The sequence below is a fragment of the Tiliqua scincoides genome, chromosome 2 (assembly GCF_035046505.1).
Source record: "Tiliqua scincoides isolate rTilSci1 chromosome 2, rTilSci1.hap2, whole genome shotgun sequence".
Taxonomy (NCBI): Eukaryota; Metazoa; Chordata; class Lepidosauria; order Squamata; family Scincidae; genus Tiliqua; species Tiliqua scincoides.
Window position 1 is genome coordinate 30457212 of NC_089822.1, and position 130339 is coordinate 30587550.

The 130339-nt window shown below is 43.6% G+C and overlaps 2 protein-coding genes, 1 long non-coding RNA gene and 1 pseudogene across 4 annotated transcripts; 2 read left to right on the forward strand and 2 right to left on the reverse strand.

The window, feature by feature from the left end:
- The first annotated feature begins 3797 nt into the window (after nucleotides 1-3797).
- LOC136642486 (5S ribosomal RNA) lies at nucleotides 3798-3914 on the forward strand (annotated as a pseudogene).
- Nucleotides 3915-7028: 3114 nt separating this feature from the next.
- LOC136639385 (uncharacterized) lies at nucleotides 7029-17481 on the reverse strand. Its single transcript, XR_010793673.1, has 3 exons — nucleotides 17399-17481; nucleotides 13905-14047; nucleotides 7029-7132 (listed from the first exon to the last, which is right to left on the reverse strand). It is a non-coding gene; the product is annotated as an uncharacterized lncRNA (long non-coding RNA).
- A 511-nt stretch (nucleotides 17482-17992) lies between these two features.
- WDR41 (WD repeat domain 41) lies at nucleotides 17993-50033 on the forward strand. Of its 2 annotated transcripts, XM_066613516.1 has the most exons (14): nucleotides 17993-18150; nucleotides 24125-24237; nucleotides 28084-28132; nucleotides 32327-32458; nucleotides 33770-33832; nucleotides 35769-35880; nucleotides 36705-36767; nucleotides 37443-37550; nucleotides 41353-41534; nucleotides 43136-43257; nucleotides 44589-44677; nucleotides 44978-45111; nucleotides 47739-47937; nucleotides 48030-50033. In XM_066613516.1, exons 1-13 carry the CDS (start codon nucleotides 18100-18102, stop codon nucleotides 47889-47891), a joined length of 1371 nt encoding a protein of 456 aa, XP_066469613.1. In that variant the 5' UTR covers nucleotides 17993-18099; the 3' UTR covers nucleotides 47892-47937; nucleotides 48030-50033. The 2 variants fall into 2 exon arrangements, with proteins under 2 accessions (XP_066469613.1, XP_066469612.1); XM_066613515.1 differs by lacking the exon at nucleotides 48030-50033 and having other exon boundaries at nucleotides 47739-48008.
- Nucleotides 50034-52066: 2033 nt separating this feature from the next.
- Nucleotides 52067-107649, reverse strand: PDE8B (phosphodiesterase 8B). The gene is made up of 22 exons (XM_066613514.1): nucleotides 107350-107649; nucleotides 81548-81607; nucleotides 78825-79015; nucleotides 76579-76638; nucleotides 75675-75732; nucleotides 74446-74534; nucleotides 73138-73216; nucleotides 72764-72904; nucleotides 71388-71476; nucleotides 70006-70066; nucleotides 69058-69109; nucleotides 66440-66517; nucleotides 66009-66085; nucleotides 64108-64272; nucleotides 63655-63700; nucleotides 62591-62726; nucleotides 61196-61394; nucleotides 59907-60124; nucleotides 57563-57698; nucleotides 55571-55738; nucleotides 53358-53487; nucleotides 52067-52188 (listed from the first exon to the last, which is right to left on the reverse strand). Exons 1-22 carry the CDS (start codon nucleotides 107647-107649, stop codon nucleotides 52067-52069), a joined length of 2655 nt encoding a protein of 884 aa, XP_066469611.1.
- Nucleotides 107650-130339: the final 22690 nt, after the last annotated feature.

The following is a 130339-nucleotide window of genomic DNA, read 5'->3' on the forward strand; positions in this document are numbered from 1 at the left end:
CAAGCCATGATGTGTATGTACAGTCTGAGTTTAGCTGGTCACTCATCATGAGGGCTGGATAGGAATTTTTTTCTGTCATCTGAACTAGTCGTGGATGGCATGTTTTTTTCACCTACCCCAGATTGGCGAGGGAGAGACTGTGTTCAGTAAGTTTCAAGTTTTAAAAATTGGTCACTTGTTTTTAATAAAGTTAAACCCAAGCAAGCCACAGTCTGTTATCTTCATTGGGGGTGCGACGGTAAATAGAATGCCAGATGCAGGGGAGTGTCAACAAGATGCAAGTATCTTGTTGTTTTGTGTGCTCCCTGAAGTATCTGGTGGGCTGCTGTGAGATACAGAAAGCTAGAGCAGATGGGCCCTGGACCTGATCCAGCAGGGCTCTTCTTATGTTCTTAAATGATGTGCCTAATGTATGGTTAGACACTCTGAGTTGCCTTGGATTCTGCCTTTGATATGTGCTTCCCTGGGAGCTAATGGTGGGCCCTGCTTTCCTGCACCTAGCCTGTCCTCTTGCCAGTGCCTCTGCAGGTTCCTAGGTAGGAAGAGGGCACAAGCAAGGTGAGCCTTTCAGGTACAGAAGCCTTTTGTTGTGCAGTAACCACTGTTTCAGTATGGAGAGGTTTCAACTACAGTAGAGTGAACAATCTAAGATCTGATGTTCTGCTTGTGCAGCCCACTACTACATTGGCACAAGAATCCACTGTCACTTTGGAGCTTATTACTTATTTCACACATGATGCCTGTACAGCAGAGTGTGCTGTGATCTCCAGCCACCTTTGTTGAGTGGCAAGTGAGAAGGATCAGAGGTGGCCTGGGAGATTTTGGTGCATGAGGCAGAAAAATCACATGCTGTGCCACCAAAGGTTGCAAAATAATGATGATGATGATGATGAAGAAGAAGAATTTAATATTTTTTGCCGTTCAATGTTATTCTAAAATCTGCTGCTCGAGGGAGGCCACACTTCTTATCCATAACCACCAAAAGGCACCAAGGAGTGGGGGAGGGCCAGGTTCATGTGGTATGGACACAGCAGTGTGGGGCCTTCACAGAAGGCTGTAGTAGTCTGCTATAGCAGCTGTCAAGACATACTGATGAGATTTAGCTAAACTCTTGGAAAATGGCAATGAATCAAATTCTCTTCTGGTGTCTATTAGAGACAGTATTCATAGCAGTGGTGACTGCTGAAGTGGGGCAGTGGATACTAGTTGGTCAACTCTGCTGTATGGCAACTGAGAAGAGGGAGCCCCACACCCAGAGTGGATAGCATCCAAAAAAGCAATGGAAGCAGTGGCTGGGCCAGCATGGTGTGGAATCATGATTCCTGACTGGTCAATATTCTGCTTGTGTGGCTGGCTTTATGAGCCCAAGTCTGCAGGGGCTGCTGCTATCCAGTCAGACAGGGTACAGTGCTGACCATGTTACCCATTGTCACCCCATAACACCCACCAGTAAAGTTTGGGGCTCCTTACCCCTTAATTGCTGTTGGATGACCAAGTATTATCTGCCAAGTGCCATTGATTAACAGACCATTTAATCAGAATTCTGCCTTGGCATTCAGCAGTGGATGCACCAATATCTCCAGTTTGCTGGTGACAACTGCTGACTGTGTAAAGAGCACAGGGGCACCACTTAGATCAGGTCATTGCGCTCCCCACCAGTAGCAAAGCCAGAGGGGGGTTGCAGTAAGTACAGCAGGCACCGCAATGCGCAGTGTAAACAACCCTCCCGCTCCCACTCGGAGCCATTTAGGGCAACGACAGCAAAAAAGGTACTCGGGTTCCCTTCTCTATAGAGCTCAGGTTAAAACTAAATGAAATTATTTTGGCAATTATAATACAAGTAAAGGTAGTCATAAACTGTACTGCCAGCCAGTATCAAGCATTAAGTAATAACAGTAAGTCAGTTTATAAAATACATAGAGCGTATTCTGACCTTTAAAATTGTGCAAGAAGGATTTACCAGAAGATGAAATCAGTTCTGGTATGAAAAATTTTGGTATTTTTAAACATGCATTAATTGTTGTATTTGTATATTATATTGGGTGAATATGGTCTTACTGAAAAGTGTATATAAATCTAGTAAGGAAGCAAATAAATGCTTTCCTTATGCCAAAGCCACCTTTGATTTCTATGGGAATTGGAATCCTAGGAAATGTCCATGTCTTGGCCATATTTTATATGACATATCACAACTAAAGTAAGACAATAAATACAGTAGCCTTTCTAATTTTGGCTTAGGGCAGCATGCAAAGTATAATCTGATGATTTCTTACATGGCAAAATTTCTGATTGAATTCATTTTTTCTCCCAGCTGAATATATCATTAAGGAACAAAATTTATTAGCAACTTTAGATGCATCGCTGGACACATAAGCACAAACCCACCCCCAGTGTGATTCCCTTCACTTGAATGGTGTTTAATACAGCATCTTGAAGGTACACTGTTATCCCTCTCCTATTAAATGAAGATATATTATCAGTATTTGTCTTAAGCATTCTGCTTTAACTCTCTGCATATATATATATATTCATTAGCACCTGGAATAAGAGCAGGTTTGCACTTTTAACAACTGCAGTTATTTATTTCTCAACACTGCCCTGTGTGCAAGAGCTCCACATTCCTCCCCATACGCAATTTCAGTGTCTGTCATTCACATGTAGAAAACTCAGCTCTCTATTTAACACATTGCTGGCGAGAGATAGACATTTACAGGGCCCTTCTGCCCTTGAGCTGTTCCATTAGTGCATGGAAAGCACCTTGCAGCCTGTGACAAGCGCAGCAGATCGGCACTAAATCAAAAATCAGTGCCAGCCAGGGATCTAAGCCACCATGAAGGTCACAGCCATCAAGTGCATGCCATCTCAATCCAAACAAAACACATTGGATACAGGGGGATTTTCGCAACTCACAATAGGAGGCAAACATATCATGTTAGAATAATCCTCTCTAGCAGGGAAAGGGGCAAATTGACCTTTTTTTATAAAAAAAAATAGCACTTTGGCATATTTAATCAAACTTTGAAGATGGATTGCGGTAATTTTGGGGTAGTTTTTAAACTGCACCTGAAGGGCTGGCTCTCAGCCATTCTTTAAAACAAAGGACCCCTCCCCCCCAAGTATCGAGAACTAATGCTGTTGATAAATGCATTTTTAAAAACTCAAATATCCTTGAATACAGAAGGTAATGATTGTATATGTACTGTATTTTTTCTTTGTTAAGGCTGTAATTCTATACACATTCAACTGGGAGTAAGTCCTGTTGGTCTCTGTACTCATTGGGGCTTACTTTTGAATAGACATGTGTAGGATTGTGCTGTCAGTGTCCCGTTTATTTATTATGATTTAGTTTTATTAATTATTATTGGTGTGTATTTGTGCAGATACTGTTAGGGCCCAGTCAACAAGCTATTGAGACGAGTATTTGAATAAGGTGCTGTTCTGTTCTGTGTCTATGCTAGAGCATGGCTGAAGTCTGTGCTCATTGTTGTACATGCTATTTTGTTTGAAGGCAGGGGACTCAGCTAGAATGATGGCTCACAAGTTTCCTTCTGGTTATATGATGATATGCACCAATTTCCAACAGTCTAGACTTGGAAATGCCAAATACATAATGGGGTTTAATTCACTGCAAAACCAATAGCAAATACTAGCTACAAATACTAGCTACAGAGCTACAAACAAGTATACAAATACCAGCTACAGAGCATATGTTTTTAATATACGTAAGAACGCAAGAAGAGCCTTGCAGGATCAGACTGGAGGTAAGGTCCATTCAAATGCCTCCAGGAAGCCCAGATGGCAGCAACTGTTACCTTGCACATGCCTGATCTTGTCTGATCTCGGAAGCTAAGCAGGGTCAGGCCTGGTTAGTACTTGGATGGGAGACCGCCTGGGAATACCAGGTGGTGTAGGCTTATACCAAGAGTCTTTTGAGACTGAAGGTTGCCAACCAGGAAGCCCAGAGGCAGGGCATGGAGGCCATTGTTCTCCCACTTTTGTCCTACATCAACTACTACAGGGGGCATGCTGCTGCCTCTGAACGGTTCGTGCTCTGAATGGTGGTTCTGGAACAGCATCTAGTGTGGCTGAAAAGGCCGATTTGGGAGTGACAATCCCTTCCACACTGGGAGCAAGTGCAGTCTGTCCCTGGCCTGTCTCCCTGGCTATGGACCTTCCTTCTTTGCCTCTTTGCCTCAGTCTGTTGGCCAAGTCTCTCTTCAAACTGGGAAAGGCCATGCTGCACAGCCTGCCTCCAAGCGGGACACTCAGAGGCCAGGGTTTCCCACCTGTTGAGGTCCACTCCTAAGGCCTTCAGATCCCTCTTGCAGATGTCCTTGTATCGCAGCTGATGTAGGGCGCTTTCCTTGCACAAGTTCTCCATAGAGGAGATCCTTTGGGATCTGGCCCTGAAGTTCTCATGTTACATTGTTATTTCTCCTCCCGAGGCTTTGAAATGAGGCAAGGTATACATATCCTGAAGAAAACGTGGCTTTAGGAACAAATGTTCCCTTACTCCAAGGTTGCCTCCCCTCCCATGGGGTATAGCAGGTGCCACATTGGAGAGTTAGGACTGAGTTGTTAAAAGCATCTAGGTGGCACATTAAGGCGCCCTTATTAGTTATTCCCCTCCTCGCCCAGTTCCCAGTCATGAAATAGATTTGCACAGTGCTGTCTTCTTGGTGCATTAGTACAGATGATCTACACTACTGCCATCACAACATGGTCTGGTTATAGTGCCACAAATTAAGGTGATGATATTGTGCTGGCATGGTGACTTGTCCCCCAAACTGATCTGCAGTTTTCTAGGGATATCTACTAGGAAAATATCCTATATGTCATCTTAGTCCAAGTATTCCACATGAACTACTATTAGGATTTTGGTATAGTTCAGCAGCTATGCAAAACATAACCTTATTAGTTTGTATCCTGTATGTTTACTTAGCATCACTGTGATAAATGGATGTCTCTCATATTGGCATGTGGAAATGCAATAAAGAGCTACAAAGTTAAACTGGAAAAATGGTAGAAGGATGATATGATGAAGGTGTTCAGGAGAACAATTTTTTAGCTGAAATTTAAAATGAGATGTCGAGAGATAAAAATAGCAACCTTTAATTTCATACAGATGCATGGTTGTTGGCTTTTGGTAGGTATGTGGAGGAAAGCTGAATATATTACTGTACAGCTGTGTGCTTAATATTCTAAAAGGGTATGCCTAAATTTGGTGGGAGAATCAGGGTCTGTGCATCTTATCTTTGCATTATAGATTGGAGGAGGAGAGCACTGTTACTGCCCTTTTAGAAGCCTGTCCTCCCATCTTGGGCCCTCTAAACAGACAAAGAGCCAGTGGCAGAAAGAAGAGTCTTGTTCCTTTTACCAGTTGACATAAAGTCTGCTGGAATATTCAGTGTGCTGTAGATTAAAGCCTCTTGAACATTTGTTGGGGCAATAAGAGTACTAGATTACTTGCTCCATATCACTCTGTCTCTGATATGCAGTGTATGTACATTTCTTACAGTTTAGCTTTGTAGCTTGGCTCTTGACTCCAGCTTCTCTGGAGGGTGGCTTGAATGTGGGAGAGACACCTGTTTTAGCTGCTAAATTGTCCCATATGAAAAATGTTGCCTAGCTTTATTTCATAGAAGACTATCATGAGGATAAATGAAATAAGGTGGCTTTGGCACAGGGGGGGGGGGGTTGACATCACAGTGTCACATGACATCATGACATTACTTCCAGGTTCACCTGGAGAAGGAGGCGGCATGGACAGCAGAAGCTTTACAGTCTGGTTGCCAACCCTTATGCTGTAGGGGCTTCACCTTCAAGGGGTTCCCCCTACAAGGGGAAGCCTCCATGGGAGACAGGATGGGAGTGGCAACCATATCGCAAAGCGGCCACCACCAGTGCCTCTTCTTTCTCCAGAGAACCTGGAAGTCATAGAGGAGGATCAGGTGCTGGCTGAGGGAAAAAATTGGCACCTGGGGCAGGTGCCCCTTAGACTCTGCTCTTGTTATGCCTCTGTGTGCTATGTGTGCGCTGACATTCAGTTTTCTGTCCACTGCCACATATTTATTGATACACCCTGTCAGTGGCTGAGTGTATGACTTTTTTAGTGGCTAAACGTATAATATATACTACAAATCCCCTCCCAACTGTTCATGTAGAACTAGTATGTGTATTCAATGAGTATGAGAAGGAATTCCTACTGGTAAGTGACTGCGGCATACTGGTTGGAAATAGCCATAATTCACTAGCAGTCCATATTGAGAGCCTGAATTTTATTCTTCAGTATCATCAGCAATGGGAGCTTTGTTTCCAGGGACTAGGGACTCATCTGCTTCATTTCTTGGAAAGCTAGTTATGAGAGCTGCTGCCAATCATGGTTAACAGGAAATAGATCAGGTAGGACTGCTGATTTGGATGATGCAAACTGGCTGCTCAAATGGTCCAGGGATTGCTCATCCCTTTGGGGTATGAAAGTACCCACCCAAATCCCTTTAAAGTTTGTGAGTTCTTGAACACCATTACGAAATGAATGGATGTTGTATGTGAATGTGATGAAAAAACTCTAGATTACTGGCTGCACCAGTTTAAAATCCATGCACTCGTGCTTAACTGTCTTGAAACACTGGTAGGGTGACAACCTCTGTTGGTGTTAAGCCAGCAAAATTTGGAGCTTCACAGATTGGAGACAAGAAGAATGTATCTTATAGTACATTGCCATCTAGTGGTGGACCTCTGTACATCCTGTGCCCAGGCAAAAGAACAGGAAAATAGAATGGGAGGAAGAATGTAAGAAGTTTGTCAGATTTCTCTCTTCCCCCCACCCTCTCGTTCTTCCACTGCGATCTGCTGTCAGGATTTTGTCGTTTATCTGTCCTACAGCTTTCATTAAAGTGAAGCACACCTTTGAGCTACATTATTCATTTTAAATTAACTTTATTACCAGCTTCATGGAACCATTAGCAAGGAAAGCACTTGAAAAAGAAAGCCCTGCGCCACAGGCCTTTCCCCTCCTCCCCCCCCTGTCAATTAACAAACTTTTTGTATTCATCAGTCATCAGTCGTCAGCCAGTGAGTCTGTTCTGTTTAAATGCGCAGGCTTTTTTCACTTAATGCATCCCATCTGTTTCTGAAATAAATTGCAATAATCCGTGTTTAATGTTAATCAATGTATTACTAAATATGCAAATTATATTAAAAGACGTGGTTTGAAAAAGCTTTCATTTGTAAATATGGTAGCTCAAAAGAAGAAGCATATCTAAAAGCTATTTAGCTACAGTAGCCTAACTCTAACACTGTGGCGGATTTATAAAGCGGTGCGCAAGTTGATCTTTCTCCCACAAGGGGATATGTAAAACTGTTGCATATCAGATGTTGTTAACATCTGATGGGCTAGTGCTAACAGTGTAAGAGTCTAATTTTCATTGGCATGTCTTTTATATTTAAATTAATCTTATGCCAGTTTTCTAATTTTTTTTTTTGGTTCTCCTTCCAACATCCCAAAGTCCATGAGGAATTTATGAATTGCAAGGAGAGCAATTTGGAAAGCCTTCTAATCATGGATAAAAATGTAGTGCCTGAGATTATTCCTCCAATGGAGGGTTCTTAGGGCCCAATCCTATCCAATTTTCCAGTGCCGGTACAGCAGTGCCAATGGGGAGTACACTGCTTCCTGTGGTGGGGAGGCAGTCATGGAGACCTCCTCAAAGCAAGGGAATGTTTGTTCCATTATCTTAGGGCTGCATTGTGGTTGCACCAATGCTGGAAAGTTGGATAGGATTGGGCCCTCAATCTCCTCCTGGGTTTCTCATGTTGACTGACCTTCCATACAGTTAGGGAGGGTCACAGACTACCACCTCTCACTGACAGGCTATTCATGTCATTGAAGTTAGCCAGAAAGTGGTGCTCCAAGATCATGTGAAATAGCATTCTCCCTAGCAGAATAGAGATGGATGTGAGGGCTTCTGGGAAGAGAGGAAGGGAAAGTGGGAAGGGCATCTCTGTTGGAAAGAGGTCAAGGAAAATGAAATTGAATGCTTTGAGAGTGGAGTTGGGATTCTTTTTGGCTATATGGCCATCCAATGGTGACAAGCTCAGCAGGGCCTGCATCAGGGGTTGGCATCATAGAGCAGCTGTTGAGAGCCCTGAGAAGGGTCTCCTAGTGATCTCTGCAACCACCTCTGTGTCCATAGTCTTCATGCAGTAGTGGCAGTGACTGCCTTGGGATCCACCCAAGAAGCGGAGAAACTCCATGGTGGAAAGTTTGCTGAAAACCCTTGGAACTTGGATCTGGCATTGTAGTGTGACCCCCCCCCGTGGCTCAGCCCCCTCCCAGGAGGAAGAGTTCCACATCACAAGAGTCGAGGAAGGACATGGCGGGGTCACATCCAGTGCTGATTCAGTATAAATAAAGGAACTTGAGTTCCAGCAGTACTGCTCAGGAGGCTGCTCAGTAGGGATTTATTTGAGGTGTAGGCTTCACAGTCTTTTAAGAGGGGGCAGAATACTTCTCTGGATGCTCCTTTTCCTTTGCTGTTGACTGTCTGAGCCCTTCCAGATGTCTTTTCTGTGGCACTTCACAGTGTAAGGGGCTGCTGCACCCTGCTAAAAGAGCCCAGGTAAGGCTTGGGGTTGAGCTCTTGAGGGGCTGTGAAAGCCCAAAAATACATGAAGGCCCCTGGAAGCTGGGGGTGCTACAGCCCTATAGTTCCTTCCCAGGGACCAGCCACAGCCAAGGAGCAGTGACTGTGCTATCTGCCTCACTTGTTCAGCCCCCTTCTTGGACTGTGGCTTCTGGCACTTCTTTGATCCCCCTTGGCCCTTTCTTGAGAGAGTTCCACCTCTCTTTGTCCCCTGGCTCTCCTCTTCCTCTTCCCTTACTGCTTTCTTTCATCCTTGCTTTTCTGGCTCTCTCCTTTCCACTTCTCATCCACCTTACTTCCTTTCTCTCAGCTCACAGCCTGTTGGTCCTCCTTGTCGTCCCACTTCTTACTTCACTTCCTCTTTCCATCCCATTACACCTGTCCTCCTCCCTCTTGCTTGTCAGCTCCATACACCTCCTCCTTCCTTGCCTCATCTTTACGTGTATCTTGTGAGTTTTCCCTAAAATCTATGATCCTTTAACCTTTTGCAGCAGGCTGTTTATAACAAGCAGCAAGGACTCTCATCACACCACTGGGGGCAGTGTACTTGTGGGTGTGAGTTCTAGTGGATGTGGCACTAACATCTTTTGGAGTGTGTCCAAAACCAAACTAGGATACCACATAATGGGTCTGCTATAGCATGGATTATAGCATGGAGTAATCCATGGATTACTTTTCTTGTCATATTTATATGTTTATTTAAAACAATTATATCCTTTTTCTTATCCAGAGGGCGGTCCAAGTCAATTCATAAGTTAATTCCCAATTTATAAGGAATTAAACATAATAAACTATCAAATACAGGATATATATAAATAGATGTGCATGCCTAGACATGTATTTATACTGCTTTTCAAGTGCTACATGTGGAGTGCCTATTACATTTTACACATTACATTACTATGACACATGGGAATATTTGTATATTTAAATATTTACATGTGATATTCTGGGAACTGTGGGTCAAAACTCAGATGCAAATGATTTCAAAACGGGAGCCAGATTTGGGAGGGATAATGCTCATTTTCCAAAATGAAAGATGCTGAAGTTTGAATCTGCTTGGAAAATGCAGATTCATTCTTGGATTCTGGATCCCTTTGATCCAGAAACCTTATTTTTAAATCTAGCATATGAAAGAAGCTTGGGATTGCTCTGAGGTTTAAAAGGAAAAGGCCTTTTAAACACCAACAGAGTCCGCACAGGATACTTTGGATTCTGAGGCAGAAAGTTCTATTGGTTTTCCCCACCCAACAGCCAAAAATTACAGTAATGAGTCCAATCTTTACTTGTGCCAGAGCAGCGGGTCTGCTCTACCCACATTGTATTCAGTCTTGGAAAGGAGCAGGCTGGAGGACTCCTTGAGGTAATGGGACATTCATCTCCTTACCCTGGGTAAAGCCCCAGCCTGCACAAGGGGCTACTTGGATCCACACCAGCGAAATCTGGTGCACTTCTTGGCTTAAGCTCAAGAAGCTTTGTGTTGGGCTTTCAAGCCTGGGAGGGAGAGTAGGATACAGCCAGTACTGCTGATGCCAATCCTGCCCCCTCCCAGATTTGATCGACACCATTCCACCCCTCCCCGCCCCGTTCCACCCTCTCCTGCCCTTGTGCTGCCCAGTGGGAGTATACCTGTTTGTTAGGCACTCCAACTGGATCCGGCACCACTGGGATGGCGCAGGCCTTTCCACCTGCTCTCCTTATTCTCAAAGTGTCACAGAGTACTTTACAGCACCTTTGTGAGAGCCAAGGCTGGTGCAGTGGTCACTGCATGAGCACTGTGGTGACGTAGGATTGTGCCATAAATAACTGAAAATTTGCTGTCCATTAATGGTGTTCCCAAATCAACAGTATATGGTGGACCACTTCACCCTCTCTATTGGTAGAGCTAGACTTGCTGAACCCAAAGGCACCCATCTTCAATTTTTTTTCACATCTTCCAGGCCTAAGCCCTTGCTCTGAGAATAGATTGGGTGACCAAGCCCCAAGGAGTCCTGGTTCGAATGAAGTCTTTGGAAGGTGCATGACAGCAATTCTCTTGAAGGAACATCCTTTTGCAGGCAGGAGTTAGTGACTTGCTATCCTTGGGGGGAGGTGGAGGTGGTGGGGAGGTGGACATTGTTTATGTGAAACTGCTTTCTGTTGAGTCAGACCATTAGTCCATCTAGGTCAGTATTGCCTGTGCCAACTGGCTAAAGCTCTCCCTCTTTCAGGAGACTTTCCAGCCAAACATGCAGATGCCAGGGATTGAACCTGGAAAGCATGTGCTCTGTGACTGAGCGATGGCCATCCCTTCACTTGCTTGATGCTAAGGCCTCAGAAAATGCATTTGCAATGTCTTGACAGCCATTACTGAAAAATCTGTTTGAACAATACCAACGTCTCTGTGAGACCACAGTTATTGAAACTGTTTGTCGTTATATACCTCTGCATATATTTTATGTATAGTATACTGTATCTACTTAGGACAAACTGATAAAGGCTTTGCTTGTGAAGAAAGATACAGTCAGTTTTTATCATTCTGCAAATGCCGGTTTTTTTGGTCATATAGGGAAAAATCTGTCACATACAAAGGGGCAAAACTTGGTGTGGCCACTCAGAAATTGTGGCAAAAGTTCCTTGATATGCATACTGTAGAGCAGGGATTCTTATCTTTTTTATGATTTCTGACCCCCAGTGGGTTGTCTAATATGTCCCCATATTCCCTTTGCCAGACTGCTGAAATAAATCATCACCAGTCCTATTAGATACAGTATGCCTTCAAAAGATGTCAATAGGAAATGTCATATGGATAGGTAGGAACAAAACGCCTTAGGGTGCAATCCTAACCCATTTTCCAGCACCGACATAAAGGCAGTGCAGCTCCGAGGTACAAGAATAAACATTCCCTTACTTTGAGGAAGGAGTGCTACCCAACTGCAGGATGCAGCACATGCCCCATTGGCACCGCTATGCCAGTGTTGGAAAGTTGGGTAGGATTTGGTCCTTAGTCATATTAATAATACTGATAGTTAATAATCTAACAAGAATTTTTTTAATTGTTCAGATATAGATTCCCATACCCCTATCATTTGATTCCCATACCCCTGATTTTGTCCCTGCTGTGCACTGTAAACATGTATAGGCCTTTGAATTAGGCCTTTTTTGTTTACCCCGATTAACATGACCTTTTGGTTAAACAATGAAGTACACTTGACCTCAGCAAGAAAGGGTTGTAACTGCATGGAATAGCTACCTGGTAGTTTTCCTGCATTTATCAGCAGCATAATCCTAAACATATTCATTTTTCAAATGTTTGGGGCTATGTAAAGCACAATTCTACAAAGAAATATTCACATGCATAATTGGTTTTTTTCAGAAATAGTAAGCCTCAGCTTCTTCACAGACTTAAGTTTTTTTTTCCTCCTGCCACAAGAGAAAACACACAATTGCCTCAAATTCTGTTATAATAGACCCTGCACAATAAAGCTCATATTGTCAGGGTCTATGTGAGGTTGCTACATTCTGTGGTTATAGTTCTGTGGTTTTAAGCAGAATAAAGGGACTAGATGAGTAATGAGAGAGGCTTTACATCTGTACCTCAAAGGATTTGCTGGCAGAGAAGAGGAGAGACTAGACATGGATTTGAGCTCAAAGCATTAGATGCAATAGGGTGAAGACCAATTTCACTTGTGACACTTAAAACACTTTTGAACCTCTCTCCTTTTGGTGTGCATCTGTGAAAAGCTGAAATGCAGTTTTAAATGCATGTGTATCAGGTTTTAAATTGCTTGAGGGCCATGCAGGAAGATGGATTTGCAATTGCGTTTCAACTTCCTTGCAGTTTGTGTATCACCTGTGAAATGTTTTTTGTCACTGCTAACAGAAGAGACATTTTTAGTCTTCCACCTACCATGCTTCCCATAGAGCTTGACACATTTGGGAGTGGATTAAGAAAACATTTAGCCTATACATCTATCTTCTGGATACAATTTAGAAGCTAGAAAATTGTGTCACCACATTTTTGCTTTCTTTACAATGGATCTGACTGAAACTGGTTTGCCATGTTTCATTGCTTGAAAACTCTTATGTACACCAATTGTTTAGGGGAAGGAGGGAGTGGGAGAGAGAGAGTCTGGCTTTACTGGTGCCTTATTGGAGCTCTCATCAACTACAGCAAAAATGAGACAGAGGCAGAAGGAAAACGTGGCTGAGGAAGAAAGCATTGATTCTGATCTGATTCTGATCCCTCACAGGTGTAGGGCTAGAAATCCAGATGCTGACATGAAGCCGCATTGATGGCAGTCGTCACCCATAACTTACCAGGTTCCATGCCTAACGCACAGGTTGTTATCCTGAAGGTACCCATATCCCCCCTTTCAATCCTGGCTCCATTCCTGACCCACCACATTCCTGACCCACCACATTCTTGCAAGCTCTATGTCTAGAAACATAAATAGACCAACCAGTTCTGTTATCCTCCAATGCTCCAAGCATAGGCTTTGGGTTGTCCCTGGCTTCACACAAGAGGACACTGTTGTGTGTCCTAATAAAAATGTGGGAATTCTGGTGACATGACATGCTTTGCCACAGTATAGATAAAGCAAGTTCACCTGACTCAGCTGCTATCACCATATATCTCTTCTCTGGTTCCTATATCTTATTTGAACTATTCAAGGTTAAATGGTGGGATAATTTCCTGCTCCTCAAAACACATTTTTATAGATTAAGGCATTATATCCAAACCTGCAGCACAAATTTGTTTGGTCTGTGACTTTACTACATTTTGGCGCATTCTAAATAACATCACACCATTGAATTCAAATTATATAGGAACTTGCTTTACACTGAGTCAGATGTCCATATTGCCCAGCTGCTCAGGCACTCTGGTTGAGGTTATCCCGAGTAGTAGCTCTTCTACTGAATACCCTCTTCATGCCTGGAAGTGGCAGGGAGTGAAGCTGGGATATTCTAAATGAAAATAATTTGCTCCAGCTCTGATCCAGAAAGAAGACAACAGATAGAGGGAAAACAGCTTTCCCTTCAAAATAATTTCCCCCCAAATATTTTCCATTACAACAACACTGTTTCAGGTTTTTTTTCTCCCAGTATCCCATTTGCTTCTACATAGTAATTTTATATGGATTCCATCGTAATACAACATCAGTTTAATATTCATGTGTAATAAAACCTAAGGCATAATTGAATTCACACTTTTCTCATAAAGCTGTTGAAATGTAACTAATTTGACTATAGTTATGATCTTTAAAATCTGAATGGTACCTTTTTTACTGAAGAGTTACTGCAGGACCTCATTATCATGTGGACTTTAATATGCTGAATACAGTTAAGGGACATGATTTCATTCCTCATGGATGAGTTCACAGCCATTGCACTGGAGCACCAGGATGTGTACAAATTGGATTCTTTAAAAATAAACAGAAGAGAGCAAAGCTGTAATTCTTTTGTTCAAATCCACCGCATGGGTGAGGAAAATGTATTTTTAAATAGGAGGATGAGAATCCTCCATTATGAAAACAATCACATTAGAAAAACAGGGTTATAATGCCATCTGGGGGTGTGTAGGAATATCACAGCTACTCTGTCTTGTAATGTCTTTAGCCCTGATCCGACAGCTTCTCTGACAGCGAAAGTAATCTGCTCTGAACGCCATTAATCAAATTGCACATGACTGTATGAAGAGCTTCTTATTATTAATCATTGTTTTATGAATAACATGGTGAGAAATAAAATGCCACACTCATATTGGACAGACGGTGAACCTTTTTATGATTCACTATTGACTGTGTGCAATTGATGCCAAGAAACCATTAGCTAAAAAGCCAGCACTGGAATGAGGCAGCAGACAATATATGGTATATTTCCGTCATCACTAAAACATTCATTAGAAATACTGTAACACGTGTGGAAAAACATGAATGAAAAGCTATGAGAGACTGTGGGAAAGATCAGTTGAACAGTATGTCTCTTGGCTCCCATTAAGCTGCCTACAGGTTCTCCCTAGAATCCAAAAATGGTGACAAAAAGAAGGGCTCAATTAAGTCACCAAGACATATGCCAGCAAAAGCTTCTTTTAGCTCATTTCCATTAAGAGCTTTCCCATCAACAGCAATTTTCTTTATACCCAGGGGACAGAACAGAGGTTTTGCTTGCCTGCCCACCTTTCCATTCCCCTTTGCTGCTTTTTTTTACTCTGCACATACTCTGTGTGTGTCTTTGCCAGTTGGTATGTAGAGTTGTCTATCTATATTTTAAAAATACCTGGGACTGTGCCTGAGTGCCTCTGAGCATGTGCCAATAACCTTTTCCCTCAAGGGGAACAAAGCTTGTTCTCTAAAAGAAAAAAATACATAAGGGCAAAGTGCTTCTGAGCACATGAAGGCTGCCTTTCCCTTGTGAAAGGAATGCTCTGTACAAATATGCCCTAGTATTTTAGGATCCTGCACCCTGCAATCAAATAAAAATGTATAAAAATGCAGCAGACACATGAGCATTGCCCTGGTTGAGAGGCACCCTGGGCAAGATGGTAGGCAGTGTGGCTTTACTACAAATGCAGCTGCCTCCTTTATGGAATGCCTCAGTGCACATTATGGCAAACTACACGTGCACAGCAAGAGAAAAACTGCTCAGCTGGAATATTTTTCTGGCTTTTAATCCTGCAATTCTGGCAAATGTTTGAGAGCATATCATTCTGTCTGGTTCTATAAATTCTGGCCACTTGGTAACTCTAGGAAGAGCTAGAGTCCGGGAACAGAGAATCTCCGGTTTATGAGTCATTGTTCTTCTCTCTTGCCATGTGCTCCCTGTCTATCCCTGTTTCCCATATTAAAATGAGCCCACTTTGCTTTTTCGCAGGCCCTAGCCACTGAGCACATGCAGCTCCAGGGTCTCCTTCCCCCTCCCTTCTTTGAGTCACACTGGCCACTGATTTGTAAGAAAGCTATGCAAAAGTCCTGGTTGCTAATATGAGGAATCAAAGCTCACTCCTTTCCTTCATCTTCAGGATTCCTTTGTACTCTAACCAAGCAGGGTCAGAGAAAATGAACTTCTGTGTGCCAGAGAATATGTACAGGGCTGTTTGGAAGAGAAGAGTTGTGGACTAGAGTGTCTCCTGGGAACCACTCCAGGCCACTTACAGTACCCACACATTTCCAATTCCCTTTTCCTGCTTTAAAAAGATCTTAGGAGCAGGAGGCAGTAGTACAGGTGGGGGTGCACGCTTGCACTCATTGCAAGCGGTGGATGTGGCAATGGCTAAGTTCATAAGAACATAACATAAGAACATAAGAACAGCCCCACTGGATCAGGCCATAGGCCCATCTAGTCCAGCTTCCTGTATCTCACAGCGGCCCACCAAATGCCCCAGGGAGCACACCAGATAACAAGAGACCTCATCCTGGTGCCCTCCCTTGCATCTGGCATTCTGACATAGCCCATCTCCAAAAACAGGAGGTTGTGCACACACATCATGGCTTGTACCCCATAATGGATTTTTCCTCCAGAAACTTGTCCAATCCGATTTTAAAGGCGTCCAGGTCAGTCACCATCACCACATCCTGTGGCAAGGAGTTCCACAGACCAATCACACGCTGAGATATGGGGTGTTCCCTTCATGTGGGAGGTGAGTGAGTGGGGTGTGAGTGAGTGAGAGAGAGAGAGAGAGAGAGAGAGAGAGAGAGAGACAGAGAGAATTGTTGAGGCTGGCCCTGCCTTGTTCTTGAAACAACCCAGCAAAGAAGAGAGATATTTTTTCATAGGAGAACTATGTTAAACCCTGAACAGCTTGACTTGGGAAAGATGATTAGGAAATAAAAAGGGGAGTATTACAAGAATTTTGCCAGTTTGAGTTGGGACTAATGGGGATGTAGAGGGCGAGCATAGTGGCTGTGGCTACTGCGGCATCCTATCCCCCCTCCCAGGCCTAAAAGCCTGGCATGTAGCAGCCCAGATTTGTACAATGGCACGGATCCAAGTAGCCTCATAGAGGTTGCTGGGGCTTGACCCAGGATAAAGGGACAAATGCCCCTCCCCCTGATACCTCCAGCAGCCTCTATTCCTTTGCTGTATTTATAGCCCAATCCTATGCATGTCTACGCAGAAGCAAGTCCTGCTGAGTTAGGTGGGGCTTACTCCCAGGAAAGTGCATGGGATTGCACTCTTAGTGAAGACTGCACTGGCCTCGCTGGATCGCAGAGCAGGTGTATCATTAGGATTGTGCTCCCATATGCTGAATCTCGAGTAGATGGAAAACAAATGCAGACAGCTTTCTTGGCTGGCAGACAGTACTTTGTTGTGTGTCTGGAAGCTCAAATCTTTGGTGTGGCATCTTTAACCATGGTTAGCCCAAACCATGACTTTGTGCTGCATTTGAGTCTAGTCAGTGACAGAAATTCAACCCTAGTGTGCCCCAACCATAACAGGGTTGCAGCCCCCTAGCAGCCTCTTCCCTGACTTTGGTTTGTGACTTCAACCCTACTCCAGCCTGGCCTCCCAGTGCTGATGCAGCTGTGCCAACAGGACAGGCACTGCATCCTGCTTTGGGGGATATAAACATGGAGGCCTCTTCAAGGTGAGGGAATGTTTGTCCTCCTATCTCAAGGATGCATAGCGGCAGCAACTGCTGCCCCCCAAGCACCAGGGGCGTTGGCCCCCCTGCCCCCCCAGGTACGCCACTGCCCTGCACAGGCTGAAGGGGCTGGATGCTGGACCTTTAAAGAGGGGCTTTTGGAGAAAGGGGAGAGAAGAGCAACCCTCACCTCAGACTGGTGTGGAACTGTGCCGACAAAACCAGTGGCAGGAGAAGTGGGTCGCGGTGACACCCCCAAGCGCCCAACCACCTGGCGCCAGGGCCCCCGCTGCCCCCCCCCGTGCACAGTGCCCAGCCCCTTCAGCCTGGGCAGGGCAGTGGGGCACCAGGGGGGCAGTGGGGGCCGGGGCACCAGGTGCCCCACTGCCCTGCCCAGGCTGAAGGGACTGGGCCTGGGGGGCTGCCACCCTTTTATGTTTGGAACAGAGAGGCAGCGGCAGTTGCTGCCAAGGAACGAGTGAGCTGTGACCTGCCTTCCGCGTCTCCCAGCTGCACAGCACAGCTCAGAGGGAGGTGGGAGGGGCGCGCGAAAGGAAGGCACGTCGATCCATCATTCGGTGTTCGACTCATCGCGCCCAGCCCAGGAGAGAGAGCGCGCAGCAGCCGCCTTGTTTTGGCCATCTCAGGATTCGGGGATCGATTAGCGGCGGTGGCTCCCCTCCCTCCCGCTCGCGCCTATCCCCGGCACCGCCAAAAGCCACGCCCACCGGGCTGTCGGTTGGCCGCGCACGGGCGGACGTGCGCGCGCGGCCAACCACAGCGACAACAGGAAACGGCGGCGGGCGAGTCGCAAGCTGTCAGGTGGCTGCTGTGGGGCGTTGGGGCTGCCGTTGCCGTCCCCACACCGGGCGAGGGGCTCCCTCTCTGGCCATGCTGCGGTGGCTGATAGGAGGGGGGCGCGAGCCGCAGGGCTTGGCTGAGGTAATTGCTGCTGCTGCTGCCGCCGGTGGGCAGGCGGGTGTCGTGCTGAGGCTGGCGAGGGCAGGAACCCGCGGGGGACTCGCTCTTAGTGGAAGCGTCTGCCTGTCTGTCTGTCGCCAGCCTTGGTGTTTAGGATGCTGTCGTCTATACCTGCTTAGCTCAGGCGGGCAGCCTCGTTGCTGATGCCCCAGGCGCTCATCTGTGGAACTCCTTGCCACAGGATGTGGTGATGTCACCAGCGCCTCTAAAAGGGGATGGGAGAGACTTCTGGAGGAAAAGCCCATCACAGGCTACAAGCCATGATGGGTCAGTGCAGCCTCCTGACTTTAGAAGTGGGCTGCCTCAGGTGGGGAGGGGGCACCAGGATGCAGGTCTCCTATTGTCTTGTTGCTCCCTGAGGCATCTGGAGGGGCTGTTGTGAGATGCAGGAAGCTCCACTAGATCGGCCTTTGGCATGATCCAGCAGGGCTCTTCTTATGGAGGTGGCAGCACTTTTGAAAGGTCTTTCTCAAAGGAAATATTTGGTTACCCAGCATGTGGTTAGTCTGTGGAACTCCTTGCCACAGGATGCGGTGGTGGCATCTGGCCTGGATGCCTTTAAAAGGGAATTGGACTGATTTCTGGAGGAAAACTCCAGAAATTGCACATACCCATCATGGCTTGTAACCTGTGATGGTTACAAGCGATGATGGGTATGTGCAGCTTCCTGATTTTAGAAGTGGGTTATATCAGAGTGCCAGATGCAAGGGAGGGCACCAGGATGCAGGTCTCTTGTGGTCTTGATTGCTCCCTGAGGCATCTGGTGGGTCCCTGTGAGATGCAGGAAGCTGGACTAGATGCACCCTGGGCCTGATCCAGTGGGACCCTTCTTTTGTAGGTGGCAGTACTTCTCAAAGGTCCATGTCAAAGGAAATATTTAGTTACCCAGCGTGTGATTAGTCTGTGGAACACCTTGCCACAGGATGTTATGATGGCACCTGGCCTAGATGCCTGTAAGAGAGCATTGGACAAATTGATAGGGCAGGAGGTCTGGTCTAGAGGGTTGAGCCTCCATTTGCCTGAAGATAACATCTGAAGGTCGCCAGTTCGAGGGCACCAGCACCGTGCAACCTTGAAGCAGCTGACAATCTGAGCCAAGTTATTAACATAAGAACATAAGAACATAAGAACAGCCCCACTGGATCAGGCCATAGGCCCATCTAGTCCAGCTTCCTGTATCTCACAGCGGCCCACCAAATGCCCCAGGGAGCACACCAGGTAACAAGAGACCTCATCCTGGTGCTCTCCCCTACATCTGGCATTCTGACTTAACCCATTCCTAAAATCAGGAGGTTGCGCATACACATCATCGCTTGTACCCCATAATGGATTTTTCCTCCAGAAACTCGTCCAATCCCCTTTTAAAGGCGTCTAGGCTAGATGCCAGCACCACATCCTGTGGCAAGGAGTTCCACAGACCGACCACGCGCTGAGTAAAGAAATATTTTCTTTTGTCTGTCCTAACCCGCCCAACACTCAATTTTAGTGGATGTCCCCTGGTTCTGGTATTATGTGAGAGTGTAAAGAGCATCTCCCTATCCACTCTGTCCATCCCCTTATCCACTTATTCCATCTGCTCTGAGCGTGGGAGGATGGAGGACAGAATGTGCGGCCAGATCAAGAATGGAACATCTGATTGTTGTGGTTTCTTGAAAGATAGAACCTTTCTAATTGTAAAAATCCCTACAGGGATTTAAATTGCCTGCCCATGTAAACCGCCTTGAATAAAGTCCGAGGAGAAATCTGAGGACCTAGAAAGGCGGTATAGAAATACCTGTATTATTATTATTATTATTATTATTATTATAGAGGAAAAGTGCACCACAGATACAAGCCGTGATTGATTTGTTCAGCCTCCTGGCAACCTCAGAACTAGGCCAGATGAAAGGGAGGGCACCAGGATGCAGATGTGTTGTTGTCTTATGTGCTGCTTGAAGCATCTGGTAGGCCCCTTTGAGATGCAGGAAGCTGGAATAGATGAACCTGCTGGAATAGATAACCCCTGCTAATTGGGTAAGAGGCACTTTTTCAAGTGGGTGCTCCTTTTTTTAGCAGGGGGAGAGTAACTGGCCCACCTCACCCCAGCACTGTCTGTTCTAATGGCTGTCTGCTGGTGTTCTTTTTGCATCTTTTTAGATTGTGAGCCCTTCTGGGACAGGGAGCCATTTAGTTATTTGATTTTTTCTCTGTAAACCGCTAAGTGAACTTTTAGTTGAAAAGCGGTATATAAATACTGTTGTTGTTGTTGTTGTTGAACCTCTAGCCTGATCCAGCAAGGTTCTTATACATCTGAATTAATGAAGAATATAGCGGAGCTGTACATCCTGTTTTCTTGCTCAAGGCAAAAAGAAACTTCTTGCTTAAAAACAACAACTCTTGGATTCACTGCTTCTCTATGTCTAGTGAAGCTGAGGTGTCTCAGGTTTGTGGCCCTAAATGGATCCCATGCAGCTAAGGTACATCAGGGTGTCCAGCCTTTTCATGTGTGCTCACCTCTTAAAAAATATTTATTTCCAAAGCATTTTCATGGAATCATAGAGTTGGAAGGGACAGAAAAAGTAATGTAATCCAACCCCCTGCCTATAGCAGGAAATCCTCCTAGAGGATCTCCCGCAGGTGCTTACAGTATTTTTTATTCAGTTTTTACAGTTTACCAGCACTTGAAACTACTGTCAGCTCCCTTCTTTGTTGAACCTCTTCCTACAAAATGTGAGGGCCACTGTTTCCTAATCAATGTATATTGAAAGTTCTTTAAGCTTATTCTGTAAAATCTCAGTGCTTAGTTCAATGACTTATTTCTGTGAACTAAAGGGAGTCACTTTAGTCAGTAGTCAGTCGCTTCAGAAGTTTCAAAGAGTATAGCCTGTCTTCTTATTGAGTTTTGGAGAGGGAGTAAGTGGTCAAAGGCACTATTTTCCTGGAAATCAGAATATTCTGTGTTTTAATTTGATAGTTCAGCTGTTATGAGTGCTGTTCCTGTTGAGGTGCACAGTAGCATGGCTGCGCATCTCCCAGCAGAGCTCCACACAGTGCAGCTGTGAAAGGGAGCTGAACATCAGCATGGACCCCTTAGAGCAGTGGTTCTCACACATTTAGCACCTTGACCCACCTTTTTAGAATGAGAATCTGTTGGGACCCACCAGAAGTGATGTCATGACCGGAAGTGACATCATCAAGCAAGAACATTTTTAACAATTCTAGGTTGCAATCCTACCCCACTTACCCAAGACTAAATACCATTGATGATCATTGTTAAAAGAATATACATAGTAGCTTGTTAAAAGTACAGGTCTGTCACATTTCCCCAAATGCAGTCACATACTATGGTAGCATCAAGTCTAATAAATTAAAAATAAAATATTGAAAAGAATGGGGACCCACATGAAATTGGCTTGCAACCCATCTAGTGTGTCCTGCCCCAAAGTTTGAGAAACATTGCCTTAGTGGGAATGCAGGTTATGAGTATAGATCAATAGACTATTCTTTCAGACTAGTGGGTTTTTAAAGAAGAGTGGTTTATAAGAAAATAACCATAGATTGGTATCTTGGTTTGTTAACAAATTATGGCTTGTACAAACCAGTTTCCTATTTGGGCAAAATGGAAAACTGCAGTTTGATGCAAACTTCAATGTGTATGAAGTGGGGAAAGAAGAGAGCACGTGAAGCTGAGGTTCACCCTGATTTGTGGATGTAAGGACTGGTTTATGAATGAGTTCCTTAGGCTGCGTGTTATATGAAAAGTGCTGCCTCTTTTTCTTTTTTTTTAACAACCTGTTGCCAGTCAATTGATGGCCCTGAGTTCTTGTACTCTGGGAAAAGAGGTCTATTTCCCTTTATTTTTTTTTTTAATTTCCACACCATTTCTAATAATTCATTCAGTTTTTTTATAACTCTATGTTGTACCTTTTCTTTGGGTTCTTTCCAAACTAGGAAGTACCTACTTCTTAATTCTTTCTTTCCAGAGAAGTTACTTCACCCTCTGATCACCCTCTGAACAAGTTCTCTAGCTCTGAGATGTCCTTTCTTGGATGGAGCTGTACACAACTTTCTGAATGTGGTTATACCATAGATTTATACAATGCTATTATGAGACTGGCTGTTTCATTTTGATTCCCTTTTAAAGAATTCCTTATGTTAAACTAGCGTAATACCCGTGCTCCGTTACGGTATTTAACTACTTTAAATCCATTTTGACTCCAGTGAACTTTCCTTTGATTGCAATGAACAATTGAAATTCAGCTCAACTACCCCATGTCAGGCAAAACCCTGTAATTATTGAAAGTCATTGTTCCAGCACATTTTTTTGTTTAATTGTTATTTTTGTGTTCTGAATTGATTATGTGCTGTAATAGCATAGTACCCATGCTTTGGAAAGGTATTCGCAAAAATAAAGGAAAGCAAATTAGAAAAAGTATATCTAGTTTGAACAAAGTAAAGCGTGTTGCTGCAGAAAAACTATGAAGTAAACTTCGAAGTATAACATTTGATAAAGAGAAGATTGTAGTGAAAAAAATATAGCAAAAAATACCAGTGACTTTTGAGCTCATTCTGCAGCAGGCTATGTGGAACTACCCATGTGAGAAGCAGTTCTCCCTCCAGTCATTCTCTGTCCCCTTAAGCAACTGCCCTTGGGACTTGTTGATGGGACTTGTTGATGGTCGTAGCAATGCAGATCTCGGGGGGGGGGGGAACTGCAGTCTCTTGAAGAGGTACTCTGATGATATGAGTGGTATGCATGATATGAACACAGTCCCCCATGCACAGCAGGTGAACACTGTGACCTTGATGACATTCCTGTGGAGGGCTTTACTTGCAGCCTGGTGCGTTGCAGAATTTGGGTGGGTTGAGGTTCTGAAGCAACAGTACTGGAGCCTCCACTTCAAGGAGAAGCTTGTGGACTGGGAAGCCAGGAGGGTTGAGGATGTTGAGGAACTCCATGGGGTAGTGGACCACATCATCAGTTTGTACCACCTAACTCTCCTCTCACTGGAACATAGGGATAAGCAGAGAAATGCCTTCTGTGAGGGAAGCTAGACACCCAAGTCTAGAGCCAGTGCTCCCCTCTTACTGGAACACAGGAAAAAGCAGAGCAGTGCTCCTGAGAGGGAAGGTTGACTGTGCCACACAACTCTTGAGCCAGTACCCCTCCTTAACTCTCCTCTCACTGGAACACAGGGATAAGCAGAGCAATGCCTCCTGTGAGGGAAGCTGCCATTAGATTGTGCCACACAACTCTTAAGCCAGTGCCCCTTCCTCTCTCACTAGAACGCAGAGATAAGCAGAGCAAGGGCTGGTGATAGCACAGGTTCTCAGGAGTAAGGCTTGTCAAAATCCTGAGATAGCAAAACTTCTCATTGAGCCGGACATGCACTTCATTTACTGTTCAGAGTAAAGACTAAAATGACTATTTTTCTGTTATTTTACTATTTTGAGTTTAGTATACTCTCTTAAATAAACATCTTACTGTCTTTGTAAACATCTTTGTAAACATCTTATTGTCTACATAAGAAATGCCCTGCTGGATCAGGCCCAGGACCCATCTAGTTCATTTTCCTGTATCTCATAGCAGCCCACCAGATTCCTCAGGGAGCACACACAGGACAAGATACTTGCATCTTGCTGCTACCTCCCTGCATGTAGCATTCTATTTATGGTCACACACCCCAGCGAAAACACCAGATTGCAATTGGGTTTAACTTGTGCTATTTTATTAAACACAGTGACCAGTTTTTAATGCATGAAACCTACTGAGTGTACCTTTCATCCCTCACCAGTCTGGAGTAGGCCCCCCCAGAAAAACACAACTAAAGTTATTGTTTCTGGGTGCTACCCAAAGTACAGTATTAGAACTGGAAACATTTATTGATCACTAAGAGATGCAGATAACAAATGTGGCAATTTACAGTTTTATTTTTCTGTCTTTATGGATTTCTAGAAATCTGTGCAGACCATAGGTGAAGAGCAAACACAAAATCCCTACACTGAGCTCCTTGTGCTGAATGGTCATCATGATATAGTGCGTTTTCTAGTGGCAATAGATGATTACAGGTAAGACATTACTTTTATAATTTACTTTTGTACCATTGGGATGATGTCTGTCAAAGTCTTTAAAAACGAATTTTCTGTTTTTCTTCCTAAAATTGAAGAAAAAATGCAGGTAACAGATATAAAATATAGATTGGTTAAGAAGTCTTACAAATTTTTTTAGAGAAATCTGATTAAAATGTACGCCTTAAATGGAATCTTTCGTCATTGGCACTTAATTTCTTAAAAAATTTGAAAGCATTAGCTTTATTAGTATCGCTATTAGGAAAAACAGTACTTCAAACAGCAGTTAGAGATTTATTACAAAAACAAATTAGTTCACTGTTATTGTGAAACATCGAAACTAAATATTTTAAAAAAATTATAATGAATAGCTTTTCATAATGTTAGGTAAGACTTTCATAAATATGAGCAATTCACTTAACTTCTTTTTGACTTTTATCCTGGGACACCAGTATCAGCTCACTATTAGAAATTTTAAAATGGAAAAAAATTGAAATGAACAAATTAAATCAAAGTGACACGGGGTGCATCAGAACCACACCAGCTATGTAGCTGGAATAAGTCTCAGGAGAGGAAAGGGGCAGGATCTTCCTGGGATCAGGAGGGGGCAGATGACCTCCTTTTCCCAGACATGGCCTCCATTTCTACTTTCTGTCCAGGGTCAGGGAGGAATTTTCATTAATTTCAAAATATCCTCCAAAACACACTTGTCACCAGCTGTGAACACCTGAGGGCCCAATCCAACTTTCCAGCACCAGTGCAGCCATAATGCAGCCCTGAGGTAAGGGAACAAATGTTTCCACACCTTGAGGAGGCCTCTGTGACTGCCTCCCCACCCCAGGATGCAGTGCACGCTCCGTTGGCACAGTTGCACCGGGACTGGAAAATTGGATAGAATTTGACCCTAAGTGGGCTGTTCAGAGGAAGGAACAGCATGCAAGGGACCAGAGGAAGGAGCCAGCAGGCATGTGCACAGCAGTGGAGCAACTTCCTTCTGGCAGGAAGATAGGATTGGGCTGTTAATCTGGCTGCTTGAGATACTTGTAACAAGTGCGGAACAGCATTTTAAAACAAATTCAAGATATTTAGTGTTAAACAGCCAGATTCCCCCCAATTTTATAAATGATCTAGTAGCAAAAATGTATTTGCATATAAGCCACAAAACACTGAATATTCCTTGAGTAGATCAGTTGGGCATTCCAATTGTTTATGTTTAGTATGCTTTGTCATTAATTGTGCTGTTAAACAAGATACTACTGTCATTTCTTTCCATTAAAATTAGCATTGTTACTTGGTTTCTGAAATGATTTTGCTTAGTTTCCATAGTTCTTTCATTGCATTTTTTGTCAGCTGTTGTAAGCCAGGTTTCACGCTTCAGCTCTTTAGATAATATCATCTTATTGAGAATTTTGCAGAAGGATTTTCTTGTTTTCTCGGTGGCTCAGCTAAAACCAGTGAGTGGAAAATTTTCTCAGATTGGTTTCTGAAGATACTAAATAAATCCTGTATCAACCTAACAGACAGCTGCTTTTCACTTCTTTTCTTTTGTGTTTTTGAACATGAAGAGAGGGTCATATTGATTGCAAGAGCACTAAAGAAGGCTAAGCCTCAGCAAGAGTCTTCCAAAGAATGGAATGAGATAAAATTGCAAGTAACACTCTGGCATTTGACACATTAAACTAAACTGAATTCATAACACATTTTAAGAATAGCTTTCTCTGTTGCTCGTTTGACCAGTCTTTGCTCCTCTAGGAAACAGACAAGGGTATAGAGGATGGTGATCATGACTGGAAAAGAATCAGGTGACCCATGAAATACTAGCTTGGTGAAAAGAATCCATCTGTAGGATTGGTAGCTCTTTCACAAACCCTTTATATGAAATTCTGTACTTCATATTTCTAACCAAGTACATCTAGTACTCTATATACATTGAGCTATAAATGCTTTATTTCTATAATATTTCAAAAAGAATCTTGGACTGTGAAATAACACGTGATTGCTAGTGGAATACAACATTTCAGATTTGAATTCAACTTGCAATTATTGTAAAAGAATTTATTAACTTTTTAAAATTTGAAATGAATTTAGTGCCACTTTACATATTGCATTCTTAAGGCATATACCTGGATGTTTTAAGTGATAAATACATATTTGCAAATTTGTATCACACTCTAATGCAGCACATTGGCTGCAACTTAGTGCTAAATTTAGCTCAATGGCAAACCAATTGGCCTCCATCTAATGTGTGAAATGGCCTTTCAGTTGTGATTTGTACTGTGACTTGGGCTAGTTAATATATTCACAGTGCAATCCTAAGCCCAGGGTCTGCCAGTGCAGCAGCTGCTGTGCCGGCCTAGAGTGCCTCAAATGTGCCGTAAAGCATGTCTGCAACTATTGTGAGCCAGCATTGCAATGCCTGTGAGAAGGCCTGCACAGGCCTGCCGGTGCTGAATCCAAATCCCTGGGTACTGGCAAAGCATCAAGTGGTGCATTGGGTGGGAGAAGGCAGGGAGGGGGTGTAACAGGGTGGGACAGGCCTGGAACGGGGAGGATCGATCGATCCATGAGGCCTCAGCTGTATCCCAACCCCTTTTCTGGGCCTGCTGGTTTTGCACCGGGCTTCCTGGATTTGCGCCAGTGATATAGCTGGTGCAGATCTGAGAAGCCCCATTGGGCAGGCTGGGGCTTTACCCGGTGTAAGTGGACAAATATCCCCTTACTCTGACTAGACCTTAGCCTCCTCCTAACCTGCGCTGAATACAGTGTAGGTCCTGCAGCAGCCTGACTGCACCAGTGTAGGTTAGGATTGGGCTGTCATCCAAGACTGCACTTGCTCCCAGTGTGGAAGGGATTGTCACTCCCGAATTGGCCTTTTCAGCCACACTAGACGCTGTTCCAGAACACCACTCAGAGCACGATGACATAGTCTTTCGAGACTGAAGGTTGCCAACATGAATATTAGCAAGGAGTCTACTTGCTTGAGCAGTGCTTATATAGTATGTTAGGCAGGAACTTTGCACAATATAATGGCAAGAACCACCTGCAAGGAGAGTGACTTCTGCAATGTTGTGTGTGTTCTGACCTTGCGCATTGTGTTACTCATACCATATAGCTCTCATGAGCTGTTAAAAATGTGCAAATAATTTGAGAAGTGCCATAGTAGATAATATTTTCTCCAGTGCTCTAATTGGAAAGCAGAAGTGATGAGACATCCTAAGTGAGGGTGAATGTCATTTAAAACCTTATTGAATATTGAAGCAAGATGTATGGATTGCTGTGAAATACTATTTTTATTGTTTTGTGTATTTCTGTAAGCTGCCCTGAAAGATTTTTAACTGCAGAATATCTAGATTCAATAAATAATTTTTTTACTTTAGATCTTTGAACTTTATCTATTAGGAGTATAATGGAGGAAATATCCTCTTGTATAGATTGTGGTTTTTTTTTGTTTGCTTTGGTTTATATTTTGTTCATAATGTTTTATGATTGACCATATTTTATTTTTGTTGGATTTGTATTTTAGTATATGCAAATAATGTAGACTATGTCACTGGCAGCCCAATCCTATCCACACTTTCCTGGGAGTAAGTCCCATTGATTTCAATGGAACTTACTTCTGAGTAGACATGCATAGGATTGGGCTCTAAGTTTATAAACATTTTATAATTTAAGTCTTGGATATTTCTTAAATGATATTCAAATAAGGTCAAAGCTTAGTTTCTCTTTTCCCTTATGTTTAATGGTGAACTAATTTAAAGAATTGTGTGTGTGTGTGTTTGATGCTATACAAATATAGGTTACATTTACTTCTATTATGTTTATATCTAATTTTGTGTTGTTTACCAGGTTTGCATCTGCAGGTGACGATGGAATTGTATGTTTGTGGAATGCTCAGGTTTGTTTCTGTTCTAAAATATATCTCATACAGTTATGAATTGGGTAAGGTTTGAAAAGACCTTACCCAGTTACATGCCATATAAGGAGATGTGTTACTGAAATATGAATTTGGTTATCAAAAATATCTGGAATGGTAAAATTAGATTGTAGAAGTAATAGTATATTTTGTAATGATCTTATTAGCAAAATGACCCTACTATGTTGAAATATGATCAACATTATTTCTGTATTTAATTGCATTTTATCCTTCTTCTGTGACAGAAAAGACGGCAGGCATGGAATCCCCAGATAGTATCCCATCCAGGCACTGATCAGGCCCATACTTACTTAACTGCAATTGGGTTGTTGCATTATGTGCCTTCAGAACATACTTTCCAGCATTAGAAAAGTTAGAGGCAAAACTGGTGATCAGTTTATGTTCTCATTTATCTGCCTGCTAGATATCTAGAAAAGTAATATTTCTGCAGTGATGATGTCATCATTATGTTTTGTGACATTGGACCGACATAGCATTCAATACATTGTGTGATACTAAGTGTTTATCGCCACCTTAACAAGTCTCCAGCCAGTGGCGTCACTAGGATTTGCATCACCCGGTGTGGGAGGCCTGTGCGTCACCCCATGCAGTGGGTGGGGCAACGCCCCAGGTGGTGGGCGTGGTGATGTATCATCACCCCGCCCCCCCCACTGGTTTTTTGGCTGTACCTTTTGTTAGAACACAGATATTTCAATGTGGTTTGTTTCATTGCATTCTGCATGAAATTATGCATTGATTGATATATAACATGATGGTACTATTGCTCCAACTCTGATTTTAGTGATTTTGTAAACTTGTAGAGTCTCTCTCTCTCTCTCTCTCTCTCACACACACACACACACACACACACACACACACACACACCCATGTCAACTTACTACTACTACTACTACTACTACTACTACTACTACTACTACTACTACTAATAATAATAATAATAATAATAATAATAACTTTATTTTTACCCCGCCTTTCTCCCCGAAGGGACTCAATGCGGCTTACAACATATTAAAAACATAATTTAAAAACAAATAAAAACATATTAACACATCATAAAAAACAGCAGTCACAGTAAAAAATAGGTAAAAAGAGCATAGAGCAGCAGCAAGTCATAAAAGAATCAGGCCTGTAAAAAAATATTAAAAGATGTTAAAAAGATGTTAAAAGGCCAAGAACTCAGAAGGCTTGTTTAAACAGAAGGGTCTTCAGGCCTCGCCGAAAGGTCTCAAGAGAGGGAGCCATTCTTAAGTCAAGGGGAACTTGACTTAACACCTTATTGCAGCAATTCTCAAATTTTTAGCACCAGGACCCACTTTTTAGAATGACAGTCTGTCCAGGACCCATTGAAAGTGATGCCATGCCCAGAAGTGACATCATCAAGCAAATTAAAATAAATAATTATAAATAATTAAATTAAAATGAAAGATATAATTAAATAAGGGAGAGCCAGTCCTGTTCCACCTAGTGAATCTACTCTGAAGTAAGTCCTATTGTGGTCAATGGGGCTTACTCTCAGGAAAGTGTAGGTAGGATTGCAGCCTGTGAGCCCAATCCTATGCATGTCTACTCTGAAGTAAAGTCCCATAGTGGTCAGGGGGGTTTACTCTCAGGAAAGTGTGGGTAGAATTGCAGCCTGTGAGCTCAAGCCTATGCATGTCTACTCAGAAGTAAGTCCCATAGTGGTCAATGGAGCTTACTCTGTAGTCTGCCTGCAATAACAACTCCCCAAAAAGAATCAGTGAGATTTCTAACCCTCCCCAGTGCCCAGTTTAAAGTTTTTCTATTTCAGGCATATCAAGATAAAGACCCACCTGGCTTTGCAAATGCAAAACAGAAAACTTTCCCCTTACCAGTTGAAGCCTCTTTGTTGTCCTTTTTAGCGGGGGAGGCTGCCTTCTGGAGCATTTGTTGCGCTCCAGTTTCATCGGATCAGGACCATTCTGGTGTCCTCACATTTCCCTTTGCCTGGTCTGACCACCTTCCAAGGCACGTCTGCCTACTTGTGAGTAAACGTGATTGTGAGGCTGCTTCGCTTTCCATAGGGCTCAATAGACTCGCAGCTGAGAGGGGGGATCTCCTTCTCGGGTGTTTTTGGGGGCTGCATTCATTGGATCAGAACCATTCTGACCTTGTTGGAGTCCTCTCAGCCTGCCCTTTCCGATGGACTAAGGCAAGTTCACCTACTCATGAGTAAATGTGGCCACGTGGCTTCGTTTTGGGCTCAATAGACTTGCAGCTGGAAGGGAACTTTTGGGTGTATTTTGGGGGCTGCATTGTTTGGATCGGGACTATTCTGGTGTCATTGGATTCCTCTCAGCCTGCCCTTTCCAACAGACTATGGCAAGTATGCCTACTCACGAGTAATCACGCGTTACGGCTCACTTTCACTTTCCATAGGGCTCCATGCATTTTTCTTTCTGGTTTTTTGGCCATAACTTTTGAAGGAAAGGAGCGATTTCACTGCATTGAAATTGCATTGCATTCCGCTGAACATTCCACATCAATGGTGTATGGCATGATGGGGTAGCTCCTAAAGCCGCGATTTTAGCGTGTCATCCCCCTGGGCACGTCACCCCCCCGGCGTATCACCCAGTGTGGCCCGCACCCCCCACACAGCCCCTAGCGATGCCACTGTCTCCAGCTGAGCAGTAATAATTTGATAAAAGAGTAAGATATTAAAATCTTGTAGCCCTTGTGAAAAGGTACTTACTAAAGTCTTGAATGTGAGGCATTAATTAATGAAGAAGATATTTAGGAGTAATGCTAAATTTGATGACAGTTGAGATTCTGAATTCCATACCATAAGGAATTAGAAGACATAGTTTTCAGTATTATATGAGCATATAGCTTTCATTCTGCTTACATGTCTCCCTTCCTTATAGCCATATATTGTGTGGTTAGATTTTTCAAAACGTTAACCTCTTTGGTTATGAGATCAGATCAGAAACCTTTATTGGCATCACAGACAACAAATAAAACATGTAAACTGATTATCAGATTATATGTCTTTTAAATCCATAGATAGCATGATCTGGTCTAGATGTATTCTGCAATTGCACTGAAGTTTCAGGACTTTAAAACTGAACACAGAATTCAGCATCCTGAAAATTTCATTTTTTAACGTTTGCTATCTAGCCCAGAAACTGGTGAGGTTTGAAATATGTGTATAATGCCAGGTAACATTTAAGAAGTTATTATGGGTGAGCAAAACTGAAGAAGACTTCTAGTGTTTGAGGCATATGTAGTTCTCTGCATCTTTCCATTACTAATAGAACCAGAATCAATTAAGCAAAATAAGCACCATTTTGGTCAGCTTCTCTGTTTTATACAGATTGCAGATTTCAGCTATTGGTGCAGAACTTTGCTTTTTAAATTTTTAAGTGAAGAGTATACAGGTGGTGCCTCTGTGTTAGCAAGGGATCTGTTCCTGGACCCCCTGTGAATACCGAAATCCATGGATAACAAAATCTGCGGTTTTCCAGTCCACTGGGTTACCAGGCAAAACCCGAACCTTGCTCCTGTTGCATCCTGAGCCGTTCTAAGGCCTGTAGAGGCTGTGTGTAGCCTCTGCAGGTGTTAGAAGAGCCTCTAGTCACCTTTGGAAGCTTCTGTTTGGGCCAAATCTGGGTTAGTGCAGGTCCAGGGGACCTGCATTGAACCAGATCCATGGATAAGTAGGCTTAACCTGTACATAGTTGAGTTCTAACTTCATACACTTAACTGTTGTTAACCTCCTGTGTATATGGTTTATAGCATCAAGATTGAAATGCTTACAGTGCAATCCTAGGTGTGGCTACGCAGAAATGAGTCGTGGGGCTCATTCCCAGGAATGTGTGGATAATATTGGAGCCTAGGGCTGTAATCCTATGCATACTTGCCTGGGAGTAAACCCCATTAACTGTATCATATGACTTACTTCTGAGCAGACATGCATAGGATTGGGCTGCTTCATAAAAATTGAACTGTTAAGTGTAAATACTGTCTTCTGTTGTAACAAAAAGCTGCAAAAAAAAAAGTAAATATACAACTTCAGAAATTGTTTAAATCACTTGTTAATGCATAGTTCCAATGCTTTGGTTCTCCATATCTAGAACATAGTATCATCATTAACATCTCTACAGTATTTATTATGATGACTTTTTGTTAATTTTTTAGACAGGAGAGAAGCTATTTGAGCTACATGCACACACACAGAAAATTACAGCTGTTGCAGCTTTTCCACTATCTGATTCTTGTGAAGAAAAGTGTCACATGATTTTGACAGCCGGTGCTGATAGGGCTGTTATTGTATCTTTTTAATCTGAATATAAGTGCAACTTTTGACATGAGAAATGAAGAAAATAGACTAAGCAGCATCGTGTATGGTCCTACTTGTTAATGTTGCATCTGATCAGAGTTGGGAGCTGTTCTGAACAAGCTGCAAGCTCAGCACAGGGGCAGACCTACATGTGGCTTCTGTGACAATGCAGGTAAATGCAATTCTTCATTTCTTACCTGTACAGGTTAATCATGTAAAGATCAGATTTCTGTCCCCAGATCCCCTTACCACATGTGCAAAAAGCCTGGGGGGGAGGGGTTGGGAGGCTTCAGCAGGGAAAGGAGATTTAAATCTCCTTACCCTCTGAAAGCCTTCCACTCAGCAATGGATCACCTTGTTCTGCAGTAGTGATTTTGCTAGCACAAGTCTGAGGAGTGAAAGGGGGTGGGGAGACTGGAGGGGATGCTGGAGGGGATACAATTTGCTGGTGATGGCACATACCCTTGATCCACCCCTCTCCGTTCCCATTCCACCCTCCCTCCACCCCTCCTGTTTCTTCCACTGGCTTTCCTGCACAGGTGGACAGTGGGAGAGCTAACAGTGCATGAAAGAAGGCTTTTGCCTTCCTGCCAGTGTCACAGCAGCATGGTACTCGGTGCTTTACAGTAGTTTTGCAGCAGTTGCTGCCAGCAGAACACGCTGAATAAGATTGGGACACCAGTCTGCTCCTTCTTTCATGTGTCAGCCCTTTTGATCTTTGAAGACAGCATTCGTAGCTTCTCTTCCTTGTGTCTTTTCCAAGCCAGACAGACCAACCACTCTTAACTGTTCATCACAGGACTTGGTTCCCAGATCCCTTACCATCTTTGCTTCCCTCCTCTGAATCCATTCCAACTTGTTAATGTTCTTTTTAAAATGAGATGACCAGAAATGGATATAGTAATCTAAGTGAAGTTTGCCTAATGCAGAGTAGAGGTGAACTATTAGTTTTCTTGGTTGGAGCTCTGTGCCTCTCTGTTAGTGTGGCTGTATTAGCTTTTTCTTTCCTTTTTCGTTTTATGCAACCACCTCACACTGCTGGCTCACATTCAGTTTGTGATTGTTCCCCTGTTTTTGCAGAGGACAATGTGTATATGCCTCCTCCAGTCCATCATTTGTATAGCAGGCAGAGTTTCTTCAAGCATTGTTTCACTGGAGATGACTGAATCAAGGCAAACAGCTGTAGACCAAGAAGCAATTGTGCTTCTCCATTTTTCTAGTTCTAACTCTGGATATAACTGGATATAACTTTTGTGTATTAACACTGTGGCTATCTTCAGTTCCTTAATAAATAACATCAGATTTGGGATTGTGACAACGGCAGGCAAATTCACAAAGTATCCTGCTTTCATTCCACTGTGAAGGTAAGTGAAAATCAAAATTACTGTGCCATAAAATTATAGTTGAGTTACTGTAATTCATCTCATTCTCTCCCCTTTAGGGCCAATCTTGTTATACACAGATTTTTTAATACATGGTTTTCACTCAACATGAATGACCACTGCAAATGAAAAGGAATGTGCTGATCCCTGGAGAAAGGGAAAAATGCATCCCTTTAGTTAAAAAAAACAACAACTGCTTTTCTTACTATTGTAGAGAGACAGTCATGCAAGAAATCATTCCATTCTTCTGCTGAGCCAGACAAAGGCAGGAAGTCCTTTGCATTTCTAATTGCTGACTGCGTCTCTACAACAGTAAGAAAAGCTGTTTTTAAACCACAATTGTAAAGGGGCACAGTTTTTTTATTTTTTAACTGTTTTTATTGAACACATTTCATGGTATCAGCAGGGAGTTCCAGAATTAAACTCCTGTGAATGTCAAGGCAAGACCTTATTCCATTAGGAGCAATGGAGGAGCAAGAAATCTGGAAATGGGTCTTTAAATATATTTTTCCACTGTTTTTTTATCCACTGATTTTTTTTATTCACTAGGGATTCTGGAACGGAACCCTAGTGGATAATGAAGGATGACCTGTATTTTCTATTCTCTCTTCACCAAGAGCAGCTTTAATCATTACAATTAGCTGCATTCAGGCACTTTATTCACTTTTTAGAATGGTTATATGAACATTGCATTGTGAGCTTGGGAGTCTGCAGGTCTCGACTATGGCCACTTTCACAATCTCTGAAATCTCTGTATTTTTGAGATTATGGAAATGGCCACCACTGGGAAATTCACAGTTCCTACATTGCATTGCTCACTATTCCCATGATGCAGCAAACAGCAAAACGTATCCTTTAAAATGTCTCCTAATATAGCCTGTTCTGATTCACTTCTGTGTTGAGAAAGAGCTAGGGTGTCAAACTCGTTTTGTACAAAAGGTCGAAGTTAGCATTCATGCTGCCTGCTGAGGGCCAGAAGTGACATCATTAAGCAGAAAGTGAGCAGATAATGGCTAGAAATAAGCACTTTGTTCTCATGCAGAACCTCCTTAGCAGCAGAAGAGAAAATGTGCAAATTTTGTTCATATTTTCAGGGTACGGGAGAGCCTGATTATCAAGCTATTAGAGCCCAGTTACAACAGGGGCCAGATAAAATGCTTGCAGAGGCTGCGTTCGACCTGCAGGCTTTATGTTTGACACCCCTGAGAAAGAGTGTCATATAGCTGGCTCACTCGCTAGAACAGAATAGTCCTTGATAATGTTAATTCTTCGGGCAAGACGGGGCAAAAGTAAAAGTATCACAACTGGAGTGACAAACCAATGTTGTGATTTGTAAAGTTTAATTTTAGAGGATTTGGACTATCATATTTTGGAAAACTGGAGAATCTCAAAATGAAAAGTCCACTGATGGTGCTTATGCTATTGGCAGTAGAGACCTTCTCTTTCTGCAACTCCTTTTTTCACTTGTTTAAAAAAAATCATGAGTGACAGAAAAAGTAAAAACTGATAATTGTTATGTAGTCTTTTGTTGACAAATTTGTATTTTAAAACTTAGAGGAGTTTACAACACTATTTACAGTGTATGATTACTTGGAAATAAATCTCACTTAGGTCAATGAGACTTACTAGCAAGTGTCTATGATTGCAGCCTTAGTTATAAAATGTCAGGTCCTGTGTTTGCATGCCCCCTGCCATGAGATCTTGCAATATCAAACATCTCTGTTAATTCATTTTCCCATCTGTGTTGTAACAAGTGTAATGTCCTCTTTATGAGTGTTTCTGGCAGATAATGTTTCAAATTATATTTTATAAGAACTGAAGCCTTACTAAGTAAAACAGATAATTTCATTTAAAAAAAAAACTCCCTAAAGAACTTTGTTATGGGACATACATTTAATCATCTAATTTGGTCCTACAGTGTTTGACAGTTCTTCAGAGGTTGGATGTGTGGTTGTCTGGAGGGAGCGATCTCTGTGTTTGGAACCGAAAATTAGATCTCTTGTGTAAAACAAGTCATCTTACTGATGCAGGTAAAAATGTAAATGGATCATTATAGCAGATCAAGTCTAAGTAAAATGGATCTATATAATGAAACAAAACCAATGTGGCAAAATCTCTTTAATTCTAAAGATAACATATATTAAAGCTGACCTATATTTTTAAAATGTCAGCATAATCATTTTTGAATTAAGAGTACTGAGGGTCTCCTGTGTCCTTTGAATTTTAGAGTATGTCAAACTTAAGTAATTGTATGTAAAGTTAACTGAGCTAAGTCAGTTAGAATAAATCACCAAATGAATATATATGCCTTTACAAATGAAATTAGACTCTTCCAAGTACTGTAGAAGTATGATGCATTTCAGATGTAAGATTCCACCCAGCTCTATTAACAAAATATATAGTAAAGCGCATCCTGAACTGAAATCAGTGAATAAGCATGTTGCTCTTACGGTATTCTCTTGGACCCAAATTTACAAAGGGAGTTAAGAGTTTGAGCTCCGTAGTCCAACTTGTAGTAGAGGAAGTGCTGCCCAAAAAACAAAAAGGCTTTTATGCCCTATGTACATAAAATAAATTTTGCATAACTTAACCTTGTGTTTCATAATTTTAATATTCATAATTCTGCCTTCAGATTCTTCATAGCAAGATTAAAGTACCTGGAGACATATAGGTGACCATATCTGAGATAACTTGAATAGCCCTCTTGTAAGATGGTCAAAAAGTATTCTATACTTTGTTAGAAGATACTGTATTATTATATTGGATATTTATAGTGTAACATATTGTAATGTTATAGAAGATACCTAGTGGGCTATATGTTGTAATAAAATTTATTTTTATGTTTGTAATAAAGATATCAGTGCCATGATTGAATTGCCAAAAAACTGTGTGGCAGCAGCGGTTGGCAAAGAATTAAGTGAGTATTGTTTTAAATAGTGAATGCATTTTAATTGTATTAACAATAGTTGTCAGATCATTTTGAGTGTTCTGAAATAATTGAAAACATGTTTTAGCAATGTGCCAGAACTCAAGGATTAGTTAGTTTCATTTGTTCAAGCTTGCTTTATATATGTGTTTCTCAAGCCATAGCCATCTGTGCTATATAGCAAGCTGCTGTTCAAACTTTCCAAAGAAGTTTGTGATATGTTTCTGTGAACAGGGGCTGCTATCCAAAGAAAAAATGTTCAAAATCTGACTGTGGCAGAGTACACATAAGATACTTTGGACTCCATCCATTTTTGTCAGTTCATTTTGATTTAAGTTATCACTTAATGCTATTCCTTGCATCTGGTGGCAGTTTTGCATTTCCCTCAATGTTGGAATGGAAGAAAGAGTTATTGAAGAGAGCCAGCTCAGCTAGGACCCTCTGCATAGCATATGGGCCCTACACAGCATATGGGGTACCTGTCTAGTTGCACCATTTCCCTCTGCTTCTTGACTTATGTCATGCCTGACCAGTGTGATCAGAGGTAGATCAGCACACAAAGACCTCTGGATCAGGGCTGTAGTCTCCTCAGCATAGAGACTATGTATTATCTTCACACATGACATACTGTATTTTTAGAAACTTTGTCCACCTTTCTCTTCCAAGTAATTCTTAGACTGCAGACTTCCAGAGATGGAACTGAATGGGATGTCTTTGAAGTGAAACGTCTTTTTGATCATCAAGATAATATCCTGTCGTTGGTCAGTGTCGGTGGTAAGAATGTTACCAATTTTATTGTTAGTAGCAAAGTTTCTTTATTGCACCCCAAGCACACTTAAATGATTAGTTTGCAGATTTTGTTTTGTTTTAAAAGCTACTAGTTCAGTGGTTCTCACACATTTACCACCTGGACCCACTTTTTAGAATGAGAATCTATCAGGATCCAGTGGAAGTGATATCATGACTGGAAGTGACATCATCAAGCAGGAAAATTTTCAACAATCCTAGGTGGCAATTCTGCCCAAACTTACCCAGGAGTAGGTCTCATTAACTATCATTGTTAAAAGAATATACTTAGTAGCTTGTTAACAGTACAGGTCTGTAACATTCCTCAAATGCGGTCACATACCATAGTAGCATCAAGTCTAATATATTAAAAATAAAATATTAAAAGGAATGCAGACCCACCTGAAATTGGCTTGCAACCCACCTATTGGGTCCCAACCCACAGTTTGAGAAACACTGTTCTAGTTAATTTTGAATTGCAAACTTGGCATCTACTCAAATGGAATAGATCATTTCCTATGGCTGTGTTTTTGCACATAGTGAAGCTTATAGATTTCTGTTAAACTTACATGTACCTATGTATAAAACTGCAGCTTAGCACAGGAGCAGCCTAAGCTGCCTGGTGCACGGGGCTGCCAGGGCACTGAAAATGGCTGCCATGGTATCCTAAGTACACCGGGCAACTACCGTGGCTCCTCGGGAGAAGGGACATTTGTCTCCTTCCCCCTGGTAAGGAAAATAGCCCTGCAATGGGGCTACTCAATTCTGCAGCAGCCCTTGGGCTGGTGCAGAATCAAGAGCCTCTGTGTCAGGCTGCAAGAACTGATCTGAAGCTCAGGATCTGGTGGAGCTGAACTCCACTGGTCCCACCCTCCTCCCACCCCACTCCCTCCCTGGCCCGCCGTCATTGCCTGGAATGGCTCCAATGGCAAGTGGGAGGGGCTGCTTACACAACATATTGTAGCACCTGAAATACGTACTGTTTTGCCCCCCTCTTGCTACATGATTGGCTTTATGTTTAGCTTATTTGTGAACTTAATTTTGTTTCTGTTAGGGTTTTAAAAATCTGTGTTTTATTGCATTCTCTATTTTATATATGTATGCTTGCCTATTTAACTGTCTCGTGTAGCTGCCTTTTAGAAACCAACCAGAATTTATGCAGGTTTGTAAATAGGCACTTCATACCTTTGGTATGAAAGGCAGAGAAGTTTTCATTTTTTTTTTCCTGAGCATAAATGACTACTGGATGTATATGCAGGCCCACTGGTAACTGTTTTATAGTCTAGTAACTTCTGTGGACTTACTTAAAGGCTGGTTTAATGCCCTATATGACTAGGAAGTCATTTTCTGGGATTGGGAAGGGACATATGAAGTCTATATATTGATGCCTAGAAATGAACTTTTGTGTTCTTCTGAGAGAGAATGTTGCTTGGCACCAGCTGTATTTTCCACCTCAAGGAGGAGGAGATATGAGGAAGCAGCAAGGAGCTGGTTGAGTTTAACATACAGCTCCCTGCCAGCAACCCATGATTACCGTGAGTGCCACCAGTTGCTAGCCTGCAGTAACTAAAAGTCGCATAGTAAGTTCACTGGACTGAATGAAATATATATCTTTTTCTCTCTTACACTACTATTCCTTTAGCATTGATACCTATAAAAAGGCAGTAAAGTTTATACTAAAAGGAAGGTATCTTGTAGATATTCCAGTGAAATGAAACTGAAATTCTCTATTGTGCTAATGAGAATGGCACACTAAGGGCGCAATCCTAATCCCTTATGTCAGTGCTTTCCAGCTTCCAGTGCTTTCCAGCACTGACATAAGGGCAATTCAGCTCTGAGGTAAGGGAATAAGCATTCCCTTACTTTGAGGAGGCCTCTGTGAGTGACACCCAACTGCAGGATGCAGCACACGCCCCATTGGCACTGCTATGCCAGTGCTGGAAAGCACTGACATAAGGGGTTAGGATTGCACCCATAGTCTTCTTGGTGGATTGTGTCCTATTTTTTGTTTGTTACATGACTTGTTCTTTGTTGGATAATAGAGCCAAATAGGGTCAAATGTGTACATTGGCTTGCTTTAGGCTTTAGAAACTTCTTTGAAGATGGATTAGGTGGAGGAGTTAACCTGTTTTCAGGCATTCTCTCCTGAAAGCGCATTTGTATAGCTTGTGGATCCAACTTCATTCCTGAATGCTCAGATTTACTTCTGTTACTAGGAGCGTCTTTTGCAGTTTTGGCTCATGTGCCAGCTGCAGCCTTTTTTGGAAAAGTAGGATCTAGCCACAATTACTCATACACTGATGACATTCAGTCTGAAGTATGCTGTATGTGGAGCTGCCTCTAAAAATGATGTAGAAGATTCAGTTGGTCTAGAACAGGAGTGTCAAACATAAGGCTCGGGGCCAGATGCAGCCCCAGGAAGCTTTTTATCCGACTCTCAGGCTCTCAGCTGCTGAGGTGTTACAGCTGAAATGGCAGCCCACGTGAAAATTGGACTTTCCCAAATCTTGAAATATGATCAAGATTTGTGTACTTTCTCTTCTGTAATTTGCAGTTAATGAGTTTCTATATGAGATCAGGATCTGATTTCTGGCCATTAGCTGATTAATGACATCACTTCCGGCCCTCAGCTGGAGCCCTGAATGCTAACTGTGGCCTTTTGTATGAAACGAGTTTGACACCCCTGGTCTGGAATACTGCTGTGAGGTTATTGGGGGGCAAGTAGATGGAGACTTACTACACTCATTTTGCTTCATGTACAGTGGTTATCGCTTTGCTTCTGGGCCCAGTTCATAATGCTTGCTCTCGCCTTTTAAAGCTGTTTTCAGTTTGGGACCAGGCTACCTGAAGGGCAGCCTACTCCTATATCAGTCTGTCTGGCAGTTGACATCTGCCACTGAGCAGGGATGTGCTCTGACATTCTGTGCCAGTGAGGCACAGAACATCATGTTGCCCAGTGACCTGGAAGTGATGTAACATTTCTGGGTCATGCAGAACCTCCGAATGCAACCAGGGCTTAGTTTCAGTCACGTCCAGAGGCTTTCTGAAGCCGTGGTTTCTGCAGGCTTCAGGAAGTCCTTCCCCCGACACACACAGGCAGATCTCCAGGCATGGCTCCTGTGGTAGGGAGCGCTGAGAAGTGCTTTGTCCTTGCGGAGAACATTGCAGTGTTCTCCCTAAGGGCAGGGCCTTGCTGAGCCTCTCCCAGCTTTTGTGGAGGCTGCTGCCTTCACAGAAGCAGGGAGCAAGCACCCAGCTGTCAGGGTGAATGTTGCCATGTTCTCCCTGAGGGGAAGATGTTGCTGAACCTCTCCCAGCTTCTGTGAAGGCAGGAGTTGGGAGGAAGTGCCCGGCCGTCAGGGAGAATGTTGCTGTTTTCCAGGATAGGCTTGGCAAGGCCCTGCTCTCACACACCTTCTGGGCATGGGGGCTTTCTGAAGCATGGTGAGGCTGCGCATGGCCTCTGCGGGCTTCAGAAAGGCTTCTGAATGCGACCAGAGAACATCTCCAGTCGCTTCTGAGAGCTCAGGTCCGGGTGGTCCAGCTCTGCCTCACCTGCCTCCAATGACCACAAAACCTGCCAAGGCCCTGCTCTCTGACCTGCTACTGACAGATTTGTTTGGTGGGTACCAGAGCACAGCTATGAACCTCTCTTCTAAGAGAGAGATCAGAAATCCGCCCTCGTTGTGCAAATGGCAGTGCCTTCCATTCTTGGAAGATAATTTTTTATTGTAAGATTTTTTTTAAGCAAGGTGCAGTCTATTAACTGTCTAATATTCTTTGTGCCAAGATCTGACTTTTGCAACTGGTTCCCATTTGGGTGAGCTAATAGTGTGGGATGCATTGGACTGGACAATACAGGCATATGAATGCAACTGGGATGCATCTCTTCATGCAGACCTGCAACAAGAAATAAAACTATCACACAACCAAAATGCAATTTCCATTCAACATTTAGCTTCGGATGATGAGGTAAACATCTTAAAATGTTTTGACTTGTAACGAAAAGATTAGGTTTACCAAACTAAGGCTCATCCATCAAGGTTGGATTTTATATTGTGGCAAATTATATTTAGCTCTCCAGTCATTCTGGGGTGAAACGGCCTTTAGTTCTAGAAGGTACTTTGTTGCCAGGCAAGAGTGACACCAAGGGAAAGAACTTCCTCTTGGTACCCAGTTCCAGCCTGGAGCCTAGAAACCCCTTTAGTCTTCACAAGTAGAAACTATATATAAAACCCAAGATAAAAATGGTATAGGTTTAACAAGGTATGCACAAAGAAACAGAGAAGAAAGAGAGACAGAAATCCCACCAGACTCAACTAAGGCCTCAATCCTGTCCACTGCCACCACCACCCTGTCAATGCAGCTGTGGCAAAATGGTGACCACTGCATCCTATGGTGGGGGAGCAGTTATAAATGTCTCCTCTAGGTACGGGAACAGTCATTCCCTTACCAGGGAGCTAGTTGTTTACTCAGGCCTGCAGCAGCAAAATAGCTGTCACAAATCCATGTTGACCCACCAGAATTTTACTTGACCAGCCCAGAATTCTTTTAGCACAAAGTGGTAGGAGCAACCTTTCATCACACAACAGCTTGTGTGTTTGCTTGCAACACCCAGCACCTCACCTTCTTGCAGTTGGATAATGGGGCTATGAAAATAAGCCCCTGGGAGAGAAATGGTGCCTTCCGAAAGCCATGGTCTTCTTTCCTGAGGTGGCTATTGCTGAATGAAAGCTGAAGCCATGTAGCAGTGGAAACTGGTGCTGCACAAATAAGGTAAATGAACCCATGGTGCCTTGCTGGATCTTTCTAGCCCTCTGAGGCCCTGAGGAGCCTCCGCTACTTGTTTGGAAAGAAGATGGCACCATAAGGCAGCACTGAGAAGGAAAAAATTGGAGTTATTTTGTCTTATTAGTAAAAATAGTTTTATTTCATTTTTTGACATGAATTTAATGTTATAATGCGTTATTTTGCATTTACTCACCCCCCCAATCTAATCTAGTAATAGTATTTACTGGTAATTCAGACTTTCAATATAAATACACTTTTAAGCTCAATTGTGTTAGATTTTTTTTAAGTAGTACACTGCATTTCTGTCCTGAGGTAGTTTATAAAATGAAACCTCAAAACAATGTCATAACAGTAAAATATGCATTTAAAATGGCATTAAAATCACTGTCCAGACCTTGGAAAAAGTTTGAGGATAAAAATAAATACCTTAGGATAGAACCCTGGCTTGTGATTCTGCTGTCGGGAGCTCCCTCCAGGAATGCACCTTCTGTTGCCAGAGGGAGCGCCTGTTGATAGAAGCACTGGTTGGGATGCTGTCCATAGTGTGAGGCTTATTGGATGTCACTGGCACTTGGATGTATTTATATGAATGGAGGCATATCACACAATTTTTTAGTAATTATAGTAGCAATGATAGTTTAAGGAGCTGTGCACCTCTTACCTTTCAAGTCATTTGGTTTAGATTGAAAGGTAACAGTGTCACAGTCCTACTGGAAATCCATTACACAAAATAATTGTGTTTGTCTGTTCTGTTAAGATGTTCTATTGAATTTTCTTTCCAGTGTGTGTTTGCTGCTGTTGGAAAGGGCATATACGTGTATAACCTTCAAATGAAGCGTGTGATTGCCTTCCAGAAGACTGCTCATGACTCCACTGTCCTGCACATTACAAGAGTTCCAAACAGGTGCATGTTACACTACATTTTTCTCACACACATACACACACAAATAAGCATCGGAAGTATAAATAATACCATTGTTGAATACTGCTTAATGTTTACAAATGTGCTCCTCCTCCCTTTTCCTTTCAACATTTCATCACAAAACATTCCAACCACCCAATTCCTCACTAACTGAACTTCCTTGGCAGCCTGGTGTGCCTGATCTTCAGCCTGAATTATCTTTTTCTAAATTGAGATAATTTTAAAGATACACTACACTGGTTTTTATGTAGAATTAACAAAGAAATACAACAATTCTGAATAAGCCCATGGGCAGCCCAATCCTGTGCTTCCCAGCACCCAGAGCTGCAGCAGCACTGAAATGGCGACCTCTGCATCCTGTGGGACTGAGAAGCGGCACCAGGTCTACTTGGGGTAAGGGAGCCCCCTTACCCCATGTAATTCCCAGGTGACCCTGATGGGTCTCTTCAGATCTGCGCCTGCTGTTGAGCTGGTGCAGATTTGAGGAGATCCATCTTGGGCCTCCTGGGTCGGGAGGGGGTTTAGGATGTGGTGGCAGAAACAGATGCCATCTCTGTTCCCTCCCACCCTGCTCCCTGCCTTCTCTGTGCCCTGCCCCAGAACATCCCCCCTGCCCAACTTACCACTTTGCCACCTGGAGCACTGGGCAGCATTTGTCCATCTGAGCGCTGGCTCAGTAGGCTCCTGCTGAGCTAGTGCCAGCCCCGACCCAGTGGTAAGTGTTACAGGCTTGCCTTACAGCACATTTGTGACACTGCATGCCATTAGGATTGGGCCCTTAATTAACATAAATTCAAGGACAGTAGCTCTTTTCAATCCAAAGTATGTAAATATAATCATATATTCTGACTTTATAGAAGAGCATGTGTGCAGTTTGCTCAAGCTTGCCTCTCTTCATAAATGATAAAATAGCATCTTTGGTTATGAGCCCACACAATCTTATTTATGCATTCCCATTCACTCAAAATCAATCAATTGGAGCGGTCCCAGTGGGAATCTGGTGTTGGCCTCTGAGTTCCAGGAAGCTTGTAAATGATCCTACCCAAAGTGCAAGTCACTAGTGACTGAGGATCTAGTGGCTGCACTACAGTTCTTCTGGATGGTGCTGCTGGCTGTTCTTATTTACACGGCATTCAAGTTGTTTAAAGAGAGCTAGAGATCAGGGAGGTACCCTCAAAAAGCAGATCTAGAGGGAATCTTTAATATTTGCTCGTGGTTTTGGAGAGTTCTGATTAATTTTGTGGAGTTCTACAAATGTCCTTCTGTATGATGTTTCAGTAACATAAAAGTAGTATTTGGTTTCGTTTTGACAGGCAGTTAATCTCCTGTTCAGAAGATGGCAGTGTTCGCATATGGGAATTACGAGAAAAGCAGCAACTTACAGCTGAGCCTGTTCCATCAGGTCTGTATTTTTACAGTGAGATTAGCGGTAGCATAACAAGAGGAGGTGCAGAGCACTAAATTTTGCAGGATGTCTCACTGCAAGCAGCCTCTCCCCCTCTATTTGGAGCATTTCTGGCTCTCTGTTTTGCTCTAGCAAGGGGAAAGAGGCAAGAGTCACTTATGTAGTCCTGCCCTGGTCTGCTGCCAGTATATTTAGTCCATTTAGGCAGTCACAGAACTGAACAAGTTCCAAGGGCCATTAACATTGACGTGCAGTTCTCCTCTTTTTGAAACCTTGTGTGACAATTTTGTATTCCAGGTTTTTTTAGTATTTGGGGATTTGGAAGGGCACACAAGCAAGCCAACCATGCAGCTAAAAAGGCACCAGAGAGCACCACTATTTATTCCTTGGATCTTACTGGGGACTTGATTGGACACTCTTCAGCTGTGCAGGTTTGTTGGATCTGATGTTAATAAATTATTGTGGTTGTTCCTGAAATTGGCAATACTTTCTCTTTTTTTAGGGGGGGGGGGTTGCCATTTAGTACCTTAAGGATGTAGAATTATAGTTTTGTAATAGATTTTTTTTTGTGGTTGTTTTGAGGCTGTATGAGAAGACAAAGCTTTTGCCCTGCTCAGGTGTTAAAGAAGGCAACTGTAGTACAGTGTCAAAATTAAATGTTCAGGTCAAGAAAGGCACAGACTTACTAGGACATGAAAAGCTAAAGAAAATTCTTTGACTCAAATGCTTCAATGAGTGTTTTTCATGTGTCACGCTTCCTACATAAGTGGGGGGAAAACAATGCACAAAATGTGAGCAAAAACCATCTGTGTCTGTTTTGCTGTGATTCTGCAGTTGAAAGATGCCCCAAAGAGCTATAATGGGAATGATTTCCAAAGTATGTTTTGCACAGCTTTTCCTGAAATTGAATAGGGTAGGATAAATGGTATGCATGAACCTTTAGAACAGTGTTTCTTAAACTGTGCTCCATGGACTGCTGGGGCTCTGCAAGATGCCTTCAGGGGCTCAGTGAGCACACCTCCGCAAGCCCCACCACATTCCCTGATGTTGTCCCCTGTGCTTCTCTTGGCTACCAGCAGCTTGCAGCAGCTCTTTTATTAACAGTATTTCTATAGCGCTTTTCAACAAAAAATTCACAAAGCAATTTACAGTGAAAATCAAATAACTACTGCGTTACGCAGATGCTGAAACTCCAAGCAGCCAAGCCTGTCCTTGTGCTTACTTCAAGGAGGCCTACTTGTTGTAGGTAGGACTTTTGGGGTTGCAGATCTGGATTTCAGGTTCAAGACAAGATCCTGTGCGGTCGTATTTGGGAGTAAGGACCATTGAAATGTGTTTCAGTGTTTGTTTGCCACCCATTTTGAGATAAAAGAGAGTATTTTATTGGCTTTAAGCAAACAACAACAAAAAAACCCACTAGCTCAATGTTTCTCAAACTGTGGGTCGGGACCCATTAGGTGGCTCGTGAGCCAATTTCAGGTGTGTCCCCATTCATTTCAGTATTTTATTTTTAATATATTAGGTTTGATGCTACCATGGTATGTGATTGCATTTGGGGAACTGTTGCAGACCTGTACATTGATCAGGCTACTCTGTATATGCTTTTAACAATGATAGTAAATGAACTTACTCCTGGTTAAATGTGTTTAGGTTTGCAGCCTAGGATTGTAAAAAATTTCCCTGCTTGATGTTGTTACTTCTGGTTCTGACATAACTTCTGGTGGGTCCTGACAGATTCTCATTCTAAACAAGTGGGTCCCGGTGCTAAACATGTGAGAGCCACTGCACTAGCTGCTGACTTGGATGGAACCAGACAAAATGATCATAGCTTGTACCTGGAGAAGTACTGAATAAGAGTCCTCAGCTTCAGGCTGCATTTCTCAGGAATCCACAAGGATGACATGGGTATTAAATCCTATCCATGCCTGCTCTGGGTGCTTTGGCTAGATTTGGTATACCCTCCTCTCCACCTGCTATATTAAAACCCATTTTTGTCCAGCCCACAGGTGCACACATTTGATCCCTGTTGCGTATATGCAACATTTGGCAGAATAGCTTAAAGTCAAGGCAAATAAAAAGGAAATGCTGGGCTCAATGCTGCACCACTCTGTGTATGCACTGGCAGTCTCTGGGGCTTCCCAAGACTCCATGCATGCATGCCTTGGCCAACCTGAGTCTCCTTTTAGTAGCATAAAGTGGTCCAAAGACTGAAAGGTTTGATAACTGCTGCTTTAGAACATGGAGATCTGGATATGATCATAAATTCTGTTTCTTCACTGAGGATTTGTCATTCATTAAATATAGTTTCTGAGGCCATCTTCTGAGTACCTGTTTTTTGGAGTTGGATAAAATGTTTCCATACACTTGTTGGTAAAGTGTTTTGCTTGTACATAATTCACAAACTACCATATTGCTAGCCTCAATGGCTCTTTATTGGCTGGTTTTTGTTGGTAAATGCAAGTTCAGCTGTGCAAATTGTGCAGTGTCTTTAAAAAACACACTAACCAAAGTTAATCAAGGTCTGAGGCACTGTTATGTATAATTCGGGAAGACTGAAAGAGTAAACTTTCTTGGTTTAAAGCGTAAAATTGATCATAATGCATAGTAGATTACTTAAGCAAGCTCACATTCTGTTTTCTTCTATATTTTGGCATGTACGGTGAATAATTTGTCAGGAATAACTATTTCCAAGTGCCTGCAGAGGCTTAGAGGCCGTGCCCCATGTCATTTGGCAGTCTCCGTTTGAAACTGGGGTTTTTCAAAGCTCTTTGATATGGGCTTCTGTTCAAATAATTTTTTTAAGTACAGTGTATATATGTGTGCACAAATCCCTGACATACCCAAAGTGATTTTGACCAGGCCTTTGTTGACTTTTACATTGACTTCTTGAAATGTTTATATTTTGATCCAGCAGGCATTAGGAGCACACAGTTTATTCAGCATTTGCTGTGATTCTCTCTTGCATATTTTTGTCATCTTTTTTTTCATTGTGCTGAAAAGCTCACCTGTCCCAAGATTGACAACTTAGTACATTATTTTGATATGCTTTTCATTGCAGATGTTTCTGTACTTCAGTGAACATGGTTTGGCAACATGCTCTGCTGATCATCTAATTATTTTGTGGAAAGATGGCGAACGAGAGTCTAGACTGCGCAGCTTAATGTTGTTCCATAAGTTAGAACAAAATGGAGACTTGCAGTTTAGGATCTGAACTGTATGGAATATGAGTCATGGAGGCAGCTGTTTAAAAGTCTCAAGTATGTAAATAACTGTATATAATTTTGTCCTTGACTTGGAAAAAACCTTACAATTAAATATCTTGATTTCATTGAATTTTGTTGTTTTATAGAGATGAGAGAGTTCTGTGCCTTGGAGACCAGAGCAACCTGCATTTCAAGTGGAAGTCTGTTTTCTTTAAAGAATGGTATTGGGACAAATTTTATGGTAGCATCTCTAGAGTTTTTCTGAAGAGTGGTAATGGGTAAAAACAGACTATTCCATTTTCCAGTTTTATATAAGTGATTCTTGCAGTTTGTTTCTGCAGCAAATACAGCTTGATTTGTAACTGATTTTCAGAATGCAGGTTAGACTTTGGGATTCCACCCTGTTAAAATCTGTTGCAGAAAAGGTCTGTTTAATGCTGCCTGGAGGCCTCTATGAAGACTGTGGGCTACAAAGGGCAGAAAGAACCCTTCCTACTAGCTTCAAAGAAACCACTCCTGTGTACAACTAACAGCCAGCATTTCATGAGACTGAACCGAGGAGGGCAAATAATTTTGAGACAGTGATAGCTCAAGAGATATATGATTTAGGTAGAGATATTTGGACAAAGTAGTCTATTCTTTCTTGAAAGATTGCATCACTGCATTTATGGGGGGCAGTTTCAGTGGGGGAAAAAATGAATAGAGGCATTTCCAAATGTGCAAGTGCAATTCGTCCTGATTGAAGAGGGAAGGAGGTCTGGTCTAGAGGGTAGAGCTGCTGTTAAGTCCAAAGATTTAACATCTAAAGGTCGCCAGTTCAAGATCACTGGAAGCCTCCATGAGCAGTGAGACCTGGAGAGCTGACAAGCCAAGGCTTTTTGGGTGAGAGCCAAAAGAAGCCGGCTTTAGCTCTTTCCATGAGAGAAAAAGGAGCTGTCAGCCAGGACGCCTCTGTTCTGCTCCCTGCTTTCGCAGGAAGCAGGACTGAAGTGAGTGCATGCAGCGGCTCTGAGTGGGCTCGGGGGAGCGCCAGGTCAGAAAGCTGCCCCCCCCACCGCCCTTCTTCCCCCAAGGCTTCTCTGGCTCCTTGTGCAGTGAGGGGACCGGACAGGCGAGAGGTGAGGCTGCCAGGGATCCCACAACCCCACACAAGACCCTAGGAGGCGCCACTGCCCCTCCTCCTGAAGAGGGTCTACATCTGAGTAAATCAGGTGCTGCTTTCCAGTTTCTTTCACTCCCCTTCCCCCCCTCTGGATCGGACTCCCCGCTTGATAAAATGAAACCCCATGTGCATCTAAATCTCCCCACTGTGCAGTGTCTTCCCTGGGTAAGAAGTGTTCTTTCCAGTTTCTTTCACTCCCGTATGTTTTTATCAAAGAAGAATATCTGTAATGATGTGGTCCTTCTGCCAAAAAGTTTGGAGACACCTGATCTATGGGATAGATCACAGTTTTCAATAAATTAGAGATTATTAAAAACAGTTTTTGCTATGCTAGGTATACATACTATATATACTATGTACTTATACTGTGTTTTTAATACTATGTTTTTAATAAATTAGAGACTGTATAGTTCTTAGGTAACAATTAGTGGTAGGTTATTTTTCAGTATCTGGCCTCAAGTAAAATCAGACAAAACTATAGTCAGACGCCTCCCTAAATTTAACCCCGACTTATCCGAGGGTCATAGAAAATTCCATGATTTTTGGCTCAAAACCTGCCCTTGACTTATCTGTGAGGTTGACTTATAGGCAGGTTTCTGCAGTGTGTGCCAGTTTGACAAGCAGTGAATGTAAGCAGCTTTCTTTTACCCTGTAGGATGTGATATTCCTACAGTTCCTCTAACATTGCTGCTGTTTCTGTGTTTGGTGAAAAATGGTATTGAATTAATGTCCTGTCCAACGTCCTGTCCCCTGCATGCTTGTGCACATGCAAGATGCTTTATATATAAAACTGGATCAAAGACTATCTGAATAAAAATTAATTAAAATTTAATCCGCTGGAGGCCTTGGTGTTGATAGTACATAATAGAAGTGATCAATACTGCAGCAAATACATCAATCATTAAACTGCACAATGTAGCATTGTAATACATAGCAACAAAAATTCAGTTCTGTTAGAATTCTAACAAAAATAGAGCTTATATACATTTTTCTGCATGGAAATTAGATGAATGTTTTACATTATTTTACATGATACAAAACATTGGAAAAAATGTTGGCACATTACATAAGCTACAATCATTGTCATTTGTCATCAGTAGTAATACTCTATTTTCTTTTTCTGGTTTACCTTCCTGAACTCAGCACAAAATGCAGGTAGAGATCAGCCAAAGCCTTTTTCTTTTTAAAAGGGCAGTGTAATACCTTGCGTTAAATCATATACATTAAGTGTTTGAAAAGTCTTTTTATAATGCAGAATGTTGATTATTAGCATAACAAGAAGTATGAACTGATAGCCAAAAGTTTTATGATTGTCTAAGCCAGTGGGGCTTACCCAGGGAATGCTTGTGGTCCAAAGTTAGAAATCATGTTAGAAAAAAAAGCACAACTTGCTAAGAATGTCTCCTACACAAGCTACTGAAATCAATGTGAGATGCACAAAAGCACAGTTGTGTTCTTGCACAATTCCATATACTGTGGTGGAATTGGTAAAGGAGAATCTCCCACTATGACTAAAAGTATAAAAATATTTGTGCTTTGGCAGCCGAAGTATAAACTTTGTTCTTTAAAACTAATGGCAAAGTTTTCATAGCACAATTAAAATTATAATTTATCTGAGATAAATTTTTTTTTTTGAAAAATTATCCTGCTTTCCTATTGGCAACCCGAAGATGCTTATATCAAAGAGTAGTTCAACCTACTTTTAAACTATTACAGGACTCTGTATTAACATATATGATTTGTATTCTTATAGGTCAGTGTCTTCAGAGTAATATATCAGTGGCTGCAATTCAGAATACCAAGGCACAGGGGGTTCCTTGTTCTCTATGCGGAAGATGGCACTATCTGTGTGCCATCATTTCCCTTCTCCTAGAGAGAGGTTAGGAGGCTTTTGCATGGATTCTGGAGATCTTTTTGAATATGGCTTGTATGTAAAAGCATCTGTTCTGTTCTGGTCCTATGATCTGTTGTGCCAGCAAATTGTTCATTATAAGCATATGTATGTAAAACTGGAACTGTACAATATCACAAATGTTAGGCTGCTACCTCAGGGAGATGTTGTAGGATAGCTATGCCAGTCATTCATTTAAGTTGCTTGTATAAACTTTCACAATATGGCTCACTGTTGCCTATTTGAAGGCAGATAAACATATGAATTGGATCACATTTTTAACTATAGTGTCTCCAACTGTAGCTGCTTTTTAAATTTTAGTTTAATAAGCAAAACCAATTCAGGGCCTCTTTACATACGTAGAAACCCCAGTGGTGTACACAGAGAGCTCTTGCTGTTCCACAGACTTCAGGTGTGGGGCAAGCTTTGCACAGAGCCCAGTTGTGCTTATGAATTGTCCCATGACTCTTAAGTCTACAGAAAACCTGCTTATGCAGGAAACCAATATGCACAGATGGATTTAGATCACTGAAACTGTGTGCTGTGAAAGAAAATAAGGTTGAAAATATTGTCTGATGACACTGAAGTTACATCAAGTTAATTACTATTAATACAGCAAGTTTTTCACAAGAATTTGCTGCCTTCCTCTTAGAACCACATCCTTCATGCGTTCTTGAATGACATTTCACAGAAAGGGTATTGGCGGTTAAGGCAGCTTCCCAAAAATAACAAGTTTTATTAAATTGGGTTGGTTGTTATTTGAGAGAAGTTTCTTTCTAATTGCATGCTGCCTTCCTATGTGAGATTCAGAATAGGAATAATAAGTTTTGGTCTGCAATCAAAATTATAAAATTGTTATAATTCGTCAAATTATATAATTGGTATAAAACTACCTTTAAAAGGACCTGTTGTGCCACAAAAAGAATAGCTCTATAAAGCATTTATTTATGGTCTCTAGAATATCACTTTTATAAAAACAAAGCTTTGTAGAATTTAGAACTATTTAAAATTGAGAAACAATATTTTTCTCCTTGCTGTCCAGTTGGTTACTTCATTGTGAAGGAAATTGTGCCCCTCTTGGCTCCATACCAATAAATGGTTCACAGTGTGAGTGGTGCGTGATCATCCCTTCAGCTTCCATTGTTGTTCTCTGAAGGAAGCCGGAGGCTCCTACACTTTAACTCATCTAATGTTTTCCAGTGCTTGTAGTTATTTGCCAAGTGTTGCATCAGAACAGGTAGATGTGCAAATGCTAAGAGAAATAGAGAGAAGCGATATTATACTGTAAAAAGCTGAGACATACAGTGTAAATGTCAGCAATATTACTCTGAGTGATAAGTCTTTCAACTTGTGCGTGTTAGGAAGTTCAATTGTAGGGACTCCTTTATTTGTATCCAAAAAAACAAAAACAACCTGGCATCAAAATTAGGCCATTTTTAAAAAGTACTGCATTTTCCATATTTAGAATCTACTGGAAACAGGATTTTTTAAAAAGTCATTTGCTGTCAAAGGAATAACTTTGGAATACGTTTTATCACAGCTGTCATCTAAAAGGAAGTCTTAGATATTAAAACCTTTACTAAACTGCCTTGAAGACATAGTAATCCCTTAAACCAGCGCTTCTCAAATTGTTGTTCATGACCCAATTTTTGGTGATTTACAAAACTGTCAGAACAGATTAGGCTATATGCATTAATGTTTAAACAAGCAGCTACTTGTGGGGGAAGCACTGCTGCCCAGTCACCATTATAACCACACACCTTGGCATTTATAAATCAGGCAGCAGCCGCTAAGGCAGGGGTGTCAAACATAAGGCCTGGGGGCCACTTGCGGACCACAGAAGCTTTTTATCTGGCCCTCAGGCTCTCAGCTGCTGAGCAATGCTGGGTGTCACTGCTAAAAGGACAGCCAGCATGATAGTTTGGCTCTCCCATATCTTGAAATATGATCAAGATTTGTATATTTTCTCTTCCGTCATTTGCAGCCAATGAGTTCCTACATGAGAACAGAGTGCTTATTTCTGGTTTTGACCTGTTTAATGACATCACTTTCAGCCCTCAGCAAGCATCATGAATGCTATTTGGCCTGTATGAAATGAGTTTGACACCCCTGCTCTAGGGCCTCTAAAAAGTTTGGGAACCACTGCCTTAAATTTTGGTGAGGATCTTTTTCTCCTGCATTTATCGTTAATACTACACGACCATCAGGAGTGAGTGATTCCCTGTATGTCTTTCGGCCTGACCAGCAGAGTTCTCCCCTTTAGGACAGATTCTCCAGGTGTTGGTGACAGAAGAATCTGACACATTCTTTAACATAAACTTTCTGAACAGATGGATTTTTACTTGTGTACCCTGCTGATTTGGGGTTAAATAGTAAAGAATTTATTCCCCATCAGAGAAAAAGATAAATGGAGTTTCTTACCATCCCAAGCATCAAACATATCCATTATGAAGTAATCAATGAAGGATATCTGAGACTTGGGGATGCTACAGGTGTTTCGGTCAAATACAGGCATAACAACTGGTAGGCCCTGTCTCTTTTCTTCATCAGTCTGTAGAAAACAAAACTTAACTTTAACTAAACTATAGAAACAAAGTGAAGACAGGCAATTGTGTAAACAGTTAAGTACTGTATTCCATTGTCTAGGCAATGACTATACTAGAAACCTGCCTAGCAATAGTGAACAACAGTGCCCTCCTCATGAAGCATGAGATACATCTATCAAATTAAAAAATTACCCTAAACAAAAGTGAAATGGGGAGGGGGGGAGGCTGTTATTGTTTGTATGGAAAAAATGCTATGAGATCCTGGATCACGGTTTTGCTTCAAATTAAAGAATGCTAGAAGAGAAGCAGGAATTTTACAAATGATGCACACAAGAAGCAAAGTAAAATACAGAACTTCAGGTCACATGAATGAGAACTGGCCTAAAGCCACAGTCTCTACCACTGAAAATCATTTGTGTAAGTCAAGGTGTGGAGGTGTGATGGTTCTGACACTGGAGCCTGGTTTACTTAGGAGATGGCTGCAGGATAGAATGAATAATCAAAGTAGGCAATGACTATGTATCTTCAAGCAACTATGCTGTAGAAGCACGATCTTATGCCAGGAAAAATGTTTATATTCCCTTTTGTTGTGCAGCCATTTACTGGTTGTTAGCCATGTTATCAATACATTGCTTCCTTCTCCCACTCCTCTACTACTGCTTTTACTTCCTTTGGAACAATGCTACTGAGACCTTCCTTTGACAGAATTAGACACACCATCACACATTTTCTTTCACTGCCCCAAATACACCATAGCTAGGGATAAATACTTGAATAAGTGGTTGCAAAAATATTCAATGCTTCTAGATCCTCTGAAACTACTTTTAAGCAGTTTTTGTAAAGGATGTGTTGTGACATGGTCAATTTTTGTTTTAATGTGTTTTTAATTTCCAACTTACAGGTATATGGCTTACGGGCTATTTAATAAATTTTGACTTTTTTACTTCCATTAGTTATGTAAATGTTTCATGCAATCTAATGCTTTTTCATATAGCATTTCCCTACCCAAGTATCACTAAAATACTATGCTTGACTCTTCACCAGCCGTTTCCCAACTGGACACAGCTGGGCTCTGAATAAGCCTTTCCTGTCCCGACCAAGGCTTACCGTTCTGCTGCTCTGCTGCATTGTTTTTGATTCAATCTGGGCGCAAGGACACTGTGGGTGGTCATGTCTACTACCCAACATCCCAGAGGATGTCCAGGCAGATGTGACTGTCCAAAGCATCCCTGTGGCCAGACTGAGTGGAAAACTCAGTCTGGCCACAGTAGTAAGCAGTAAGCAAAAGCAGTAGTGCGGTGGAATGGTAAGTGCTGCTCACCACAGGCTGTAGTTTGACGAGAGCTGCCCTACACCACATTAAAGTCTGAATTCAAAATTTGTTAGTTTTCTTCACGTGTATAATGCAACTTAATAGGTCTACAAAAGGGATATGGGAAGTCTGAGAAGCATCAGGTTGGTCACCAGCATGGGGGACGGGTGGGGAAGAAAACTGGCTTAGATAGACTGATCTAGCAGGACTCGCTTTGTGTTCTTATTTTCATTGCATGGGATGGCAGGAAGATAGGTTGCAATTAATTTTGTATGTCTAGCAAAATTGTTGAAAAGGTAAAAAATATAAAACAAAATCCAGAACACTTCGCATAAATATACTCAGCGTAACTGAGGGCGCAATCCTATCCAACTTTCCAGCGCCGAGGAAAGGACGATGCAGCTCTGAACTAAGGGAACAAACATTTCCTTAACTTGAGGAGGCCTCCATGACTGCCACCGAACTTCAGGATGCAGCACATGCCCCATTAGCACAGCTATGTCCATGCTGGAAAGTTGGTTAGGCCTATATCTTAAAATGCTAGCCTTGGCTACACGTAATAGCTAACTAGATAGCAGCTAAGTGATGATGGCAGAACATGTGGTTTGCAGTAGTTTGAACACTTGAAAGATTCATTTAGGCAGTGAAATTATTACAGTAATATCTGCTTTTTGTTTTAATATGGTTACTTAGCTCTGCTGACTATATACTAGTTTCTAATATGAGGAAATAAAATGCCTCTTTCACTGTTATCAAAAAAAATTTAAAACCCATACCTGTGCAAAGTATTCTTCCGAAATCCTCCCAGCCCATTCAATACACAATTCCAGAGGGCGACAGGGGTTTGCAACATCTGCGCATTTAATCATCATGCGCTTGATCAGTGTCTGGTTATCTGGAAAGTTCTTGAGGTTGGGTGTACATTCACAATTGCTCCCTTCACTCTGGAAAAACAGCTACTCAGTTAAGGCATGGGTCAATGTTGCTACTCATAGCCACTATGAACCAACTGTTTTTAAATTGTGGCATAATACAGTCAATCCTGCACAATGACAAGTTAAATATGAATGAATGAAGATGGACTCTAGACCTGTCAAAAGATTAGGAAAAAGGTTCAAAGCTATCAATGAAGTTTTGTTGAAAAGGTAAAAAATACAAAACAAAACCCAGAACACTTTGCATAAATATACTCTGTGTAACTGAGGATGTAATCCTATCAACTTTCAAGTTTTGTTGACATCAGTCTATAATAATGGTCATGAATCAAGAGAACTGGTTCCTTTTTAGTTATGGATATGTTTGCATCTAGAGTACTGCATAGAGTACTGCATCTTTAAAAAGTTGTAGTGGAAATGAAAAAGGTGCAGAAGAGAGCAATCAAAATGATTAGTGGTCTGAGGCACCTCCCTTATGGATAAGATGGAGTAATGACTTATGCTGAGTGTTAATGGCATAATGTACTTTCATTCTCTGAAATACTTTTAGCTTATAATGTTATGGTTTTTGATGTGTCTTGCCAGGCCTATGGGTCATCTCTCTCCCTCAGGACAAAGGACTGTCCCATCCTTACTGGCCCCCTGTATGGGTCTTAAGACTTCTTTTAGTCTGCCTTATTTTTCATTAGGTTTCTTTGGCCCATTTTATGGTTTTATTGCCATTTTATTATTTTTGCTCATTGCTTTTATTGCATTCTTTAAGCTGATAGTTTATGTAAGCTATCTTGAGCTCCTGCAAGAGTGGAAAGAGGGGGTACAACGTCTCCAAAGAAATAAAATGAAATAAACATATGCTTGGACTCTGCATAACTACATGAACTATGGGTCCCAGTTGGGGATATTTTAGAGCTGCTGCAATACAAGTAAAAGATGCAGCCAAACTGGAGCATTTTCAGAGGAGGGCAACAAGGATGATCAGAGAGCTAGAGGACAAGCCCTACAAAAGAAGATTGAGGGAACCTGGTATGTTCTCCAGAGAAAGCTGAGAGTGGATATGAATGGATATGAGAGTGGGTACTCTTCAAATACCCGAAAAGCTGTCATATGGAAGAAGGGACAAATTTGTTCTCAACTGCCTCTGAAAGTAGAACTAGATCCAAAGAGTACAAACTGCAAGAAATTCTGATTGGATATCAGGAAAAAATTCCTGATGGTAAGGGTGGATCGGCAATGGAACAGATTGCCAAGTGGTGGATTCTCCCTCACTGGAAATCTTCAAGCAGAAGCTTGACAAGCACCTGCTGGAGATGCTCTAGGACAGCGGTTCTCAAACTGGTGGGTCGCGACCCAGCAGTTCATGTGATGCTTTCCCTGTCTCTTTAAGGGGTGGGAGAAGCGGAGAGGCAGGGAAGCAATCCCCGAGGCTTGGAGCATTCAAAGGGAGACATTACAAAGTGCTTTGCGATCGCTCCGTTGCAAGATTCCAAGCCTTGGGGAGCCCTGTGGAGGGCTGCATTAGGCTCCTGCAGCCTCCAGGAGCCCTCACTAAGTCCAAGTAAATGCAAGCACTTCCCCCTTCGCCCCCCCCTTGGGGATGCAATCCTGTGGATCACTTCCCTGCCTTTGCCCTTCTCCCGCAAAGACTTACTGAGGGAGTAAAGTTCCCTCAAAGTTTGAGAACCACAGGAGTGTTTCCTGATACAAGCTGTGGGTTGAACTAGATGATCTTTTCCGTCCCTTCCAACTCTGTTTCTGTGGTTCTATGAGTGACCACAGGAAGTGCACACAGATACATCTACTACTTAAAAAATTTCTTGATTTCTTTGAACTTACATTGGCATTGGTTTCCTCAGAGGCCATGGGCTTGGTGATGCTATTCACAAACTTGTTGACATGCTCAAAGTGCTTTGTCATTTCTGTTGCCAAAACCATGTCAATAATTGCCTGACGAAGAGTTCGATAATGATTCCTGAAAAAAGACATGGAATGAAAAGGGCATGTCTTGGAGATGCTGAGAAAGAAGAAGCAATTCATCTAGGTTGTGGGGGGAAAAAAACAGAAAGGCATGAGGTAAAGATGACCCAAAGTTGTACTGAACCCATGAGAGAGGGGAAAATACAATATGCCCAAGTGTGAAGCAGAATTATGGGAGAGGGAAGGGTTTGGAAGACCTATGAAGGGCATGGGAGGCTGTGTGCTGGTCCAAATAGGAAACTGATCCACTTTCTTGCTCCTCTCCTCGCACTTCAGAGATCAACACGGAATATGGATTAAGGATCACATAAACAATACCCGTAGTGTACTCTTACTAATATGAGGAGTAAGTCTCTTGCCTACGGACCCATAAATATATACAGCAAGCTTGGAAGTCAGCTAGAGACACAAAGGCCCAAATCCTAACCAAATTTCTAGCACTGGTATAGCTGTGCCAATGGGATGTGTGCTGCATCCTGCAGTTGGGTAGCACTCACGGAGGCCTACTCAAAGAAAGGGAATATTTGTTCCCTTACCTCAGAGCTGCAGTGCCCTTATGTCAGTGCTGGAAAGTGGGTTAAGATTACGCCCAAAATTAGACAGTGAGATTTGTGGGATAGAAAAACAGGTTTGGGAGTAAATTGAGGTCACGGCTAAAGCTATGAGAGTAACTAAAGATATAAAAATTGTAGATATTCATGTTGGTCCTTAAGAAAACAATCCCAAAACCACAGTCTGCTAATACCTTTATTACAGAGGTTCTTTAACCTTTTTACAATTACCAACCCTCCAGTATTGCCAAAATGTTGAAATCATCACTAGTCCTATTAGGTCCCAGTATGACTTCAAAAGATGTCAACAGCTTGGTTTTACTTTACATATGGGATAGCTAAGAACAGAATGCCTCCATCTGAATTGATAATGGTAATAGTTAATACTGTAACAACAATTTTAAAAGAATTATTCAGATATCAAAACCTATGCCCCATCATTTGGTTCCCATACCTCCAAGAGCTATGGATACCCCTGAATAATGATTCCTGGTTTATTAGGACCAACCAATGAGACAGAAAGTTTCAGAGTTTTGAGTTCTCCAGGACTCTGTTCTGGAGGCTAGATATAAAGAAAAGCAAAGTGGGGAAGGAAAATTGGGCCTGGTGAAATAACTCCACGCAGTTTGTATTTTGTAAAAGTCTTAAGGAAGAGATAGAAGGATTTAGGCAGACCCATGTTGATTAGCCTCACTCTAGATATAGAGTGCTAGATATAATCTCATGATACACCCAGAGTTTCTGAAGTGAAAACAGCTCAACAGTGTCTACTTCCATTTTTAAAAAACCTAGCATCTTATTCTGAACTCTCTCCAGCACTATTCAAATGCACAGTTCCCTGAATGTAAAAAAAAACAACCCTGCTGGATCAGGTCAAAGGCCAATCTAGTCCAAGATCTTATTTCCCACAGAGGTCCATCAGCGGGCCCTGGGAGACCCACAAGCAGGAGAGAAAGGTATGCTGCACATCTCTCATGCTTTTGTTGCCAATAGCTGGTATTTAGAAGCATATACACTGCTGCTGAAACTGGAGGCAGTGCAAAGCTATCATGACTAGTAGCCGTTCATAGATCTGCCCTCCATTAATTTGTCCAATCCCCTCTTAAAGCTGTCTAAGCCAGTGACATCACCACACCTTGTAGCATCAACTAATTAAGCTCTAATTGTAATGTGGAGAGAAGTGAAAGAGAAAGCATGGTAATCTTTATATTTAACAATGCTTGATTATTAATTTAGCCAGTGGTGGACCTCCCCAGCACTGCGCCCCAGTGCAAAGGTTCATGATGGCACCCCTGGCAGGATGTCGCCGCTCCCCCCACATGCAAATCCTCACCCACAATTACCTGAAGCTTACGGAACTTTGCATGACCCCAGGCTGCACCGAGGAAGCTCCCTGGCGCTTTAAACTGTACTACCGGAAAACCAAAAGCACAGTTTCCAACCCTGTTGGGAGCCTCAGAGAGACTTCTGCAGGGTTCTAAAGGTGTGCAAGGCTCTGCACCGGGGGCATTTGCCCCATGAAATGAATGGGAGGTCCACCACTGAATTTAGATCATTTTAACTGGCAGGGAGATAAAGACATTCAATACACAATCCATTTGTGATGCATTTTCTCTTCACATGCTCAAAACAAAGAGGATTCTGAAGCTCACCTGTTGAGATTTTTGAAAATGTTGCACTTGTTATCTTTGGCTGTAAGCTGGAATGCTAGAGCTGTGTGATGGCTTTCCAGTACTGCAGTGTCATTGTAGAGAACAGCTAGCTCACTGCCTGCATTGCACAGGAATGAGTTGGTCCGCCCTGGATGATCCACATCATGAACTGTTGCAGCTATTAATGCAGCCACTTGATCTAAATCATCCAGGCACCCCTACAAGAAACAGTATGTCTCATTCACCATTATTTACCAAAAATAAAATGCACCTGTTTTCAAAGGCGTAATGAAGTTTGGCTGATTATGTATTGCATAATTTTGTTACATTTGTATGATGTGATACTTCCCTGAAATTCTTCCATAGTTACACATTTTTGGAAATTCACTCCATGTGTTGAAATCCAGATTCATCTATGGGAAATGCATCAGTAGTTTTCAGTGGCTGCAGCTCATTTTCACTCTCTAAGCATGCATCTACAACATCAAGCGATCCCTGAAGACTGGGAAATAATATTTCAAGTCTACATTTCCCAATAAAGTTGACTGCCTAATTGCTCTCTCAGATTATAAGCTACTCATGTAACATGAATTTTAACACAGTACCATACTGGGATGATATGGGATTGTACTTCATGTGTTGGATACACTTGGCTCTCTGCGCACACATGGCTTGGTTGCTAGACACTACACATGCACAGCTTGGTCTCTTGCCACAAGCAGCTCAGTTGCCAGGGATGTCTGTGCACATGTGCTGCTCAATTACTGCACTGGTGATGCTTTTTGTTCCTCTGTGCCTTGCTTCTTTTGTTCCTTCCCTGATTGCATACACTGGTGTCCCTTGCCTTGTGCTTTCCCTTGGAATATGGCAGAGCTGCCAGTATAGGATTTGACTTATGCTAAACCGGTGTTCCTATGCCATTAAGCCCAGCAGTTAGGATTGGGCTGCCCATGTAAAATGCAATTTGGCCCTCACTCATGCCAGCTCTCTGAGACAGCTTATTCCATATAGAAAGCAGGAGTGACAGTATTCACTCCTGTCTTCCCAATCTTTCCCTGAAAAGGTTTAAAGACTCTGCAGTCTCCCTTGCTTTCTTATTTTCTGTTGGCGAACAGCTGTTATAGTTATTGTTTTCCCTAATCAGAACCTGTGGTTTAAAACCATTGCATTGCTTCTTGTCTTCTCTTCTTTCTCATACTCTCTCAAAGTAGTCGAACTTTCCAAGTATTCAAAAGCCTGATTTTAACAGCTGACTGAACACGGTATAGAAAACACAGCAGAAAATATACCTTAACTCTCTCTTTCCCCAGAAAGAATGCTGTAGCATGCAAGACATCAGCTGCATGAGTGGAGTTGTGGTAAGAATTGGAGGAATGGTAGTTGGCTTCAATCACCTGGAGCCAGGCTCGTAGGGTGGTTTCTGAACAGTTCAAAAATTCGCAGACATTAAAGCGGGCAAAGATCTTCAAGCCCAGATAAACAAGTGGCCTGGAAGGAAAAAAAATGGGGGAGGACATGATAAAATAAAACAGAAAAGCTATTTCCTTCCTGTGCTTGAAACCTTTGGCTAGGAACAATCTAGTGCAGATGCAGCCATGACAACAGGGTGTGCACTATATCAGTGGGGGGGGGGGGGGGAAGAGGTGGTAATGGAGTCCTCGGGGTAAAACTCAGCTTCCCCAATGGATCTCCTTGAATCTATACCAGCTATTTCGCTGGCACAGGTCTGAGAGTAAAGTTGGGGGGGACAGGAAATGGGAATAGGATGTGAACAGCATCATGGTGCAAGTTGCTGCTTCCAGGATTCACCCCCCCCCACCTATTTCACCAAGACAAACTCCCCTATTCCTCCCCCTGCCCCATTCCTCCTACTGCCCACCCCCACCCCCAAACAGCTTACCTGCACTCCCATAGGCAGTCAGTAGCTGTACTGGGCCATCAATACAGCTGCTGTTTGCAGTGGCAGTTCTGAAATGGCTGGCATGGGCATGTTTGTGCGTGCCACCATATGACCCTTTACAACAGCAGAACAGTGTCCCACTGCCATAAATTAATTAGGATTGGACTGTTAGGCTCCATTTCAGTCGGGAGGGAGTTGTCCCCAAGGCTCCATGGAAGACATGGGCTTTGAGGAGGAAATGGAAAAAAGACTGGGATGCAGCACCATGTGGGAGTTCTCATTCAAGGCATAAAGGGCAGCAAAGGAACAAATTAGGAAAATACACTTTGGGTGCAATCCTAACCAACTTTCCAGCACTGGCATAGGTGTGCCAATGCGGCATGTGCTGCATCCAGCAGTTGGGGAGGCATTCATGGAGGCCTCCTCAAGGTAAGGCAATGTTTGTTCCTTTATCCAGGAGTTGCATTGCCCTTACCTCGATGCTGGAAAAATGGTTCGGATTGTGCCCTTTATTATCCTGCTTATGTTAAAGCAGACACCAACAAGTTGACACATGGAATAAAAAGGGGAGGGCAGCTTGCTGGCAGCTTCACAAGTTGCAATCATTTCATACATTATTCAGGAAGCAGAGAAAGAGGGAGCCTGAGTTAGTCATGCTTCCCATGTCAACAGCCATAACTGCTGCCTGGGACAAGTTGATACAAATAAACAAATTATAAAGTAAACAATACATGTTTCTTCTGCTTGCATCCATTCATCCAGCACACAGAAAGAGAAGGTGTACCTTTTATTTGTAACAGCTTCCAGTTCAAAAATGTTGAAATCCCAGCTCTCCTCATTTTCAAGCAAGTGTGAAATGCTGGGTGGAACATCGTTGATGGTAACTGGCACTGAAAGGTGACCATGACTCTGGTTCGTATCTGCCCAAACAACAAAATGACTGTTTAGAACTTTTGCTCCTTTTGAAGGACCCTTAGCAGAAATTGTTGTAGCCAAACAAGAGGGGATGGCAACTGTTCTGTGTGTTTAAAACACAGAATGTACAGCACAGAGATATTTCTTTGTGTTTCCATTATGTGTTGACTGCATCTTTTCTCTTGTGGAGGGTCAGGATTGGCAGGGTGGATCCTTGGGTGGAGGGCCCCTGGGGAGAGATCTCAGAGAAGCACAGGGGGAGGGGGTTTACTTCACCCTGGTCTTCCTCCCTGTTGTGGTTGTTGTAGGCTTGGTCCTGGGCGAGGCTGGGCAGAACCCAGGCCTCTTGCCGCCAGCCAGCCAGCTCATCACCGCCCTTCTCTCTCCTTATGAGGCCTCTCTGACCTTCCCACCCCTTCCTCTTCCTTCCTGGTGAGGCTTAAAGGGACATCCCCTGACCCTGCTTGGCTCTATGGCCAGTCTTCTCTTTCCCTCTTCACTGTTCCCCTCTGTTAGCCCTCCAGGTGGGGGATTGACAAGTGCCCTCTGGGTCTCTGCCTGAGCCCTTGCCCCCACTGCTCCAGCCCCCCTGTGCAGTAAGTCAGGGCCCTGGTTGGGTCCGGGGCCCCTGACATCTCTGATGAAGTGTTTTGGGGGACAAGAAAAGGTAAACATCTCAAACGTTTTATGAAAACTGTAACTTTCAACATACTGTATGTTAATTTTTAACCCATTTTTGCCCAGCCCACAGGTGTACACATTTGATCCCCGTTGCATATATGCAAAGTTGGGCAGAAATGGGTTAAAAATAAAATACAGAATTGGTATTTGGGGAGGTGATCTGTACCTGTGATTTTGAATCACATTAAGATGCCCTGTAACATCAGTGACAAATGAACAGTTATACACAGAGACATTAACATAGGAACTTACTTTTAGAAAATACATAGTCATTTCCTGAAAGCCTCTTCAAACCATCCTGAAATGAAGCAAAATATGTCAGGCAATTCAGAATTCCACACACCAAAACTTCTCTGAAAGGTGTATGCTTTGACTTTAAAAACAATCACACTAAGAGCACAATCCTCTACTGCATTAGCATCAGCACAACGGCTGCTATGCTATCGTAAAAGTGCCGGAAAGCGCTTTACACCAACTCGAGAGCAAACAGTGCTGCAAACCTGTGTGCCAGCACTGCAAACAGGCCCCCGAAATGCTGGTGGAAGTGAGCTCCACACCAACGGATGCAGGGGCGGGTAGAGGGTGGCAGGAAGGTGTTCCGCAAGTGGGGAGGGGGCATTTTTGGGTGGGGGGCAGAACGGGAGGTGGGACAGGCCCAGGAAGGGGCAGGAACAGCACAGGTTATTTTACATTTGTCCTACTCACAGTCATCAGACCTCCAACAAGATCACTCGTGTGAGGATCTTCATCTTTGGTACCAAGCTGAGGGGAGTAAAGTTCTGTTGTTCGTAAGATTTCCAGAACTCTGTCCAAGGCCTCTGCTACAGTTACAGGACTGTTCTCTTGAGCTGAATTGATTATATTTATAACCTATTCCAAACAGAGAGGAAAAACACGTTAGGTCCACACTGCAAAACCACTGCTACTTTTTCATCATTCAAGATTGACCTGTAAGAAATCAAGTAGGGATAGGCATGGGAAAGATTATCAACTCATCAGAGATTTCCAATCGGTTAGGCAGACCAGTGCATACCTGGAGGCAAGTCCCACTGAACTGACAGCGCAATCCTAACTTCTTCCTTGGCCAGCACAGTGGCTGCTACACCAGCCAAAGGCATTGCGAACGTACTGTAAAGCATGTATGCAACACCTCAGAAGTAAGCAGTGCTGGTGGAGAGGCCTGTGCCACCCTGCCAATGCTGAATCCGACCAATTGGTCAGATACCACAGGTAAGGTTGCGCCTGGAAGCCCAGGGGCATGGGGGAGTGGGGAGGCAGGGAGGGGGCTTTTCTGGGTGGGGGAAGGTGGAAGGGGGTGGATCTCACCTGGAAGGAGAGGGCTTGGCAAGTGAGCATCCACCAGATCCTAACCCCCCCCCCCCCAGCCATCTGGCATTGCACTGGGCTTCTTGGTTTTGCACCAGCTAAATAGCTGGTGCAGATCCAAGAAGCCCCATGAGTGGCTGGGGCTTTACTTGGGGAAAAGGGAAATATATCCCATTATACCAAGGAGACCTCCAACCACCTCTTGAGCTACATTGGATACAGCGTAGGCCATGTGGCCCCGCTGCACCAGCGCAGTTTATAATTGGGCTGCCTATGGAACTTACTTGCCCAACAGACTGAGGCAAAGAGGCAAAGAAGGAAGGCCCGTAGCCAGGGAGACACACCAGGGACAGACTGCACTTGCTCCCAGTGTGGAAGGGATTGTCACTCCCGAATCGGCCTTTTCAGCCACACTAGACGCTGTTCCAGAACCACTTTTCACAGCGTGATACCATAGTCTTCCGAGACTAAAGGATGCCAATGATAAGGAGTTTACTTCTGATTAGTCATATAAGGATTGTGCAGTTAATCAATTAAATTGAAATTTACATTTGCAGATTCCCAAAAGCTCAATATAAGCCCCTTTTGAAGGAACTGAAAAAGCATGAGATAACTTACGATTAAATAAAAAATGTTAACATTTAAAAGGAAAATCCCATGTTTAATATTTTCTTTCATATTCCCCAATAAAAGATAGCCAATAAAATACAGTTAATAACAAAAAAAAACCCAAAGGTCCCCTTAATACTCAGTCCCACTTATTACTTGTGTACACATCATAGTACAGTGGTTCCCAAATTTTTTAGCATCAGGACCCACCCCCATCCCCAAAATTTCACTTTACCAGCCGCTCAAGTCTCAGTGGCTATAATGGTGATTGTGTAGCAGTGCTCCCCACCACCAAAGAGCAGGTTATTTAACGTTGATGCACATAGCCTAAACTACCCCATCAGTTTCACAAACCACCAAAAATTGAGTCGTGACCCGCTGCTGGGTTAAGACCCACAATTTGAGAACCACTGTCATAATACATAGTATAATGAAACGTGTCTATTTTTGTATGCAAAAATGAAAAGTGGAAACATTATGAAGTTCAAAAAGATTGTGCTTAAAGTTCAAGATTGTGCTTGAAGTTCAAAAGGATTGTGCTTGAAAAAGGCAGAACCCCTTCGTCCCTCCTGCCCCCCAATCAAGTTGTATGGTGTGTCCTGCTGTGTTCATTTCTTCATAAAGGATGTTCTGTGTGTAAGGATTAGCATCAAATAGTGCTTGACTTTTACCTTTGTTATTGGGGCTTCTATGGTCATGGAATGGATTCTTGCCATTGATGAATATCGACGATTCTGTAAAATTGGGGCTGACAACAAACATAAACATTTGGACTTTTTAAACAAATGAAAATATAAAGATACATTCTCATATACAGCAGTTCATTTTTAGCAGAATGGATCACACTCTAAGTTATGATCTTATATACTAGGAAGTATGAATTTTTGCCATTAAGAAATAGAGGTTGTTCTACCCTCAAATGCTTTCCAGTTAAGAAATATGCTCCTTTTTATTTTATTTTATTTTTCCTATACAATATAGACAGCTGGAAGCTGGTGGTTAGAAAAACATTACGGGCAACTCTAAGAATGGTTACTGCTGTTCTTTTTTTTTAAAGAAGTGCCCTGATCTAGCAATATTCTTTATTCATTGATTTTCTTACCATCACTGTTCCGAGAGGTTATTGATTTGACATCAATTGATTCTTTCCTTCTGTTCTTGCATCTGAAGGAGTGAGAGTCTATAAATATTACAAGATGATATTTTAAAAGTGATTAGAATTTATCTTTAGTTACATACACCCCTTCATTAAAACTGAACACTTTACATTCTCTCTCTGATTTACAAATAAAGTAATATAGAACTGAACTCGTTATGTCAAACCAAAGATCAGAAAGACAAAATAACGCACAATGCAAGGAAGATAAACAAATTTTAATTCCCAGTCTTACAGTTTGTCTATACCACATTGCCATATGCTAATCTTGATTTGATATGAAGGTAATGTTTAGGTCAACATATGATAGATGCATGAAGAATAAGTGGGAATCAGGTAGGGCTATGTGCTGTAAACTATAACATTAAACAAAATAAGCACATGCAAAGGAGGGTAAAGCTCTTGTACCTTTCCTTTACCAATTGGGCAAAAGAGGTATTTCAGTAGCTGTAGCAGTCACGCAGATATAAGAAAAGCTATTTTGGGAAAAGAGGAATCCTTCCATCCAGTTCATCTGTTTGCCTTATCAACCCTTAGAGTTGTTGCATACACAGAACTATTGTAATCTCTGCGCTGTAATCACTGGAACCAACTGTTCTTGAGAGAATTTAATCACAGGATCATGTTCTGGTGTTTGCCCTACTATGAGATTGAATCCTTCATTCAATCTGTAAATGGTGCACAATGCACAGACTGATTAGACAGGAATGATGCTGACTGAGGGCCCCTTAATGCACTATGGAGTTTATCAAGAAAGTCTTCTGCATGGACACAGATTCAGAGTCCAATTTACTGCAGCTTCCCACATGGTGATGCAGCGGCACCACACTACATCTGCTGAATTCTGCAGAGGAGTCTTGGTAGGCCTCCTTGAGGTAAAGGAACATTTCGTCCCTTGCCCTGAAGTAAATCCCTGCAGATCCAGTGGTTCAACTTAGACCTGCACCAGCAACATTGCTAGCACAAGTCCACTTGAGAACAAAACGGCTAATATTATAGTGCCGTTGTACAAATCTATGGTAAGGCCACACCTGGAGTATTGCGTCCAGTTCTGGTCGCGGCATCTCAAAAAAGACATAGTGGAAATGGAAAAGGTGCAAAAGAGAGCGACTAAGATGATTACTGGGCTCGGGCACCTTCCTTATGAGGAAAGGCTACGGCGTTTGGGCCTCTTCAGCCTAGAAAAGAGGCACCTGAGGGGGGACATGATTGAGACATACAAAATTATGCAGGGGATGGACAGAGTAGATAGAGAGATGCTCTTTACACTCTCACATAACACCAGAACCAGGGGACATCCACTAAAATTGAGTGTTGGGAGAGTTAGAACAGACAAAGGAAAATATTTCTTTACTCAGCATGTGGTTGGTCTGTGGAACTCCTTGCCACAGGATGTGCCACAGGATGTGGTCCAAGCCCACAGGGGATTGGACAAGTTTCTGGAGGAAAAATCCATTATGGGTTACAAGCCATGATGTACATGTGCAACCTCCTGATTTTAGAAATGGGCTGTGTCAGAATGCCATAGGTAAGGGAGGGCACCAGAATGAGGTCTCTTGTTATCTGGTGTGCTCCCTGAGGCATTTGGTGGGCTGCTGTGAGATACAGGAAGCTGGACTAGATGGGCCTAGGTCCTGATCCAGTGAGGCTGTTCTTATGTTTACTTTGACCCATGAAGGTAGATCAGGCCCAGGAAGGAGATCAGAATTTGGAGGGTGCTGTTGTCACCAAACCCACTTCCTTCCCAGGCCCAATCCACCCCTCCCCCTTCCTGCTGCCACCCTGTTACACACTCTCTCTCTCTGCATCCTTCTGACCCTCTATGCAATCTTACCCAAGGTGGTGGGTATCCATGGTCCACTGCTGTGTGGACCTGGCCAGTCACCACTTCTGTTGATGGCCAGGCTGAGCTCTCTGGCTAAATCACATTTGGGGCTATGCTGGTGGAACACATGTTTTGCTGGCATACCACTCCCTTGGGATTTGCCCATCAAATGGCATCTGTAACATCAGCTTGCATGTGAAGAGTTCCTAGGTAACCGGGCTGATTTATGTTGTAAGTTGCTTTCAGAACATACAGCAGTGGTTCTCACACATTTAGCACTGGGACCCACTTTTCAGAATGAGAATCTGTCAGGACCCACCAAAAGTGATATGACCAGAAGTGACATCATCAAGCAGGAAAATTTTTCACAATCCTAGGCTGCAATCCATACTTACCCAGGAGTAAGTCCCATTTACTATTATTACTAAAAGCATATACATAGTAGCCTGTTCAAACTACAGATTTGAAACATTTCCCCAAATGCAATCACATATCATGGTAGCATCAAGCCTAACATATTAAAAATAAAATATTGAAATGAATAGGGACCCACCTGAAATTGGCTTGTGACCCACCTAGTGGGTTGTGACCCACAGTTTGAGAAACACTGCCATACAGAACTAGCAGTACCACAGAGTTCTCCACTGCCTCCATGTGGCTGTTCTAACATATGAAGCATCTCTCAGACTGACTCTATGTTTTCAAATGATGCTATTTAAAGAAAAACTTATATTCTAACCTGACTGAAAATGGTCTTCTGCACACTTTTCATCCCGATGGGTCTTGTAAGGCTGGGATTACATGAAAAAAGGAAAACAGACATATAAAACTCTGTGGAAACATAACTGCATAGACATATACACTCTGTGTGAGGGACGTTCTGTGTACTTTGAAAAAGTGTATAGCTCTCACCAGCAAAATCCAGTCTGACACAACTTATTTTGGATAGCGGTCTTCATAGTGTGAGATACAACAAAGGAGGACCTTTGCAGCTTAGAACAAAGGTGGCAATAGTTTGGAAAAACCCATCATTGATGTAAATGCAGTCCTCTTGCTGAATTAACTGATGCCTCAATCCTATGTCACAATCCACCACTGTAAACCCTGGTCCAGCAACATGAAAGCCATGCTAGTGTCATGCACTTTGAAGCCATTGGCTCCTGGATGCCCCACTGGAACAGATAAGATGGCAGAGGGGTGGTTCAGGGGAGGATCGTTAGTAGAACGGGGCAGGGAGTAAGCCAGGAAAGATGCAGTTTGAGGACAGAAGAGGGCAGATCTCAGTCACAGTGGAGCATGCCAAGATAGTATCCCTTTTTCCTGGCCCAAAATGTTTGCTGAGGCTCCTCAGAAGGACACCAGGTTTGACGAGACCCATTGGCAGCCAGGGATAAGTGGCTGTGAGGGGATAAGTAAAAGAGAATTTCCTTACCTATCCTGGGCCATCCTGCCACTCTCCCACCATAGCATGCAGCACCTGCTCCATTGGTGGTACTGCATGCTATGGCCTGACAGGAGATAGAATTGGGCTGTAAAATTGCTTCTCTCCTGCTGAATGTTTCAAGATAATCTGACTTGACACTGATATTTTACACACTTTATAATGTACCAATTGAGTGAAAAAACCAGTTAACTGCTAACAAAAGGGTGACAAACAAATTACATGCTTCGAAAGGGAACACAGTACCTGTTTGATGCTGTCATTTGTGCAACACAGTTTCTTGAGAGAGACAAAATGTCGTATTTTCCTAGTAATATAAAATAATCCAGTGTTACTAAATACAACAATTTTGGTAGACAGGATGATTAAATTAATATTCCCATTTACAGCTGGGTTAATGAGCAGAGAGGTAAGTTTTACTTAAAACTACTCAGTAAATCTATGGATGAGCAAAGATTCAAACCCAAATCCTTCATGTCATAATCCAAGACTACACTGGCCCTTAAGGTGCTTATACACCAAAACTCTCATTCATTTCATGCCATGTTCACTATCAGGGCTGGCCCATCAATGAGATGAACTTAAGCAGCTGCTTTAACCAATAGGCCGGAGGAGGCAATGAACTAGTGGTATTATACCACACTGTGCGCTACCTCCCTCTACCAGCTTGACTGAACAATTCAGTCACTGTCCCAAGCTCTTCTCATTCACTCCTCTTGGCTTGGAGTGAGTGGCTTACCTCCTCTTCTCGAGCTGCTGCTGAAAATCATGGCAGTGGCGCAGGAGGAGGAGATAGGGCCCACAGTGATCCTGATAGGTTTCCTGGAAGAGCTCCACATGTTACTTGGGGGAAGAGAACTCATGCCAATACACAAAGCTTGCAGGGGTGTTGCTAGGGGAGTGCAGGCCACCCTGGGTGACTTCCATTGTGTGGGTGACAAAATGAAAAAGCCTGGTGTGCCGCCAGGTTCAGTGATCTTATTCTGTGTGTCTTCTTTGTGTTCTCATGAGTAGTAGTAATTTTTCTCCACACTTTTTTTGTACAGCGTTCTATTTAGCACTTTAAGCAAACATGTTATTCAGTTGTAAACAAACGGCAAAAGACTGACAGCAACAGAAATTCCCTCCTAGAATTTCACTTGCTAGCTCTGTGGACAACATGCAAGAAGTATCTGCATGTGCATATTTTGCATGTGCTGCCATGAGAGGTGGTAGCACCACAATTTTGTCACCAGACTCCACCATGTCCACCAGATCTGGTAAGTCAGCTGTGCGGGCAGGAGGTGGGTGGGAAGGGGAAGGACTGGGGGATGAAACTGGGTGAGTAGGGGAGGAATGGGGAAGGGAGGATGCGGGAGAGGTGGATCCAGCAACAGTGTCATGCGCCGGGTCCTATCCCCTCCATTCTAAAGCTCCCCATTGCTTTTCTGTCCTTGAAAATGTACACACAAAAGTGGTGGTGTATGTCTGTGGAAACCCACAGGCGGCCCCAGGGCTTATTGGGAGTTAAGTATAAGTATACTTCCTGTTTGCCCTTGGGTTGCACCACCACTGCTGGATGCAGCACCTTTTAGGCACAGCTGCTTTGGGGGGGGGGGGAGGATAGAATTGGGCCCTTATACACTTACCCTCCTTGGCCTGTCACAGGTGTTATCTTCACGTGCTGTTGAATACTGTCTCCTGATTTCCTCAATGCATAATAAACTCCTTGCCATTCCTAGACAAGTAAAGTGGAAGCAATCAGGAAAGAAGATAAAGGAAACTTTCTGACTGCTCAAGGGAGTGACCCAAATGATGAGAATTAAATGGAAGGTTCCTCTCTTCAGCCCCTGCACGTTTAATTTTTGACTTGGTATCTTGGTGTGGCAGGGAGATTGAAAAGCTCCACCGCATCTCCACCTCCACCGCTTGCATCCTGAGCCTGCTGAATGACTTCAGCAACACAGAATGCAGAAGTAATTGGAAGTGACATCATCACATCACTGCCAATTATTTCCTGGTTGGCACAGCCTGGGGTCATGGCTCCCCATGGCTGCCTAAAGATGGACCACCCTAGTCTAACCCATCACTTCTTATTCCTGTTCTTGCTTCTTCTGCCGCTCTGTCCCCGTCTTCCTTTTCTAATTTAAGAAGTAGGAGTAGCACAGGCTAATACATCACAAGGTAAATGGGGGGGGGCAGCATTTGGTGCACCACTTCAGGTGCCACACAGTCTTGGGCTAATCTTCCTCTATGCAAGAAAAAACCTGTTCTCTCCTAAGTAGTAAAGTTTTAGCTATGCAGACTTCAAGAGTCAACTATAACCCAGAGAAAGCAAGGCCAGAAATATCCTCCATCTTTCCTATAAAGAATCAAAAGCCTATCCTCCCAATCCAGTGGGAGACTTACAGAAGCAGATCAATCTGCTGTTGTAAGTTGCCTTACAATGGTGCAAACATTGCACCACCACTGCGTGCTATGGAGTCACCAGTATAAATGGCTGGATGCTCCATGCGTGTGCCAGAACTGCCAGATGCTCCACCAGTGCAGGTCAAGTGGCAGAGGAAGCGGTTCAGGGAAGGATAAGGTTAGGAGTGGGCCAAATGGGGGCTGTTCAAGGAAAGAATGGATTTTGGTGGCAGTCATATATGCCGGATCCTATACTCCTTTCCCAGCCTATACCTGAGGTTCCTTGATGCTGCCAAATCACTGGCATTGTTCTGAGGAGATCCATTGGTGATCAGGTGGCCTACCAGGAGGTAAGTAGAATATTTTTATTTTTTAATGTTTTGCAGGCTGGCTGGTTGCCCTCCCTTCACAGCATGTGCTCTGTCAGCAGCACTGCCTATTAGGGACTGGAAGGGAATAGGATTGAGCTACTCGTTACCCACATTCTTCAACAGGGCAAAAGCTAAAATGGGATCCTGGCCTCTTATAATTCAGCAAGGGGGAAACTGAGGGGAAATATGTCTTATTCCAGACGAAACTCATAAGGATGCAGATGGAGTTAGCTCACATCACCTACTTTTCCTCTTTTGATACACATGTTGATTGTGTCCAGTAGGTCTGCACGGTTTTTGTCACTTTTTGGAAGCTCAGTAAGTTCCTTTCCTATTAGCTCTCCCTTTTGATAGCCCATCATCCGTTCAAAGGCTGGGTTAACATACTGCAAAACAATGAAACCACATGAACAACTGAGAAAAACTTGTCTCTTAAAGTGTATGCTATGTTCAGTATCCAACAAGTACATCTTCATGCTCACCTCCATTTTATAATTCCTTCCCCACAATTAACTAGGAAAGGAAAATTAGAAAAACCCAACAGAGACCACAGGGACCAGTGGCATCTTAAGTTGTGATAGGTATATGCTTAAAAATAAAACATGTACCTATTGCATACCTGAATGACATGGTCTTCACTAGTTATTTCTATAGCTTCATGACAGTGTTCTAGTGCTGTAAACACTGAATTGCAAGCCCTGTGATAAGTAACAAATGACATTGTTAATATCTGTAAGTATACAGGACATTTTGGGGCACATTAACTTTGCATGTTATTTCCATCAAAACTTTTCTTTAAGGCAGTGGTTCTTAAACTGTGCACCCAGTGGCTCCTTCTACTGGCTCTCGCAGGCACTACCATCTTGGATCGTGTAAGATCTTGCAAGAGTTGGGTGCTGCCATCTCACATTGCTTGAGATTTTGTGTAATCCAGGATGGAGGCATCCAGTGGAGACAGAATACACACACACACACACACACACACACACACACTAAAGTGAAAGGTAAAAAGAACCCTGAATGGGTCAAAGAAGTAGAAGCAAGAAGCCAAGAATCCTTATGTGTGCACATTGTGGTGTGGGGAGAAGATAGTTGAGTTCTAGGGAAAGTACACACACACACACACACACACACACACACACACACACACACACCCATATCGCTTCATATAGGGAGATTTATGTAATATGTATGCATAGGGTGGCCAGGGTGACTCCAAAAGCAGACGGAAGACTAGCTTGAAGAAAAATGGCTGTGGTGTGAGGGGAGCATTTGCAAGGAAGAATCAGTAGGCAAGGAAAGGATTAAACAAGCTTTCCTGTCACCTACAAACTCTCTCCTGTAGGCACTCCCTGAGACATTCTATCACAACAAATACCATTTGGGGAGCACATGTTTGTGGAGACAACATCTAGTTTTGCCCTGAGATGCTAATTCAGTACAAAACATTGTATTTAATGGAACACATTCTGCTTAGGAAAAACTACAGTCCAACACAAGAATGGAGGAAGTCACTTGGAAGAAAGTGAAAGGTAAAAAGAACCCTGAATGGGTCAAAGGAGTAGAAGCAAGAAGCCAAGAATCCTTATGGGTGCACATTGTGGTGTGGGGAGAAGATAGTTGAGTTCTAGATTGTGCCCCCCACAAAAACCTTATTCATGGAGGGTGGTCAATTATTTACCCGTGTTCTCCAAATCCTAGCACTAGGCTTATGTCAGCAATGATAGCCCTAGAATTCCAGCTCCAAATTTCTGAAAACCTACTGTATGAGTAAAGCTTCCATTTATACACGAGCCTGAAGCCAATACACAACCACTGCAGATGAAATAATACAGTATCACATGAATACAGTATCATGAGCACTGATACTCATGAAGGAGAGTATCCATGAAGAAGATTCACAATGTTTGCATATATTTTTACATACCGTAGTTTGAACTGCGATCGCACTTCACTGAGTTCTATCTGAATCAGTTCATTGTAACAAGCAATGACGCTGCTATTTTCAAAGAATCTCTAGGGAGAAAAACAACCCAAAAAAAAAAAAAGAACCATGAAATTGGCTTGAGCCACATTCACAGTAAACACATGAAACTGCCTTACACTGAGCCACATTCCATGTAGCCCAGCATTCCCATGAATTGCTATTCATGGGAACTGTGGGTTAGATGACCATCTGATCAGAGTAGACTGTCAGATGTCAAACTCAGTATAAGGCAGGAATTATGAAACTGACATTGCCAATTTTTTTAAGAAAAAGAGGAGGAGGCTTTGTGGAGCACACTCCTGTTCTGTATTTTCTTTCAGCAAAATTCTGTATCCGTGGAGTGGTTTGCACCAATGGATAACAAGGGACGACTGTATATAATTTTTTATATGCTGCGCATGCTGATCTCATCTTACTTGGACAGAAGCCCCAACAATATTAATAGTATTAATACTAATAGTGGATGTGTTTTGAATCAAAGGATTGGTCTCAGGGTGTTCTTTCTATGTGGACGAAATGCAGCCCAGGAGGTAATCATTGAGGCTTCTGCTTTCCTTTCAGTATTATGTAAAAGTCTATTCTTTGGTATTTCTGTAGCTTGAGAACAATACCAACTAGGAAGAGTTACAATACACACTAAGGACGGCAAGGAAACATTTAATGGGATTCTGTCTGAACAAGCTGACTGTCATCAATACTAAACTGATGGTTGGACTGCAAATATGTAAGAGAGAAAAAGCAGAAAACAGAGTTGGGATAACAGGTTGCTGGACTAAGTTTATGGAAGATGGAGATGTGAATCAGCACTGAGAATGACTGTTACGGATGTTTGGTATAACACAATTATTTTAAAAACACAACACATTTTTCCTGGCATCTGCCACAGGAAATCATGTCCAGGCTTGCAGAAATGCATTTGCCAGTATCCCTTCAACTGCTGAAATTCTGGCCAGCAAGGTGTTAGTCTCCATTAGGTTTTCCTCAATCTGTTTATCCCTCCTTCTGTGCGCAGTTAAAATGTGGGGGCGCTGAGACAGTCACACAGCTAACATGTGACATAAATATACGCCTGACAAAATGAACAATTAATCACTGAGAGAAAATAACTTCTGAAAATTGATGAATTGGTTGTTAACAGCTTAAAGGAAGTCAGAATAATGTCTATGTACCCTGTTGAAACCTGCATGGAGAAGAGGGAGGAGAGAAGATTCTTCTTGACCAGGAGACCTACAGCAAAGCACAACAAATTGTTGCCTAAGAGACATGAAACATTTGAATTCCTCTGTGCAATAGAAATACTCAAACATAATGAATAAGAAAATATAAAATATATACTTACGTACTTACTTCCATTTGCCAATTAATATCAGGGTTGCAAGTGCTTTAAATTAATTTGCCATGTATTGTGCTTGGCAACGTTTAAAAAAAATCCAGGTTATATTGGTAAAAGTTCATACCATTTAGAAGTCCACAAAACTTTTCTGCACCACCAGTGCATACTGGCTGCATACTTACCTGGGAGTAAGCCCCAATGACTAAAATGGGACTGATGTCTGAATAGGCATTAACAGGATTGAGGTCAAAGTGTCGCAGTTGCATTTTGGCCTTTGCACAATACTCCTGCACACCACATCCTTTGTGTAAGGAGTTTTTGACATTGATTGCATTCACAAGCAATCATCACAAGCAAGCAAAATGCACAAGCAATGCATTTACAAGCAAACAAACCCACAAGCATGGAAATTTCATCCACATTCTAAAACTGTCATCTTCTGACTATATAATCATCCCTATTAAGTTCACAATAGATTTCTATTCATTTAACATTTGAACATTATAGTATGGTGCTAATCAAGTTGGAAGCTTTGCTACCATTACAGCATTTTGTGAAAACTGACATTTAGACTGCAAACAAAATTCTACAGCACAGTGGAACTTATCCACCGAATTTCCCATTAATAACAGTTTTCTAGATATTAAGTTCAACATTTGCTGTGGTGCCCATTCACTGGCTAACCATTATCTACATAAAGAAAAATGTTATCAGGAAAACATACTTTTCAAGATACTCACATTTGTGGAAAAACAGCTAGTATTATAGTATGTTTGGCAGGTTTTGTAGCACGAATTGACCTGTAGCACAAATAAGGAAATTCCATATCATATTTGATTAAACCAGTGTTTCTCAAACTGTGGGTCGGGACCCACTAGGTGGGTCATGAGCCAATTTCAGGTGGGTCCCCATTCATTTCAATATATATTTTTTAATATATCAGACTTGATGCTATCATGGTATGTGACTGCATTTGGGGAAATGTTACAGACCTGTACTTTGAACAAGCTTTGAACATGTTTATTTCTACAATGATAGTAAATGGGATTTACTCCTGGGTAAGTGTGAGTAGGATTGCAGCCTAGGATTGTTAAAAATGTTCCTGCGTGATGATGTCACTTCCGGTCATGACATCACTCCCAGTGGGTCACGACAGATTTTCCTTCTAAAAAGTGGGTCCTGGTGCTAAATGTGTGAGAACCACTGGATTAAACAATTCCCAGCAACAAACATTAACAGGCCGAACACCATATCTAACATACAGTTATGATCCTGTGTGCATGGGGAAGAACCACATAAGCAGCTATACACAGAAGTACCCATATAGCCACAACTGCATTTATTGTTTTCTTGTTACTGAGGAAACAAGCTACTTTTTCAGCAAAGCAGTGTCTTGTCTCTTCAGCAGTGAGAACTACTGTGGGAGAAAACAAGAAATGAAAATAAGGTTATGTACTCGTATGTGGTTCTTTCCTGAGCCATGCACTTATAGCATGTCTTTGGATCCTGCCCCATTAAAATGGAAGCTAGAAAAAGGTAGCTGATAGAATCTGCAATATCTACAAACTGAGATCAAAGAAAGAACAATCAGTTTCACTCAGGCTTATGCATAAACTTGATGTGGACAGATTTCTTTTATGAATGACTTTGGAGGAAACCATTTAACTGCTCTACCATGAAAAGAACTGCAGTGTGCATCTGCATGACCCTATACTTTGTCTAAACAGAGAACTGAATCTGAGTTGCCTATTACCTTTTTATTCTTGGCAGGCAAAGCAAAATATAATACAGGGGACTCTTTCCTGCTTGGCAAACCCACATTTATGCCTTTTATTTGATTATGGGATAAGTACTCACTGATGTGATAAAACTGTGCTTGCACTGTACCACCACAGACTGCAAGGGGGTTTGCAGACTGTGGGGGTTCACATAACTTAGGGCGCAATTCTAACCACTCATGTCAGTGCTTTCCAGCAATGTAGCTCTGAGGTAAGGGAACAAACATTAACTTACTTTGAGGAGGCCTCCGTGAGTGACAACCAACTGCAGGATGCAGCACACGTCCCATTGGCACCACAATGCCAGTGTTGGAAAGCACTGACATAAGGAGTTAGGATTGCGCCCTTAGTCCTCTTCCTATTTTAAAATAAATCCCTTCAACAGAAAACTAAAGAAGGGTTCTAATCTAGGCTTTTCCATGACATTTAGGCTCCTCTGCCTAGGTGGGTTTGGAGGAGCATTCAGTCATGCGAACCTCTGCAGAATTGTACAGCCCAGATGCAGGTTTACAAAAGTTAGTAAGAACCAAGCAATGGCCATGGCGTTCAGTTCTGGTCACCACATCTCAAAAAAGATATAGTAGAACTGGAAAAGGTGCAGAAGAGAGTGACCAAAATGATTACTGGGCTGAGGTACCTCTCTTATGAGGTAAGACTACAGAGTTGGGGCTCTTCTTTGTAGAAAGAAGGTGTGGGGGGACATGATTGAGACCTATAAAATTATGCATAGGATGGATAGAAGGATGTTCTTTTCCCTCTCACAAACACCAAAACCAGGGGACATCCACTTAAATTTAGTCAGAAAAGACAAGCAAATATTTATTTAACTAGTGTGTAATTAATCTGTGGAACTCCTTGTCACAGGATGTGGTGATGGCACTTGGCCTAGATGTCTTTAAAAGGGGATTGGACAGATTTCTGGAGGAAAAGTCCATCACAATTTACAAGCAAGATGGGTATATGCATGCAACCTCCTACTTTTAGAAGTAGGCTACTTCAGAATGCCAGATGCAAGGGAGTGGTAACAGGACACGGGTATCTTATTGTCCTTTGTACTCCCGGAGGCATCTGGTGGGCCACTGTAGAATGTAGGAAGCTGGCCTAGATGGCCTTTGGCCTGATCTAGCGAGACTCTTCTTATGTTCTTGTGTACACAACAATTTTCCTATACTGCAAGGTTCATGTGAAACAGAAGAACAATTAATTACCTACAGATGGCTTCTGCATCAAAGTATCTGGAGTTTCTATGATCTATAACAATTATTTCATGATGTTTATCAAGAAAGCATTCAAGTGCTGACTCTGGTGTCCAAGCGATGTTACACCTATATCCAGCTCGATCACAAGCCCTCCAGAACCCATCACTTTGGTTGTCTTCCTTTGCAAAGATCAGTAACACCTGTAAAAACACAGAAGACAAGCTAACATTATGTTCGGGGTAAAACCTTATACAGGTCCAACCTTTTTATACAGTGATTTTTTATCCACAGATTAGAATCAACACTGATGGCCGCTACAGATAAGAAGGAACCTGAGGATCCCTGGAGAAGGGGGGAAAAGTACCTTTACAATCCCAGTTCTAAATACAGTTTTTCTAGGGAGTCCGTTAGAACTGCTATTTTGCAGCTCACTGTGAGAAAAATGACAATGGAATGCAGAAGTGATTAATCACCAGACTTGAGCCAGGGTGAACAGAGGCGGTGGGGGGGGGGTCACTTTTCTCAGAGCAAGTCACAAAATAGCAGTTCTAATTGACAGCCTGACTGACTCCTGTTTTGTTTTAACTGCTTTTATTTAATGCGATTTTTGGTATCTGCAGTAAGTCCCAGAACCAAACCCCAGCAGATACTGAGGTCCCACCTGTACTGCAAATGCTAACTCAGTAATGGTTAGAATCTCCTGCAAGACTAAAATACTACTACTGAGATTAAAAAGAATACATGGTTTTGTTGGAATAGATATTAATTACAACTGCTATAGAACCATTAACCTGAAAAGAAAAAAACTAAGCAGAGAAGGTTTGGGGAACAAATCTTCATTCCTAGACATCTGCTATGTTTATCAAATACATACAGAGCTAGATTAAATCCAAATTGACATTTAATATTTGCATTCAGTATCTCTCTTAAAGGATGTTCAGAGCAGAAAATGACTTACAGCCCAATCCTACTTTCATTTCTAGCATTTTTAAAGAATTCTGTAGGTTCCTTCAAAAATTGAAAAAAGAGATCCCCTACATCTTTCTTTGACTCCTTCACCACAAGAGCACTGCTTTCTGATGTCTGAATTACAGACTTATGCTGTGAACCACAGTTTTTAATGAGAGCTCTTTAGCAAAGAAAAGTATTTGTCAGCTCTATAACATTCATTAGCCGTTTTCAAATTATACAGGCAGCAGCACAGGTCACCTAACTGTTCTGTTCTGCAATTTACACAAATTAATCATAGCAATCCATCACCGTGTCAAACCATGTTGCAGATTAATTTTTTAAAAAACCCACATGCAACACATTTGCTTTAGAGTAAATATTGTCATACAAAGAAAAGATTCTGAGCTTCTAAGGTTTGACGAGAATTGTTCCAACTAGCCAGAAAGAACTCCTGTATGTTAAATATTTCAAAGTTCTGCTTAGTTTGTATGAATAGATTGTCCTGCTGGTTTCACTGAGACATCCTGTGTAGGGAAGACAAGGAAGATTTGTTCTAAAATGTATGAGCCAGCAGTCTCGGCAGTGTAGAGCAATGGTGTGACCATACAAAACTCAACGCACGTAGCCCAGGAGTTTGGCAAGGTGACCCTGGTTTTGTGTTATCAGAAGCTATCTGAAGTGCTGACTTCTCAACAATAAGCAGCATGATAATTAATTCAGCTGTTCGACACACTGCATATATCAGCATGTGACTAATCCAGCTATTTAAAAAAAACCACAACTAGGTGCTTGTGGCTATATATAATTAATGCGTTTCAAAGTTCTGATTCAGGACGGTGCAGGCATAAGTAACAAGGAGTTCATGGAGACTTTTGTTGACTTTTGCTACTTTGTGGTGACATAACTCACCAGAACATTAGTCTATACAGGCTAACAGAGGACCTAAGAAGTAGTTCTTTATGCTCTAACTGTGGAATTCCTCTAAAAAGAGTTGGCCATTGGTTGAAACCCTATGCATTTCAAAATCAAGAGACCCAGTTGTCTTGAAGGGATGGGCAACAGCTCAAAAGCTCTTTGTTCCTTTATCTTTTTCCAGATACAGATATATCTGGTAACCATATGCCTTGTAATACTACAGCCTTAGAAGAGTGGGAGGATCTTCATAAGGAGATGCTAGATATTTGCAAGACACTGCAAGAATATGGGATGAAATGATTGTGTATCATGTATTTTTATTGTGTGTGTGTGTGTGTGTGTGTGTGTGAAGGTTAAATGACGCTGCTATGGGTTCTGAGCCAAAAACCATGGTGTACAAATAAAAAAAAATTAGAATATCCATGTAGGACAGGTCATTCTTTGGCTTTTAGTCTGGATAACTAGAAGAGCAAGCTCCTTGTTTATAAAAAACATGCCTCTGGTCAATGCTAAGACTGAAAACAGGAATTAGCACAGTACACATTTTCACCAATACAAACGTGAACGGCAGAGTATTGGTCAAGTGATGCAATTGGATTGGTGAGTTTATTTTTCTAGAGCAGTGCAAACTATTTCAGAACTCGAATTTTAAACAGCTCCTTGAAAGTCACAGTTCAAACGGTGTTATGCTATTATTAGTCCACCATCATAATAATGCCCATGCTTAAAATGTAGAGGTCTCATCCCTTCATTCCAAAATCTGCATAGACAGATACATATTTTACTGGAGATGAAGAATTTTCAGAAGGTAGTTGAACTTTAACATTGAATTTAATAGTTATTGCTAAAATGATACAAAGTCCTACCTGAATAGTATCTTGTGTCAGTCTCATGGGTCCAATTTCTACATCAGTAGTTGAAGCCTGCTAAATGAGAGCAGAGAATAAGCCATTTTTCAGTGTCAGGTTAACATTTTGATAAGAGATTGAAGTAACCAAATAGAAGAGAAACTCATGTCCTCTCTGCTTCACAAACATACAACTAGCAACCAAGAACTCAGGATCAGGCTGCCCAAGAGGAAGGGTGAAGCAGATGAGCAAGTGGTGGTTTGGGGGGACATGGTGGGGGGCCCTATACGTGCCTGCTGCCTCTCCTAGCCACTTGCTCAATCGCTTGGCCAGTCTCAGGCTGGAGAGTGGCGTTTGTAGGTGGAGTTTGAAATGATACTCCTGTGGATATTGGGACACACCTTTATATATGTTCATCCCCATCAATAGGAGGAGCAATCACCTATTCAGTTCCTAGTGGCTTGGGAGTTGCTCTATCCTCCTCTGATAGACTTCTCATTAGTTTGTTTCCTGTCTTGTTGTTTTATGTCTTCCTGACAAAGCAGCCACAACCAGTTGCTTCCCTTGCACTTATTTCACAGTCCATATATCTACTTTGTGTAACTCTAGCTCTATGATTTTTTTCACAGCTCTGCTAGGAGCCCGGAGATCTAGAGCCAGACCTGCTGATGTCAGTGTGGTGAGATACTGGCCACTTTTCTTTTCCTATGGAGTAGGAGTTCCATAGACCTGGCATAGCACGTCCTTTAAGAAACAGCTCCCAAGCAAACACAGCCAGGATGAAATGACCCACAGCATGACTCCTGATGCACCGTATACCTCAGCAATGCTCCTTGAATGGAATCAACCATATATTATACAACGTTATTTATTCATGTATTCATTCCAGTATTTTATTTCCTACTTCATTAGCCCAACACAGGCTTTCAAAGCAGGCTACAGCATAAGCTCAATGCAGAAAATTTCCATGGGACTTAACTGCACTTGATCAACACTGTCAACAATATATAGCAAAGCATTTACAGTCACTACAGCTCACTAGAACAGAACTTCAAAGGGTTGTGACTGTGCTACACATAGTAATGATACACAAATAATTAAATATTACGACCAATTTTTATACTGGTTTTTGACCACTGTTTTAAATTAGTATTACTTTGTCTGCTTTTTCCCTTAAAGGCAGAGTTCACTTCATTGTAAAACAAATAAATAAATGTACACTGACAGATTCAGAAACAAGGACCCCATAAAATCACACCAAATTAAAAAAAAATCATGCTTTTAAAGACGTTATTTCTTTTTCTAATAATAGGCATTGAAATATTACAGTTCAAACAAAGAAAATATTGATCTCTAGCCCTGGAGCAGAAGTTGCTTCTGAGCCCAATCACAAATTCGGGTGTGGGCTGTAGCTCAGCGAAACTGCATTAGCAGAAGGTCCCAGGTTTAATCCCCAGAATCTCAAGATACAGCACAGAAAAATTCCTGTCTAAAAACATGGAGAGCCAGTATTGACAAAATTGAGCTAGACGGAACAATGGTTTGACTTGGTAGAAGGCAACTCAGTAGCACAGCTACATGAGGGTGACATGCTAAGTATTAAATTGTCCCTCCTACTTGCTGCGTTGCCACTGCTGCCTAGAATGGCTTCAACTTGCACTTATTTCGGTGAGTGGGATGGGGAGCTTACAAGGTGCATTGCAGCGCCTGCAATACTTAACACGCTACCCCCTTTAGCTAAACTACTGAGGCAACTTCCTGTATTTCTAACTTGAATAGGATAGCAGGAATAGTTTCTTGATGGGGGACCATTTGGAGTCATATATGAGCCACTCTGAGCTCCAAGAAGAATGAGCATGAGCTTCAGGGGTGCCCTGACAGCAGCAGAACGGTGTATTCAAACATGGATGTGAGCCTGCCATTCTAAAACAAAGGTAGTGCGGGACAGTCCAATCCAGATTAAATTCCCACGAGACGATGTAGCAGCACCAGCATGTGCTGCATTCTGCAGGGGAATCTTGGCTGCTGGAGGTCTCCTTGGGGTAAAGGGACATTTGTCCCTTACAGCAGTTGCAAAGGATCAACTTGGACCTGCACGAGCTGACAGGAGAGTCAGAACACACAAAAGGAAATCTTTTTTTACCCAGTAAATAATCTGTGGAACTCCTTGCCACAAGATGTGGTGATAGCACCTGGCCTAGATTTTTTTAAAGGGGGATTGGATAGATTTATGGAGGAAAAATCTATCATAAGTTACGTGTCTTGACAACTGTATGCAACCTCCAGGTTTTAGAGGTAGCTTATCTCAGAATGACAGATGGAAGGAGGTGGCAACAGGATATGGGTGTCTTGTTGTTTCAAGTGCTCTCTGAGGCATCTTGTAGGGCCACAGTGGGATGCAGGAAGCTGGCCTAGATGGGCCTTGGCCTGATCCGGCAGGGCTCTTCTATTTTTATCTATCCAAATATTAAAAACCTTGCTTTAAAAAAGGGGAGGGGATCGGGAACAGGCAAAGAACATTTACATTAAATTGCTGGCAATTTAACACAAAATCCCAAAATAGCAAGCTAATTTCTGTAAGACAGCTCTAATGGAACTGATGTGTTCGCTTTCTACGTCTGGCATGAAACGACAGGAGAAAGAACACAGCTTTGAATTAAAGGGCATTGTATTCAGTTCAAAAGGGAGGTAAAACTTACTAGAAATGCATTATCATAATAGCATTTTACAGTGAAAAAACTAATTTGTATAATGAAGATTTATTTTCCAAGTTTAGCAACCATTTAAAATAGTTTCAGGAAAGATAAGAGGGAATTAAATAAAATTATACTTCTTTGATACCTACCTATATCTATTAAAACTTGATATTTATATAATGCTGTTTCTTCAAAATGTTGGAGAGAGGCATGAGAAAATATTTTCAAATGAAGTGGGAATTTCATATTAATAACAGGTTCTGGAAACAAATTTTTGATGAAATAAAATTATGCAGTGTAGTTTTGGGGCAACCACTAACAGCACAAACTTAACTTGTGTTTGAGCAGGTGCAGCCGTCCCTATACCAGCTCAGAGTGTCACAAATGTCACAAATGTGCCATAAGGCACATTTGCAGTTAGTTGTGAGCCAGTTGGGCTTAGCAGCCCTGAATTAAAAAACCAACATCCTATAAACAATATTTGTTTATGGGCCAATCCTATGCAGGGCCTACAGCATTGGTCTTGTGATCTTCTGCCGCAAGTCCTACTAGGGCAGCACGAAAGGCTCAGGAGCCGCCAATGCAAATGCCCAGGGGGTCTATCAACAGATTTTGGATGCCAGGTATGTTGGCAGCAGGAGTAATTGGAGGGCAGTTCAGGGGAGGGGCAGGACAGGGAGCAGAGTGGGCAAAGGAAGGCATGGGGGCTGGAGGGGATGGATCTCAGTGGAACTTACTAGCACATGCCAAGATCCAATCCCTGTTTTCCTATCTGACATGCACTCTGAGTCTCCCCAGACTTCTGCTAGCCAAGTAGATGGTGGAGGTTCAATGAGACTCAGGTGGGTTATGAAGTGGTTCTGACCCAAGCCTTCTGGTTCCCCAACACCACGATAAGCATGCAGTGCTAACTCTGGAAGCAGAACTGCATAGCATAAATTCATGGGATATATGATTGGACCATTTATTTAACAAACTGAACGAGAGAAGGGTAGAACAGAGGCAAGAGGAGGGTGGAATGGGGGGTAGATCAGACCCAGGCGGGGGCAGAGTTGGTGGTGGAGGCCTCCACCATATCCAAACTTCCTTCCTGGGTCTGGAAACCCTACATGGGGCTTCTCAGACTTAAGCCAGTGGTTTTGCTGGCGCAGATCCAATTAGCCCCATTGGGCAGGCTGGGACTCTACATGGGGTAAAGGAACAAATGGTCCTTTATCTCTAGAAGACCTCCAGCCTGCTCATTTCCAGCACTGAATACAGCGTGGGCCGTATGGCCCCACTGTGCCAGCTAAGGATAGGATTGGGTTGCAAGTTGCATTGAAGTACAAGCCTATGCATGTTTACCAGGCAGGAGGTCTGGTCTAGAGGGTGGAGCCTCTGTTTGCCTGAAGATAATATCCGCAGGTCACCAGTTCGAGGCCACCAGCACCGTGAATGGTGAGACCTTGAAGCAGCTGACAGGCCAAGCCGAGTTATTCCACCTGCTCTTCGGTGTGAGCAAAGAAGCATCTTGGCTGCCCTCCATGTGAGAGATGAAGGAGCTGCTTGTCAGCGTGTGTGGGAGGAAATCAGAGGCCAGAATGTGATACCAGATCAAAAGATCCATCTGAAATGTTGTGGTTCTTGAAAGATAGAACCTTTCAATTGTAAAAATCCCTACGGGGATTTAGAACAGCCTGCCTTTGTAAACTGCCTTGAATAAAGTCTGAGGAGAAATCTGACAACCAAGAAAGGTGGTATATAAATACCTGTATTTATTTATTATTTATTTTACTCAGAAGTAAGTCTCTTTATGTCAGTGGGGCTTACTCCCATGGAACTATGTTTAGGATTGCAGCCTCAGAATGTTAAGTCTCCAAACACTCTAGGTTTTTCTTATTTGTCTGCATCTGAACACTTAAACTAATGGCAAAAGAATCACAATCCCTCTACCTGTGCCCAGGTGCCACCACAACATCAGATCAATTAACTGACCAAATTCATAGCCATAATTACAAATTATAATCAGGTACTATCACCAGCAGGCAAAGGAACGTATTTCATTTTCAGTTCATTTTATAGCTTCCCTTTGATGAAATTCTTGCCTTTGGTAGAACTCTTACTGAAAGAGTATTTGTCTTTTCCCTTCCTGTTAATTTTTAATTGCTTAATCAGAGTTTAGTGCAGCACAGACCATGTACTATTTGTTTTCAAAGCTCTTTTATCATCAGTTGTTGTGCCATACTGAGCCAGTTCTTCCAGAAGCTAGGGAATATTTCTTAATAATTTAAATGTCACATTGCATACAACTGGTCACTCAGCATTGCTTCTCATGAAAAAAGTATTACAGAATGTGATCAAACACAAATATTAAGGCATGATCTAGTAAAAATTAAGCACTATCCAATTTCATCAGATATCAGTGGGAGAGGTTTAAATATTTGTGCTGAATTTTTTCCACTGAAATAAGCATAGTGTAAAAGTTGTGCTTTTACACTATGGCTTAACCTTGGCTGAGTTGTGCTCTAAGGGCACAATCCTATCCTGCACTGGAACAGACAAACCAGGAGGATTGCGCTGTATCCAGCGCAGGATAGCGGCCATAAGCAGCTCAGCCAGAGGTAAGGGGAAACAGGTAAGGGCTGCAGGCCCCAATCGGTCTCCTCAGACTTGCACCACAACTGGAGGTGGCACAAGTCCGAGGAGAGCGGAGCGGCTTGAAGTCGCTCTGTTTTCCCCGGGAACGGGGGTTGGGATCCAGCATAACTGCCGGATTCCAACCCCACCTCCCTGACCACCCACCCCTGGGGCCGCCCACCATCCGCCCTCCCCCCACCCAGGAACGCCTCCCTCCCTCCTCTTCCCCGCCTCCCTCACACCTACCTTTCGTCCTTGCATCAGCTCATCCAAGCCGGCACAGATCCAAGTAGCCCTATTGTGTAGGCTGAGGATTTACCCAGGGTGCAAGTGCCCCTTAACACAAGGAGATCTCCGGCCTGCTTCTTCCCAGCACTGGATACAGCATGGGATGAACAGCCCCACTGTGCCAAAGTTGGTTAGGATTGGGCTGCTCTGACTTGGTTACTGACACTTTGCCCCTCATTCAGCCCTAAGGTTTTATTTGTTTGTTTGTTTTTTATAGTTTTGCCCTGTCTTCTCTCCACATGGACAGCTGAATGTGGCTCACCGTAGGGTCACCCAAGGGTCACCGTAGAATCAAGTAGCCCCATTGCAGGGCTACATGCCTTACCCGGGGGAAGGGGATGAAAGTCCCCTTCTCCTGAGGAGCTGCCGGCACTGCCCGGATAGCACTTAGGATGCTGTTGCTGACATTTTTGACTCTGCGGCAGCCCAAAAGGGCTGTTTTGTTTAGAGGAATTATTACACTGCCCTTATTGGAACTTTAGGATCGCAGGCTGGATAACAAGACGGCATAATGCAGAGAAATTTCCTTTTGCTTAAAAAGGAGACTGAGAGAAAGACAACTTTCAATAAAAGATTATAGTTTTATTACAAAAGCACAAAGGTAAACATAATGCACATGGAGAAATGATAAGTGTATGTTTCTTGGTCCTAATACTTGAATCCAGTGTACCGAGCTTTCATGGTGGTTGCGTGTGAAGAGTATATGGTGCATCCGAGGAAATCAGAAAAAGGAAAGGTTGCAGGGAAGGATTTTAGGGGTCCCTGATCTGCCAAACCCAGTTGCTAACTAAAGATGGGAAGAGAAGGGGAGAAAAAAGGGAGTGGGAAGAAGGGAAAGAGTTTCAGTCACAAGATAGTTACATGTCCTGTAGCAGTTGGGGGGGGGAAGAGTCCTGGGAAGAGGACCCTCTGACACAACACAGATCTGTTGGTCCTTGGAAAGAGAGAGCATGTAAGTGGAAGCCCTCACTTAAAAGGGGTTTGCAGACAGTGCTGAGCTGGAATGTAATTACTACCACACAGCAGGGTGCTTAGAGTGTGTAAAACATTGAAAGGATTAGTTATCAGCAAAATTCAATGGGGTCAATGGCTGGTTTTCTAGCTGGGGGAACTTAAACAATACAATGAATCAGCAACCCAAGAAGGCAGTTCAAGTTTGCATACAGGACTTAAACAGTGATTGGATTAGGAGACACTTTTGCATACAGTTCTTAAACAGTGATTGGGTTAAAACAATACAATGAATACAGTAATGTAGGAGACACTTAAACAATGATTTAAGATGCCAGACTTCCTCCCATAATGTGTGACCATAGGGAGGTGGTGGTTTGTGTAACCATGAGCTTGTGACTTGACCAGAGTTTTGGAAATGTGGCCTGTGTGAGCAGTTTGGCCTGCATGATATTTTAGTCCATAGTAACATAACCAGATATAGAGAGAAAATCTCAACTAAAAGGAAAAAGGGGATTTTCACATAACACGCGCACCGGGTAGCTCCAATTGGGCTGCCCTACTCCTAATTCATCCTTTGCTATCATATAAAGATGCAGAAACTTACACTGACTAAAGAATAATATGTATTTTGGAAAGCTGGATGAGGATTACAGCCAATGCTGAGAATCTAGAACTTCAGTCCTATGCACATTTTCCTGAAAGTTCCATTAAATACAATGAGTAAACACACACATGATTGCACTGTAAAGTTGGCAGACTTTCTGAGATCAATAAACACAGCTCTCTTGAGTGTCAAACACCATTACTATTATTCTGCTGGCAAAATAATAGTCCAAAAAGGCTCACCAGAAGCTCCAATTAATACTAGGCCCTTGATGGAGAGGACTGAATGTGGAAAACTTCTTGTTTCATCACATGGGCTCCAGCTGGAATTAAGTAAAGGTTGTGAACTAGCTTGATGATAGAGGGAGCAACATAAGCACAGAAGCCCCCACAGCAGCCCCATTTCTAACCAGCTCATAAAATAGGTCATGTCCATTAAAAGTGTTTGACCCAATTGGAAAGTCTTCTCCTCTCATTCCCTCGACAGTGAAGGAGAGGGGGAAAGTAAATATGGCATGAAGAGGTGAAATATGGAGACATGAGAAACCACACACATGAGTGTTCCTAAGGGCCATGCCAATGCAAGTCAAACAATCTTTCATCTAATTAAAATAGTACATCAGTGGGGGTGTGCAATCAGGATCAGAATTCAGCAGGGGATACGGCAACAAAGACCCTCCATCCTCTGTTATAGTTTCCTCTTGTTTTGAGTACACACACTCAGCACTATTTAACAGGAAAAACAAAGCCAAACAAACACATTTTTTTCATAATGTCTAGTTTGGTTCTTAGTGTGAAGGGGGAACACCGGGGGGAAAAAAAGGCAATTAAAGAGGGAGATGATTGAGACATAAAATGATGCAGGATGTGGAAAGAGTTGACAGAGTGAAGTTTCTGTCCCTCTTTCAAAAGACTAGAACTAGAGGTCATCTAATGAAATTGGGTGGGAGATTTAGGGTAGACAAAACAAGGTGCTTCTTCACGCAGCACATAATTTATCTGTGATATTTGTTGCCACAAGAAGTTGTTGCCACTAGCTTGAATGCCTTTAAAATGGGATTGGACCAATTCATGGAGGGCAGGTCTAGCAATTGCTACCAGTCATGATAACTTTGCATTGTCTTCAAGTTCAGCAGCAATATGCCTCTGAGTGTAAGTTGCAAGGAAGTAATGGTGGGAAAGTATGTCTTTTTCTCCTGCTTGGGAGCTTCATAGAGGCAGCTGGTGGGTCACTGTGAGAAACAGGATACTGAGCTAATGAGTCTTTGGCCTGATCCAGGAGGGCTTTTCTTATATGCTTATGTTATGATGTTCATTTCAAAACACATAGTAGATTGTCAGCCCAACCCTCTCCCCCCACTGGTGCAGCTGCACCAAAATCAGGTGCACTGTGTCAAGTGGGGGTGGCGTAGCGTGGCTCAGGAGACTTCAGAGGGAAAAGAGGATTTAAACCCCCTTATCCCTGAGCATGCCACCAGCTCTGCAACGGGTCATCACAGACCTGCACTAGTGATTTTGTGCAACCTACACTAGGGAGGCTGCTGGCAGAGGGGATAGGATCCAGCATGCACCATTGTTGTCAGATCCAAAGAGGTAGGGAGCAGTGCATGGGCCAATCACTGGGCTGGCATGTGACACAGGGCACCTGCCCAGTGAGCCACAACCACCTCAAGCCCTTTGATGAATTGCTGGCACCCACCAGTGTGGCCACCAGTATTCCTCCTGCACGTCCTCTTGCCACTTTCCACTAAAGACCTTAGCAGCAGAGAACGGGGGGCTCATGATCACTGAGAGGAGTCCCCCCTCTTTGGAACCCAAGAAGTCACAGAGTGAGGGTGCTGTAGAATCTGGGCACAGAGAGGCCCCTTCCCACCCAGAGTCCTACCCTGAAGCTAGCTGAGGAAATGCACAATTAAGGTGGGTAGAATGTTTCCTATCAGCTAACAAAAAAAACAACCAAAGTTTTTATTGATTAAAACCAAAGTTTTTATTGAACAGTACCAGTAACAGGGAAACATCTGAAAGGGAATGCACAAGCTCAGCAGGGCTGTTGTGGCCATTGCAAGATATCCAACAGACAGTCAAGTAACAGGTGCCAGTGAAACCTGACTGCACCAGTTTGTTCACTGTCTTCCATGGAATTTGCAAAGACATAGTGGTGTGACTGGAATGAGTAGGCCAGCAACCTCACCAGGTAGCAGCTGGGCTCACACTAGTTCACTTCAGGTAGGTAGGCTTCAGGTACATAGGGAGATAGGCTTCCCTTGGAATCTGCATGGTGTCTTCACCTGTGAGACAGATGCCTGTTGGGATCAAGGGGAACCACACAGAGCAGCATCAGTCATGCCTCTTCACTGTCATGAGATCCATACTCGATGCTTGTGAGAGAGACTGGTGCTACCTGAATGCACATGCAGTGGTGCCCTCTTGGGAGCACGAGTATGGCGGCTTGGAACGTTACCTTTCCCCCTTTGGGGGGATGGGGCTACAGTGGAACTCTGCAGAGGACAATTGTTCAAACTCCTGTGGCAATGGTGATGACCTGAAAAACAAAATGGATTCTGATGAGTGTCTGGCCAGCAGTAACAATGGTTGGAGCCCTTGGTATTCACCAAAAGGAAGCTTTAACCATTGCAACTGCTGGCCAAACACTCGGGAACATTTAGGCAACATAGCTGACACGTGATAATCCTGGGGGCTCAGGAAGTGGGAGACAGACATGAGACAGAGATGCAGCATCAGTACATTGTAGCATAGAATTCTGTCCTTCACTTTGCTTACCTATGTGGGGTGCATTGTGGTTGCTTCCCTTGTTGGGGTGGTGAGGTAGCTGTTCCACCTGGATGCCATCTGCATGAGCCTCTTGGGGCAGAATGCCTATAATAAGAACTCTGAGAAGACCAGAGTGATCAAAACGTCTTGCCAAGCATGTTGTAAAGGACAAGAGGCTGTTTGTGCAAAGTGCTCTCTTTGTGCACCAAGTGCTCTTTCACCCATCATCAAAGTTCCCTTTTGAGAGACCGAAGAGGTGTAACTCCATCTTTTAACATGAGATGTAATCTCTGTGGTAGGGCCTTTAGTGGTGTGATTGACTGTTGTCAAATGTAGCCTGTATCCTATGCTCTGCCATAAGAAAGTGAGTAGGGCAGGAGGTGCAATTTTCTCCTGTTTTCCCTTCCCTGTTGTTCCTTATGGGGTTGCTTCTACCCAAGCCAGCTCTATTGAGCCACTTTTCTCTGGTGTCTAGGGCATGTCTGTTGTCTGAAAAGGGCTTAGGATATAGTGTATATTGACCTCTCTTCCCCCCTTCCATCCCATCTCCCACCTTCTCACCACCCCCCTACCATCCCATCTCCTACCTACCTCCCATCTAAAGCCCCAGACACATCCCTGTTTTGGCCTCTCCAATGGTGGAATTGTGCTGGTGTCCTAGTGAGCAGGTGTTTTTTCTGACGTTGCTCTGGTATATGTGATGCGCCTGTTGGCAGATGGGCTTCTATGCTGGCAAGACTGTCATTGTGCCAGTGCACATGGGCATACACTGGTGTATCTCAAGGACAGAACCAGTTCTACAAACCTGACATACAAAATCATCCCATTAGACCATCTAGCTCAGCAGCTCTCCGTAAGTTTTTCCCATGCTGTCTCCAAAGATGCCATGAATTATTGAACCTGGAAGAACTGATTACATTTAAAGCATGTGCTCTGTCCACTGAGCTACAACCCGTCCCTTCTTGACCTTTTGGTGTCCGCAGTGTTCTAAGCCAATAGCTACAGATTGCTAAAGTACTGATGTATTTTTTTGCTTCCTCTCCGCTGTCTCCTGAAAAATAGAAAGTTTCTGGTCCTTAATAACATAAGAAAATCTTCAGAATGTATTTTAGACACATAGCTCTGCAAATCCAGAATACTGGGCAGCATTAGGACACCTTTAGGATTTTTGAAAATCTATCTCAACTATCTCATTTGATAGCAGGCAGGCAGGGCTCTTAGCACAAAAAGGGTAGAATTGCATTACATGCTGTGCTTGGTTTTTCCTGGCTCATTCCTATAATGTGCTCACCCTTCTATGGTTATAACATGACCAACTTCCAGACTGCTCTAAACTATACTCCTATGTATACGAAGTCAGAAAAACCATATTTCTAAAATAGTTACATAACTTCTGCTAGATATGTTCAAAATGAAGATAACAGACTATCATTAAGTTCAAGCAGCAATCCAGAAATCTTACACAATGCTTCTTTCTACACTGTCTTTAAAGCAAAAGAATGCATCTGTAAAGAAAGGACAAAACTGGATCTATGTGGAAAAGTTCTAACAAATTTTGTGATACTAACTAGTAGAGTCCCTTTCATGTCCAAGTTCTAAATCCATGTAGTTAAGCAAACCTATGTTTTATTTCATCCTCACAATAAAAGACAGAATTGAAAAGAAACTAAAACCTACATTGAGGCAAGCTGGCAGAGGTAATCAAACTGCATACATGTTCATGTGCTAATGAATGTATGATGCCAAGATATATCAATGAGAAAGAGTCCAGCATACCCAAAGTAAGCCAACATGTATGTTTGCTCAGAAGCAGCCTTCTGTTCAAGCAGGCCCAGAAAAGCAACTTTGCTCTCTCTTTCTTTCTGAGAGGGTCTGCTTGTGCAACAGGCCACTGTAAGCAACTTAATGCTAAATGTTTACTCATGTTTACTTATGCTGAAACTAATCATTTATGCAAATGCTTGTTCATGCAATGTTATGAGTAAATTAGTTAGGCTTATATATATGATCCCATAAGACAAACAGCAAGATTCATTTCTGCCCTCTCTCAGTTTAAAACAGTTTGAAACAGTTTGAAGTAGGCGAAAGGTACAGTCATATATCATTCCAATTAAAAGTGCTATTTGACAGCTAGCAAATGTTCTTTTGAAGGAATTAGAGAGGACCCCAGCTAAAGGAATATCCAGTTTTAAGGAATGTCCAGGCAAACTGCCAAAGGAACTGATATGTCAAAATGAGTGGCTAATTAGCAAAAGTTGTATTTTGTACAGTTTTAATAGGATGCAATAGGAAAAGCTAAGGTGAATGTTAGAATGCGATTCAACAAGTTTCCCTTTTTAGCCAAATAAACAAAGTATACAATAATGCTTAAAAACATATCAAATGCTAGAAGCCTGAGTGTTTAAGCATTTTACAAATAAACAAAGGCAAATTTAGGGGTATGCTCAGAGGACAGAGAGTGGAAGCTGGTCAGGCAGTCCTGAAGGGTGTTGCTCTTGGCAGCCTGCCAGAATGATGAGTTCAGAATGATCCAGTTGTCAAGAAGTTAATTGAATTGATAAATAGAGCCAGGCTGAACAAAGAATACACCCCCAAAAGCTTGAAAGTCAAACTGGACAAAAGAAGCAATTTGGACATAATTAAACCAGGAAAATAGCTTTAATAATTACTGAAGCTATTCTTTAAAGTACAAGTATGGTATTTTAAGTGAATTTAATAGGTTAATTGTAAGAATAAAAGTTAGTTGGAGTACATTCCAATTCTGTAAGATTCAAAGTCTTGTTTGATGTTTTAACTGAAACATAACTCATAAGGAGATTTGAAAATAATGAGAAGTCAAAGATGCACCTGGCCAGGAAATGAGATAATTAAATAACTTATCTCTTAGTACCACGAAAGAGACATAACTCAAATCATTTTAAGAAAGTCTGAGCTAAGCAGCCATTAATCTAGTCCCTCTAATGAGGACACTTGTAAATCAAGTCCAGCTAACTAACATTGTGTCTCTAAGATAAGAGAAACACCTGCATAATGAGGTAATAAATTGTCTATGAAGTTGTCTAATTGGCCAACATTCTTGAAAGTCCACTGGTCAGCAAAACATTAATGAAGCTTCTAAAAGCTGACAGAAAAAGTTAAGTTTAATTAAAATAAATAGGAAAAGAGTTCTAAAAAGGAAACCTTTATTTAAAAGTTAGTTTCCCTGTACAGAATAAATATATGTTTACTACTATACCTTGTTAACATCTCCTAAAGTACACATATAAGAGAAAACTTAGTTTAAACAATGCTGACACACAGCCCCTATGAAGCCTGGTACTAAGAATGTTAAAAAAATGAAGTCAAGGTCAGGCCAAAAGAAGAATAAGCAGAGACAGGCAAAGACAGTAATAATTGGGTGAACAGTGCCGCCTCTGGACATGTTTTATGCAAATTTCTATTTTTCTTATTGGTCAGCTCAACCTAGCCAACCAAATATCTGTAAAATGAGCTAATTCTGATGTCATAATTTCTAGCAAATGAGAGTGTGAGATTTAGAGACAAAGAGGCCAGAATACTATTTAAACAATGGACACCTATGGGAAGATTGCTTTTTCTCTGGGACACTGAGAGACCACAGCTCTCTGTGTTTCCCATTTTGAACCACCAAGAGAAGCCCATTGCTGGCAATGAATAAAAGCTTGGAAACCACCACAACTTCAGTCTGCTGAGTTTGTTCTTGAACCCTGATTCGCCGTGCAGCAACATAGTGGACAGCTCAATCCTAACCCGTGCTGGAACAGGCAGGCAAGCTGGCCTACCCCATATCCAGTGTGGGCCTGGGGCTGGCTTCGGCACAACCCCAGGCAAGGGGAATAGATTCCCCTTACCCCAGGTAAGCAGCCCGAATGGAGCTACTCAAATCTGCACTATATAAAGAGGTGGCAAAGATCTAAGCAGCCTGGTACTAGGTTGGGCCTCCAGGGAGGGAGGTTAGGCTCCGACCCAAGTGCCGGATCCTGGCACCACCCCCCTCCAGAGTTCAGCCCACCCCCTCCCTCCAATCTCCCCAGACCCCCACACCAGCCTGAATCAGCCGGCACAAACTCACCTGGCCCAGGGCTTGCTCCAGCATGGGGAGGCTGGCATGTGTCCTTGTGCCAGTCTCCCAACTCCTACGTCATTGGAGATGTGCCTTATAGCACGTTTGCGACACTCTTCAGCCAGCACAAGGAACCTGCGCCAGCCAATAGAGCACTTAGGATTGTGCTGGGTCGATGAAAGTCACCTTACGCCAGCCCAGGAGTGTAACAAACGTGCTGTAAGCCTCTTCCTGACTCAATTGGAATGATGTACAGACGTACACCAGCTTATGGAGGTCAGATCCAGCCTCTGCGCTGTTGGGGACGGGTAACTTCGTGCCAGCCGTGTGTGGCCGGCGTGTGGGTCTGGGGTGTGGGGGGGTGCAGGAAGCATTCTGGGGTGGGAGGAGGGGGGGCAGGCAGGCCTGCGGGTGGGCCACAGCCAAGCGGGGTGCGGGGCAAGGATCTGGCACTTGTGCCTATCCCCAGTCCTGGGTGACATGGAGCAGCTCTGGGCTTCTTGGATCTGAGCCACCGCTTTAGCCCCACTGGGGCTGCTGCAGTGTCACCCAGGGTAAGAGGAATGCATTCCCCTTGTCCAGAGCTGAGCCACAGGCAGCCCCAACCCAGCTCTAGATATAGGGTAGGCCAACCGGCCTCCTCGTTCCAGGGCATAGCTAATGAATGTGTAGCAGAGCTCAAAATGATGCCCCAGAAGTTATGCCCCAGAAGTGACATCCTGCTCAGGCTTTTTAAAATGTGCAAATTGGGGAAAAACCTGCCTCTTCCCCCCAGAAGCTCACCACCCACTTGCACTGCTGCCTCCCCCCAGCCAGTGGCACAGCTAAGGCATCTACCTGCTACCTAGGGTCAAGGAAGATTCTGTAACCCCCACACAACAAAATCAAATTTAATTACCGTAGACACTCACATATAGTACATGAAATGTTTGCCTAGTAATCAAGCTCCAATTCTCACTTTGCTTTATCTCAGGCTCAATCAGAGGGCAGAGCCTTTCAACTTTGAACAGTTTCATTTCTTAGCTGAGCTACTGCTCAGCTCAGGCAGGCACCTCATTAGTTGCTATAGTTACTTTCTGGGACATTACAGCCAAAGTTACCCTTTTATTCTCCTTACTTCTGCTGCAGCCTGGTTCTGCTTGGCAAATGCTTGCAAAGCAGGTCTGTTTTTTGAAACACCAGGATAGGACCCTCCTTCCCTATGGAGAGTAACACCCATGGAAGGCAGTGGGTCTACTTCTGAGTAAAAAGGCTTGCAAATATCTCATCTCTCGGCTGTGAATTGAATTGCACACTCTCAGTTATGTGTTATAAGTTGTATGTTGTATGTAGAGCTTCTGGCTTAATACACCAGACACCTTAAAGGTGTCTTTGATTCATGGTTCTCCTCATGTCCACCTTCTAGGTGGATTTGATTCATGGATCTCCTGCAGTGGTTCCCAACCTTTTTCACTTGCATATCCCTTGGCAGCCCATTTCCATAACTGTACCTTTCATATTAACAAAATGTTTGTAATAATGCAAGCCCTCATCTCCTCTCTATGAAAACCCAGACTTAATGTATTCATCACATATTTTCTCTTTTCATCTGTTTGAAGAACAGAAGACTCTGCCTTTGCACTGTTTTGCACCAGAAGTGTGTTGAGAAATTCTGGGTGATCGATCACTTTTCATATTATGTTTCAGCTTTTTTACTGTGCTGGTTTCCGATCACTGGTTCATAGATGAATTGATGACCAAAAACTAGCTGTTGGTGGGGCTTTCACAGCCAACTAGCTACTTCCCTTCCTGCCTTGCTGGTCCTTGCAAGGCATTCCTGCCTTGCAAGGCATTCTGGAGCACAGCCCGCCTTTTTCTGCCTTATTCCATTCTTTTTCAAGTACCCCTAAAGGTCCTGTTGAGTGTCCCTGGGAGTACATGAATACCAGGTTGGGAACCATTGATTTACTGGTATGTTGTTTACAGTGCACTTACTCTGATAGTGTTTACAAAAAGGTGATGAAGACCAGAATTTTAAAAAGAATAAAAATGTATCTTATGATCTTTTACTATGTTTTCAATAAATTAGAGACTACAGTTCTTAGGTAACAATTAGTGGTAGGTTTTTTTTCAGGATCTGGCCTTGGGTAAAATCAGACAAAACTATAATCAGACACCCCCCTAAGTTTAACCCCCAACTTATCCGAGGGCCATAGAAAATTCCATGATTGTTGGCTCAAAACCTGCCCTCGACTTATCTGTGGGGTCGACTTATGGGTGAGTATCTGCGGTAAGTAAATGAGCAGAAAGTTTACCCATTATTGGTTAGAGGCACAGTGCTGGGGTGAAGAGGGATGTTTATTCTCCCCTTGCTAAATATAAGAGGAGCACCCCTTGAAAGCACCTCTCTACCCAGTTAGAAGGGGTAACTGTATTATGATTCATGGAAATGAGAGCTGACACATATTAACACCTTGTTGGTTCAATGCTGTATCATAATAACATCTCATTGGCTCTCAGAACAATCAGTCTCATAGGTCAGTTTTGAGTTAAAGAAATCCACTTTTTGTTCCTTAAGGGAGTTGTGTTTTCATTTTACAGTTAATGGCCATAATGTTTGATAGAATACAGATATTCTAATGTGGTTTGTTTCACTGCATTCGGCATTAAATTACCTTTCCAATGATATATAACATGATGTATTATTCATACGTACCAAGATTTTCACAGTTTTGGCCACTAGTGTCAAGCTCAGCTTGTTGTCCCCCTAAAGCTTGTTGCCCGGTGCGACTGCTACCTTCTGCACCCCCTTAGCTATGCCACTGTTATAGACTATAGTTTATAATTTATCAACAAGTCACCATAATGTATATATGCTGTCTAGAGCAGCCAATACAACTCTGGATTGCACCCAGACTAGCCTACTTTTCAGGGTAGCTATGAATTTACTTGCAGCAGTCTAAGGGCTGCAACATCTGCAGCCTCAGGACTGCAACAATGTGAACCTATCCCAAAAACAATACCTACCCCTATGTAATTCCTGATAAAGTGGCACATTGTTTCTGTCTATGGAGTCAGGTGAGGGAAGAATTGTACCACTGTAGGGCAATGGCGATCCTGGCCCCTGTGCCAGCTGGGACCAGGACCGAAGAATGCTCCCCCCCAGTTGAATGCCCCCCACTGGGGCCTCTGAAGGCTTTTCAAGGCCTCTGGAGAGCCTTTATTGTCACTTCTGGTTTTTGCCAAAAACCAGAAGTGATGTTTTAAGGCCCTTAGAAAGCCTTTTGAGGGCCAGGGAGGCTTCACCAAAAACTGGAAGTGGGCATTAAAGGCCCTCCAGAGGTTTCAGAAGGATTTGGAGGGCTGCAGAGGTCATGTGCAGTCTTCCCAGCCCTCCAGAGGGGGTAGGAAGGCAGAGGCAAGGGCAGCAGGGCTAAGCCAAGGGTGAGGGTGACGGCAGTGGGGCTGAGAGTATTTGCCCCCTGCCCCCCCAGTTACACCACTGCTGCAGTGTCTTCTTGCACCTCACCCTTCCTTTTAAAAGAGATCCTAAGTAATTCATGACCTACTTCCCCCAAATCTTTCCTCAATGTAGTGGTTAGTAGCAGGAGGTAAAAATACAATATACAGAGTCAAAACTATGTTAGGAAACCATACATTTCAATTTGACTTTATTGTTTTGCCAGGTGTTTGGCCATATATCTATTTGTAATCCTGGCATCACAATTTCAGAATAGGTGGTGCTTCTTCCTGGAGAGTTTTTCAGAATCACTCTTTATAAGTATGTGAATCTCTGTTCTAGCAGATGCCTACAGCTTTATTTTCTCTGCATACCTATTATCAAGTTTTCTGTGCTTTGTCCATGCCACATTCTGTTCCTATGGTCCTGCCTGCTTACCCCTGTACTCCAACCTCTCTCTGTATAGACTGTCGATCAAGTTATTGCTGATTGTCCACTCTGGCAAATACCTCTTTCCCATTTTTGTTCTCACACCTTTAAAAAATGATTCTGTATCTCACTGTTCATAAGTCTGCTAAAGCAGGTGTGTCAAACTCATTTCATAGAGTGGACCAAATAGCATTAATGGTGTCTGCTGAGGGCTGGATGTGACATCATTAAGTAGATGATGGCCAGAAATAAGTACTTTGTTCTCACATAGGAACTCATTAGTTACAAATGACAGAAAAGAAAATACAGGTTGAGTCTCATTTTTTCTGGAGGGTTCCAAGAACTCATGTGGATGGCAAAAAACACACTATAGCAAATCAATTTAAAAAACAAAGTTTCTTTGCTCTGGTGATCTAAAAACAGCCTTGCTGACCTTTGTAACGCACAAAAGGGCAGTCAGTGTCTCTCCAGGCGCTTAAGCTTCACTAGGAGGCAGCAATCCCTCCCTTCACCAGGAGCCCCAGCAAGGGGGAAAGAATAGAGAAGGTGATAATAGCTGCCATTAGCCTTCTTTCAGGTGGTCAGGGGAAGGGAGGGGTGAAGCCTGCAGAGAGGATGATTGATGGATTGTCAGGCAGCTGCCCTCTCTGGCATTATTAAAGGATTAGTTTCCTTTAATTTAAAGGGCCCTTCTCATCAGCTTTGAGATAGAAAAATCTGTGGATACTTAGGTTATACCTGTAATCACTTGTATGACTGTCTCTCTGCAACAGTAAAAAGCAGTTTTTAAAACTGTGATTTTAAAGGGGTGCATTTTTCCCCTTGTCCAAGGATCAGCACATTCCTTCTCATTTGCAGGGGCCATTGTTGAGTCAAATCCGGCTGGACCTGTATGCTCATCTTGATCATATTTGGGGAGAGCCCAATTACCCTACCCTCTTGGTCTGCCCCTTCCTCCTTCCATCTCTCCCTCTCAGAGCAGCAGTAGAAGCAGGAATGCTAGAAAAGAGGTTTTGGGAGGACCCAAGTATCACATAGACCAGATAAAGAGTTTTCGTGGGGTATATTTGGCCCCCTTGCATTGGCTGGCATACACTATGTCCACATAGCCTCTTCAGGCTGCCGAAAGTGGGAAACTGAGAGCACATGAGCACATCACACCAATGTTAGAAAACAGCTCTTGCTACATGATAAAAAGAGAGCAGATGGAGGAAGGTCATGGTAGCAAAGCACTGTGAGGCAAGAGAAAGAGAGCAAAAGCCCGGGAAGGGAGAAGACAGCAACTAGACCAGTGCTCGGCAACCTGCGTTTCTAGAGCCGCATGCAGCTCTTTCAGCTGTCTGCTGCGGCTCCTCCAGGTGAAAGTGGCAAAGAGTGTGACAGGAGGCACCTGTGTTGGGAGGGCGGGCTGCTTCGCCCCCTGAGCTCACTGCCCTCCTATCCCTTCACCCCTACCTGCCCCGCATTGGTTTCCCTTTTCAATTTTGCCGCTCTGCAGGCTTAAGGACCCTGTTTTTCCCTTCCCCAACTCTCCAGCAGGCTCAGCCAATCAGCATCCAGCAGGCTCCTGGCTTTTTCTGTTGGAATGGCTCAGGGCCCTTCACTGGCTGACCACCAGCCAATCCTGAGCCGCCTTCCTCCTCAGCCATTGCAAGCCCTTGCAGCCTGCCTTTCCCTGAGCAGGTCCCCACTCAGTGCAAGGAGAGGCTTTTCCTCCACAGCAGAGAAGACATCCTGTGTGTCTACTCAGTAGTAAGCCCCATTACAGTGGATGAAGCTTGCTCCCAGGAAAGGGTGCCTGGGATTGCAGCCGTGGAGCCTGCTCCTATGCATGTCTACTCAGTTGTAAGCCCCATTACATTGGATGAAGCTTACTCTCAGGAAAGGGTGCCTGGGATGGCAGCCTTGGCACCTGCTCCTACGCGTGTCTACTCAGTTGTAAGCCCCATTACAGAGGATGAAGCTTACTCCCAGGAAAGGGCACCTGGGATGGCAGCTTTGAAGCCTGCTCAAGGCCAAGCGCAAGGACGGGTGAGTGGGAGCCCATCTGTTCCAGGTCTGTTCCAGAGTAAGCCCTGATGTAGTCCCTGGGCTACTCCCAGGAAGGTGTGGAGGACTGTATCCTCAGCCTTCTCCTGTGCAGGTCTACTCACAAGTAAGCCCCGCTGTAGTCAGTGGGGCTTCCTCCCAGGAAGGTGTGGAGGGCTGCAGCCTCAGCCCCCTCCTATGCAGGTCTACTCACAAGTAGTCAGTTAGGCTTCCTCCCAGGAAAGTGTGGAGAGGACTGCAGCCTGGGAGCTCAAACCAACTTGTCTGCTCAGAAGTCCCATTGTAGTCAATGGGGCTTACTCCCAGGATAGTGTGGAGAAGGTTGCAGCCTGAGTGAGGGCAGGCAGGCAGGCAGGGCAGAAGCTGGCCTGTGGCTGCCCCCTCCCCCTTAAGAACATAAGAACAGCCCCACCGGATCAGGCCATAGGCCCATCTAGTCCAGCTTCCTGTATCTCACAGCAGCCCACCAAATGCCCCAGGGATCACACCAGATAACAAGAGACCTGCATCCTGGTGCCCTCCCTTGCATTGGCATTCTGACAAAACCCATTTCTAAAATCAGGAGGTTGTGCATACACATCATGGCTTGTACCCTGTAATGGATTTTTCCTCCAGAAACTTGTCCAATCCCCTTTTAAAGGCGTCCAGACTAGATGCCATCACCACATCCTGTGGCAAGGAGTTCCACAGACCAACCACATGCTGAGTAAAGAAATATTTTCTTTTGTCTGTTCTAACTCTCCCAATACTCAATTTTAGTGGATGTCCCCTGGTTCTGGTGTTATGTGAGAGTGTAAAGAGCATCTCCCTATCCACTCTGTCCATCCCCTGCATCATTTTGTATGTCTCAATCATGTCCCCCCTCAGGCGTCCCCTTCTTCTCTTCCCCACCTCTGGAGTCTGTGTCCTTTTTTTCTTCCAGCAGGGTGCCTCTGGAAGGTGGGGGGAGTTCTTTAGTATCCATGTAAGATAAGCAGATGTCATAACCACCATATGTATTGGAATCCTGGAAGATCTGGTGAGGAGGTAGATGTGGTGTCAGCAGTGGCCCCTTTAAGGGTAAGGCCTGGGCATCCAGCAGAATGTGCTGCACAGCTGCAGCCACTTGAAGGCAATAGGGCCCTCAGGGATATAAGGAGCACCTGAGGAAGGGGGTGTGGATTGTAGAAGGAGTGCAGGTTGGAGGTAGGAGAGGAGACTGACTGACTGGGCTTATTGATTTTGACTTGCCTACTCTGACTGATTTGACTGGCTTACTTTGGAATCTGATCTTGGACTATGACTTGGCTTATTGACTTTGGACTCTGCCCTGGATGCTCTGACTGACTTTGTGACTAATGGACTGCTGGAGACACTGGAGTTTGGTGTGTGGCTGCTGTGCCCAAGACCTGCTGAGGACCCAGGGTCTGCTGTAGTGGTGGGAGGCTGCTGGCAAGAGAGAGGACCTCTGCAGGTTGAACAGGTGAGCTACCCTGGAGGTGGGGTCCAGCAGGACTGTAGGGCAGAACCAGGGTCATTTGTTGGGGGAAAGAAGGGGAGCTAATTTGCTTAAAGTGGGCCTAATTCTCCAGGCAGAGAATGGCCTTGGAATCAGGCAAAACACCATAGAGCAGGGGTGCTCAAACTTTCAACTTTAGGGATGCTGGACCTTTAACAAGTGTATAGAAGAGAGAATTGCAGCAGGTGCAACTTGTCATCCCACAGATGACAAGCTGCACCTGCTGAAATTCTCTCTTCTGTACACTTGTTAAAGGTCCAGCATCCCTAAAGTTGAAAGTTTGAGCACCCCTGCCATAGAGGACCAGGCGTCTGTAAACACAGGACAAGAATGTATGACAAAACTAACTAAAAGCTACAAGAGGGGGCTACATTATAAAAATGGGACCTATAAGAGCATAAAGGTGAAAAAAAACTATATATGCAGTATTACCTTCATTTTAGACGTCAAAAGGGTTTTGTGGCTCCTGAGGTTTTTTTTCCTCCAGAAATGGGTCCAAATGGCTCTTTGAGTGTTTAAGGTTGCCGACCCCTGAACTAGATAGAGAACTGAAATGTAACCATTGTAGCAAGGAGTGTACACTCTGTGAGTGTGTGAGTGAATGAGTGAGAGAAGATGGATGGATAGAAAAAACTCTGCATGTCTGTTTCTGTGGGGGGGGGGGGTGTCTACTTCTATGCCATAGAAACTGACTGCATCTTACCAATGGGCAGATTAGCTCACGGAGCTCCTGAAGGGGCTGCTTGCTCACAATGCCAAATTTGCAGATTCACTCAAGAAGGGATCAGTTCAAAGCAGCAGTATTTGCAGCAAGGTTGGCTCAAGAAGCGGGGCAGGAGTGGTCACTCACCTCCATACTTGTTGTCAAGCTGAATACTCCCTTTCTCCCTTACCCAATGATGTTCTTCTCTTTCTCCTTTGAATTGAATTGCATTTGAATTGAATTTCTCCTTTGAATTGCAATCATATTTTGATGCATGGTGTACATAGTTCCTCTAACCCCGTTTCTATTTTCAAAAACCATGTGAAGCAGATTAGCCTGAGACTGTGACCAGCTCATGGTCACCCAGTGATTGGTTTGTAGCAGAGTGGAACTTTGATCTTGGGTCTCCCCAGTCATTCTTCTACACTGTAACCATTATACCATGCTAGCCTATATTGGAGCACTCCAAGAAAAGAGATTTTGGGGGGAGAAAATTTAGGGAATTCAGTTACTCAAATCATGTACTCCTGTATTCCTCACAGGCCTGCTGTCTCAACTTTAAATGTCTTAAAAAGTTTTTACAGACATTTTTCTTGTACTTGCTTCAATACTCTCCCACCAGTTTCCTAAAACTGGTCCTTATAGGGACAGGGACTGAAGATGGAGAATGGCTTCAGTGTTCTCTAGCTTGTAATAGTAACGACATTATTTGACAAGATAAATTTGACTGTTGTGGTTCTTGGTTGGAGCTGTTTGCAGAGCTGGTGACATTTAGCAAGTAAGCAATCTCCATCCAAGTTGCTCTGGAAGGATACAAGCAAGACATAAAGGCAACAGCCCTACTTTGTTGTTGCCATCCCAACAATTGTTGTACTGCCTCTGAACACAGAAGTTTTACATGCTATTTAGTTGTACATTAAAACCATATTAGTCCAGACTTATTTTTGTTCGAAGGCAGTAAGCCTAACAGGTGAAACAAAGTGAAAAATTAGAGGAAGAAAGGCTGGGTTTAAATAAGGAAGGGGTGCAGTAAAAGTACTGGTGTTCCTGGAGGGGGGGGGAAACATTAAGTTTATTCAGGCACCTGGCCACTGGTATAAAGCAACCCCCTCCACTTCAGAGCCAGTTGCGATTGTAAAAGCTTTTTGCAGCTGCTGGGTGGCTGAAGAAACTTAGGATCCAATCCTCTCCAATTTTCCAGTGCTGGTATAGCTGTACCAATGGGGCATGTACTGCATCCTGTGGTGGGGAGGCAGTCACAGAGGCCTCCTCAAGGTATGGGAACATTTGTTCCCTTACCTCGGGGCTGCATTGCGGCTGCACCAGTTCTGGAAAGTTGGCTAGGATTGGGCCTTAGTGTTTTGCGCCCTCCTCCAGGAATGCCAGTGAGTGACAGGATGAAAACATGGTGCCAAAAGGGCAAGGAAAGAGAGGAAGCACCATTGGGGGACTTAGGGCCCAATCTTATCCAACTTTCCAGCTCCGGTGTAGCCACAATGCAGCTCCGTGGTAAGGGAATACATGTTCCTATACCTGGAGAAGGACCCAGTGTTTGCCCCTCCACCACAGGACGCAGCGCAAACCCCACTGGCACACTGCACTAGCACTGGAAATTGGATAGGATTGGTTGCTGGTTGGGGGACACCATCTTTCTCTTCACCTCAAGGCAGCAAAATGTCAGGGAGTAGCACCATTCCCATTGAAATGAGAAGGGCCTGTAGCACAATGGCAGAGCACATGCTTTGCCTGAAGAAGGTCCCTGGCATCTCCAGGTAGGCTGGAAAAGACCACAGCCTGAAACTCTGGAGAGATGTTGCCTGTAAGTTTAGGGAACACTGAGGCAGATAGATCAATGGTCTGACTCTGCATAACAGCCTGCAATGGAACTCAGCAGTTGCTTAAGATGCCTCGTTCCTACCTTTATTTCTATCTATCACCAGTATGCCCCATTCCTCCTTACTCAGGAATGGCATACATGGTATGCTCAGGATGGCATACATGGGGTTACCCCATTTTATCCTCACAACAGCCTTGTAAGGCAAGTTGGGCTATAAGTGTGTGACTGGACCAAGTTTCAGTTTACCCGGTGAGCTTCATGAAAGGAAAGGATCTAAGCTTAGGTCTCCCTAATCCAATGTTTTAATCAATAATGCCACAATAGCTTCACTGTTTGACCCTACCAAGTCTCACAGGTTCCCATTCCTGCAGGGACTGCAAATGATCACAACCAAATCACTCTTTATAATTAACAAAAACAGATACCATGAAACGGACAGTTTTTCAATGACAGACTAAGATCTGCCTGTTGTTTATCCAAGATATTAAAATGCTGGGGAAGGGATATAAGCTAGACGTCATCCCACCATACATACATACACTTAAAAATTAGTTTATGTTTTAGTCCTTTTAGAACGCAAGGTTGAAATAGCCCATCTTTCTCTCAACATAACTTGGAAAACTGTTTTCAGGTAAACATGGACACATCTAGGGCGCATTCTCAAGGGCAGAGCAAACAGAGGGATAATCTTGATCATACTGAAGCTTCCAGGACGTGCAGTGTCTTGACCCTGAGTGTCAATGCCATTGCTGCTTGCCAGAGTACGTGAGTGTGGTGGCCGATGTGCATGTACCAGAGCCTGGTCAGAATGGGGAGGGATCTGAAGCAAGAGTGAGTCACTAGGTGTCATAGCAACAGTTCCTTTCGGCTGCATCCCATGTGCATCTGCAGCAGCATCACTACTCAACTCTGGCTGCAGTTTTTTTAGCTGCAAGCTCCCTCCCCCACCCCCTTCTGTTGAGTACAGGAGGCTCTGCCAGCCAAAACAGCACATTATGGGAGACAAAACATGCTGCCTGCTATTGACTTTGCCTTTTCCTCAGTCCCTCATGCCTTTGTGGCTCTTGCTGCTCATCCCCTGGGAAAGAGATGAGCAGGCAGCCCTCAGAGGCCAAAATTGTCCTTTGAAACAGACATGGGCACTTCCCCCATCCTCATCACCTTCTCCCCTGAGGATGCCCCCAGAGGTAGCCTCTGAGCCTTCATGTTCAGGGGAAACATGGTAGTAAGCTTGGCAAAGATGGAGTTTTCAATGAGCTGTTTCAGTGGGACCCCTAATGAAAGAATTCAGCCTGAGTGGCTGCCTTGATCCAAAGAACATTTGGGGATAGAACCACAGTGCAGTGCTCTGCATGCAGAAGGCCCCAGGGCCAATCCCTGGCATCTCCAGCTATGGCTGTAAAAGACCCCTGTCTGATACCTTGGAAAGCTTCTACCAGTCAGAGTAGGCAGTGCAGAGCTGGCTGGGTCAATGATCTGACTCCATGGCTTCCTATGTTTAACATGGGCCCACAGCTCCCAGTGCCAGTTGAGAACCCTGGGGGAAAGAAAAGGTCCTTCAAGGGAGCGCCCAAAGGAATGAATGGGTGCCACTGGGGTGGCTTCTGCATTCTGCAAAGGGCTGTCTTGACCCAGAGAAGCTCTGGTGCGAGGTCAGAAGGGGCTGTCTTGTTCCGCAGGCTGCAATCTGGTACATAACTTACCTGGGAGTAAGTCCCATTGATCTCAGTGAGGCTTACTTCTGAGTAGACCTGCACATGCTTGCTCCCTTAGAGAGTGAAGGCGGGAGGGAGGGTGCCCTACTTGGGTGACTCCAAGAGGCTTCCCCGCAGCCTGCCCCCCAGAGCCCCCCTACCTTGACGCTTGTCTGGCTGGTCTGGGTCTCCGCCTCGACGCCACAGCAGCGGTGCGATCCGGTCCTGCCTTCTTCCCTGCGCTGGTGGGCCGGGCAGTGCTGCTGCTGCTGCTGGCGGCTCTGGTAGGCGAGCACCGAAGGGATGGAGTCGGCCGCGTCGGTCTTGATGAAGAGGCCGTGCAGGGTGGCGGCGGTGCCCTGCGAGAGGGTGGTGGTCTGGTGCGGGGAATTGGACTCGTCCGAGTCCCGGCAGTAGATCACGCCGCTCTGCGAGACGTGGATGCTGGGGGCGCAGCCCATCCCTCTGCCGCCCGCGCCCAGCGAGCCCTGCAGCCCCGGAGGGCGCCCAGCCGACGGGGTAGCCTCCCTGCGCCGCTCAGCCGGGGCTAGGGGGCCTGGCGCGGCCGCTGCACATCGCCTGCGCGCCCTCCGTCCCTGCCGCGGTCCAGCGTTCTCTAGGGAGCCCCATCGACCCCCCACAGCCTCCTGCGGAGGGAGCCCCCTGCCGTGCCCTGCCGCCCGGCGCGGAGCAGCCCGAGCCCGCCGCACTCCATCAGGGCATCCTCCTCGCCACTCACACCCCCGTCAGCAGGAGGAGGAACCCGGAAGGCTGCTCTCCTGGGGGAACTTTGCGCGCTGCCGCCCGAGCTGCGCCTCTGCCTGCCTGCTGGCGAGCTCACGACTGGGGGGAGGGCTGTGCCACCCCCACCCCGGCTCCTTCCTCTGCTCTCAGCCACACGACAGTCTCTAACAGCCCCCAGTTTTGCCTTGTGCTCTCACCTCTGAAGCCCCCCCATGAACCCCCTCCCCCAAGAACGCAGCAGTCTCCCTGGCACACATGTGCCCTGCCTCCTCAGCCACAGGTTGGAGAGCAGAGCAGAGCAGGCGATGAGGCACCAAAGACGTGACCACTGGTGGTCTGTGGAGGGGAAAACAGCAGAGCTGCACTGCCTCCCCCCCCCCATAGAACTGAATGGCAGCCGTTCCCTGACATACTGAAGGAAAAAGGCTGCAATCCTAGGCACACTTTCCTGGGAGTAAGTCCCATTGAACTCAGTGGAAATGAGTAGACATGTCTAGGATTGCACTGCCATGAGCACTAACTGCACCTTGAAGGCTAAATCAGTAGAGGTGTTTGCAAATGGGGTTATTGACCTTACTCAGGAGTAAGCCTATTGTGTTCAGTAAGTCTTGGAGTGTAAGCCTCACCAGAAAAAAAAAAAGCCTCTACAGATCTCTTTTATTCCTACTTAAGAGCAGCAGGACCTTCATGTTGTTTTTCCAACCTAACATGGTCCCCTCCTCTGGGTGACTCATACAAGTAGTTTGGCCCTCGGGTTCCCTTCTGCTGGCTCTTGGGTTCCCCTCTGCCACATTCCGATTTTGGAATATGGACAAAACTTGTCCTTCTCACCTGTCAACCTGAGAATCTGCAGAAGAAGACAGGTTTCCTGCCGCCACCACCCTGACAGCTAGGCCCAGAATTATAACTTGTTTACCAAGATCACTTTATCCCCTGGATCAGAATAGGAGCCACTGAGTGTCAAATCATCACTACCTGTATAACTTCCCTTCTTCAACCGTATCACCATGATTATGCTGTTTCTTGGTCACACTGCACTGTAACTGAATCTTGCAAACCGTTTTTAGACAGACAGACAGACAACGTGTCTCTTTACTGGAACCTGGTTTTATCATTTTTCTTAGATCTGTGGAGTTTCAGGGCATGGTCTGAATGGCACACGATACAACTACAGTAGCTTGCTGGAGCTAAGCAGACCTACAGCCTGGAAACCCCATGCATGCAGCCTTTAATTCCATGGTGAAAGAAAGGCAGGGTAGAAATGTAAAGCATGTTTATCTATATAACATAATATTTAACATTTATATTCGGTCTTTCCTAGGGATCAAGTCTGTATTTCTCTGACATCATCATGATCGGAGGAAAGACTGCCACATCCTCACCCTTGGCATACCTACAGTAGGCTCAGTGAAAAATGCTAATCTCTCCACCCAGCTAATGAGTCTCTTCTTGGTAATCAAGATCTCACATAAACAACTCAACCTCATTAATATAGTTCCATACCAGCAAATATAGAGGGACAACTTTGGGGTAAAGAGCTCAGAGCAGATCATGTGCAGGATGTAATGTGTGACCACCAAGTGCATATCCAGATTGCAAGAATCCCAGCAATTTCCCAGCAGTGACCCTGTGAGCACAATGGCATTAAATGGCCTTAAAATAATGCATATCTGGCAACAATAGCTCCAAGTGTCCTCTTTCACTGTTCCATTCACTTAGCTTTGTACAATAGGCACCGTCTTATTTTTATTTTACACATATTTAAAAGCCACTTAGATAAAAGTGCTACATAAGTACTGTGTGTTCCTAATAAATGTATTAATGAAGAAGGTCCAGACATACAAGTACAATAACTGGTGTGTCAGCAGCCTTTCCGAGAAAGATGTAGGTGTTACAGTGGATGGCTAATTGAAGGCAGACAACAGACTGAAGTAACTCAAACATCCAATTCCTTTTTAATTCACATTAACTGGATTGCTACAATTATTCTCCATTTTCAAGGCTTGGAAAGCAATACAGTGTTAGAAAGATCACACTTGGCATTCTGTAAACTGCTAAAAGTGCATCTTGACAAGGTGGAAAGAGATACAAGGACTAACTGGCTAGAAGCAAGTACTGAAAGAACTTGGTTCAAACAGAGAAAAGGCAAGGGGGATCCATGGATGGTTTCAAATATTCAAAAGATGCAGCTGTCCATCTTCTCCACTGGGGACTAGTTTAAAGTAAGGACATGGGTTTAAAGTGAATGACAAAAAAGGAAATGTAGGTTAGATAGTGAGAGGAACTAGAGCAAAGTTCTGGGATGTGGTGGGGCATGTGCTGCATCCAATGACTGGTGGGTGATTAGGAGGTAAGAGGTGCCAGAGGTAAGTAAAAATATTTTATACTTACCTCTGTTTGTAATCGTCTGTGTGGCACTTACCTCCATTTAGGCCTCCTGGTGGCCTACGACTCACCTTGGACCCATGCCAGCTATATAGCTGTGATAAGTCTGAGGAGAGAAAGGGGGTGGGGCTGGCCAAAAATGAGGGCTGGGATCTGGTATGTGTATTTAGCGCCAAGATCCTCACCCTCTGTCCTGCTTCCTGCCCCCTACCCCGGAATGTCCCCAAATCTCCTCCTCCCTGCCTCCACCACCAGCTTACCAGTGCCTGCAGAGCTTCCTGCAGCTGCTCCATGTGTGCCACTCTTCTTGCTGTTTGTGGCAGCACATGCCAGTGACTGAGCTTTCATGTCCCTGTAAAAGGCTTTGCGCTGCCAGAACTCTAGTTTCAGCAGTGCAAGGCCACAACAGGACTGGGACCTTAGTTTGACTAAATAGTGAGGCTCTTCCAGTGCGTCTATGAACAATGATGCTACACTTGGAGGCTCATTAGATGGAAGTTTGAACATGGGGCAAGACACTGCTGCAATTACAACACTGCATAACACCATACGTTTAGGTAAACAGATGTGGCATAGTGCTGTGGTTCTCAAACATTTTAACACCTGGACCCACTTTTTAAAATGACACTCTGTCAGGAACCACCTAGCATCATGAGACTTTAAAAAAGTGATCTAGAAAGAAATAATATTTTTGTGTATTTACAAGTAATATTTTATTTATTTTTTTATTTGCAAAAACTCAATCCATTTCTCATAACAAGGCAGCCCTAATGAATAGCCTCAAGGCTTGAGGGGCTTGATTATGGAACCCAGACTTCACCTGTTCCCACCACTTGCCACTGATGGAAAAAACAACCTCAGAAAAATGACACGCAAACATTTATCTCCTTATACGTACACAAGCTTGCAAACTGCAGGAGCTCAGCTCTTTGCAGGGCAGTTAGCAGACATCTGATAATTGAATAGCCTCAGGGCTTGAGGCAATTAGTTATCTGATCTTTTCATCACCCATGTTTTCATTGGAGACTCTGTGGAACCCACCAGAAATCAGGATACAACCCATCAAGTGAGTCCTGACCCATAAGTTTGAGAAATGCTGAATTAAAGGATTCACCCCTAAGCTTACAGAAACCTTCCCTTTAAAGTAGGATCTATATCAACAGACAGCCCAATCCCATGCATGTCTTTCTTGTCTTGTTGGCATCCTTCAATCTCGGAAGACTATGGTGTCACGCTCTGAATGGTGGTTCTGGAACAGAGTGTCTTCTCCAGTGCGCGAAGCCTGGGTAAAGTAGGTATGGAGGATAGACTGTTACCCATGCGTGTCTACTCAGAAGTAAGTCCCATTAATGTCAATGGGCTTACTCTCAGGAAAATGTGGATAGGATTGGGCTATAAAACTCATTTGGGGGGAGGGATTGAACCTCTGTACAGATACTACTTTGTATTAACATTGTATATAGTATTTGTAGAATCATCTTTAACTGGCAGGCACCAAAAAGGCCTGCAGAATATTTGGGGTCATTATACTGGAATGACTCTAATTCCATCTAAACAAACCCAACAATGTGCAGTAAACAAGGAATCAGAACAACTTCTTTGTTGTTTTTGAGAGGTCTGTTGATTGTTAATCATACAGCCAAAAGCAATGCTGGGGGCAAATCAAATGACTAAAGCAAAAAAATAAAAATAACAGAATCCCAGACAACCCACAGTGCTATTTGGGGGATAGGGTGGCTCTCTAAAACCTGAGTAATGTTGCATACTCAACATACATATTCTTGTTGACAGTGGCTAAATTCTCATATTATAAAGACAGATAAACATTGATATTAGCTTTTCTAGAACAAAAAATGCATTTGTGCAATACAGAAATTAATCCTGAATCCAAAATCTGGGGCCCTCTAATTCTATTCTTCACTTGGCCCTTGCACTGAATTACATAACAAATAAGAGGAATACATTTACCATCAGAATTCTGGATCTGAAGTCTTAATGTAGTCTCCTTGCCAACATACCCAACCGTCTCTCATTTAAGTTTGCTTTCCTGCTCTCTGCCTGCTCTTTGTTATGTGCCCCTTGTTTTCCTTTGGGGTCCATTGCACGGCTGGAAAGTATGCCAATGCATTCAAAAATAACTCCTGGAGTAGTGTGCCGCTCCAGGCAAAATTCCAAGACCAATGGAAGTTGTCACAGGTCAGTTCAAACTGTGTGTGGCTCTATCTTTCCTTTCACTGTTGATTCATTTTAGAGTCGGTTTGAGTAACCTGGTTGCATCTCACTCAACAGGTTATACTCTGAGAAGAACCTCCTGTTATACATTTCTAGCCACAGTCTTGATACCTCTCAGGACAGCTTTCCCCAATTTTCTATCCAGTAGGAATGCAGGTTCTCAAAGCCCTGTTCAAGCGATAGTAGAAGGAGCCTCTGTTCTTTGCTGTCATCACAGTTTCCAAGAGATCCATCAGCACTCAGCAGCATTTTATCAGAAAATAAAGTTCCAGATGATTGTCTACAAAAATTAAAAACCCGTCAAGAAAAGCAATATATTCTGAATCAGATTATGCCTCAAAGGCAGTGGCCATCATAAGAAGCTTGTGAGAACATGTGTTGCTATTGAAAGTGTTCTGTAACCATTGCGTGGTGGCAACTCTTGCACCCCATGCTGCTCTGGTCCAGTAGCATAGCCAGATGGCACAGTAAGTTTTGTAGGTGCTGCAATGTGCCATGTAGGCAACACTTCCCACTCATCATCAGAGCCATTGGGGCAGATGGCAGTTGTCATTGCAGCCCCAACAGCTCTGACAGTGAGTGGGGGGGGGGGCTACTTGCATAGCACATTGCAGTGCCTGCAATACTTACTGTGCAGTCCTTGCCCCCTGGCTACACTGCTGCTCTGGTCACATATTGAAAGGCAAGATCCCTTGGGAAGAGACATCACACAGAAAGTTGATTTCATGTGTAGCTATCCCAAAGACTCCACTGCTGACTAATGGTATGTTAACAATGCAATATTCTTACAAATATATTAATACTTCATATTTATAAATTGCATCCCTGGCCACCAACAGTCAACCAAGATTCATGCTTCTGTCTGCAGAAGATACTCTAATACCTGTACAGTGGTTCTCACACGTTTAGCACGGGGACCCATTTTTTAGAATGAGAATCTGTCAGAACCCAACAAAAGTGATATCATAACTGGAAGTGACATCATCAAGCAGGAGAATTTTTAACAATTCTAGGCTGCAATCCTACCTACACTTACCCAGGAGTAAGTCCCATTGACTATCATTGTTCAAAGCATATAAATAGAAGCTTGTTAAAAGTACAGGTCTGTCACATTTCCCCAAATGCAGTCACATACCATGGTGGCATCAAGTCTAATATATTAAAAATAAAATATTGACATGAAAGCGGACCTACTGGAAACTGGATCGCGACCTACCTAGTGGGTCCTGACTCACAGTTTCAGAAACACTGAACTAATGGGTTCTGAGCTGTCTGAGACAGATCAGGAGAGAGATCTTGGGGTACTTGTGGACAGCTCGATGAAAGTGTCAACCCAATGTGTGGCGGCAGTGAAGAGGGCTAATCCCATGCTTGGGATCATTAGGAAAGGCATTGAGAATAAGACAGCTAATATTGTAATGCCATTGTACAAATCGATGTTAAGGCCACACCTGGAGTATTGCGTCCAGTTCTGGCCACCACATTTCAAAAAGGATATAGTGGAGATGGAAAAGGTGCAAAAGAGAGCAACCAAAATGATTACTGGGCTGGGGCACCTTCCTTATGAGGAAAGGCTACAGCGTCTGGGTCTCTTCGTTCTAGAAAAGAAGCGCCTGAGGGGGGACATGATTGAGACATACAGAATCATGTAGGGGATGGACAGAGCGGATAGAAAGATTATCTTATCCCTCTTGCATAGCACCAGAGGACATCCACGAAAGTTGAGTGTTGGAAGAGTTAGAACAGACAGAAGAAAATATTTCTTTACCAAGCGTGTAATTAGTTTGTGGAACTCTTTGTCACAAGAAGTAGTGATGGCATCTTGCCTGGATGCCTTTAAGAGGAGATTGGACAAATCTCTGGAGGAGAGGTTCATTACGGGTTACAAGTCATAGTAGGTATGTGCAAGCTCTTGGTTTTAGAGGCAAGCTGCCCCTGATTGCCAGATGCAAGGGAGGGCACCAGGATGCAGGTTGTGTTTGTTGTCTTTCGTGCTCCCTGGGGCATTTGGTGGGCCACTGTGAGATACAGGAAGCTGAATGGATGGGCCTTTGGCCTGATCCAGCAGGGCTCTTCTTATGTTCTTACTGCTGATCACTTTCATTGGCTCCCCAACCTCTTTTGATACAGACTACTGTGGAACTCCTTTCTGCCCTCAGGAAATCCACCAGAGCACAGGATTGCAAGTGTGTAGAAAGCAGTAGTAACACTTCTCTTTTTCTGGTACAGCTTTCAGTGTTTTGTTATAATTCATAGCATACTTCTCTGTAATGACTGTTGAATAGATCTGGGCAGTATTTATAGTCAGTTCTCGTTATCTGCTAGGGTTTGGTTCCTGGAAAATCTAGTGGATACTGAATTAGCAGATACTGAATCATTGAGTCTATCTCTTCACCATACTATGAACTTTAAGAACCTGAATCTTAACTTCAAATCTCTGGGGCTGTATGATAGCAAGGGCTCATCAACATCTGATGCTTCCTCCTCCATGCTGGCTATCCCTCGACTCATTGAAGGTTGCTGGCCCAAAAACAAGGTCTAAGACTTTAGCAGTGGGAAAGGTGTTGCTTCTCCTCCTCCGCCTGTCTCTTGGCTCCTTCCCATGGCTTGCCCCAGCCCCAGAGCAGCTCTCAGATAGCCTTCCAAAGACCTCTCATCATCAGCCTCTCATCAGTGCTAGGGTTGTGAAGGTTCAGCTGGAGTTCAGCTGAGATGGTGCCCAATATGGTGGGGCAAGTCTGGAAGTGAACACAAATGTGTGCGATGATTTTCCACGGGCCAATACCAATGCCAGTTTGAGGTGGAAAATTGACCCAATCCAGACAACTTTCTCAAAAATAACTGGCTGGATGCAATTACTCCAATCTCCTCCCCTCCGCCCCCAACAGCTGTATATTAAATAGTTTCTCTTTCTCTTCCCCCTGCATGGCACTGGCACTGCCTTCTGCTCACAAGGAGGCCACTGTCTCTCCTCCTCCTCCTGCAACCTCTTTCGTCCCTGCCTGCCTGCCTGCCTGCCCATAGTTGCACTCAGCCCCCCCACCCCCACCCAGTGCACCAGCACAGTATTCATGGATAAAAAGAACAGAGATGAAGATAACGAGAGGTAGGTGGATGGGGTATTGGCATAAAAAGAGAACTGACCGTATTTGTCTGCAGCCACCAGATTTGTTTGTCCTCTTGAGTTCTGTTCCTATAAGGACTTGAGGGAAGGTTTACCTTTTTGCACTTGACAGTAGTTATTTTCCCCAGAAATTTCCGACTTGCCCTGTGCTCAAAGGAATACTTACACAGGTGAAAAATATCTGTGTGGGTCACATTAACACTATTAATCTACCTTTGTTCGGTGATAGTATTTGTATCCTGTTGCTGCAGCCATGCATGAATAAACTGTACCTGGCTCAGCAAAGGGCAGCGACAATCAATAAAACCTGTATGCGTAAGTCATTAATATTTGTAAAGCTCACTGAGATCACAGGGTGGGGAGTGAGTACTATGCAACTGCAAGGCACTGTTGTTAACAAAGCCTGCAACCGAAACTTTGTGCGAAGGTAAGAAAAGTCAACAGAGCAAAACTGTACACACTAAAAATGGTGACATTTTAAGGCTGCAAGCCTATACATACTTACTTGGGAGTAAGTCTAATTGAATTTAATGGTATATACTTCTGCGTAGACATGCCTAGGATTACACTGTAACGGCCCAATCCTCGCTAAGGGCCCAATACAATGGTGGGTCAGTGCTGGCACTGAGCTTCTGCGCCAGTGCTGGGTGTCGCCAATGTGCCTTATGGTACATCCGCAACACCCAGACAGGACTCAGCACCAGTGCTGGCCCAGAGCCAGTTGGATCGGAGCAAGCTAAGAGCTCCGGGCAACGGGGGGGGCATTCTGGGGCATGGGGAGGGTGGGACAGGGGAGGAACTAGGGCTGGAGGGGGCAGGACCGGCAGAGTCCTTCTCCACTGTATCCTATCATCAGTGTTGGGCTGCAAAGCCCAAAGCAGAGGCTCTCAAGTCTGCGCCGGCAAAAGGTGCAGACTTGAGAAACCCCATTATGGGGCTTGGGTTGTTCCCTGGGGGGAAGGGAACAAAAGTCCCCTTCCCCTGAGGAGACATCTGGCAGCCCCAGCAGTGCCACTGAACGTAGCAGTTGTGCCACTGAACGTAGCACTCAGTGGCGGCGCCAGGGATTGGGCTGTAAATCCTCACACGCTGATACAGCTGTGCTAGTGTGGCTATTGCTATTTCCCACGGGGGATTTTCAGCTGCTGGAGGTCTCCTTTGGGTAAGGAATCATATGTCCCCTAGCTCTGGGGTAAGCCCCAGCAGCTACTATGGGTCAACTTGGACCTGCACCGGCTCAATCACTGGTAAAACTCCACATCAACCCAGGAAGGAGGACCTGGCCCAGGATTCAGTGTATGCAATCGCTGCTCACCCCACCTCCATCCCAGGCCTGATTCGCCCTCATCCCCACATGGCCTCCTCCCCTGCTGTAGCTGCCACTGCCACAATTTATTCCCCTTTTTTATGCTTTCCAGAGCCAGGGCGGTGATTGAGAAGGCAGAGGGATTGGGCAGCAGCTTAAGTTCCTGTTTGATCTCAGTTGGCTGGAGCTTCAGCTGCCATAGTCAATCCCTCCTTTCCCATTTATGCTCCAGAGCCTAGAGCAGGGGTGCCCAAATCCCGGCCCTGGGGCCACTTGTGGCCCCCGAGGCCTCTCAATGCGGCCCTCAGGGAGCCCCCAGTCTCCAATGAGCCTCTGGCCCTCCAGAGATTTGTTGGAGCCCGCACTGGCCCGATGCAACTGCTCTTAGTGTGAGGGCAACTGTTTGACCTCTTGAATGAGCTGTGGGATGAGGGCTTCCTCCACTGCTTACTGTTTCACGTCTGTGATACAGCAGCAGCAGCAAAGAAAGGCCAGCCTTGCTTTGTGCACGGCCTTTTATAGGCCTTGAGCTATTTCAAGACATATAAGACATTCATTCATATAAGTTCATCTTTAATATATTCATTTATGTAAACTTATGTAAATTTATTCAAATTTTAAATGTAAATTAATTCTTTTTTCCCCTGGCCCCCGAGACAGTGTCAGAGGAATGATGTGGCCCTCCTGCCAAAAACTTTGGACACCCCTGGCCTAGAGCATTCAAGAAGGGAATGGGATGGGAGTGGCTAAAGCTCCTGTTGGATCTTGGCAGGTAGGAGCTTAGTTGCCACCGTCCTTTCAGACTGTTCTTCATCTTGGTGTTCTTCATCTTGGAATGGCAATATGCAGACACAACCCAAAATAATGATGCCAGCCATGCGTTATGGGATGCATTATGACTTTCATGGGCGCTGGGCACTTTTGCCTTCATGGACCCTCCCACCATAATAATATCAATAGTCTTGCTTTTCTATAAGTTTATTATTTTATTTTATTCAATATTTTATTTTTCAATTTTTAATTTTTCTTTCTGTTTAAGGTGAAACGTAATAGATTTTCGTGGGCCCTAAAACACATAAACATGAAAATATTTTCTTGGTCCTCTCAAAGTACTGTGGGCCCTAGGCACTGTGCCTAGTAGTAGATACGTCAATCCTGCCCTGAGCCTCAGAAATTCTTGAATGAAATGAATGAATGAAATTCTTGGAGCTTGAGCTGCTCTCGTGCTCTGAAACAGCCTTCTTTCTAGTAACAGTGATATCTTTATGTAGCTAATCAGATGGGACACTGCAGTGACCAAGTTTTGCGATATCTTCTCCACTTTGGAAATTGAAAGCCCATTAAAAGTCAAGTCCAAGCCTCTTCCAAATTTCAGGGCCAGCTTGTAGAGGGCTCAGCCTTGCACCAGCCGTCCCTGACACAGCCCATTTTTCCCCCATCCAAACTGCAGATGGCTATGATGGGAAGGCCTCAATGTCTATTAAACCATTAGTAGTGCCATGGCAGTGCCGTAGGTGGAACGATTCCTGGGACATATAGTTTCTATAGATTAGGGGTCAGATGTTTAATGGGCCGGATGTTCGGCGGTGACCATCATATCACCACCAAACTTCTGAGGACCCAGAATGGCCTGTGCAGAGCTTGGCTTGGGAGTCTTACATTCCTGGGTGGGTGGCTCCACCATTCCCTGTCCAGTGTGTGACAAAATTTCCCAAGCCAAACTCTGCACAGGCGGTATTTTGACAGGCAGGCTAGATAAGTTCTGCGGATTGTAGGTTGCTGATCCCTGCCATAGATCCTAATAAACCTACTAAGACATCCGGATCTATGATGACTACTTCACCCACAGATGCTGATGGATTTGGGTCAAGTTCTGTGAGACGTTAAATATGCTGTTGCATATATATTTTCCCCATTAAAATGGCAGCTGTCTGGGCCAAATCTAAATTAGTTCAGGCCTTTGATTCAAGCTGAAATGAATTTGTTTGAGGGGAGCGCATTCCAAATCAAGCCTGGAAGAGCTTGCCAATCACTAAAGACAATTCACTAGAAAGGAGGAGGCTGATTTTGATCATACACGAAAAAAAATGGTATTGAAGCTGCAGCTGTTCAGGAGTGTGAAGCACAGAAGCTCATGGCGCACTGATGTTGATGCTTCAATCCATCATTCAGGGTGTGCTCTCTCCCTCTCTCGGGGACATATATTCTCTCAGTAGTGTCCCGGATGTGAAAGAAATTGCAAAAAGAAAAGGAAAAAAAGTCATTTGAAAAATTGTCAAAGACGAAAATGTTCATTAAAAGCACCCCCTGTTCCTGGTCAGCCTGACTATATAAATATAGGAATCATTGTGTATTCTAGCTTGTAATTTCCTTCCCTACCCAAATGAGGACAGACCACTTCACTGACTCTTTTCAAAAAAGACATTTTTTGGGTACAAATTATGCTTTCTCATTCCCCCTTTTAAAGCCTGTTGTTATTTTAAAAATCTATATCCTGATTTTCCTGCCTATTTGACCTTTTGTGTTGCCATGCCCATGTCTTGTGTGCAAGAATCCATGAGAAATGTAGCTCCCATATATTCTAATGATCCTAATGTCTGTTATGGATTTATGATGGCACCACATAAGTGGGACAGAATAGCAAATAGATAGCTCAAGCAAGCAAGCCAAACCAGAGAAAGGCACCCAACAAACAAAAACCCATCAAAAGTCACCACTAAACATAAGCTAGGGAGGAAATTCTTTTCCATCCCAAATATGGGGTTCAATATCCTCTGTGTAGGATATTCCCAGATGTCATTTTATTTGGACACCTCTTAAAACTAGTGCCTGTGAAAGAAGAGATAAGCTAAGTTTCAGCCGTTAGAAAAACAAGCAAATGCTAGTGAGAAATAATACTTGGCCCTCAAAGCAATGCACACAGTCATAGTGCTCTGCAATTTAGATGAGGTCATTTGAGACGTGCCAGTTGGTGACAGAATGGTTAGACTGCAGATGCAAAAGTCAACAAGTAATATCCATGTGAGGCTGTAGTAAAAATGAAAGCCATGATTAAAAGGGGGGGGGGATGCAATTAGTGGCACATGCTGAAAGGCAGGGTGCTTTGTGTTTCTCAAAGAGCACATGGCACATGGCAAGGAGCTCTTGAAATGGGGGGGAGCCTCCAAAGTTGTTTGCCTTGTGGCATGAAAACCTGCTGCTTAATGGAAAAACTCAGACAATGCAGTTGAGGATGTGCAAGTTCTTGAATTTCCTACCCAAGTGTCTTGGGGCCAGTGGCATAGCTAGAGGGTGTGCAAAGCACTAAGTTTTGCATTTGCCTCCATTTTGTTTCCCCTGCCTGTAATGGCTCCAAGGGGGAGGGGGAGGGACCGCTTGCACACTGCAGTGAGGCTCCCTGCAAAACTTAGTGCTTTGCACTCCCTCTAGCTATACCACTGCTTAGGGCACAGCTAGGAATGACATCAGGGAATCCATAAGCATAATCATACAAAGTGTTATTTAAAAAAATTAATGACAGCAGTATGGAGGAGGATTGATTTGATCAGGACTGCCACACTGGGGAGGTGGTGGTGGCTTAATCCTTTTCCCTGTCCCAGGGCCTATGAAAGGAATTTTAGCAGGGGGTACAAAGTTTCTTCTGTTCCCCTTCCCAAAGGGGAAGGGGAGCAATGGGGGCAGGCAGAATGGGGGGCAAAATAGGGTGGGGGAGCATGCTGCCAGCCACAATAGTCTTTGGACCTCAGGTCTACTAGGCTTGTTGATGCAGAGCCTAGGTCTACCCGAACATGCAGCATTGGCAGCTTGATAAAGTAATAAGGAAAACCAAACACCCTCCTAAGTCTTTCTAAAATTTTTGAAATATAGAAAATCAATTGCAGAAAATTAACATCATCATATTTAGGCTCACACTAGAATGGACCAAAATGAACTTCTGCAGTCACTGTAGCCCCACAGCTGGGTCCCTGAGCATCTATATACTCCTTCATGGTTATGGGATCCACAAGCCAAAGAGCTACTGTAGCAGGCCAGTTTCCTCCCAGATTTGACACTTTGTTAAGGAGGGTCATGGGTGCTTTCCTGGGCCTGGTGTGAATGGCTTGCAGCAACCGTTAACACTGCATGCATGTGGTTGTGCCCCAGCATTATGTGATGGCAGCGAATTCAGGTGAGATAGGAAAATGTCAAATCCCAGGAACTTTCTGGGCCTCCTCCTTTGGCTCCTGGGCCCCCTTTCTGACCCTGGGCCCGGGTACAAATTAACCCCTTTACCCCCCTCTCCTAGGCCCTGCCCTTTCCCATTTGCTCAGTGAAATGTACAGGTATCTGCCCCCTCTCCTGCCCATGGCTACTATTAACCTTTTAGATTAACCTTTTAATCAGCAGAAAATCCAGTCACAGATCTGATATCACATTTAGTTTGGCCCTGAAGTTAGGACAGAAGCAAACCTACCTATTTGTTTCATTGCCACCTTTTCTTCATGAGCCTTCAGTCCCCTAGAATCAAATCTTTTCAGTTGTTGTATTGATTTTTCTTTTCATTTTCAAGCAGGGGGATAATATGAAGGGGAACAAGGTGTGATGGTACCAGTAGAATGTGTGACACTATTAGTCATAAAGTAGAGCAAGGACTCACTCATCTGCATATAAATGTCCAATATGGGGCCTGGGAAGCAGAATGTTAGATGCACAATGCAGAGAGATCAGAAGGGGGACAGAATTTTGAAATACAGCATAATTAGGACGACCCATGGTGAGCATCCGTTGTGTCTAATGAGGAAAAGATGTTTAATAGGATTCTCATAACACTGTAGCATGGACACCCTCTAGTGGTAAAGATGTGTCACTGACCCTACAATATTGACCCAAATCAGTTGTCAGCTGAATTGCTGGTCCATTATATCAAAATCCACAGGATCAGTACAGTAATATTTTTATAAGGACCTGCCAATGTTCACAATAAAGTAGGTCGTTTCATCAAGGTGAATGTTCAAAAGGGACAAATATGGGAATATAGAACATCTATAAGACCACTGCATTAAATCCTTATATGTAGGTTGTTTCAGTAATGATATACAGCACTCAGTTATGAATTTTACAGTGAGTTTACTAAGAGTGCAGAAGCAGAATGAAAGCTCTTCTGTCATATTGTATTTAAGAAATTGTCAGAGTTGTCAATTAGATGAAGATTTGCTCAAGATTCATGAATTTATTGTAGTTATTAAGGTGGTGCTGTGAAATTATTATAATCTCAGTCCTCCTGTTGCTTGAGATATCACATAAAGCACTATTTGGATTTAATAATCTAGTTTACCCACAAGGGGGGGTCATCCATACAGTTTTTAGAGCTTACAGGGCAAACTTTATTAGACTGGAACTTTGTTGTGTTATATTAGGTCTCACATTATGCAGAGACACACAGGGACAGAGACACACTGGTGAAGGTCCCTTTGAAAATATAAAGTAAAGTGTGATAAGTCACATCTGACTCTGGCATTGGCTAAATTAGAACATCTCTCTGCATTCTTCTTTCTTTTTTACATTGAAGCTGAAAAAGAGTTCTGTGTAACTTGAAAGCTTGAATACCGCATTGTGATATCAACTACGCAAAGAAACAGCCTAAACATGACTTGTAGAAAGGATGGTTAATGTTGAAGATGGTAAATGTTGTTAAAAGGATGTTAATGAAGCCAGGGTCCTGCATAAAAACTGGGATAAATATCCAAATAAAATCACCTTTTGTGTCCCTTTCTGGTTATACATTAGGCTTTTCTTGTTCTGTGTCCTGAAATTAAAAAGCAAAGCATAATCAGTACCCACTCATCCTCCAGTGAGCTGAACAGCTGCTCGCTAACTACAATGAGAACATGGAGAGAATAGGAACAAAAGGGAAGTGATGAATGTGCAGCTGTGGCAGCCTATTTTTTCCCAGAGTATTTTGGAAATCAAATGATATGTTGCATAGACCCATCTAGCTGAAAGAGACACAGCATCCCATTTTGGACAATGGCTACTAACTGCTTGCTAGTTCAGCCAAAGCCAGACTCATTCAGCCCACAAGATACGATCCACTGGCCCAGGGAGTAAATTGAACTATCCACCTTCTCTGAAAGGTGGCAGAGGCTGTAAGGAAACATAGGCAGCCATGACTGATTGGCTTCTTTGCTTTCCCTTGGCTCAGCTCCTCTTTAAGGCATTATTTTACACAACCCCTTGCCCTTCTTTCACACTTTCTGTGCAACCACCTTTACTGTTGTAAACAATACTCTAGAAAAACACATTTCTTTTTCTCTCCTCTCTCCCTTCACCTATTTTAAAGAAAAATCAGGCTGTGTCCATAGATCCTTGATTCCATTTTCATGCCAACTCAAGCATCAACTACTTCCATAGAATGTACACCCATAGCTAGACTGAGTGGGAATGAACTTCTCTTGATTTCCCCCATATTCCCCTTTTTAAAGATGAGTAAAAGGAATGTGAAAGATGCTATTTGAGAGGGCAGAAGTAGTTATGCTGAATTTTGCAATCACCCTTGTGGTTTGTTTGTTCCCTAAAGATGCTCAGAAGTCTTCCTGGATTATCTTATTTATTATTTCTAAAACTTGATATCCTGCTTTTCTGCAACGAGCAACCAGAGCAGCTTACAACATTAGAAAAAAAAATCTATACTCGATTTAAAACAACAGTATCTAAAATACATGATAACAAACAGACCAGCAGCTTAGCAAAAGCTACAAACACTAATCCCCCCCCAAAGGAAACAAACAAAAGTCTCCCATCATGGCAGAAGAAAACGAGAACGATTACCAAAGAGATTTGTCTTCACTTGGCATTGAAAACACCAAGTGTAGGGTCCAGGCAGATCAGCCAAAGGACAGCATTCCATAAAGCTGGCACTACAACCAAGAAGAGAAGGATCAGGTTGATCCAAATCAAAAACTAATCTGTAGGTCTAGTAAGTTCATATTGCAGATTCACAGTCATAGTGGAATGGAACTACATATGCTTGAGAAAGCTTTGAGTTGTGCTACACTTCATCATTATGGTAGTACACCCCACCTGAGAAAGGGAGAACAAAGTTCTGCTACTCTTATAAGAACTGGGGCAGTAAGGTAAACCAAAGAACACTGGCAGGTGTCCAAGGTGACAAAGAAATGCGTAATGTCTGGGAATGGTGACTTCTGTTGAATAGGTTATGCATTGCCCATAATGCCCCATACCTGGGCAAAGAGGCACTTTTAAAAGTGGTGGTCCTCTTATATTTAGCAAGGGAAGAGCAACTGTCCCTATTTGCACCAACATTATGTCTTTCCTATAGACTTTTCGCCGGTGTTTCTTCTGCATCTCTGTTAGACTGTGAGAACTTATGGTACAGGAAACCATTAATTTTGCTATGTGATCTGCTTTGTTTCTTTGTCAAAAAGCATAATATATAAATACTAATTAATATATAAGACTATAAACTAATGATAATCTTGATATTAATGTTAAATAGTGTACTTCCTTGGGTTTTGCTAATCTAATCGTTTGGGGAGGATTAACTAATGCATAACTAACTTTGATGGAACTTGGTGTATTGTGATTGGATTGAATAAGGAGGGGTACTGCAGAAATGCCCTATTTGAAAGGTATAAGAAGATGTGTTTTTGAGCAAGGGAGGACTCAGTGGGATCCTACCAACGACATTCTGGGTACCCATTTCTGTGCCTTACTGGAAACAATCCAAGTACCATGCCTCACAGAAGCAGTCACCCTGAGGTTATCCAGTAGACCCTACACTGACCAGGGATCTGATTGGTTGCTAGTGGCTATAGCTGCAATTTATTTGCACCATTGAGGGAATTTTTGTAACTTTATAACACAGAAAATTTGTGTTGCATCTTAGCTCTATGTACTGTGCATGTCTGTAGTCTAGCAAGCCCAAGAAGTACTACTAGAAATAGTAGTTGCCCTGCCTTGTGGAGACCTTTTACACCTCAGTTGGTGGAGGAATCTGGAGCAGGGTCTCAGATGCAGAAAGTACAAGAATGGGGAAATGGATCTCAGTTTATTATTTATTATTATTACTACTACTACTACTAGTATTACTATTTATACCCAGCTTTATCCCACTAGCTCAAATCAGTTTATAGCTGTTACAATTATTTCTCGATGTATTTTCTGCACTCCTTACATTTTAAATAAAATTTCCTTTTTATTTAAACCATTTAGCTGCTGCTGGTTGATGAACTTGATTAGAGTCTTTCCCTAGTCTTCCTCCACCATTGACGACATGCTGTTAGTTAACTTTTAGGGAAGTTTGTCACATAACTGGGCAGAGGCTTTTGAGGATGGTCTCTTTATGTCTGGCTTCTGAAGATTCTCCCTCTCCCTCTCCTTCTGCTTTGTACTCATAGTGGCAGCAGACTCTACTAATGTTGGCACTGGCATAGGGCAGATCAGGGAAGACAGAGGCACTGCCTTCAGGACCCCCCCCCCCCCCGTGATCACCACAGCAGGAAACATTGATGAGGACAGCTGTTGCTGTGATATACATAACTGCCAACCAGTATCTCCAGATTGTGTGACTTTTGGTGTCATATCCACCATCCCCAGCAGAGGGACCTCCCAAGGAGAAAGGGGGCATCAAAGAGGTTTGGATTTGATCGAAGGGTGAGGGACCTACAGGAAGACTCAGGGAGACCAAGGTAGAGAATACATTCAGATTTATTACCAGGCAGGGCTACAGTAGGGAACAATGTGGGTAATCCAACTTGGGGACATCATGCTCTATTTGCTGGGCAGAGCACCAATGCCCAAACCTGGGTCCTCTGGCAGCAGGACACTGATGCTGTGGGTTCCCCTTCATGGGGCACTGATGCAAAAGAGTCGCTGCTTGTCCTAGCAGGGCTCCAAACCCAAGGTCTTTCAAGACCCTACAGTGTCTTCCTGGACTTTAGTCCATGTAAAGTATTAAAGGGGTTCAGCATTGGGGGAGCCTGACAGTTGTCCCTCCTCCTCAGACAGATCCTCCTTACCCCAAGCCAATTTCCATGGGAGGTGCTGCTGCTCAGGGCTGGTGGCAATGTCCCAGCTAGGTTCCACTGTCAGCTGACGACATAGGCAGGCCATAGACACCTAGTGTCTTTTCCAGGGCCAACGTCACCCTGAGGGGGAACAGGATGAAAGGGTGAGCACAGGAGCTCCCTGGCCCACAGCATGGCAAGGGGTTGCCTGGAGCTCTCACAGCCTGCTCTGCTGGGTCCTGTGGGTGGGTGTTCCTCCAGACTTCTGCCCCGTGCTCGTCCAAGCTACCCTTATATCCCTGGCCATCAGGTGAGGAGGGGCAAGGCCAACATCTGAAGTAGTTGGAGCCACAGGACTGGACAGTAACCAGCCCAGATTTCACTCCCAGTGCACCCCAGGCCTATCGCTGAAGCTGTCCTCTGGAAGTCCATCGCCAGTACCCCAATAATTGGTTAAGTTAGCTCTTGATATATTACTTACTTACACTGTTATAATCACCATATGCCTTAAGACTCACCTCAATTAAATGAGCTGCTAAGGAGTCTAACTTTTCCTGCTTAGGCTGCATGAAGTTAGTTTAACAATGCAGATACAGGAAACAATACACATGTTTACCATTCTTGCTGTTTCTCCAGGAGAAACACACAGACACAAGCAGCAGTTAGCAGCGCTCAGTGGGGGGAGAAATGAAAATCGAGAGCATGGAGAGATGTGAAATTGGATAGGAATTGGAAAACATGATCAGAGAAGCTAAATTAGAAAAAATCATCTTTTAAAAAAATTCAATTTCATAGCAAGTTGTCTTTAGTTTCACAGAATGCACCAAAGGGTGGTGGAAAATAGGGAGCCTGAATCAATCTCGACGCAAGTACTACACAGTATGGAAGTCACTGAAGTCGGACTAATGTATTTAATTACAAAATGCTTGCCGAATCTGCGTGAGTTCTCCCAATGATTTGGTGGCATTAGAGACAGAAGGTGAGATTCCAAAGCAATGGGAACGGTGGAGGAAAACAGAATTCATTTATACATCCTGCTTCTCAATGATATCCATCAAAAGAAGGAGAATGCTGTGCACAAAGGGATAGGTATGAATTAGTCTAAGGAGACTGAAAATTTTGCCCCTTGTTGATGCAGGTTTAAAACATGGGCAAGAGCAAATGCAGAGCAAATTGTCCATTATACAGACTGTGCTCCTTTTATGCTGGATGTAGTGATGCAAAACTATATTATTCAGTATATGAAGTAAATGAAAGTAAAGGAATAGCTCTATGATTTGAAACCCAGGGCAATGGGTACCTGTTTTTCATCCTGATTCTAATGATCCAAACCTATTTGGATACCACGCCGCATGGATGCCAGTGCAACATCCACCATATCCTAAGCCTGTCTAGGCAATATCATGCTGGCACAGTAGTTGGCAACCTTCAGTCTCGAAAGACTATGGTATCGCACTCTGAAAGGTGGTTCTGGAACAGCGTCTAGTGTGGCTGAAAAGGCCGATTCGGGAGTGACAATCCCTTCCACACTGGGAGCAAGTGCAGTCTGTCCCTGGCCTGTCTCCCTGGCTATGGGCCTTCCTTCTTTGCCTCTTTGCCTCAGACTGTTGGCCAAGTGTCTCTTCAAACTGGGAAAGGCCATGTTGCACAGCCTGCCTCCAAGCGGGCCGCTCAGAGGCCAGGGTTTCCCATTTGTTGAGGTCCATTCCTAAGGCCTTTAGATCCCTCTTGCAGATGTCCTTGTATCGCAGCTGTGGTCTACCTGTAGGGCGCTTTCCTTGCACGAGTTCTCCATAGAGGAGATCCTTTGGGATCCGGCCATCATCCATTCTCACGACATGACCGAGCCAACGCAGGCGTCTCTGTTTCAGTAGTGCATACATGCTAGGGATTCCAGCACGTTCACTGTGTTGTTTGGAACTTTGTCCTGCCAGGTGATACCGAGAATACGTCTGAGGCAGCGCATGTGGAAAGCATTCAGTTTCCTCTCCTGTTGTGAGTGAAGAGTCCATGACTCGCTGCAGTACAGAAGTGTACTCAGGACGCAAGCTCTGTAGACCTGGATCTTGGATGCTGGCACAACTCTCCCAGTTATGCTGGTGTGGCCCTCTTGGTAACACCAGCCCAGGCCTTTCCAGCAACCCAACAGTGTCCATGGAAGCCCCGACACAGCCCATTTACCCACAGAGCAGCATCCTGACATGGGCAAGTCATGAACACAATGTTGGGACAACATCTCTGCATCACTGGTGTAGTTTCTAAGGAACTAATCACCACATCCACCCAGTGTAAGCAGAGGAGGGGGAGGTGTAGGGCCAATGAGTGGCCAATACTGGAGGGTTACCCTCTGCCAGCCACTGGGAATGAGCAGCACAGCAACAGGCACCTCATCTAACCATGAGGAGGTACCTCAAGGACACCGCACGCACACACACACACACACACACACACACACATATGACATGGCAAAAAGATGCCACATCACCCCCACCTCCTATGAGAGCTACAGTGGTATCAACAAAGAAGGGGCAAAAATAAAGTCCTGCTAGGAACACCTGCACACAGCGTCCAAGTACCCTTATCCCATCCACACAAACACACACATCCAAGGAAACCAGTTTTGGCTGCAGCAAAGGAAGGGCAGAAAAACAGCTCCCTTGGAAGACGGCTTCCATATGCAACAGACACACAAATCTCTCCACAGTAAGGGCTAGTGTCACTGTGAGTGCATTCACGACATGGAATGAACCTTTTTACTATTGGAGGACTTGGCATCAACAGCATGCAGACAACGCAGGGTCCTGGGAGCCAGGGACTCTGAAAGGAATTTTATCAGGGGGGTACAAAGTTTTTTGGGGGGACCCTTCCCGAAGGAGTAGTGAAATGGAGCGAGGGGAAGGTGGTGACAGGGTGGGAAGAATTGGGGCGGGGAGGAAGTGAAACAGGGTTGGGGGTGATGACTGCTGGTCGACTGGGCTTCCCAGTGCAGAGCTCAGGTCTACCTGCTTGTGCAGGCCCCTCTCGTGGGCCCTGCTAAGAGCTCACTGCACAAAGTCACAGGTGGGAGCAAGGGAAAACAAGTTCGAGCAAAATAGGATATGGTGTGTGTCGACTCCTCCTCCTCTCTCCCACATCTCTTCAATGACTCTCCCACATCCTTTCCCAATCTTCTCCCCATTTTGTCCTCTTTGTTGGTGGACTTGAGCCAGCATCTGAGGAATGTCCAAAAGAGAATGGTGTGTTTTGTTGATGTTGCACCAGTCCTCCTCCTTCTTCCCAGAGTTCCCTTTAGCTAAAGGGCAAGTATGTAGGACCCCTCTCTCCTTCTCCCTATCCCAATATCGAGTTCTCATAAATCAAGTATTTAAGAACATAAGAACAGCCCCACTGGATCAGGCCACAGGCCCATCTAGTCCAGCTTCCTGTATCTCACAGTGGCCCACCAAATGCCCCAGGGAGCACACCAGATAACAAGAGACCTGTATCCAGGTGCCCTCCCTTGCATCTGGCATTCTGACATAGCCCATTTCTAAAATCAGGAGGTTGTACATAGACATCATGGCTTGTAACCCTTAATGGATTTTTCCTCCAGAAACTTGTCCAATCCCCTTTTAAAGGCATCCAGGCCAGATGCCGTCACCACATCCTGCGGCAAGAAGTTCCACAGACCACACGCTGCGTAAAGAAATATTTTCTTTTGTCTGTCCTAACCCTCCCAACACTCAATTTTAGTGAATGTCCCCTGGTTCTGGTGTTATGTGAGAGTGTAAAGAGCATCTCTCTATCCACTTTATCCTTACCATGCATAATTTTGTATGTCTCAATCTTGTCCTCCTCAGGTGTCTCTTTTCTAGGCTGAAGAGGCCCAAACGCTGTAGCCTTTCCTCAAAAGGAAGGTGCCCCAGCCCAGTAATCATCTTAGTCGCTCTCTTTTGCACCTTTTTCATTTCCACCATGTCCTTTCTGAGATTTGGCGACCAGAACTGGACACAATACTCCAGGTGTGGCCTTACCATCAATTTGTACAACGGCATTATAATTTTAGCCGTTTTGTTCTCAATACCTTTTCTAATGATCCCAAGCATAGAATTGGCCTTCTTTACTGCCGCCGCATGTTGGGTCGACACTTTCATCAACTTGTCCACCTCCACCCCAAGATCTCTCTCCTGATCTGTCACAGACAGAACTCATTAGCCTAGATGTGAAGTTTTGATTTTTTGCCCCAATGTGCATGACTTTACACTTACTGACATTGAAACACATCTGCCATTTTGCTGCCCATTCTACCAGTTTGGAGAGATCCTTCTGGAGCTCCTCACAATCACTTCTGGTCTTCACCACTTGGAAAATTTTGT

Bases quoted from the DNA above. Each gene is read 5' to 3' on its own strand.
- WDR41 (XM_066613516.1), top strand. From the start codon at position 18,100: ATGCTGCGGTGGCTGATAGGAGGGGGGCGCGAGCCGCAGGGCTTGGCT. The intron at 28,133-32,326 runs GTTTGTTTCTGT...TTAATTTTTTAG, and splicing joins TATGTTTGTGGAATGCTCAG to ACAGGAGAGAAGCTATTTGA. The intron at 35,881-36,704 runs GTAAAAATGTAA...TTTGTAATAAAG, and splicing joins AAGTCATCTTACTGATGCAG to ATATCAGTGCCATGATTGAA.
- PDE8B (XM_066613514.1), bottom strand. From the start codon at position 107,649: ATGGGCTGCGCCCCCAGCATCCACGTCTCGCAGAGCGGCGTGATCTAC. The intron at 74,535-75,674 runs GTACATAGACAT...TTTTCTCCCTAG, and splicing joins TCCATGCAGGTTTCAACAGG to AGATTCTTTGAAAATAGCAG. The intron at 73,217-74,445 runs GTATGTAAAAAT...TACTTATCACAG, and splicing joins CGATCGCAGTTCAAACTACG to GGCTTGCAATTCAGTGTTTA.